At 40.1% G+C, this 144179-nt stretch overlaps 1 protein-coding gene and 1 long non-coding RNA gene across 5 annotated transcripts; one reads left to right on the top strand and one right to left on the bottom strand.

Moving 5' to 3' along the window:
• The first annotated feature begins 25125 nt into the window (after positions 1–25125).
• SAMSN1 (SAM domain, SH3 domain and nuclear localization signals 1) lies at positions 25126–123589 on the top strand. Of its 4 annotated transcripts, none has more exons than XM_027790349.2 (16): positions 25126–25274; positions 39935–40072; positions 47814–47854; positions 50260–50297; positions 51774–51860; positions 58032–58099; positions 62750–62818; positions 67816–67939; positions 69110–69483; positions 104661–104732; positions 105307–105462; positions 107481–107601; positions 109686–109837; positions 112116–112322; positions 113327–113477; positions 122344–123589. In XM_027790349.2, the coding sequence occupies exons 1-16, from the start codon at positions 25251–25253 to the stop codon at positions 122547–122549; spliced, it is 2028 nt and encodes a 675-aa protein (XP_027646150.2). In that variant the 5' UTR covers positions 25126–25250; the 3' UTR covers positions 122550–123589. The 4 variants fall into 4 exon arrangements, with proteins under 4 accessions (XP_027646150.2, XP_055657728.1, XP_005229844.1 ...); XM_055801753.1 differs by having other exon boundaries at positions 25130–25274; positions 105304–105462; XM_005229787.3 differs by lacking the exons at positions 25126–25274; positions 39935–40072; positions 47814–47854; ... (4 more) ...; positions 67816–67939; positions 69110–69483 and adding an exon at positions 86851–87027.
• An 8211-nt stretch (positions 123590–131800) lies between these two features.
• On the bottom strand, positions 131801–142395 carry LOC129784333 (uncharacterized). Its single transcript, XR_008746921.1, has 3 exons — positions 141650–142395; positions 138339–138464; positions 131801–131896 (listed from the first exon to the last, which is right to left on the bottom strand). It is a non-coding gene; the product is annotated as an uncharacterized LOC129784333 (long non-coding RNA).
• Positions 142396–144179: the final 1784 nt, after the last annotated feature.

The following is a 144179-nucleotide window of genomic DNA, read 5'->3' as shown; positions in this document are numbered from 1 at the left end:
CAAGCTGTTTATGTGTGGCAATGGAACAACCAACTCCTTCGTTACACTAACATTTTTGTGCTGTCCCATAAAGCTAAAAACACTTGTGTATGTCTCAGAAGGTATTTAAGCCTTGCATATATGTGCAGCATCCTCTCCGTCCTTGCTTTGAAAGGCTTCTTGGAATGCACTCCACATGCCATCTAGTTTGTCATTACATCATTAAGAAAAAGTGTTTTTTTCTGTCTGCCCCAGTAAAACCACTACCAAAACAGGGCTCTGTCACCATATTTCTTGTGCAGCTTCTCACCTGAGCTTTACTGACTCCTAATTGGCTTTGGATACACCCTGTTTCGGCCATCTCCTGTTCTTTTCAGTGGCTGGTGTCTCTAGCAGCTTGTCAACAGGAGCTGTTTATTTCCCAGCTGTCAACTACTTTTCATTTCTTAACAAGGTAGTCTCACAGACTACATTAACATAGCATCAAAGTTCAAATGTGATCATCTCTTCATCAAACTTCCAATTTGAAAAACTCTGAACCAGTATGTTTGTATTCATAGGATCATAGAATCATTTAGGTTGGAAAAGACCTTTAAGACCATTGAGTCCAACTGTCAACCTAACACTGCCAAGCCCACCACTAACCCATGTGCCTAAGTGCCACATTTACATGTCTTTTAAATACCTCCAGGGACAGTGATTGTACCACCTCCCTGGGCAGCCTGTTCCGATGCTTGACAACCCTTTCCATGAAAATTTTTTTCTTAATATCCAATCTAAACCTCCTCTGAGCAGAACTTCAAGCTCTTTCTTCCTGTCCTTTTGCTTGTTATCTGGGAGAAGAGACCGATCCCCACCTGCCTACAGCCTCCTTTCAGGTAGTGGTAGGGAGCAATAAAGTCTCCACTGAGCATTCTCCTCTCCAGACTAAGCAACCCCAGTTCCCACAGCTGCTCATAAGACTTGTGCTCCAGACCATTCTCCAGCTTCGTTGCCCTTCTCTGGACACGCTCCAGCACCTCAATGTCTTTCTGGTAGTGAGGGACCCAAACACAATGTTCAAGGTGCAGCCTCACCAGTACTGACTACAGGGGGACAATCCCTTCCCCAGTCCTGCTGGCCACACTGTTTTGGATACCAGCCAGGCTGCTGTTGGCCTCCTTGGCCCCCTGGGCACACTGCTGGCTCATGCCCAGCCGGCTGTCAACCAGCACCCCCAGGCCCTTTCCCACCAGGCAGCTTCCCAGCCACTCTGCCCCAGCCTGTAGCGCTGCGTGGGGTGGTTGTGACCCCAGTGCAGGACCCGGCACTGAGCCTTGTTGAACCTCATACAACTGGCCTCAGCCCATCAGTGCAGCCTGTCCAGATCCCTCTGCAGAGCCTCCTGCCCTCCGGCAGATCAACACTCCCCAACAACTTGGTGTCATTTGCAAAGTTACTGAGAGTGCACTTCATCCCCTCATCCAGATCATCAATTAAACAGGACTGGCCCCAGTACTAAGCCCTGGGGAACACCACTTGTGACCAGGTGCCAGCTGGATGTAATTCCATTCACCACAACTCTTTGGGCCTCATCATCAAGACAGTTTTTTTATTTGTGGAGTTAATCTTCTTTGTCTCCTTATTGCCATCTGCTTGTATTTTCAGTGTAGGATTTTGCTCTCTAAGGTACAGTAGAATATAATTTTAGGAATGAGTGTAGTGTTTGCATGGTTATGTCCAGCTTTGTTCTTTATGACTATTATTGTGTATTGATTATCAAAACATAATGGTAGATACAGTTTTGGTAAATTAAAAATTTCTTTGTAGTCTCAGATCTCAGTGTGAGTGGAAGACAATGGGGATATCACCCATGTAACAAGGGAAAGTCAAGGAGAAATTCTGTCTTGGAAGCTTTCCACTGTCAGATCTCTCAAGATATATTTTCCTTGCAATTTGCTAGTCAGGCAGTCAAATTTTCCCTTCCCAAAGTTTTTCTGAAGCTCACAGGAGAATCACAGGGAAACTGGAAGGATTTGACGTTAACCTCACCTAGGGGGCTTAAGTAGCCGTCCTGGTCTTTCTTATCCATCTGGTTTTGCTTTCAGGAGGTATACAAGCAGAAGACATCTTCTCTTGTAAGAAAGGACTTAAAAATTTGCACCTGTACATGTGCATTCCTCTGGTGGCCTGCAGTTTGCACATACTCTGTTCCTTCAGTACAGGGAAGCTGTAGCTTTCAGCATGCTTCACTGCCAGCCAGATGCCTCCAACAAAGGCATTGCCTTACCCATCCAACCTTCAAACATAGAGGCTGTGAGTTAAATGGCAAAAGGATAGTCACAGTCACATAAGTAGGTATTAAAAATACCCCTTGAATTTCTACAAAGCGTTTTCTGTAGATAAGGCTGTGACTCAAAGAATATAGTATTCCCTGATATGAAGTTTTTCAAATTTGTAACGCCACATAAACACAAAGTGGTGCCAATGTAAAGACTTGACAGAAGGAAGCGTGACATTTCCATGCACAGCATCTTGCTACCAAAACAGGGCTATCTAGGGATCATGCAGTTCTTCGTACACTGAAAATGCACTTCAGTCTCTAATAACCAAGACCTAACAATGGTCATCTCTAATGAACAGTCCTTTCAGGCAATATTTAATTGGGTGGTACAGTAATTTTGTGATCAAGATATAAATTCATTACAGACTAGATTGTGACTGACAAACTCATTTCACCTATGACCTAAACTGAATATGATCTCAGCTCTTCTCAGGTAGGAAGCTGGTGTATAAAATAGTTTTCAGCGCATTGTCAGGGGATTTAGTGTGCACGTTTTTAGTGGTTTAATCTGGGATTTAAACCTGAAATCAGTTACTTGAAGAGCTGGCCAAAACCAAGATATACAGAAAAAGTGTACATTTTTTTCAAAATGGGATCACTTCACACGATTTTAGTGTTACTAAAATAGTGCTTTTGATAGGGAAAGACAAAATGCTTAATTTTTACTTTAGCATTGCAAGATATGGATGTAGTATTTATCAGAAATATGTATATCTGCTATGTTCTTGACTATACATTAAAATTGCAAAAAATAAAATAAATGTTACAGTGCTCACAACACATATGTTTTTGTATATTTCACTAGTTATGGCAAATTTGGCACAGTTTTAAAAGATACTTTTCATAAAATGAAACACAGACAGCCCTAATGGCAGATGTTGGTCAACACCTTTTTTAAAACAGAACCGTAATAAATAACCACAGGTGGAGAGTCCAGCTGGAAGGGCAGAGAATGGCTTTCTCAGACATTTTAATATGTTGAAATTAAGCAAAGCAAAAATTACGTTTATGCTGTGCAATTAAAACTTTTAAGAATCTTTAAAAATCTCTCTTTCTAAATAGAAATGAAGGACTTACTAGCTTCATGCCTCAGTGAACAAAGACCTTTCAAGAACATTTCACTGCTGTTCTGTAAGTTTATTGTCTTAATAGATATTCCCATTGATCATTGTTTGCTTTACATTTTTTCACTATATATTTAAAATTGTCATATATTTGAATACTTACCATTATATAGTCAGTGGAACTATTCATTTAATAGGTCAAATAATCATTATATTTCACTAGGACGCTGGGTTTTAATTCATTTAACATTTTAATCTTCCATCAGTTTTTCCTTTAAGAGGATTTCAGTGCATATACAGGATTTGTATAAATCTGTGCAGTAAATTTATTCTTTTAACAGTTTTATTCTTTCATCAGAAATTCATTTAAATGGATTCTACTATATATCACATTCACTGCCAGTGTGGCTTTAGGTCAGGCTGTAATTGATGCAAAAGCAATGAGGTATTAAAAGAGAAAGGAAATATCTGAAATTGGAAAGGGTTCAAAAAGCGTGCTATTGTAAGGCCATGACATTCTTCAGATATGATGGGGGTGGGGGATGGACTGCTAATAAACGATTTTGATCCGAAACCTGGTATAGTTGCTAATTTCAGGTTTTACTGAAGTCAGAATCTGTATTAGGAGGATGGTTGCCTTTAAAGCTTGAAGGGGCATGTTAATTCAAGAATCACCTATCAGGGTATAAATATGGTTCCCTCTGTTGCAATAAATAAGTCTAGAAGTATCAAAATAGAAAAATGTAAGGAAAATGCTTTCTTCTGTTTCAGCTTGTTCACGTGATGAATTTGATATATTCAGCTTTCTTGTTTTGATAATGTAGGTTGTTATGGAATACACAAAACAGTAACTGTAATGCATGCTTTTTTCTAAGTTTTGAAGTACATTGATAATTACAAAGAATAACAGAAAAGAATGACGCTAAAACTAGTAAGGGATTTTATGTATGTTTGCATGAACAGGGAGAAAGGAATTATGGGAAAAAGGAGAATGATGGCGATAGTATTCTAGGTATTCTAAGATAGTAAATTATTCTAAGCTTTCTTACGTATAGAAAGATAGGAAAAAAGTAATTTCTAAATCTCTACATGTCATGTCCTACATTTAATATATGCAGCAGAAAGATATACTTTTTCATATTATTAATTAATAAAATACTTAAAATATTAAGCAAAATTAATTCCACTGTTAATTTTTGATGGATAGCTAAGGTGTTTCACTGCAGAGCTAGAGATGTGAGTTCATCCCTTGTTCCAGACTCAGCCCCACAGCTGTCTATTGCTAACCTTGCTGACCATAGCTTCTTGGTCATGTGCACGGGGAAGTCAAAGTCAGTCAGAAATGCAGCTGACTGTGACACACCTTCAGTGCTATTAGCTGCAGAAGCAGCAAAGAACATTGCAAAAAAGCTGAGGAAAATTAAGAAAATCCGAGGAAATATACTGGGGGCTAGAGTCTGTAGGTGTCTAAGAAAGTCTACGTATTTTTATGCAATTAGATGGTGTCATTAATTTTGATTGAAAGATTTCCAATAAAACAAATTTATGATTGCATCTCTATTTTTTTAAAGGAAAAACATACATGTGGTCCTTTGCTTTATTTTAAATGTGTGGCTCATATAGTAGATCCTTGTCAATTCAAAAATTGTTCTGCTAGAATTGCCGATGGTTTGAAGGAAGTTTGGAATATAAGTAGCGTTTCAGCACTGATGAGGAATGGTTGATTAGATCGATGAAGAAAGATATAATGAATGGTCTGTTGAACATGTACTGTGCTTCTTATTTTAATTCAGCGAATAATTAGCTATAAAAATCAATGATTTACATGTAAAACAGAAATGCAGTCTTACTCAGAAATTGCAATAGTTATTCATAATTTTCTTTGTTATTCACAGTGACATTTCAGATGGTATCATGTAGAGTAAGAGAGAGAAAGCAAGGTCCTGGGGTAAGGCTCATCCCAAGCCTAAGCTTAGGGGAGAGGTAAAGAGAGAGACAAATTCCAGTGCTGGAGCAGGGTTGTGAAGGGGATGCCAAGGAAAGTGTGAGCTACAGAATGCTTCCTCTACTGAACAATTTTTCACCTGGACTTTGGCTGGGGATCCTTGAGTAAGGCTCATCCCACCTCCTGTGTTGAAGCCACAGTTAGGTGAGAGAGAAACCCAAGAGCTCCCATTGGAGCAGGGTGGGAAAGGGGGTCCCAGAGGAAGTGGTGGGTTACAGAAGACTTCTTCCCTGACTGCACTTTCATATGGATGGTGCCTGGGAGTCCTGATATAAGGCTGAACCCCCTGTGATGGTGAGCGTTAGGGTTAGGAGAGAGCCAAAATCTACAGCTACTTTTGGAGTGGAGCAGCAAAAGACTACCAAAGAAACAGCAGGCTACAAAAAGATGAATCCCCTGATGACTTTTTCATCTAGGCTGTGCCTGGGGGTCCTTGCCTGAGGCTCAGCCAAGACATGGGGTTAGGGATATTTAGGGTGACAGGAGGGAGAGAGCTCCTGTAGGAATGAGACTGAAAAGGGTCTGCCAAGGAAAGTGGTAGGCTACAGAAAGATTTCTCCCCTGAACATTTTATCATTAGGGCTATTCCTGGGGGCCAAGGGGTAAGATTTAGACACTCTTAGAGTTGGAGATAGTTTTAGAGTTAGGAGAGATACAAAAACTAGATTTCCTTTTAGGCTTTTCCTCCAAAGGAGCTTCCAAGGGAAGTGGTCGGTTATGAAAATATTATTACCCTGACAACTTTGTCATCCGAGCCATGCTGGGGAATCCTGGTGGAAGGCCAAATTCTCTGTGATTCTTAGAATTAGGGTTAGGCTTATGAGAGATATAGTGCAGAGCTCTTGTTGGTCTTGGCTGGAAAGGGATTGCCAAGGGAAGATGTGGGTTCCAAAAATATTACTTGCCTGACAGCTTTTTCATCTGGACCATGGCTGAGGGTCCTGGGGGGAGGCTGAGCTCTCTGTGACAGTTATTGTCAGGGTAATTGTCAGGGTCAGAGAGACAAAGTCGGGAGCTCCAGATGGCATTGGGTTGGAAACAGTCTGCCAATAGAAGTGGTGGGCTAGAAAAATATTACTTTGTTTAACTTTTTTTTACATTTGGTCCTTTCCCAGGGGCCGTAAGGCAAGCCTGAACTTTCTGAAATGGTTTGCATTTGGTGCTGGGGGAGAGGCAAAGGCTAGTGGGGTTGCCAAGTAACTGCCAAGGGATGTCGTGGGCTATAAAAACCTTATTCCTCTGACTTTTTTGTTCTGCCCACGACCAGATTTGCCATGTCAGTGCTGAGCAAAGGCCAGCCCTTAGGGTTGGAAATAGCATTAGCATTAGAATAGAGGCAAAGTTTAGGATTCTTGTTGGAGCTGAACTGCAAAGGGGCTGCCAAAGTGGGTGGTGGGCTAGAAGAGTATCAATCTCCTGGCTTTTTTATCTAGCCATGCACAGGGGCTCCTTAACTAAGTTTCAGCAAAGACCAAGCAACAAGGTTGAGTTCAGGGTTGGGCTTAGAGACAAAACCTAGAGCACTCGTTGGTGTGGATAGGCAAAAGCTATATCAGGGAATGAGGTAGGCTGCAAAAATACTTCTACCCTGACTACTTTTTAGTCTGTACCACATTTGGGGTTTTGGCCTAATGCTGAGCTAAGGCCAAGCTACACCGTAGAGTTTATGTTTAGTTTTAGAGAGAGGCAGAATCTTGTTCTTGTGTTGCAAAGTGGCTGGAGAGGAGCTACCAGGGGCAGTGGCAGGCAAGTACCGTGATGCTAGCCAGCTTTTGGGTTAGGGTTGGGAGAGTAACAAAGCACTGAGTTGTCATTGGAGTGTGACTTCAAAGAGAATGCTAAGGGTAGGATTAGACTGCTAAATATTTCTCTCTTGACACCATTTTCATTTGGGCCGTGGGTGGTATCTTGCATTAAGGTTCAGCTCATTCTTCATTTTGGAGTTAGGGTTAGAGTTAGGAGACAGACAAATCCTATACTCCTCATTGGAGTATGGCTGCAGAGCAGCTGCTAAGGAAAGGGCTAGGTTGCCAAAATACTCCTTTTCTGGGCCACTTCTGTTTATCCTTAGCTGAAGCTTAGTCCATATCCACTACGAGGATTAACATTGTAAGCAGGCAAAAAGGTGGGAGAGAGACAGATCTTGGGGCTCTGGATGGAGTGAGGCTGCATGGGGGCTGCCAAGGGAAGGTGTAGACTTCAAAAAGATTTCTTCTGTAATAAATTTTTAGTCTCAGCCATGGCTTGGGGTCCCATGCTATGGTTCAGAGGACAATACGTTTTAGGTTTATGGTTGAAAGTGCAATGAAGATCAGGTTTAGTGTTAGGAGAGAGGCAATGCCTAGATCCTCTGCTGTAGTGGGGCTGCAAAAGGGCTGGCAAGAGGAGCAGTATCTCGCAGACCAATTTCTCATCTGACAGCTTTTTTGTCTGGGTGATGGCTTTTGAGTGTGGGCCAAGTCTCAGCCCATCCTGGTGATTAGGGTTACAGCTAGAAGAGAGGCAGTTTGCACTTTCTTCACTCCACCTGATAATCGTTTTTTCATTTTCCTTTCTAAGAGACCTCTATATTTATAGGATATCCTTCTACCACATCTGAAGTTACACCCTTAGACTGGCGTGATGGCTCTGTATGTCAGGGAGTTAGTTCCTTCAACTTGCTGCAGTCAATTTACTTTTGACAACCAAGAAATTTGATTTTTATAATGAGGCATAAATCACAGGAAAGGGTTGTCTATAATGGACTTCAGCAGAGTTAGGAGTAAGAGTGCGGTAGCTCATATCAACCGGATTTTATGAGAGAGAGCTGCACAGTAAAGGACATACTCTTCATGAAGAAGGAGAATTTACAGAAATTTGGGACAGCTAGGTAATAGTGACACAGCTTGGAGGTTTTGGAGGTTGAAAAGCTGTTGTTGTCTTGTTATGGTCCATTCTTGTGCTGGTGTGGTGCTTGGTTTGATATATAAGAATACCAGTGAGCCAGGAAGCTGGCTGAAAGCAGAAAGACGGGGTGAAGTGCAGCACGCCTGAAACAGCTGCAGTACGTCTCACTGCTCAGTACACTGAGCTGCATGTTTGTTAAATTGAATTATACCTTTAAATTAATTCAATTGAATGTGAGACGAATGAATTATAAATCATTCTTGGTGAGGCTATAAATATGACTTGATAGAACCTACCACCACAAATAGGAAAAGCCTACAAAAATGTATTTGCATGTTTACATATCTCTCCCCTGTGGTGGATTAGCAAGCAGAAAGAAGTCTAAAACCACAGGGGGAAGGTTTAAATAGGATGATGCAGACATTAGTGAATGATTAACAGTAATTTCACAAAGGTGGAGGGTAAGCTGCTCATTTTGCAGGATCTCACAAATGTGTTTTGAATGATTAACTAAATTTGCTCAGCAAAAGTTTAATTAAGGCTGCTACCGATTAACCACAATTATTTAACTCAGTGTATAGACTAGCTGTACACACTATGTCGAAAGCACAGCATTAAGGAACATGAAAGTGTTCAAGGGTTCTTGGACCTGCCTGGGCTAGCTACCCTTTTGACACTTCATGTCCAAAGAACAGAGTCACTCAGAGAACACTACACAGTTCTCCTGAAAGCCCTCTGGTAGCCTCTAAGAGCCTTCTTAATCGAGTGCATATACATACACAGCGTACATACGCAGCCAGCTCTGTGGGCCAATGCATGAGTGAATAGGGTCAAATCCCTGTCCCCTTTGGTGAAATGATGGATGCTGCTTTCAACACTCTTGACATTTCTACAAAGCTGCAAAAAACAGACTGGGTCTTGCGTCTGCAAGTGAACTCAAGGCAGGGAATGAACTGAGCTCTCTTGCACCCTCCTTTGCCCCTGTTTCCTCTAACATCCCTCCCCTTCCTTTCCTTCTTTATGAGCCCAAATGTAATCTGCCCTTAGCTGGTTACACTAATGTTTTCAAATGCTTCTTACTGTCTTTTATAGGTAATACTGCTTTGGCACAGTTGGACACACTCAAGAGAACAAGTGACATCTGTGTCATCTAACTGCCTTTTTTTTTCTTGTCAGAGGGAGAAAAAAAAAAGACTAGTGCCCTTAGTAATAACTTATGATTAGAACTGATTAGGAAATATGTATTTCCTGGAAAGCATTTTGAGAGGAAGCACAAATTCTTCTTTAAAAAAAGAACAAAGAAATCTTTCCATAGGTTTATCAAGACCTTCTTACCTGTCGTTTTACTCTGTTGTCAAACATTCTCCTAGCTTTTTGTGTCATACATTCTGGTTTCACAGTGAGACTCTGGTTGTCTGCATCCCAAGCTCCAGTGAAGAGGTGCTGATTGTCAGATAATGGTAGACCAGGAAAGGCACTCCGATGACTTTTGAATGCAGCTTTTCCTCCTAAACAGTTCCATGAATGTTATTAGAAATCAGTAGGAGATACAGTACATTTGCATGGTAGATGTACCAACAGATAAGTTAAACACTGTTTATTGTTAATGTTTTTCACTATTAAGAAGACCCCTACATCCCAGTCAGGATTTTTGTGGCTTCACAAAGCTTGACAAAGATGTCTTACAGAAACAGATCCTCCTGTGACTGAAATTCTTGCTGCTTTTATGTCTAAATCACGAAGTTTACTTGTGTTTTGTGTTCCATCCATTGGCTTGGTGCTCCACAATATACTTTGAATTTACTTTGAATATTTAAGATTTTGGATATACTTAGTATTTTATTTACACCCCTCCTATATTACGATGTTTGTAGAGTCATGGCGTTATTCAGGCAATAACTTTGCATGTCTCAGAAGTCCCAGCGTTGCTTCATTAGCAGTTTATATGAATGCTCAGTTCCAAAATATTTGTTACCTTGTTTACAAAGATTTCCAACCTCACACACAAATTAATTAAAAGGCTAACTAATTTTACTGTTCCATTAAGAAAACCATGTGCCTTGCTCTATATTTGTATCCAAGGCCTAAACTTAATTTCTACTGTACCAAGTACAGTATTTCTATTCCTTTATTAACAAGTTATAAAAACTAGCTAATTATTAACTAGCCCTTTCAAAAGCCTGCTTGCTTTCTGTTTGTATACTTCTAAGTTATTATTGCATACAGTAGTACCATAAGCAACACAGTCAAGTAGTATCATAGCCACAGAAATGAAAAAAATAAGTATTCAGGACTGGAAACCATGTGTTACCTTTGGATCAGGTTATTAAAAGTGTTCATATCAATATGCCTACATGCTTATTTTGTCCTAACAGCACTTTGAATATTCATAAGTAACTAGCTCATCTATTTCCATCTGTGTCTTAAGTAAAGGACTAATGGCGTCAGGACAGTTTGCTTTGGCATTTATGAAACATGCTATGAAGTACCTGTAACTGATTGTCAGGGTAGCTGGAAGATCATATTTTTAGATTGCTTCATTTTCTGTTATCAGGAAATCCGTCAGCCCTAGCTGGAAGGCTTTAGCAAGCCCCCCTGATTCAGGGAGGCCTCCACAATGTGTCGTGCCCTTGAGAAGCATCTGTTGTTTAATTTTATGGAATGATATTCAGGTTAAACTGCAGAAGAGTAGACAGGTCCTCCTCCTCCACCTCCTTTCTTTGTTTCCCCTCCTGTTCTTCAGAGACCCTGGGGTGCACGGGGGGCCAAGCGCTGTCTCTGGGATCGGGTCTGTGGGGCAGGCAGAGCCCCCCAGGCTGCCACCTGCCTGGGGGGGGGGGGGTGCAGGGGCAGGGGTGAGGAGCAAAGCAGGGGGGAAGCAGGCTGTTGCCAGCAGTTCCCCCTGTTTTCTGACCTTCTTGGGCACAAGGGCACACTCATTCTCTTGCCTTTGAGGCATCAGCTTTCAAGTGAGCTTCCCTCCCCTCCCAGAGGCAGGGTTTGAGCCCCCTCCCCGCTTCTCCTGCATGATCCCTTGGATTACTGTCAGTATTGATACCATCACACCAGGTACCCAAAGGGGCTAACTTAAGACCACACGAGTGCCTTATATTCAGGTATATCTATTTTTTCAAGAGCTCTCTGAAACTCCCATCTTTACAGTAGCATAGCTGTCCCACTTCCCTATTCTTTCAACAATATCCAACTATAATTCAGTCACAATGGCAAGTTTTCTATCGTTACCAAGCATCCTTCAGCTCCATGTGTCACTTCTTCCACTGGTGAGCACAAATCCAGGTTTGCTGGCTGACGGGCTCTTTGCTCACCACCCACCCCACCTCTCACCAGAGGAACAGATGGATGTGGGTAGGGCGGTGAAGATGGGAGCCTGTTCCTTAGCAATCCCAGCAGCCGGTGTGTGGCAATGAAGACCTAGAGAAAATAAAATGAACAGGAGGAGTTTCTTACTGGCATGCAGTGCACGAAACAGTTCTGTTTCAATGTCAGCAGGCTATCCCCTGCAAAGCTGGGTGAGCCACAGAAAAATCCATGGACCCTTTTTCTCCACCCTGAATTCAGGACATTCAACTCAGTTTTGAGAATTCCATAGTCTCAGAAGCAATTGCCAAGTCTCAGAGAAAGTGCTGGGCTGCTGCAATCTGGCTGTGAGGTGACAGACATTTGTTTAACTGGGTTTAGGTCATTAGGTGGGATATATTCTTCAGGTTAGTCCCAGGACATAAGACAGGTAGTAAGATGTTGTTTTGAAATTCAAAGTAACAAAAGGTTACAGAGGAACTCTTTCTCTGGCAGTGTTTCGATGATTTGTGGCAGTCCGTCTTAGATACTGCACTGTGGCTCCAGATTCTTCAAAGGATCTGCTGCTTCCTTTGTGTATAATCTCAGTTTTGTGAAGGTTTAACATTAACCAGCTGTTCCACAACCACACTGTAACCTGAGCAAGACACTGGACTGACTGGATTTCTGTGCTGTTACTGAATGTAGGTTTTAATGTGGATGCAGAAAAATGCAAGATAGAGAAGTTTATTAAATCAATCTCTCTCTCTCTGTATTCACTTCTACTCTTGGAGCAGCTGCTTATGCTCAGCCTCTGAACTGAGTCAGTCAATTTACTCCAACAGACACTAGATCAATCCCTTCATCCATAATGATTAGACAGCAGCAAAATGCACATCTGATAAAATGTGGAGAAATCCAACACAAAACTTAAGCTTCCCTCACAGAGAAAGAAATGAGCCTTAACCGTGACTGAACAGGTTAATGGCAAAACTGTACCAAGTAAATTCATTCTGCAATATGAAAGCAGAATCAAAGACATTAGGCATAGGCAAAAGCATATTAAGGTGCAATAAAAAGAGTGCCTCAAGCCATATTTGTCAGCAATTATTTCTGCATAAAGACTGCCTTATAATTAACAAAAGATTACAATTGAGTTAAATCTTAACACTTTGCATTGCAGATTTTTTGTAAACGAAGTGATTTGTTTGGCTTAACTCTGTATTCCAGGCAACCTTTATGAAAGGTCTGCTTCACTGAAAGCTGCCATCCATCTCTCAAATTCAACAGTTTTATCTGACTTCGCTTCCTTAAATATTTTACGTTTTTTTACAAAGGTTAAAAAATACAGTGTAGAGTAAAATTATCTCAACTTTGAAAATATGAAATTGCATCTGAAGCAGTGCTTCAGTATGTAGTAATTTACTTATGGTAGCTCTAAAGCACAGATGGGAGAGTATAGAAAGAGGATTAAACTGCTTTCCATATCCTAAACTTTATCAGGGATAACACAGAAAACTGTGTCATTCATTACTGCCTGGGGAGTTCTTAAGTGTTAACAATTTATCTAGCTGATACATTAGAAAAGCTAAGAAGTATTTTTTTCATTAGCAATAACAGACTGCAACTAAAATGAAAGTCAAAGTTGCATTGCAAGAGTTTTATTCACATGCCAAACAGGAAATTAATTGCTTCACCTGGAAATATTGATCATAATACATCTAAGCCAAAATCTAAGTGTATGTACCCAAGAAACGCACTGTTGAAAAAATTATTTTCCTGATTCTTTACTTCTAAAAAGGTTATTTTTGTTGCATTACAAATAAAGAATAATGAGATACTATTTGTGATACTTCATGTCATACAAGGTTTGTGTTTATATACCACGCTTCACATCACAAAAATGAAATGTTTTAGGATTAAGTTCAGAACCTATTAAAATCAAAAGAAAAACCCTCATTAACATTTAGCAGACTTTGGATCAGGCCTATCCAAAGATTCAGCTGATAATACCAATACAAGAAAGAGATTACAACCAAAGTCTCGTTATCCCTTGTAATTATATCCCCCTCATGTTTGTTTTCACTTGTATGCTTTGGTATTTTTTCTAGACACTTCTGTTTCAGCTGTGCACTTAGATTTAGCAGAGCTTTATGGCTGCATTAGTTTTTCAGTGATTTCTGAGTTTCTACAAATCCAAAGTTATAATGCTCAAGTGGCAAGTTTACTGTGATTTTCTGTAAAACAGATGACATCACAGAGTTTTTGTTTAGTTTGTAAATAAACCCATTAAAATAAAATATACTTGCAGGTTTTCTAGACTGGATTTTAAACCAGTATTCATATATATACACATTTACTTCTCTGCCTCAAGAGTATGTATTTCATCCTGAAAGCAGTGAGTTGATTAAAATTTTTTCCATCAGATTTCTCTGTCAAATTCAGCAGGACTTCTGTGTGAAAGCCTGAACCTGTCATAGACAGCTGCACTGAATCTCTGTTATGTGGTATTTTGCTCTCAGTTTCCACTGCAAATGTTTGCTACAGACCTGTTTTGTATCTCCTAGCTTTTATTCTATCCATCTTTGCTTCCACTGGCTTTTTGTAGCTTGGACTCTAGCTTGTCTTCCACTACTAGGATTATTATGAAATCAACAGGTAGCATCCAAGTGTAGGATAGCTTTGGAAATGAGAAAACATCTCTCCAGTACTTAAGACCACATAAGCAGATATACTGCTCAGTATACTAAGATGTTTGGACAAGAACAGATGAGTATCCCATCTCCAACAGTGACTGAAATTGTTATTAGTCATATTCAGAAAATTGATTCCAGTCCTTACATTGTGTTTTTTCTTTTTTACTAATCCCTTAATAATACATCATGCCTCTCTTGCTGTATGTGAGAAAAATAATGTGTCTTCTTTAACTGACTGTAAACTTATACCAGCAAAGCTATGTCTGTGGCTAACACCACTCACAGTAGCATTACGAGTTTCCGGTTCTGGGATAGGACATATGCATATATGTTTATATTCTCCTATTCAATTTTCATATAGTATCATCATTTTATCTTAAATGAGATTCCCCGCATCCACTCAATCTGACCATGCTTCTACAGCAAGGCACTGTTGACAAAATGGTCTGACTTCACTGTGGTTAATGCTACACCCAGCAGCAAGCTGCCAATAATCAGCTCATTGCATTTGGTTTTCCCACTGCCTTTATGAAATGGCTCCTTCCTCATCCTGACAGTTTATCTCCTGTAAGTTCCCAGAGACTGGAGGAAGGAGGTAAGCAGTGAGTAAGCAGGGAGCTGACAGAGTAAGAAGATGCATGCCATCCTTCATCCCTTCATCCCTCCAGAGGTCATGCATTAGAGATAACAGAGAAAATTAGAGACCAACAGTTTATGACACATACTGCACAGTTTACAGACTAACTGGAGAATTAAACTTTTCCCAGATTCATTCTGAGGACAAACAAGTATCTTCACTGTGTGCTCAGGACACAAATCTACAACTTTGGCATGTGGTTCAGGTTTCTGCAGACTTCTTGCCTAAGCACCTATAGCCAGTCCTCCAAAACATTTGATTTTATTTGCTGCAACAGTTTTCATTTCTGCTCCAGTTAACTAAATTAATATTTAATGTTTATTGGAGCTGGGACTGGGGAATCCAATTGTATCCCCTGTCAAGTGACTGCTCTAGCACCCAGGCCTGAGTGCCATGTGCAAACATATGCGTATCTCCCCACCTCATCCCTCCCGCCCTTAGTTCGAGTGACATATAATTACTCTATATAGAAAAGAACAACTAATTCAAGGTTCTGGAGAAGGAGAAAGTCTCTCACCTGGTGGTTGGAGAAATCACACAGAAGAGGAGAACAGAAACCAGAAGAAAAAATTGAACCCTAATCCCCATGGTGAGAAAGGATGCTACAGTCGTTGGGCTGCGATCCTTGGGCTGTCAGGTAAGAAGCAGGAGGGGCAAGTCCTGTCCACTTCTTTACCCTTATTCTCTGTACAGCTTCTTTGGGTAAGTTTTCTCTGAGGAATGCAATCAGATTAATCTCAGAGGTAACATAGGAACATGAATGCATAAACTACAGATCCTGATTTTTCCTAAATGTAGGGTAGCTATCTAGCTGCTCAGTATTGTCAAGAGTTCTACAGTATCTGGATTTCTTCACAGACAGACTTTACATTTCTAAGTATCGTTAAGCACCTTAAGAGTGAGGAAACAACTTGAACTACAGACTTGAAAATCAGTGTTTTGGATTCAGACGTCCCGTCATAAGTGACTGCTAGGTGACAGGTATATGATTATAATTTTTAGTGACTGAAAATAAGCTCAACTGTATGATAACACGGGAATAGTACCACACTCACTGCCATAGGGATGTTCAAAGGCTAACTGTACTAAAAATTGTTAAGTTTTAGATCTGATAATAATGGTACCACGTGAGTGCCTGCAGTGAAGGTGGGACTGTATGGCCTGTGGAGCCATCTTTGAAGTCCCACTTGTACACTATGCTGGATAAAATCGCTTCTAGCAGTTTGTAGCACTAAGCCAATATGTGTGTGATTCACTAAGCTATTCCTGATGGGCATTTGGAGCTTATTCGTGGACATCACTATCTGCATACAGCAGTGTTTTCTTTTGTGTGTTATTAGGGTAACAGGTTGTTGAACCACATCTGGATTCAATAGAATTAGAGTAAATCTTGGCTGTTCCATGGTTATCCAGGATAAAAGAGTCATCTATTCCATTGAATCCTACTTTGAAGAATTTGAGTGAAATAAGAGCAAGGGGAGTCACAGGGGGATGGGTCACTCTTTGATGTACAAGTCTTTGAACTGTAACTGTATCTGTATTGTCTGCACCCTTCTTGTGAATCTCTGGGTGCCAGTCTTCAAGAACTGTCCTGATTCTTCCTTTTCCTCATAAGTTAGAAGAAGTTAGGCTATACAGGTAGAAGTTTCTATGCAGCTACAGAAATATTGCTGTGCAGTTTTCCCTCTGTCTCCTCTTTCAATCTCTCTGTAATCCATTAGGATGATATTAATTCTCCCGATGAAAGACACTGTTCTACCTAAAGCAGAACGATACTGAAATTTCCTCAACAATGATAGTTGGGGGGGGGTCTATTTTTTTTTTAAATGTTTGTTCCAGTTTTAAATGTATGTTCCAGTTTTCAAGTTATTCATCATAGGCTTTTAGTGAGTTGCCTGAAGTAATCATGTTCTGCTAAATAGAGGCAGGGAGGGCGGGGGGCAAGTAAGATGACCTACTCAACCTTTAGTAAAGTTTCAGGAACTGCCAACTCCAAGCATCTTGTTTAACTAGGATGGATTTAAATGAGTGATAATATCCAGTTACTAGCTCTGAGACAATTTGGCAGTCTGATGTACCATGAGGACTCAGCTACAGCAAGCAAGGCTGTTCTCCACAGAAATGAATATGTGCTGGTAGGCTGCCAAGGTTATTCTAGGGCTGCAGATGGCATCTACAGTTCCCACTGTATAAGCCTGGGTTTAATGTGACTGGTGCAGACAGTGTTTAGCTGATGCAGTTTTTTACTGGAATGTGATAATCAAATTTAAATTTTGTTTTCCCTAAATATTTTAGAACACACTGATATACCATGTGTTGTTCCTGCAACATGTCCTGACAGCAGTGTACAGACTTCTTCCCCTTAACATCAAACTCTTCTGCATATTTGATTACCTTAATGAAAGCCAGTCATAGTGGGTACAGACAGGGCATATTTTGCAGGTACGTAAAGGCATGAGTTGCAATAGGGCATGAGGACTTTTTAAAGAGTCCCTAATAGGCAAATACAGTTTGTCTTTTGTCTCTCACATGGCATGGTATGTTTGTAGAAGCGAAGGAAAGCACTGTAACACATGGAGAGGCAGTAAGACAGTATAGCAGGGTCACAGATAGTCAAAAATGAGGACACTCCAAGCTGGAGGCTCTGCCATCACATGCACAGGGATGTAAACAGCTCAAATTTCCATTGCATCACTTGATGTATCCTTGCCTCTAAAAAATAGCAGTGTCGCAAAAATTAGCTATGTGGGCGTAACTGGTTCATGACACTGGATGAGCTGGCATAACTCAGATGAAAAATATGAAGATTTGCTAACACCTACCAACTAAGAGTCTATTCCGAGTAACTTCCAAAGAATATTAAGGGGCTGTCCAAACAGTGTGGAGCTGTTCAGCTATGTAAAACAGTAAAGTGGGAAGAAGTGCTCTGCATAGCAGCATGTAGTACTTGCTGGAACTCGAACTGTTTTGTGTGGTTGATTCCAGCTCATGGCTACATTTGCAGCCCTGAAGTGTCTAGATCATTGTCTTTTAAGCAAATTTTATACTTCCTGGATGCATTGGTACTCACATTTCAGAACTGGTCTAGAATATTAAGTTTTATCACTGTATTTCACAGTACAGATCGAAACCTGAGTTGCAGAGTGTTAGAGAAAAGCTTTAGCTGACACAACAGCAGCTGTATAGCTTTTAATGTATAACCGATATGGAATGCTGATCTTCTCTGGTTGTATAAAAGAATTCATTTTTTATCAGGAAGATGGTTTAAAAAAGCTACTGAGTCTAACATAAAATTAGTGTGGTCAAAATGTGGCGCTTGTACAGCAGAGTTTATTTGGAATGATTAGTGAAAGAACAGGCCATGGGCAGCAGGTACATATCTAAATCAGCTAAGGATCCATGAGATGTATGAAGACTGAATGAGGAATTTCCGATTCCCTAATTTTGATTTTCTAAAAGGTGAGACTCGGACAAACTTGGTAAGAAAATTAAAACATAAGCCAGGACTTCTCCAATGAAACTGTTAGGCTTTAGTTTTTCAATTCTAGATGTTACTGTGGCTTTGCTGTCTTGTGAGTTACTCCTGATTTGTAAGAGATTGAGGGCAGAGACAAGGACCCAACAGTCTCAGCATAGACTCCTGAAGGACAGAAGAATATTTTTAATCTTGTGTTGTGTCTCCAGATATAGGCAGAAGTCTGAACTGGCTGGCTGGGAACCAGCTCCAGTGCAGAAAGCTGCAAGTAAGATGGTGGTATGGATAAACCAGCGCTTTCTGCTCAGAGGCTACTCAGCCAGCTGCGTGGGGCTGTGTGAGCCAGCTGGCTCTTTCTGTGTCACTTGGAGCTCGGTGCCGGCAGCAGCCATCTGTGGGTACTCCCAGAGGTAAAGGGGATGTGGGAACAGGACTGGGGTGCCTATGGCCACAGGTAGTGGGTGCAAGTTAGGTGAGAAAGATTGTCCTCAGGCTGTATCCAACTTAGCATACAAATTGGTAGAACTCTGAATTTGCCAGAAGTGCTGAGATCGATAGATGGATTCCTTTTGGCTTCATTTAGCTTTGGATCAGGCTTTCAAGGATGAAATAGATGACTGAAGTCCTTAACCTGAATTCTCATAGGCAAAAGTGGAGAGGCAATCTTTCTCACAGAGTGAATTGGAAAACTGCTGGCTTTTTGAAGTTCTTTTCTTAAATGATCACACACGAGGCCTGGATTGCTACAGACTTAGAGGGCAGCGTCAATTGTTTGGAGCTGTTTCAAGCAGGGTGTGCTTAATAAGACTGCCATCTTGATATTAAAAAAGAAGCCATCAAAGTAAAAGGGAAGTGGGGTGATGGGAAGCTAAATGTTTGCAAAACAGGCTGGTTCTTTGAATTTCCCAATCCATTACATAACAAAAACGCATGAACTGTGTGATTAAGAATATTAAGTAGTAAGTACAGAAATCAATTCTGTTTCATGAGGCTTCAAATCCCCTTGAGGCTTTAAAATGTTTTTTAAAGTCTAAGGAGGTCGGGGGTGACATCTTTTCTATAAATGCATAGAATTAGTAAGCACAGGGGATTTATTTAACCAGGAAACTTACATTATTGAGATTAGACATCTCGTTTTCAAGGTGCTCCTGGAAGATAATGACTCCTATACCCATAATTCACTGTAGACATCAGTTTTGTCTGATAATACATAAATTGGCCTGACGATAGATGTTAGCAGTTTTCACTCTAAATTGCAGTATAGTGCTAGGTAGTGGCAAAGAATGTGTGGGCCAGATTCACCGAGTTTCAGTAAAATTATAGAGCAGAGGATTTGGTCCTTCCATTTAGGAAGGAAAACAAACATTTCCTCTCTAGAACAGAGATGCAGTTTTTCCTTTGATTAAAATGTAACTGCTCTGAAAAAAAAAAAAGTACATCTTCTGGGACAAGGAAAAAAACAATGCGATTATTTATCCTAGAAGGAATGTTAGCTTTGGGGTATGGGTGAATGTTACAATGAATTGTATGGGAAACCTCATGTGCTTTTATGATGTTGTGATTAAAAGTGATCAGTTAGCAAGAGAAGGTGCATGAAATTCTGATTGTGCTGAATTTGATGGGAATTTTGCAAGTGACTTTAATAGGCACCGACCTTCCCTGGGATTCTGGAAACTGCGAAATCATTTTACTTGCCTGTTTGGTTCTGAGTTATGGAATATTTGCTCTTGTCTTTATTTGCTTGATTTTCTGGGCTGAAGTGAATGTCGTGGCTATTTATGCTGAAGTGAGCTTAAAATAATCTTTAACCAAGCTAAATTCTGTTGCAAATCCTTGTTGCAAAAGTGTAAAAGCTGCTGTGTTGAACTGATCATTGCATCTGTAAAATTGTCTTTTCAAAGGAGGAATGGAATACTGCAATTTGGCAGAGGTGAGTGGGTTGCAAAGCTTCTTCCTTACCAATTTTTAATTAGCTGCTGAATGTAAAAGGTGGAAATGAAGAGGCTGTCTCTAAATTGAAGGAGATTCTAAAAGAAAAAAAAAAATCAATAGCATTTTAAGAATCAGATTTTTAGTTGGCTCTTCATGGGTCCTTTCCAAACTATTAAGTAGATGCAGTTTAGAGCCAGTGTTTGGAACGTTTGATTCAGGAATATCAAATGTTAGTAGCTCTGTCTCAGAGACACTATTGTATTTGTGGTCTGAAATGGAGCTTTCTACCATTTGAAGTATTTTCAGGGGATGTTCATGACAGAAAAGGTTAAACTTGCTTTGTAATAGCAGTTTCCTAGAATGAAATAGTAGCTTATCATAGAGCACTCTGTCGTGGGCTGTGGGTCAACAAGGAAAGCATTCTGCACAGATCTGCCTTACCAGCTGCCTACTGTAAGTGAACAGGAGATGAAATAAGGTAGGGTCTTTATCCAGTGTGCCTCCTACATTGCTGCCTTCACATGAGAGAGAATATGTGGTGTATTGAGTAGGCATTTGCAGAAAGTAGACACGCAGACCCTTTCCAAAGAAATGGGAGACCTCTGATGTAATTTCTAAATCTCTCAATTTCCACCAGGATAGCCTGTGAAGCCTAGTAGCAACACACTATGTTTACTTTGAGCCATGATGAAGCAATAGTTCAGCCTTTTATGTGGCGTGAATAGAGAATAAAGTGAACAGTGAATAGAGAAATGTGACCACTTAACATATGATTAGTTATATATTTAACGCATGCTATATCAGGCAGTAGCATTGTTGCTCTTAGTTTTAAATCTATATGAAGATGGTCAGATGACAAATAGATGATGATGAGAGGAGAAGTAGATGTACATTTACTTTAAGGATAGATTTCCTGTGGGAGGAAGAAAACGAGAAGAAAATAGGGGTAAATATTAGTTCCAGATGTACTGAAATGTGTCCAAGTTAATAGTTACTAATATGTTCTTTTTCCTTTGTCCAGCAAACCAAAGATATCTGCAAACTGCACAGCTCTCCTAGTGAGTTTTCCCAGTGACAGATGAAGTTTCACCAGTAGAATGGCTATCATAGGACTGGGAGCCTGGAGCCAAGGCTGAATTGTGAGTACCCAAATCATGGCTCGACCTTAACTGCTTGTATGCCAGGCTAGATTATGGGTAGCCACTTACTGTAAATACACAGATGAAATCCAGTCTCCTAAAAAGGCCAAGGATGGCTAGAGATCTTAGCTACAAAGTCTATTCACTGTGCAGGAATAGATAGCCCCTATATATGAAAGCCCTGATTTGTGGGCATTTTGGGGTTTTTAATGTGTTTGAACTACTTGCAAGGATGTACAGCCCAAGGATGTAAAAACTATGTAGCAGTAAAGAAAGAGAATCAAACGATAACAGTAGTGCAAGATCTCAGCTGGGAAGTGAAGATTCAAGGGTTTTCTGTTTAGTAAAACTGATTTCTGCACCCTCATTATAGTGCAGGTTTGCTGTTCTGCTGTGCTCCTGTTGCTGCAAATTGCTCTATTTATACCAGATAAAATGTATATAGATGGTATAACACTGATGTTACATTCAGACTTAGATACTGGGTTTTTTTTTTCAAAGCTCAAATTATGTACTCAGGCAGCTGTGGTATCTAGTAGCATTAAGAACTCTTGCTGAGAATTTTATTTATATTATTCACCCTCATCAACCAAAAAGAAACTGTTGCATCTTATTTTAATTAAAATAGTATTTAATAATTTAATTTTAATTATTAATATTCTCTAATATTTAATTATTACAGTAGATGTTTCCTCACAGTTTGTAATTTACCCATTAGTCTGGAACCTCATAGGTAATGTCATCATAGGCCTATCAACAAACTTGACCTTTATAGACGGCTGTATCAGTGAATTAGTAGAGGTCTAAAATGCTACCTTTTCATAAGAGGAGTCTTAACACTGTAAGTACTAAAAAAGATGCAATAATAACTTTGCAGTCTTTAATCTTAGTGGCTTGTATCCAAAATATCTGCAGCAGTGCTTTGGGATCCCACTTGAAGCCTTCACTGAAGGGTATTTCTTGTAAAGCTACTAGCCCAGAAGAATGGAAATCGGAGCAGGTTAAATTTCTATGTTTCTAGAGCAGGATATTTAAACTGAATATCTTAAACCTGACTTGAATAACTTTCAGCCAGTACTGTCACCATAATGCCTTCGGTATAGATATAAGCAGAGAGCTGATACAGCTGGAAACAAAAGGATGAATGCAGCAGGATATGAAATGAGAGCAATTGAATGCTGAGGGTCTGCCTCTGGGAGAATGAAGGAAGTCAAACAAGCCATCTGGGGCATGCACTCAGCAGGCACATCCACAGAGTCTAAACCGGTATGACTCCCAGTTTCAATCTCCAGCTCTGTATTTGAGAAAAGCCTGCCTCTTGGTTTTCACATTTTACTTCAATGGAATAGTGCCTAGCTCGAGAGATTCCAAGCCTGATGTGATGAATTGCACCTGTCCAACTGGTGAAACAAGAACAACTGAAACAAGAGTTGGCCCAATGCCCTAGAAAGTTTCCAGATGAGCATTTATTTCTGCTCACAAGAGATTGTCTTGTACAACTCTGCATTTTTGCCTTCCTGTATAGTTACTTGCCATATATGTGTATGTCTGTAACTGTAGATACAGGCTGCTTTTTATATTTTCATTTGTTTTTCTTCTTAAATTATTCTCTTTTCTGCATGTCTACAAATACAAGCACAACGAAAACTGAATAGCTTAGTATAAGATCTGTACTTTCTTAGCTATTCTTACCTCAAGGACCTGTGGTATAAAATTAAGAAATTTCCTCCTAAAATTTCAGAGTAAATATGCATAGCAAAAGCCCCTCAAAAGCTACAATCCAAAATCAAGAAATTAAATCAATCTAAGTGAAAACATGTCCCCTGTGTTACTTAGGCATTGGTTCCTTATTGTATGTTGTCATTTTGCTAGCTCTTCAGTCTTTCTGGAGTTTTGCAGGTAGCTATTACTTTAAATAGGCATTAAAAAAAAAAAAAAAAAAAAAAGAGAGAGAGAAAGAAAGAAGGAAAAAAAGGTAATTCTCCATAGCTAGGACTAGGTGCTTTTGTTCATTACCCTCATAGTACTTTGCACATGAGGTTTGTGCTGTTATTTCATTTTTTCCAGCTGGAGAACCTGAGGCACAGGAAGGATAAGAACTTCCTCCCTCATGAGGAAACTAGCAAAAAAGCACAAGGCAAATGCATGCCCATCTGTGGCAAGCTAGGCCTCTCAAATGTCTATTTTTGTATAATCACTTTAGGAAAGTGTCACTAGGTGGCAATTGACAAAATCTGTTAGTGTCCCTCAAGTTTGTAGGAGTTAATGAGAAGTCTGTGGTTAACTGGCTTCTAAAAACCAATATTTTTCATGATTCTCTTCATAGCCAACCCTGTTTTTCTAATATGTGAAACCAACCTGAAATTATTAGTGAAAAGGAAGCCTGGGAAAAGCCTTAAAAAAACTTTCATATACTTCACAGTAAATAGGAAAAGTGCAAACTAAAAACCTTTTCCTTTTAAAATCTTGGAACTTATCTGTCCTCTGGTGTTTGTTGGTGTGCCTTTGTGTGAGCCTTGTTTGGGTTTTGTTCAGTGCAGAAACTAACAGGCTAAAATGTATTTATTCTGCCAAAATATGGACATTTCAAATTCACTGTGGTACAGGATCAAACTGCAAAATTACTAGAATAAACTGAAATAGTCAGAAGTATGAGCAATGAAGGAGATGTTTGACATTTATAGGTATGAAGCTCTGGGCCCAAAGAAAGGAAAAAAAGATCTTAATCACAAAACGATGCCACCTCTCCATTTGTGGTGTATTTCAGCTTATGTCTTTGGTACCAGCTGCTGCTTATTCATATAAAAAAATAGTATTCACTTAAGGGCTCTGGGAAATTAATTGTGGGTTGGGAGGAAATATTATTCCAAAACCAGCCTAATTTCAGGTATTTCATAATCTGAAACATTTTGAGGCTCGCAGTGCTTTTGGCATTGTTTCTTCTTCAGACTGTTCTGCACTATGAGTGATGGAATTTTGCTGATTTATACCAGTTAGTGACATTGGTTACTGTTTGGTTATCCCTCATCTGCCTGTCCATATACACTGTAATACCTCTCATTACGACCCATGGATCAGCTTTGAATGCTCTCAATTTTTTAATTTCCAAATTTGCCATGTTTTCTAATAGCAAAATTGGTTTAGTCCTAATCTGTAACATCAAACAGTCAACATGTCAGACACCAGTCTGGTAATTGTTCTTTAGTGTACAGGTCCAGGGTGTGAGGTTTTCATTTGGGTTTGGGTTTTTTCTTTTAGTAATTTGATTGTGGCCCACAGTTGTTGGGTTTTTTTTCCAAGGTCCCTAAGCAAGATGATTCCTTTCAAAATGTAGTCAACAATAATTACTGAATTTTCTAAATTACTTCATCTGTATAGAAAATCAGCATTTTCCAAGAATTTCTGTGTGTCTTTTGATAACCTGAGTAAACTGAGAATATTTGCCTTGGAGTTAGCTATATGTTCCTGTGGCTTTAGGTAGAAAAAAAATTAATTATTTCTATTAGTTAATAAACGAAATAGAAAAAACAGCCTGTAAGAGAGCATTTCCTGAGTCCATCATAATCATTCAGACCATGTTTTTGTTTTGTTTGTAAACATTGCTCTTTAATTCAGAAAACAGTTTGTACTGTCCTGGGGAAGCCTGTCTCATTTGATAATGGGCTTTGAATCCAATGGATTATTGCAGGGATTTTATCTTGCGGTAATCTCCAGGGAGAAATGTACAAACAGCTGGGAGAGCAAGGAGGAGCTGCATTGTGCGGCAGGAGTTTGTGGAGCAGAATTTTGGGGTGCTGGAGGGGATCACAATACCAACATGAATCTATTCTGTTTTTCTCTGGTAAGTGTACACACACATGTTTTTATTTAGTGGGTTGCTGAGTTGATAAACTGAACTGGTGGGTGTGTTTGGATGAAAAAAAATCAAGGTGTTATATCTCAAACTGTGCAAGGTTGTGTAGCAACAGTGAGTCTTTCTAGCATAGACAAAAGAGTTTATGTATGAGAAATTGTACATGGCAAAATATGATTCAGTGAAAATAAGATTAAGCAAAAAGCATATACTGTGTACTATCTGTGACTATTACAAAAACATGCAGATTTAAACATGAGGCATTTGACCCGAGCACAGTAAAATGACTCATGTATATGTTATAATTACTAAATATATGTATGCTATAAATTGCTTTAAGCTCATTTTTTTGAGATAATAGTATCTGTTTTCCTTAAGTAGTGTAAGAGAACTGCTAAAACTTTGAAGCATTAGTTTTCTCTTAGCCAAGAATGAATATATAGTCATCAGGGCTAGCCCACTCGTATGGCAATATTTACTCACAGGCAGAGGAACTGATTTAAGACCCTCTTCAGTGTTTTTTTCACTTTCGCTCCTTCCCCCTCACTCACTTCCCTTGCCCCAAGGCAACTGGTCAGAATGAACAGGTAAATCAGGATAGGAAATCCACTGAAACTCTTTCTGTTTTCAAAGCTTAACCATCTGCCAATGCCAATGCTCAGTATTAGTAACGGTAATTAGATGAGTGTATTTGCTGTATTTACACAGCACAGTAGATCTGTCAGCCCGTTTTTCATCTTTTGTCCAGATGTTTAGTATATCTTCCCCATATGTTTAGAAAGAACAATAAAAACCATTATTCAAACTGCACTGACACAAATTCAAATAAGGGAGCTGCTTTGTGTAAACTGTTGTTCCTGATTGCTAATGCTATCTTAGTGCAGAGTACTGGTGTTCTTGAGATCACAAGGATTAAAAGCTGCTTTGGAGTACTTAGAGTAAAATGCAGCGGTATTTTAGGATTCTGTGACAAGGGTCACTCACAAAAAAAAAACCCCCAAAAAATCCCTGAGAATTCAACAACACTTTTGATCGTAGTTTCATGTCAATACATGTGTATTTCTTCTAAGTTAACTATAACTTTCTGGTACAATCGGTAACAGCTTGAAAATACTGATTTCTGAAATTCTTTGGGAAAGAACAGGTCTACCAGTATTTCATTGTTCCATCGGGGCAGCTTCTTGCTTTCCATGTATGTAGTTTGCTTTTCAAAAAGGTGTTGAGCCTTGTATCAGTTGAGAAATCAGCATTTGAACAAAACATGAGGTAGATTGTGTGGGTGGCAGTCGGTCAAGTTACAGTTTCTCTGTTAAGCCAGGTATGCAGCAGCTGGAGTTTCTGTGAGAGAGATAATGGCTGCAGTAATAATGGATGGTGGAGACAAGTGAAAGCTAGTGCCATGATAGTTTCTGTAATGAAATAATTAGTTCTGTTTAAAGATTGTTGCTAAGAAGATAACCTATGTTCTTTACAAGCTTTCCGTGGGAGCCATTCTGTTGGCTTTGGTAATCTTTTGAGCACCTAGCAAAACACCTCACAAGTTATCAAGATCTAAAGATAATTCATAGGTCACTAAAGCATTTCATAAAATGCAGAGCCCTGTGCAGCCCTCTCTATGGATGTGACACAGTGCAGTTGCTTTCTGTAATCAGATTGTCTAGCTTGGAAATGAGCTAGTGATCCAAGTATGTACCCTAGGTACTTTCACTCTGTTGTCCTGTGACTGTGAAAAGGCTAGCAACAAAATGGTTGAAGTATCAATATAAGGATATTTTTCTCTTCAAGAGAGTCAATTCAGAAGTAATGCACAGCAATAAAATAATTAGGGTTTAAAGACAACTTTTAAAGACACTAGAGGAGCCAGTTCCTTTGTAGATGTGAATAGTCACTGATGAAATCGCTGCTGATTTACATCAACTGCACTTCTAGAGTAACTGCTAAACCTGAAACCAACGAAGAGTTTAGACTATTGGCAGACAGAATAAAAAGAGCTGCCCCAAAAAATAGTATTCTCATGGAAGTATGTTCCTCACGTAGACTGACTGACAAGATTTCAGGCTGTAATGAGTGTATGTTTGTGTGTACATGTGTGTGTACATATATTTTCAAATTATGTTATTTTATAGTTCAGACAACAGTTTTCAACCCTATGGAGTATTGCAGTTGAAGTAAACTACAACTTGAGGGAATTACAAGGATATTCTCTTTAAAAACAGAGTAGAACCAGACTTCTGGCTGATCCAAAGCGGTGGCACACTGTGGTCGTTAAAGGAACATCAGTTTCTGCTGTCAGATTTGACTCTGTGGGTTTGCTTCCATACGTGTCCATAAAAGGCATATTTTTGGCATGACAGACACAATATTATGGGCCAGTCTAGCAAGTGGTGACATGGAGGCTGAAGATATGAGTCGCAAGATGGTTGTAAGGGCTTTGGAGTCTGGACTAGACTCTGCTTTTCCCAGGGAGGCAGACAGAGATTCCTGCAACCTGTTGCCGCCTGAGAGCCCTTTGATCTCCTCGTGTGAGTGCTCCAGCATGGGGTGTTTCCTCAGCAGCACTTTGTGTCCTGAGTTGACATCAGAATGGTTTGGCTTCTCAACTGAGATTAATTTTGCATCAGACGCATTTTTTTGCCTTGGTCTCAAGGGATTTGCAGGCAAATTAGATTTGCCTTCAAACCCTTGTGTCCCTTTTCCATTTACAAAATGATCAAAAGGATAAATGTCCCTTCTTTTGCAGACAAATTACATTAAAATTTCAACCTTAGACTCTGAATTTGCTGTGTCTTTTCCATCTTATGGTGCTTAGCATGTCAGACAATTAAATAAAAACAATACTGTTTGTATTATGGACAATATATGGAGAGGTACCCAGATCAAGCACAGCTTCTGTATGCATTGGAAGAAATTATGTTGCCAAACCATCTGTTTTGATACGCTGCCTAATAAATAGCAACATCCCACAAATCTGAGAAATAGATATTATTGAGCATGAAGTTCTTTAGTTAAGGTAGAATATTTTCCTTAGATTATTTTCCTGAATCAACTCTCCAGTATTGAGGGTTAGCAACAATTCACCTGGAACACTACCAGTTGATCCTGTCCTGAGTTATTCTCTTGTCTGGCAGGGTATACTTTTGCTTGTCTTGTAGCATTTACTCCTGGAAGCAGAAGTGTCTCCTTAGATGGGGCCATCTTTGACCATGGTTGTACACTCAGCCCAAATAACAGACTTTTCACACATTTCTCTACAGAGACTCCCATTAAAAACGCACACACATCCAGGAACATGTCCAGGCATTGAGCCTCCTTGGCACACAAGCACCTGAGTCTGTTCTAGCAAACCCTCCAAACCAAGGCAACTGCATGCAACCTGCCTGTCAAGTACAGTTTTGATGGTGTTTTAACAACTGTGCCAAGGAGCTGTTTGGATGTCTGTTAGTTGACTTCAGACAAGTGTGGGCCAGGGACTGTTCTGGCAGGGGGCACTAGTGCAGATGATCACATTACAGTGCTCTGGTTCATTCTTCTTTATTTACTAAGATTGATGCAACCACATATATTTCTGTTGCAAAGAAAAACTGAATTTCAGTAAAGTTTCTGTAAGAAGGATGTGAGGGGCACGAAAGACTTCACACAAGGAAATACTTAAAGACTAGGTCCTACCTTCTTTGGCAGTGAGCAGTGGCATTAGTAATGGAACTAATGAAGACAAGGAACAATTTCAGACACTTAAGTGCCAGCATCTTGTTTATCAGAGACCTGTGTAAGAAGGGCAGTAGGGAAAGGACACAGCACTCCTAATCATGGGGTCACTCAGATTAGTTATTCAAATTGACCACTGATCTTAGGGTTTAAGCCAAATAAGATCCCTTGCATTTGCCTATTTTTCTTCCATATGGTAGCTTGCTAAACACCACTTTTGCTAGTAAAACTTAAAGTACCAAGTGAAAGTCTAATCGCCTTAGTGACTTTCAGTCATTGAACTAGTTATATATTTTATTTTTAGAGCTCATTTAAAGATGTGCTGACAGTACAATGTAAAATGTATTACATCTAATGTTATAAACTGAAACAGCCTCTGGCACTAAAAACTAATGTTTCTATCATGCAAGATGCAGAGAAAATAAGTATTAATAAAAGCAGTGTAGTAGATAAATTATTAATTAGATGAAGCTTCCAAATGTTAAAGAAACCATAGAGTAAATAGAAAGATGCTAATGCTGCTATGGCTATTGGGAAGTGATGTTACTTAGAAATAGATCTGACCTAAAACCACGTGTTTTAACAAAGAATGATTACCTGAATGTGGAAAGACCATCATCTAAAGTGTAGTGTGAGTAGAAAAGATCTAAGAGGTTGAGCTTTGTAGTACTTCCCATGTAATAATCTTCATATACTCCTTGTTTATTTTAGCTGGATTGCTATCATCCCATCATACACCAGAGTTCACATTTAAATGCTGAGCTGGAGAATGACCTGACTGCATTACTAAATGCTCCCCTCTCAGCCTTATGATCGATATAGTCTCTCATGCCATGATAATAATATGCAAAGAAAAGAGCTACAATTAGTTCCTTCTAGATCTGAACTAGGATCTTTTCTCTTCTGGTGCAAAGGGCTTCAAAAGGCTTTCTCATCCCATGTAGGAGAAAGGAAATGTACTAACTACTCCAGGATTTAGTTTTCTTCTGCTGTCTCTTATATTGCTCTGTGATGTTTAGTGTGCTCAGGACTACTAAAGAGTTGATGTGTGAAATGGAAAACTACTGAAATTGCCTTTTTTGGTATAAAAAGAAACCTAACAAAACAACAACAACAACAACAACAACAAAAAAGAAGCAAGAATAATTCATTTTCATTTAAATACTTTGGGTTGCCCTGAAGGAGTTATTTCCTTCAATATTTCCCTCCTTCAAGCGATATATATGCCTACAAAGTATAAAACCAGTCATCAAATAAAACTATTTCATAAAGTGAAGGTGTGCTTTTTCTTTGTTGGGTGCTCTGTTTCTCACTTTTTTGTGCTTTCTTGAGCACACTTCCTTTCTTGCACTCCCTTACTCACTTTTGACCGTCCTCTTCTGCACCTCTCATGTGCACTCACTCTTTCTTATGCCTGCTCTTACTTGAGCCTGCTCTCTCATGCACTCTTTCCTGTTCCCTCACCCTTTCCCACACCTTTGCCTTTTCTGGAGCCCACCTTTCTTGTGCCCTTGTGCTTGCTCTTTGTATTGCCCAGGCTCTCATTCCCATGTTCCCTTTTGGTGGCACTCTCTCTGGCATGTTTTCTTACATGCTGTTTCTTATGACCCTTCTCAGTCTTTCTCTTGCACTCTATCACTCACTCTTCCTCTCCCTTTCTCACACACAATTTGCCTTTCTCATGCTTTAGCTCTTTCTCGCATACTTTGTTGCACATGCTTGCTCTCATGCGCTCATGCCTTTGTGCACCCATGCCCTTTCTCCTGCCCACTGTCTCTTGCACCTTCACACCCGCTCTTTCTCACATGTGCTTTATCTATCTCCCTTGCATGCCTGCCCTTTCTCTTTCACCGTCTATGCATTCTTTAACATGAATTTGCTTTTTCTCCTCCCCTTCTTGCACCTTTCTGATGCCTGTGTTTTCTCACACCTCTTTCCTGTTACTTTGCATACTTTCTTGTGACTGTTCTCACTCTATCACACCATCACTTTATTACACGTTTTCTTTTTCTCCTCCCATGCTTTTCCTTCCTGCGCACTCCTATTCACATGCTGTCTTTCCCCTTCTCTTCCTCTTTTTCTCTCCCGCTTCCCCCCTACCTTCCCTCTGCCCTCCTTCTTTGCCTTCTTCCATCTGTCTTTCAACCATCCTTTCTCTCATGCACATGCTCACTCCTTCTCACATGCTGGTGCACCTGTTCCATGACTTGTGCCCTTGCTGTCTTCACAACTTCATGCCCTTTCTTGTGACCCTGTGCTCTTTCTGACATACCTCTGGTTGGATTCTTGCATGAGCTTTTCTTGGTGCTCTCTCACTTCTCTTGTACCAACTCTGTATTTTCCCCACACCCTGTCTCTCTCCCCTCTTCCGGAATGCTTTCTTAAAAGTTCTGTCTCCTCCCTTTGCTCTTTCTCTATCTAGTTCTTCCTTGCTGTTGCTCTCACTGTCTCTCATTCTCACATGCACTCTCATGTGCTTACTCTTTCTCAGTTACTCTTTCTTGCACCCTTACTCCCTTTCTTATGCCCTTTCTCATGTCCCCACCCCATTTCTTACAACCTTGTTCCCTTTTTTGTGACTTACTCATGCCCTTGCACGCAATTTTTCATGTCACCTCTCTCTTCATGCAATCTCTTTTCCAGCACTCTCTCTTTAATCGTATGAGCTCTCATCTTTTCTTGAACAGGTGCTTTCTCACCCTTTAGATATCTCTCTCTCTGCACACACCCCACACACACCCCCACTCTCACATCCTTGAGCACACTCTTTTTCTTACATCTTCACAATTTTTCTTGCAGCCTCACACCCTTTCTCATAACACTGCCTTTTCATGCAACCTCATATCCTTTCTCACAACCTCGCACCCTAACAACCTGACATCCTTTCTTGCAACCTAACATTCAGTCTTTCTCACAACTTCATGCTTGCTTTCTCAGGTACACATTATTTCTTGCATTGTTCCTTTTTTTTCACCTCTCATGCATGCTTTCACTCTCTCTTCCTTGGTCACCCCCTCCTTCCTTTTCTTACTTGCTAACACCCTCACTCTCTTCCTCCTGTGTACCCTTTCCTCTATACACTCATGCTTTCTTGTGCACTCCCTTTCTCAAGTGCTCTCACTTTCTCATTCTCTTGCTTTCTCATGTGCTTACTCTCTTTTCTGCACTTGCATTTTCTCACATATTCATAAATATTGCACACTTTTCCCCGTTTTCTTTTGTATCCACCCTTTTCCCTACTTTCATGCTCAGTCTATTCTCTCTCTCTCTCCATTTCTTCCTCCTGTTTTATCCCTTTTCCCTCTTTCTCTGTGTTACTCCTCTCTCTCCTTCTCCCTTTTCCTGTCATGTGCATTCTTTCTTGTTCATGCTCGCTTTTTGTCATGCATGCTTATTCTCATGCCCTCATGCCCTTTCTCTTGATTGTGCACTATTTTGGAGAATCAAAGAATAATTTAGGTTGGAAAAGACCCTCAAAATTATTGAATACAACTGTAAACCTAACACTGCCAAGTCCGCCATTAAACCATGTCTCTAGATGCCACGTCTACGTATCTTCCAAACACCTCCAGGGTTGGTGATTCCACCACCTCCCTGGGCAGCCTGTTCCAATGCTTGATAGCCCTTTTGGTGAAGATTTTTTCCCCTAATATCCAATCTAAACCTCTGCTGGTAACTTGAGGCAGTTTCCTGTCATCCTGTTGCTAGTGTTCTGGGAGAAGAGACCGACCCCCACCTGCCTACAGCCTCCTTTCAGGTAGTTGTAGAGAGCAAAAAGGTCCCCAGGAGCCTCCTCCTCTCCAGACAAAACAACCTCAGTTCCCTCAGCTCCTCCTCGTAAGACTTGATCTCTAGACCCTTCATGAGCTTTGTTACTCTCTGGACATGCTCCAGCACCTCAATGTCTTTCTTGTAGTGAGGGGCCTAAAACGGAACCCAGCATTCAAGGTGCAGCCTCTCAGTGATGAGTACAGGGGTCGTTGCTGTTTAACCCCAGCTGGCAGCTAAACACCACCCAGCCACCCTCTCACTTCCCCACCCCAGTGGGATGAGGGAGAGAATCACAAGAGTAAAAGTGTGAAAACTTGTGGGTTGAGCTAAAGGCAGATTAATAAGTAAAGGAAAAGCCACACACACAAGCATGGCAAAACAAGGTATTCATTCTCCACTTCCCATGGGCAGGCAGGTGTTCAGCCATCTCCAGGAAAGCAGGGCTCCGTCACACACAGCAGTTACAAGCAACTCTGAACGCGCCCCTCTGCCCTCCTCCTCACAGCTTTATATGCTGAGCATGACATCATGCGGTGTGGAATATCCATTGGGTCAGCTGGGGTCAGCTGTCCCAGCTGTGTCCCGTCCCAAGTCCTTGTGCACCTCAAGCCTACTTGTTGGTGGGGTGGGGTGAAGAGCCTCTGTGTAAGCACTACTCAGGAATAACAAAAACTTTTCTGTATTATCGACACTGTTTTCACCACAAATCCAAAGCATAGCCCATACTAGCTATGAAGGAAATTAACTCTACCCCAGCCAAAACCAGCACAGGGGCTGTGTGTCCTCCTGGCCACTACTAGTGCTGATACAAGCCGTTGTGCCATTTCTCACCAAACTGAGGTTTGCTCTTTCTTACTCACACCTCACACTAGCTTTCTCACATGCACTTTCTCTCTTGTGCCACCTCTTTCCCTGTTTCTTGCTCCCCCACCCCCCACCCCTTCTTGCATGGTCTCTCACTCTATCCCTTTCTCCCTCTCTCCCTCTTTATCTTTCTTCTGGGTGCATCCTTGCTTTTTCTTGCAAGTGATCATATTCTTTTTTGTGGCCACGCTCTTTCTCACATCCATGCTCTTCCTCACACCTTATCTTGCACCTTCATGCCCTTCCTTGCAACCCCACTCTCTTTCTCGTGCCCTTGCACTCACTCTTTTTATGTGCATGTTCTCTCTCCTTTTCGCAGTCTCCCGGCTTCTTGCACACACTCCCTCTTTCTTGAGTGCTCTCTTTCTCCATCTCACTCCTTCTTTCTCTTCCCCCCCTTTCTCTTTAATTTGCTATATCCTTGTCTCCTCCTCTCTATACTCCTCTTTTTTCGTCTCTTTCTGTTCCATGAGTTGTCCCTCTCTCTAACTCGCTATCGCTTTCTCACATGCACACATGCACTTTCTCATGTGCACTGGCTCTTTATCACACATCATGCTTTTCCTTGCTTGCTTGCTGTCTTATTCCGGGCTCTTTCTTGCACCAAGGCACCCCTTTTCATTCTCTTATACCCTTTCTCATGGCCATGCCCCCATTCCTGTAATGTTACTCTCTTTCTCATGAACTTGCACCCTTTCTTGCAAAATTGCTCTTGCTTTCTTTTGCGTTTGTGCTTGTTTTCTTTCTCACACCACTTATTTCCTAAACACTGTGTCTTGCTAGTGCACTCTGTCTCCCTCACAATCCCTGCCTCTCACATTCATACGCCCTCATTTTCTGCCGTGCTCCCCTCCTCTTTCTGTCTCTTACACCTTCTCTCCCTCTTCACCCTCTTCTCACTTCATCCTTCTCTTTCTTTCCCTCTCTTCATATTATTTTCTCCCTTGTTGTTTCCCGCTTTGTCTCCCCATCTCTAGCACTAGCACGCTTTAATGTAGTCATTCTTTAAGTCCATTTCTTGAGCCCCCCTTTTATTTTTTTTTATTTTTTTTTTCTTCCCCGTTCTAGCAAGCTTGCTCTTCCTTGCATGCTTGCTCTCCCTTATTTCTTGCGTGCTGGCTCTTTCTCCTGTGCTATCACACCCATCCTTTCTCATGCCGACTCTTTCTCATGCAAGCTCTAGCTCTCTCTTTCTTTAGAGCTTTCATTCTTGGAGTGTCTCTCTCTCTTTCATGCACTTGCTCAGTCTCTCAGCTGATAATGCTGCTTCCTGTGCTTGCTCCCTTTCTCTCAATCTGTTCTTTTTTTTCACATCCTTACTCCTTTTCTGACAAGCCCCATTCTCATGACCTTATCCCCTTTCTTGTGACCTCACACCCTTTCTCTCAACCTTATCCTTGTTCTTATGCTCTCACACTCATTTTCTCATGCATGCCTTCTCTCCTGCTATACTCTCTCTCTTGTTTTCTGGTGGAGCCTTTCAATCTCTTTTTGAGCTTTATCTCCCCACCCTGTTCTCCCTCTCCCTCTTTCTTCCTCTTCCCTTTTGTTCTTCCTCATTCTTGACTCTCTTTCAGATGCTATCTCTTTCTTGACATCTTTCTCACACACTCAAACTCTTTCTTGCACACTTGTTCTTTCTCACATGTTAAGTCTTTTTCCTGTGCCCTCGTAGCCACATCTTACTGTGCCTGCTCTTTCTTACACATGGTCTTGCTCTTTCACACACTTGCTCTTCTCCTCATCATCTCACTTTCTTTGTTGCACCCCATGCCCTTTCTCATGCCCTTGTTCCTTTTCTTGAGACTTCATGGTCATTCATTCTCGTGCCCTCATACTTACTTTCTTGCACTTTTTCTCCCTCTTTCTCGAGAGCTCTTTATCACAAGCATTCACTTTCTACCTTGCATACATGTTTCTCACATGCATGCTCTTTCTCACAAGTTATCTTGTTCTTTCTCATGCTCACTCCCTTTCTCATACCCAATCTGTCTTGTGGCCTTGCACTCTCTTGCACCTTCCCCCCCATTCTCATGACCCCATCCCTTTTCTCACAACATCACTGTTTCTCGTTCCCACATGCTCACTTTCTTACACACACTTTCTTTTTCTTGTGTAATCTCTTTCACGTACCATCTCTTTCTCACATATACTCTCTGCACCTCTCATGTCATCTCTCTCCCCCTTTCTAAACGGTCTCATGATCTCTCCCACTCTTCCCCTTGCTCTCATTCTTACCCTCCCTCTCTTGTTCTTCCATTCTCGGATTCCCCTGTTTTTCTCTCATGGGCACTCTCTCACTCACATTTACTTTGCTGGGCCTGCTCTTTTTCTCTGACCATCACATCTTTTCTTCTAGCAGTTTTTCCTTTCTGACACAATCATGCCTTTCTTGTGACCTCACACCCTTTCTTGCACCCTCGCACACCATTTTTCTCATGCCCTCATGCTTGCTTCCTTGTGTCTGCTTTTTCTTTTGCATGCCATCTTTTCCCAGCACACTTTCTCTCACATTCTCTCTCTTCCTCCCTTTTTCTTGACTCTTGTCATTCTCTCACATATGCACTTTCTTGCACCCTTGCCTACACATGCTTGCACTATTTTGCACACTTCCTTTCTCAACCACTTTCCCTTTCTCATGCCCTTGCCTTTCTCACACTGTTGTTCCCTGTATGCTTGTTTTCTTGTACTGTCATGCTTTCTGGCCCTCAAGCCTACCCTTCCTTGCTCACACCCTTTCCTGTGCCCTCACGCTTGCTCCTTCTCACATGAGTAGTCTGTTTTGTGAGTGTTCCCTCTCATGTGTGCTTGCTCTCGTTTTCAGTGGTATCTGCTTTTTCATTCTCTCTCATGTACTTTCTCATATGCTCACTTTTTCTTGCATGCAGGCATACTTTCTCATGCACTCTCCTTTTCTTATGCTCCTGATTTTTCTCACACTCTCACATTCTTGTGCCCTCACACCCTTTCTCACAACCTTGTGCTTGATCCTTTTCACACCCTCATCCTTGCTTTTTCACTCCATCTTTCTGCCCCCTTCTCCTGCACCCCCCTCGCCTGTGCTGTCTCCCTCTTTATTTGTTGCACATTCCCTTTCTGGAGTGCTCTCCTTTCTCGTGGCCTTGCTTCTTTTGTGCCCCCTCTCTTTCTTGCACCCTCATTCTTCCTTGCACATGCTTACCTTTTCTCATGCCACCACACTCTCACATGCTTATGTGCTTTATCCCACCCTTGTGCTCTATCTCACCCTCATGCCTTCCTCTCTTGTGCCCACCCCTTCCCATGCCCTCACACTCACGGTTTCTCACATGGGGGTATCTTTCTCATGCACTCTTTCTCTCCCCTCTTCTTTAGCACTCTTTCTCACATGTTCTTTCTCTCTCTCTCGGTCTTGCCTTCCCTCTTTCTCTCTCACCCTTTCTTGTTTTATTTAGCTTTTGCTCTTTCTTGCTTTCTTGCTCCTTGTCTCTCACCCTCTCTCTTTCCCTCTCTTTCTGTCCTGCTCACACTCTTTTATAATTCATGCTGACATTCCCTTGCATATTTGCTCTTTCTGGGTATCGGTACACTCTTTCTCATGTCCACTCCTTTTCTCATGCCCTAGTTCTCTTTCTCATGCCTGGTCTCTTTGTTGCACCTTCACTTTCTCTTTCACAACTTTGCACTCCTGGCAACCTTGTGGCCTTTCCTGCAACCATGCACTTGGTCTTTCCCATGCCCTCATGCTTACTTTCTTCTTCATGCCTTCTCTTTCTCACACCTTCCCACACATTCTCCTTCTTATGCCTTATTTCCCTCTTCCTAGTGCGGTCTTTCTCACATACTCCTGCACACATGTACTCATTCTTTCTCATGCCTTTGACCTCTTGCTCACTTTCTTGTCTGTGCTCACACTCTTTCTGTGCATTCTCTTTCTTGAGTGCCCTCCCTTTCTCACACCCTCACTCTTTCTGTGCCCTTGCTCTTTTTGGTGCCCTCACTCTTTCTCATTCCCTGGTTCTTCCTCACATGCACTTGCTATTTCCCATGCACTTCTTCCCCATCTCACACACTCACATGCTTCCTTATGCACTCACACCCTTTCCTATGCCCTTATGCTCACTCTTCCTCAGGCAAGCTTTCTCTTTCTTACTTAGTATCTTTTTCATGCTCTCTTTCTTGCCCTTTCTCACTCTCACTTGCTTTCACGCAGTCTCTCTCTCTTCCTTCCTATCTTGTCTTTCTTTCTCTTCTTCACCCACTCTTCTGTGCGCTTATTCTTCCTTGTGCACTCAGGTTTTCTTGTGTTCTTTCTCGTGTGCCCTCATGCCTTCTCATGTGCTCCACTTCCTTCATGCATTCTCTTTCCCATGCCCTCATTACTATTCACATGCTTCCTATTCCTCATGTCCTCCCTCTCTTTCACATGCACTTGCTCTTTTTCTGCATACTTGCTTTTCTTACACACCTGTCCTTTCTCACTCCCTTGAACTCCACCTTTTTCACATGAACTTTCTTTCTTGTATGACCTTTCTCACCCTCTCCCTCTTTACCTTCCCGAGCACCCATTCTCACATGCTCACCCATATGCTTTCTTGTTGCTTCTCTCCTCTTCTCTCTCCTTATCTCTTTTCCCTCTCTTACTCTTGCTCTTCCCTCCCCCCTTATCTCCTTTTACATATTTTTATTGATCTCTTTCTGTTTTCTTTTTCTCTTTTCTTACTCTCCCCCTTCTCCCTCCTTTCATTCTTCCTCACCCTCTCTTTTCCCTCTTTCTCTTTCTCATGCCCTCTCTTTAACATGAGCTCTCTTTTATGCTTCCATCTCTTAATTAAATACTCTCTTCACCAAAGTCCTCTACTATTCCCAATCTGGGGAGAAATATATGGTTACATTTTACATTGTGGAATCACAGAAGTATGTAATAAGGTTTTATACTCATCATTTTTGTCTAGAAATGCTCAATCAACAACTTCAGACTGGGAGCCTGAACCATCATTGCTACATGGCAACATAGTTACAGTAAGAAAAAATACCGTTCTTATGAATAGACAGGCGCAGTTGTCTGTTAGGAGCACAAGCCATGTGTAGTGTGCTTCATAAGCCATGCACCACTTTCCCAGGAAGCATTAACTCATTAGTTCCTAGAATAAACACCAGTATATAACATGAGCATTTTCAGGAGGTTCGGTTTGTAATATTTCTCCCACAATATTTATCTTGGCTTATGAAGAGTCTAGTAGACTGAAGCAAATAAAGGTCCATACGTAAACACTGTGGCTGAAAAAATTAGTCATGGCTTTGAGCTGCTGTTTCAATAATATTGCCTGTAAATCTTTACGTATTAACAATATAACTTCAAATATACATCTGTGTTTATGTTCTCTACTAGAGGAACAAATGCTTTTAAATAATAATATACCATGTTAATTTCAATGGTGTTGCTATGCTGTATGTCACACTGCTATAAATTTGATTTATTCCTTAATTAATGCAGTTAAAATCAGTAATCAAAATTCATTGGGAAAATGTTCGGTGCAGATCAAAGTGGCAACAGCTAAACTCTAGGATCATTAGATAGAGCATGTTTAGTTTTGCCATCTGCTTTCATTTAACTCCTGAATTATGGAATGGTGGTATGTATATGTAATCCTGGCTCTTGGAACAGTGGGATAAATGTGAAAATCTTAGTTTCTGTTAAAATGTTTATATTCTTGGTGGTTGGAGAAAAAGAACCCTCTTACATGTGCATTATAACATGAGTTAAAAAATTTGAATACAAATGGAATTTATTTTTAATTCTAGCCATTCTCATAATTTTGAGAGCCTAAATCATGGCTCAAATTCTGGGAGCTGGCAGAATTGTTTCTGTTTATTTCCAGAGAATAGGGTTACTTTTCTGCATCAAATTAACATTTTTCTCATAAAGAAGTACTAACTATAAAACATTTTTATAGTTTATATAGAAATTTTAATTGTTTATAGTTTTCATAGTTTTTACGGGAATTTTCACATAGTGTTCAGGTGGAGATATACATGTGATTTTACTCCTTCTGAGAAGATAACGTTCATTTTTCCTGTACCCTCAGCTTTACCTCTGCCAAGCTATGGAATCAAAGCCACGATACTGTGAACTCTAGCATTTGAGTACTTACTATAATCCGTTTCTATATGCTTTTTAAAGAAAGAAGTCAATAAATTATTTCAAAAGACAGGGGAGCAAAATCACTCTCTATTTCGTAAATCACAACTACTTGCTTTTTTAATTGCTATTATTTTAATGTGTTTACAAGTGTTCATCTTTCAAAAGCTGTTTAAATATGTTTTAGGAGGGCTCAATGGACAGCTTGTATGAGCCTGTCCCAGAACATCAAGAACCCAAGGATACAACTCCTATTGACAGCCGGGCTAGCACTCCAGTGAGCGTGCATGTAAACTGTGGACCACCTGATAGGTCTATGTCTTTGGTAAGTAAAAGTTAATTGCAAAGTTGCATCATATTTTGAAGGCACATGTGTGTTCAGCTGGTTTAACTGCCAGTTTGAACTGTTTAGGCTTTTTAAAGCCACTGTTCAAATCTCATCTCTGTAGCAAATGACCTGATTTCTGTCCAGTCCTAACAGGCACCCTTGAAAAACAGGTCATGAGTTCCTATACAGCTAGTAGCAAAGTGAGGTTAGTGCAGCCCCACTGTACAAGGGAATTTCTCTTTGCAAGTCATAGCATATGAAAATGTTAGGAACAGATATTAGTTGAGTTTGTCTCTACAGGATATACTGTTGGTGTCTCTGGTTGTTCCTTTCATTAATAATAATTAAAAAAAAAAGCATTTCTAGTATGAGTTTTATGAATTTTGTAACTCATGGCTTCTGGAATAACCTTTACATTTTACAAGACCTCATTAGGCAAACATGAAGGAGATTGTCTTCTGGGGTTTTTTTCTTCCTAAATAATATTTCCCTACTTAATCCTTTATTATTGGTATGTTATTGGTATAATATATCATTGAGGCTTTGACAATACTTTAACATAGTATATTAAATTTCATAATCTTTTTCATTTCATAATCTCTGTTCTCTACTTTACTATGCTCCTTCATTTATAATTACTATCTCTATCTATAGCAACATATGATGCAGCCTGGTGAAGGATTAAAAAGAAAACAGGAGGTTCATTATTCAAAGAAGAAAGACTGTCCTCCCTTCAGAAATTGTGCCAAGCTTTACCCGTGTGCGCTCCAGGTTAGGTGCTGTGTGCCTATGAGACTGCTGGACCTATGGTGTTGCAGTATCACAAAGCAGGTTTGCACACAGGACTTGTGTGAGGAAAGTGCAAGAGCTGGTGGGATAGGAGAATGGCTGGGGAATTGTGGCATGCACTTGTTGAATTCCTAAAGGAATGGAAATAGCCTGTTTTTCTCAGGCCCTTCTGCTGCAACCAACTCTGTGCATGCCCCTCTCTTCCAGATAATCACCTCGGTGCTTTATATAGTGGTCCTGGTTTTGAGAGCATAACAGGGCAGAGATCTCAAGATGATTCGTCATAGCATCAGCACAGATCTATAAGCCTGGGCTCTGAAATATGCCTACATTAACATTTTACTGCAGTAGGTAGGAGATGCTCTCCTGTGTGACAGGTTTCTCCCCGTTATCAGGTTGTGACCTTGTTACTGTAAGAATGAGCCACCTCTACACTGTTCCAACTAAGTGTGTTTAATCATGGCTGTGAAATATCACTTGTAACCTGATCCTAGCAAGCCTGTAGTATTTCAGTTGTGTGAAGCTCTAGCTATTTGGCTAGGGCTGTGTTACACAACTCTATTGAAACATGCCGTTCTACTAACAAAGGTGGACATTACAGTTCAGCTCCTACAACTATTCAATCTTTTTCCCCTTTGCTGTGACTACAAACCAACTCTGTAGTTAATGAGAACGACACTAATATTTCCCTGTCCAATGGGTGTTCATCTAATAGGAACAGTATTTAGAAGTAAAATTAAAATTGAAATCAGATTTGGTTTTTGGTTTGTACCCAGTGTGTGACATGTGATGTCCTAATATACTTTGAAATAGTTAACTACTAGAAATTATCCTTTATCTTATCAAGATATGGTAAAGACATATGCTATGGTTTTCATGATGTGTAAGACTAAGAATTAAAACTGCAGTGATATTTTAGGTCAGGCTTTTTGTTTCTTGCTTGTTCTTGTTTTGTTCGGTTTTCTCATTTGACAGCATTACTTTAGGCTCTTCGTTTTATTAGTATAGAGTTAGGTTTCATAATTTTTTTTGCTAAATAAAAGTAATCAACCAATCCAATACAGAACTTCATTTTCATTGAGCCAACATAGAGAAGCAGATCTGCTACTACTGTTGGACCGGAAAATCCTCTGTGTTAATCTAAACAAATTGTAGCAAAATAGTTTTCACATTGCTCAGTGCTGTTTTCATGGTATGGCAATGCATAGTCCGTGAAGACACATATACAGCAGTGAATAGAATAATCCAGCACTTTGGTTTCTGCTACCTCTTATCATACATTTCTGTTTTCCTGAAGGGGATATTTTAGCGATGGCGCATTTATTCATCACTAAGTTTAAATTTCACCATCAATAAAAGCAATGTTAAATGGGTAAGCAAACTGTTAGCTCACTAGCTATTAACAAGAAGCTTCCTAAGACTGGTGGTGGGTTTTATTTTGTTCTGTTTTGAGAGAATATTCAGCTGAGCATTTAACTAAAAATAACGGCTGGATGCTGTGTCACTGTGCTGGCTGTAGAATCAACATGATTATTTATAAAATACGCTCTAGAAATGGAAAACAAGATTAGTGATGACATGTCGGCAGTAAGACCTATGGAAAAATATCGCTAAGGCCAAAGGACTATGTGTAATCTTATCTGCTATTTCTAGCATGTGAGTTATTAGACCTACACCTTGGATGAAGCTGTTAAGCTTATTAACTGAGCCCATTTGTACTTCTCTCCCATTTTTAATTCCGTCACTTGGTTCCAGGCTGCAGGGCGGCCCCCACAGCATGATAAATTCAGAACATTATTGGCTCCCTCAGGCCCTGATTTAGCCATCTGTCATTATTCAGTAATGCACATACTTAAGTGCACCGCTAAGTAGGTATGGGCTCCAGTGTATGTTTAAGTGGTTGGCTGAACCATGGCCATGCAGATTCCACAGAGCTGCTAAATCCCCTGAGGGTGGAGCAGCCTGGTACTGCACATTTCCTCCTTAGAAGGCTTTGCCGCCTTCCTTTTTTTCTATACATCTTCAGAAATCAATAGGGCAGGTGTTCGAGGTCTGCTCCCCTCAGCTTAAAAAGGGGAGGCTAGGGCTAGAGGAGGTTAATCCTTCTACTGCAGCAAGGTAGTTATTTTCTTGCAGTTGTCTTGTTTGTTGTGACTTGTCCGAATCATAGCTAGGCTGTGACGTTCTGCTGGAGACGTGGGATATACACGGTACGGTGGTCACTGAAGCTGTGCATGACATAATTCAGTGAACATACAATTTGGGCACCTTTTTGAACCATGATTATTTTTAGCCCTGGCCAAGTATCTGCCCAAATGGCACAGCCTGGAGGAAGAATAATCTTTCTCTCACGTACACTGTTCTTCTCCCTCACATAACTTAGAAGACCTGTTTAGTATATGAAATGTTTTGCCTGGAATGTTCCCACCCCAGCTTCCTGTGGTAGTGTCTTGTGCCCGTTATACACACATGCCTTTTGATTTTAATCCTCTCAGGGAACTGGCCTGTTAACTTTTTGGTTACTTTTCCAGTTGATCAGCTTCAGTAACAGTAATATTCTCATACAGAAAGACAAACATAGATTTATGGAGTTGTTCCTGAACCTTATGCATAGCAAAACTGAATTGGACTTTCCTCAGAAACAGTTGGTAGCCAACAGCATGTAATGAATCATATGTGTACTCTTTGCCTATAGCTATGCTATTAACTGGGAAACTGAATTTCTACCTCTTGAAGCTTGGTGTTGCATTCTTCTACCTCATGAGCTGTCTTAAGCTGCTCAAGAAGAGTCTTCAGTATTAAAACTATTTTCATATATTTCCTGTCAGATTGCAATCACCAAACGTCATGAGATCCACATATTTTTCAACTGCTGACTGCGATGTGATTGACTAGCCTGTGTATCAGAGAAGTGCCAAGTAATTTATCAGTTGTTCTAAGTTATTACCAGGAAAATCACAATCAGTCATGATACCTGATTTCATCTGCAGCGTTGTAACTGACATTCGGTTCCAGTGAGGGAAAGAAGAGGGTAAAGTTATCTGAAATGATCATTTGCCTGTTTGCAAGTCTTAACAGACACAGGAGCTCTAGTAAACTAGCTTGTAAACACCAGAGGGACTCATACAATTCTTTAGTTCAGAGTTATTTGATAAAAGCTGGGAGGAAAGGACTTTATTACTAATTTCATAATGCTGACTTTCCATGTGTGCAGTTTGTTTCTAGGAAACAGATTGTTCATATTTGGGATAGGGAAGGAAAGAATTGTTCCCATAAATAAAATAATTATGTACTTCAGAGAACGTGGAGAGCAGAGTCTAGGTGAACCTTAATTTACACTCTAAGATAAAACATGTTTTTAAAACTGCTTAATTTCCAGTTTCAGATTGGAGTTACGTATGATTTTAAGTGTAGTCCAACAGTGAAAAGATTATTAAAAAAAGAAGTACAAACAAGAGTCATTTATTCCTGTACCATGATTTGGCCAGCTGACTCAGACATAGCAAGAAGAGATGTGTTGGATAAAAGGTGACATTTTTAAATGGCCATTTAAACCCACTGTCATATTTCACTGTGGCACTGCATCCCATGATATCCAGTGATCACATGAATATCACCCCAATGTATAACGTGATGCCATAAATGCATCTTTTGTTGGATTTTAAGAAACTAATGCTGAAGCACTGGTTTCAAATCATAGAGCAGAAGATTAAACCTACAGTTCTGTGTTTCATGTTCCACTAGGTGTTTGGCATGTGAAGGCATAAATTAATAGTCTTCCCAGGTATACGGCCACAGTGAGGTTTAGAGAAAGCCCTGGGTCTTATACAGACTCTAACTTACAATATCCTTTGGTCTCTGACCTCCATGCATAATGCTTCCTTTAACAAGACTCTTTGAAATCAAATATTTGATATTTTTTAATGAGATGTTGACACTACCCCTTCAAAAAAATCCTTTAAATCACTTCTTCAGCATTTTCCAACTTCTCTGTGTGCCTGTGCACCTCGTGTAGTTATTTCTTTAGAGCTTTTGCAAAGATTTTTTCCAAGACTAAAATGCTGATTTCTTTTCAGCAAGAAATTTACATTACATTGCTTGCAATATTGCAAAGTAGATGATAAATTCTGTATACTCTTTTGATCTTCCCACAGCATCTGTGAACAATTCTACACATGCAAAAAAAAAAATCTGTAGAAGCTGTATACAATTATAAGCATTCACAAATGTTCAGGTACTTAACAGGACCTCCTACACTCAGCTAAAATAACCTCAGTGCAGTAAAACAGCCTTTTCTTAATGCAGTCTCCTGAAGAAGCTTGAAAGTCTATGATGGGTTTTACTGAGGAGGGGAAAAATATAAAATGCTCAATTATGCGCTTACATCGGTTTATGTAGTACATGTTTTGGATTTTCATCATGCAACGTGGATGACATTTTTAAATTACTGTGGTCAGAGCCATGCAAATGTGACAGTATTACACAAAGGAAATAAATTAAACATAAGAATATGAGAAATAGGTCCATACACTGAAGTTTTCATATTTATATAATAATGAATGGTTGGGGGTTTTTTAATGTCTCTTGTCGCACAGCAGATTGAAGTGGCATTCATCATGGACATTTTTATCCCAGTTTCTGCTTTCCAGGCTGGAAGAAATAGAAATGAAAGTGATACAGTGCTTTGATATTCTGTCTCAGGAGATATCAAAATAGTATAGGGATCAGAGAGCTCTTCTGTCCTAGCATGACATCCTCAGGTCTTCTTAAAGTTAAAATTAACTTCAAGTCCCTGGGTAACTGTGACAGCAAAGGTGCAGTGAGCTGTTTTGGCATTGCTTGCAGAATGAGGCGCACTTTTATTCACTCTCAACAACCACATAACTCTTCTCTTCCTTCCTGCATCTTGTCAGAGTGCATACCACCTGGACACTGGGGACCTTGCGATCTTGCCTCCAGACCAGTGCTTGATTCCAATTTGGTGCCCCTCACAGCTTTTGCAGGCCAACCTGCACAACTTTCAAGCTTACTTGCAGAGTTTCCTGCTCTCTTCCACCTTCCTCTGCATGAAATGGGGTTACAGTCTGTCCTTCTGTGTCCCTCAGAAAGCCACATCCCATTGTAACATATGGGGTCCATCTGAGGGTACTAAGGGGGCTGATGGAGGAGCTCACCAAGCCACTCTTCATCATTTGTCAACACTACTGACTAACCAGAGAGGTCCCAGCAGACCAGAGGTTAGCCAATGTGGCACCCATCTAAAAGAAGGGTGGGAAGGAGGATCTGGGAAACTACAGGCCTGTCAGCCTGACCTTGTTACCAGGAAAGGTTATGGAGCAGATCATCCTCAGTACCATCACATGGCACATGGGATCAGGCCCAGCCAGCACGGGTTTATGAAAGGCAGGTCCTGCTTGATGAACCTGATTTGCTTCTACGATAAGACGACCCACCCAGTGGATGAGGGAAAGGCTGTGGATGTTGTCTACCTTGACCTTAGAAAAGCCTTTGTCACTGTCCCACAGCATTCTCATGGAGAAACTGTCTGGACATGGCCTGGATGGGTGTACTCTGTGCTGGGTATAAAGCTGGCTGGATGGCTGAGTGTGAAGAGCAGTGGTGAATGGAGTTACATCCAGCTGGCACCCAGTCACAAATGATGTTCCTCAGAGCTCAGTACTGGGGTCAGTCCTGTTCATTCTGTTTAATATCTTTATTGATCATCTGGATGAGGGGATGAAGTGCACTCTCAGTAACTCTGCAGATGACACCAAGTTGTTGGGGAGTGTTGATCTGCCGGAGGGCAGGAGGCTCTGCAGAGGGGTCTGGACAGGCTGGACCAATGGGCTGAGGCCAGTTGTATGAGGTTCAACAAGGCTCAGTGCCGGGTCCCGCACTGGGGTCACAGCAACCCCACGCAGGGCTACAGGCTGGGGGCAGAGTGGCTGGGAAGCTGCCTGGTGGGAAAGGGCCTGGGGGTGCTGGTTGACAGCCGGCTGGGCATGAGCCAGCAGTATGCTTAGGTGGCCAAGAAGGCCAAGAGCGTCCTGGCTTGCCTGAAACCGTGTGGCCAGTAGGACTAGAAAAGTCATCGTCCCTCTGTACTCAGCACTGGTGAGGCTGCACCTCACTTTTGGGTCCCTCACTAGAAGAGGGACATTGAGGTGCTGGAGCGTGTCCAGGGGCAACGAAGCTGGTTGTCTGGAGCACAAGTCTTATGAGGAGCGGCTGAGGGAACTGGGGTGGTTTAGTCTGGAGAGGAGGATGCTCAGTGGAGACCTTATTGCTCCCTACCACTACCTGAAAGGAGGCTGTAGGCAGGTGGGGGTCGGTCTCTTATCCCAGATAACAAGTGATGGAACAAGTGGAAACAGCCTCAAGTTATGCCAGGAGAAGTTTAGTTTGGATATTAGGAAACATTTCTTCACTGAATTGGAACAGGCTGCCCAGGGAGGTGGTGGAATCACCGTCCCTGGAGGTATTTAAAAACCACGTAGATGTGCTCAGGGACATGGTTTACTGATGGGCTTGGCAGGCCTGGGCTGACAGTTGGACTTTATGATCTCAAAGGTCTTTTCCAATCTAAATGATTCTATGATACTATTTTATACTCATAAAATATAAAAGAATCATACTATGAAAGAAATATGATATTCATTCTTGGGGTAAGAATTTTGTTCTCTGTCTTTTCAGGGGTATTATGGCTGTCAGCTTCTTGGGAGCCATGGATATTGAAGCCTCCTAAAATCAAAACACATAACTGCATATGCTCTCTGTTGCACTGTCCTCCACAGCTTCAGCTGTTGGAAAAAGAAAGACTGGACATGTTAGTAGATATTGAAAACACACCAAAAGTACATCATTCAGTGTCTTTCCAGTGAGGAAAATATTTTGTATGGATTAAACATTTTGGATTTTCATAGACTTCTTTTCTCTATCTTTTTAAAAGGAATTTCCTGACTTTGAGAGCACAGTGACCAAAAAAAGAAAGTAAGTTGAGACCAGTTCGAGGTCTACACAGTGTCACTATGTTTGTGTGTTCCTTTCATCCTTGTTGTTTTATTAGTGTTTGCCTATGTTGCTTTAATTCTCACAGAGTACATGTATTAATGTTGCAGTTGGAAAGCAAGTATCAAGCTTTTAATGCAGTACTAAAGCTCTTTTGCCATGACTTCTTCATACACATAAAGCTTTCTTCCAAAATATGAGAACCAGGACAGCGAAAATCAAATGCAGTTAATCTCAGCTTGGTTTAACCATATGTCTGTTTTTCTGAAAGATTGAAGTGGTAACCTATTTTATAGCATGTTTGCACCATTGACCTGATAATCTCCTGAAGATTTTTTGTTTGTGTTTTTAATCCAAATAAAAATGTAGTTTGACAAATTATTCAGATAAAGCAGGTCAGACTATATTTTATCAAGCATGTTTGTGACAGCAGCATGCTTTGCATCCGTTCATTAAGACACAATGCTATGGTTTGGGCTAATGATTAATATATGTTACTATGCAGAGGAATTTATTTTGAAAATTCTTTTTTGGCTTCAGGTTGAAGGCTATTACATTACTGAAGTGGTCCCCTTCAAACGAAATACAAAATCCTGCCTAGTGGAATGATAGAGGCAGAACTTATCTGTCTGCTGTGACTTTTTTTTTAGTTGGGGTTCCACTACATTCAGAACATCAATTGTAATCTATGTCTATTGCTGAGAAATATCAAATTATATAAAGATTTCAAAGAAAATCAAGAGCTCCTTTGTCTTAAGTAACAGTTTCAACCCATTTCTGGTCATCTGATAAAAACACTAGTAACTTACCAACTGCAAACACAGAGATATATGCACTCAGATCTGTGAGACCTCATTATCTGTGGCCGATGAGGGCCCTGTAAAAATGCTCCCAAAATTGCATTAATTAAAACCCGGTATTCACGGTTTTCTCATCATTCCTTAACACTTTTAAGGAAGCCAAATTGCTGTGTAGGCCCCACCCAAGGTTCATCCTATCAAACTCTACCAAACATCATGCAATCACCTAGCTGCCTATGAGTGTCCTGCTTAAATCAGAATTCAGTCTGCCCCAAGAATAGAAATAGTAGTCTATAGTGTCAAATCTTACAATGCAAATAAAACTATTCTATTCTAAAACTAATCCTATTCTAAATGAATTATCAGAATTTAGAAGGGTTGTCTAGATAGTTTGACTAATCAATAGAAAAAATGAATAAGCTGGATGAAAATAATTTTACCGAACATGAAAAGATTTTGTAATGAAAATTACTTCATTGTGAGTATCCAGCCATTACTGTCCTGGCATGATACCTCCACTGATAATGCAGAAATTTTCACATTAGCCTTTTCTGTAGATATGGAGAAAGTGAATGAGGAATTATCATTCTCTTTTTCTTACAGCGGGGCAACAAGAAAGTATCAACTGAAACAGAGTAGCAGAAGTAAAATAAACAGAAGTATGCCTTGCTTAGACAGTAAGAATTAAATTGTGGAACTCTGGAAGCAAAAAGAATAAACCAAGTGGTTTCAAAAGGAACTAGTACTTACGGACCAGATCCTTAAAAACCAATAGTTCTATTGCACCGTCTTGCTCAGGAAACCCTTCAGCATCTACGTGCCTGAAGCTGGGAGATGGATCTCAATTTTTGTGCTCTTTCCTTTCTGCTGATCATTGTCACAGATTACAGAGTCTCTGGTCTCGTCTAGTACAATCTTCTGGCTTCATCCTCTAGCTCATAAGTTATTGTCCATTGGGTTTTTTATAGACAAAATGAAATTAATTCACAGGGTAAATCTTTGTTGATTCAAAGATTTCTTTCTCTTCTGTTAAGCTAATATATTCTTTAAGCCATCATCTATAAACTATCACCACAGACGGAAGTATGAGTTAGGACTATTCCTTGATGTAAATGTGCAAAAAGCTCAAGGTTTACTTGGGCAATCAAATGCCATCCAAGTTTGTGGAGGTGGTACGTTCATATGTAGCTCTTTGGTTTGACCCATTATTATGTCACCAAACCTCAGAAAATAATTTCTAGAAGTTGCAGGATACTTCAGATCATGTCTAAAGAAAAGTATCTCTTATATTCTTCCTGATGGGTTCCCTGATTCAGTCATGAATTCTTCATTCCAAAAAACTTGAATAACATATTTTTACAGAATGAAAACTCAGAAGCTTTCAGAGCTTTGCGTGGCATGTGGGAGTAGATGATTGGGTGAATGAGAAAAGTCAAGTAACACCAATTAATGCCAGTGGGAATTGCACAGCTAAATCCCTGTGGCCTGCTTTGAAGAATTAGTTTGAAAATATCCATATTTGATTAAATGTGCTTTCGTTTTTCATTCTGCCTTTCAGCTAATGGTAAATTCTTTTAATTCTTTTAGATCCATCCAGAAGTCCATGTCTGAAAATGAAGCATTTGGTTAGTAACTGCTTAAATCATTTACTGTATACTTGCTAATCTCACAGAGTAAACTTTAATTAAAGGGTCTGATTTGCTTTACAGCTATTGGAGCAAATGTAAAGGAAAGGAAAAAATACAGTTAAGCTATCAATATTTTCTACCTCCCCCTGCCCATGCTTTCCACAGAAACATTTGTAGGTAGACACTGAAAACAAACTAGCTAAACATAGAAAACAAATTGAGATTTCAAGAACCTATTGTGGGACAGTATGAGAAATACCCAGCATGCCCAGTGTTTCATTTAACCATTTCAATGAAAAACTGAAATATCTCTGATCGAAGCAAATTCAGGTCCCTGCTTTTTTCCATATTAAACTACTTTAATTCAGATTTCACAGACAAGTTCACTGAAGAAGAAATTCAGGGTTTTTGTTTCAGCCTGTCCTGGCACTGCATATTATTATCCACACTTGTGATTCAATGGGTCCTATTTTGTAAATCCCATGTAGGAAATAATCACCAGTTTCTTAAAAAGTAAAAATTCCTAATTTTTTTCAGTGAGAGTTTCCTATTAGCATTTTATTATTTATTCTTTTGAGTCTGGGTTTAGTTGCTGTATCTAGTCCTTACTGAGTAAAAAGTTTTTTATATCTGCCTGTAATGATGCTGTTATATTTCATAACAGTGTGTCTCAGATAGATGCAAGTTCCCCTACATTAAGACTTCATTCTGTAGCCCTGCACTGGGAAGACTTTCATGCAGAGCAGCATCAGTTGGGCTGCAGCATCCAGGCTGCAATGAATTCCCAGCACTTGACAGAGTCAACAAGTGCTTTCATAAAGAAAATTTTCTGACAGTCAGAGTGAAACCCAACATTAAAAATACCCAACAAAACAAAATAATAATAATAAAAAAACCCGAAAACCAGAAAGCACAAAAACCTTGTCGCTATCAACGTGCTGTGAAGCATGATCACTTTGAAGTTCACCGAGGGAAGAGAATGGCCATCTTGTTCTCAACGCCAACCTGGTTTCTGCCATTCAAGCTGAGACAGTAGTAGCCTTGGAGTGTGTGTGACACACATGTGCGCATCTTTGATGCTATTTCTTGCAAATGCACTGGCTCATTAACTGTAAAATTAAATTATATTTATACAATTCCTGGAAGCAAAATAGAGGCACAGATGTTCTGTGAGCTCCTAGGTCTTAAAACCAGGGTTAAGATAACAATCATTTTCATTATGTTTTAACAGTGTTAAATGAGGTATCAGACAGCAGCAAAAGATGGTAAAACTTGAGGCCTGCTCCCAATAGATACCATCCTTCCATCGAATTTCCTATATTGCAAAAATATTAATTCATTTCCAAGTTCGAGCAGATGCTACACCGTTCTGCAAGCTTGTTTGATTTGCCTTTGATGCTATTTTTGTAGACCTTCCTGTTATTTCACGTTTGCTGTGAATTCAGGTGACTGCTCTCTGTGCTTTTACTTTAGACAGGAAAAATGTGAATGGCACACTTTGGCAGGGTTCCAGGAAGTCGGAGAATGATTCGTACATCAGAAGGCACTGTCAGCTTGAAGGTAATTGCTAAACATATTTCAGCTGATTTTGCATTTTCCACAAAGTATTTAAAAGGGCACCTAGGAAAATTTCTCATTTTTCACCAGTAATCTAGCTAAATAGTTTGTCAAGTCCTTTTGAGATTTACCTTGTCCTCAAGGGGGAAAAAAAAAGTAGTTAGAATAAAGCTTACCTTAAAACTGGGAAGCTAAGAACACACTTTGTGACCAATTCACTCCGTAGTGCAGGAGCCAAGGAGGACTTCCACTACAGCAGAGTGCTGTAGTTGTGTTGTATAGGGCTTGCCAACTATAACATGAGCCTACAGGAGGAATCCATGTTCCCTGTATACTTTATACTGCTCCAGGTATCTAACAGGGAAACGGTATAAATTTCCCCAGACAAATCCTTGTGACAGCTGGAAAACAGAGCTGGCAAAATTTTGTAGGCAAATGTTTTTTTCCAATTCTCTTCCTAAACCTGTTTTAACCAACTTATTGAAACAACCTTACTGCTAATATATGGAAAGTTGCTAGTGACACTGTTAACCAGTATAAATTCACTAAAAGAACTGTGGGAAATAACAAGTGAGCAGTCACCTTGTCTATTTAAACACAAACTGGACTCTTAAGAAAAACAAAAAGCCTTGATAATCTGCTTAATGTTGCTTCCAGGAATGGAATTTGTATTTGTACTTTTTAAAGTCAAGGTAAATTCATTATAGTTGCACAATCAGACTAAACCAGACCAGGTTCAACAGAATCAGAAACCAAGATAAGTGAAATTAAAGTGGATGCATGTTTTGTTCTCTACTTAAGCCAACAAAGTGGGAAGGTGGCCATTGCCTTAACTTTTAGTATCTCCTGTACAAATGGTTTAGATATCATCCAAATAGCTCCTGTACAAATGGTCTTGGTATCATCCACTGTCAGGAGATTCCACTGTTACCTGGATATGCCAAAGAAAGCAGAGGACAGGGCACCAGCTTTCCCTCTGGATTTCATTCACTTCACACTTGAAGATAAAATGGTGAATGCTTGGAAAGTAGATCTGACATTGCAGTACCTATCGTATTTGCCCATGTGTGGGCAAATTGGGTTTCTTGGAACCAGAACCAGAAAAAAGAGGTGACGGGAAAATTTAAAGGAACTCTGCTTCTGTGACTAGCAGATGAGGGGAAAAGGGACCTTCAGCTAGTCTCATTGGCTTGCAAGGGAAAAGGTTGTAATGACAGGTGAAAGGAATATTAGGCATTTCTCTCCTGACAAGTCTTACTTTTAACCAAACCCATTTTGTAATAATTCCTCAAACTAGTGCAGAGGTTGACAGTTTGGAGGTGGAAAAAGGCTGAGTGAGAAAGCAGAACTTTTTGACTTCCCTCCAGAGTCTTTTCTACTCAAGACTTTTTTTACCCTTTTAAATATCCAAAGCATGCAAAAGAAGCAGTGCACAGTTTAAAAGCTGACAAGTGTTGCAATTGAAGAGCAGGGGCCCAGAGGGAACAGGAAGCAAAGCTGGCAGCTAAATAAAAATCTCCTTTTCCCCTACTGCAGTAAAATTATTTGAAGGGAAGCCCCCTTCACACAGTGGCGAAAACCATTGCAAGGAGATTTACAGTGTATCACTGTTGATCAAGATAATTTGTCACTATTGATCAAACCTTTCTCTTAACAGAGATAATCCTTCAAGGTCTGCAGTCTATTGCATAATATGAATTTCTGTTAGCTGTAACAAGCCATGCATGGTGGGCAGCGTAGACTGCTTGCTTCAGAGCTGTATTCACAGACCTAACCCAAATCTCACTGAAATCAATGAAAAAACATCCACTGACACTGGTAGCCTTTGAATTAGGTCCTTAATGCTGATGTGTGTATTACCTCTACAAAAATCAATTTTCCAGACTGATAAGGCAGTAAAAACATGTATATCCCACAGACACAACAGTGGTAATACCCGTCTTTGCTCACAAGCCCAAACCCAAATTACAAGTACCAGATCTGTCAGCCTAAAAGCATAATTGTAGAAAAAGTTGAGGGTGCAAGTCACAGTCATTGGGCTTCCATGAAAGGGTATTACAGAGACAAACAGAAAAGAGCCGACACCTCTCAGAGTCAGTGGATGTAATTCTCCACTGCTCCCAATTCACTTTGCAGTGAAGTGACTGGTACCTGTTGCCAAACTAGGAAGAAAAGAACACTGCAGCTTACATATAACTTTTGCATGTGTTGGTGTTTTTGTGAGGTTTTTTTTACCCAAATACTCTATTCCATATTTCAATGGATTGAAGAGGTGATTTATGCAAGATTTAAGAGTACTGTGGATAACTGTTATTACAGCTAGCAAAAGAGATCATGGCTGGGGGGGGGGGGGGGCACCACTAAGGTTTGCTTTGATAACTTGCCATTGTTCATGTGGTTTTGAATGAAATGTCATTAAAAGCAGTGTCACTGTATGTAGTCTTTCAGGCTGAGGTCATTATAAATTGCTTCGCGGTTCTTTGTGATTTAGCTGCAAACAGCTACCAAGTAATACTATTTTGGACTAGGCTGTAAGAGGACTTGTGGGCACAGGACTGAATGCTGCAAGGTTTAACCTTGAGTAAGCTTACAGAGCACAGGGCTACAGTGTGTGGAGATGCCTGCAGGAGGTGAAAGCTAATCAGCCTGCAGACCAGAAACAACCCAGTTATGTTAATCTGGTGTTGCATAAGCACTGCTTGACATGAGTTACACTGCTTCTAGAAGTCCAGCTAGCTCTATATTTAAATAAACAACTGGATTGTCAGACACCTGGCCTTCAGTCACTTCAAGGAGATTTGTAGCTCCTTGAGACAACTTAAACTCTGGTCAGTCACGTTAGATTTGCAATGTAATATACTTTTTAGGAAAGCTTTTGGTTTTATTGTCAACATCAAGTCTGTAGGAGAAAGGCATTGCCCTATTACCACAGAAGCTCTTACAGAAGCCTCTAAAGGCAAACTGGTGTGATAATATTTTCTGTGACTCATTTTTCCTCTTCCTGTTGACGCACATGGCAAATAAAGGAAATTGTTTTGATGGGGTTTTCTATGCAGCTGACCTTGGTTTCAACATGGAACTAGGATGTGAAAAGACAGTTGTTCTTTTTTGTCCAATGCCCAGACTGTAATTTGTAAGTTTTAACACAGTCTTACAACATCCAAGTTGCAAAACTATGAGTAAGATTACTTGTTATTGTTACAGTTTTTATTTGCAGAGGATTTTCTTTTAGGAAAAAACAATAATGCTAAAAATGTCTCTTGATTCAGGATTTGCCTTAAAAATAACCTATGAAAATATGTGTGCTAACTTGCCTGTACAGTGGCCCTTTAATTGTTCACTCGCATGAGCTTAGGGGGTTTTTTGTCTGGCTTTATACCCATTGTAGTCTCATTCAATTCCAACATAAGCATAGGTGTTTTGAGGACTAGGATCTTACCTATCCCTTTGAATATAAATATCCATGATCATATTCAAGCAAATTTTTTCATGTGATCACTGAGGGATCTCAGTCACTCAGAATTATTCACAGAATTAATCTTTCCTTTTCTGTTGATTGTAAAGAAAACAATGGAATCAGTCTTACCTGCCTACAGTTAGCCTTGGTGAATCTGTATGTTAAGTTGTCCTTTTGCAAACGGGAGAACTACTGGTGTTGTAAGATATTCCTCAGCATCAGTAAAGATGCCAAGTTATGATTTATGAGAAAAAAAACCCAACACATTTCTACTGGTTTCTAGTAACTTTGGAAAAATAGGATAGCACATTGTGCTATGATTAGCAGACAATTTTGCTTCTGTTTTTCCCTGCTAAATGACTGAATGCCTCTGTGTTGATGGTATCTAATCACTAGGGCCTTTCCACAGCAGTATAATGGTGGAGGCTTTGCCTTAAGATTGGGAGTAAGAGTAGATCTTTCAAAGTAGATGAATTAATTACATTAATGGCAATTAATGACTGTCCTTCACGGTCAGTTAATGGCACTCCCTTGAATATGATTTAACCTGTTAGTTTGGAAAAGTATTTTAAACTATTTCTCGATCCAAGGATTCGAATATAAAATCAAAACTTCTAACAAAAATAATAATCGGCTATATCAAATTGGAAAGGCTCCCCTGAGACCATTTCAAAAAATTGGTATTTTAAAGGGTTATACTTTACCACGTTTGATCTACTTGGCAGACCAAGTGGACATAAAAGTTGCATATTTAGAAACCCTTGACTCGGTACTTAGAACTGCCATCAAGGAACGGTTACATCTACCAGCAAGTACCTGTGATGCAATTTTATATTCTAGCACAAGGGGTGGCGGTTTAGGTATTGCCAGACTTGTAGGATTAGTTCCTAGTGTACAGGCTGGAAGGATGGATAGGGTAGCATAATCTTTGGATAAAACAATAAGAGAAGCTGCTAGGCAGGAGGATATCAAAAAATCAATTTGGGAGATTGTGGATTGCAGCAGGAGGAGATAAAGATAAAATACTTGGGATCTAAAATTGGTGATATTTGCTGAGGGGGAGGAATCAGTCTGGGAATGGGAAGTACCTGCTCAAAAAAACACCTTTCTGAGGCCTTGTAACTGGTGAAAAGAAGAATTTATAAATTTAACTAAACTGGTATCTCAGGGCTGTGGTATTTTGAATTTTGAGAAAGACAAAATAAGTAATAACTGGATTGAACATTATAGGGGCACTCCTCACAGAAAACTTGTTTGGACAATACCATTGAGAACTAACATATCCAGCTAGAGAGTTTCTGGCAAGGGGCAGGTATGAAACCTATATTAAATCTTGTAGACATTGCCAGGTGGAAGGTGAATCCTGTGCTCACATTATCAGTTACTGCCCCATAATACAAGATAATAGAATTAAAAGACATAATCAAATATGCAAAATTCTGGCTGATGAGTCTAAGAAAAAAGGTTGGTTTCTTTTCCAGGAACCATTATTAAAAGATAAACAAAATGAGTTGTTTAAGCCAGTGGAAAGTCAGGCCCTCGTAGTCAATGTCACAATCAGACATGAGAGCAAATTAACATCTTTAACAGATTCTGCTAATGAAAAAGTAAAAAAATATCAACGCTTAAAAGATCAAATTCAAGAATTAAAAGACATCGTCACCATCAAATTTATAGGATTCCCTTTAGGTTGTAGAGGAAAATGGCATCAAAGTAATTAGGGGTTACTGGATGGACTTGGACTCTATCTCCTGACAAGAGAACGTCGCTCAACGTTTAACAGAGCATTATTCTCATCAGTTGACATTGTACATATGTTTGCAAGTTATTCACATGCTATTGTTAGATCTAGTGAGTTGTAACGGTTTGTGTTTGTATGTTATTCATGTGCTATTGTTAAATCTATCAAATTACCACAGTTGTTTATGGATTACAAATGAAGTACCCATTCTCTGCTAGATGGGATTCGAGGTAGTAACTAGGGACATCAAATGAGACTCAAAATCATGACATGTCACTTATCCTGAAAAAGACAAAACTGCCAATTTTGACTTAGGTGGACAGGCCACCTTTACTTAACCTGGAAAAGAACACGTATATCTCTATATATGTGTGTTCATTAAATAGACTTAGTAAAATTAAAAGTCTTTTCAAAGAGTTGTTTGACCTGTTGTTGCTCGTTGCTGTAATGAAGGTACATACCCTTCCCATGCAAATCACTAATTTCTTGGAAGAAATGGAAGGACATTCATCCTTTGAAAGAAGTTTCTAATCTAACCTGAGATAAACACATCTCAGTTACAAAGAAATTTTTGCCCATTATTTAAATGAATATTCTACACCCTGCTGCTTTAAATTAGCAGGGCAAGAGGAAGTGCTTTGTGGGGCTCTGGGTTAGTAAACTGAGGACTAAGTACAGATGAAGAAGTACGCATGAATGAGTTTTCTTTACAGGAACCAGTTTGCCAATTTATTCTGTAGTCTTACTTCAAAGCAGTTTGAGAGAAAATGCCTGCTTAAATGATGTAAAATTAACTTTAGAGAGTCAAAATGTCAGCTCAAAATATCAGGTGTAATTCAAATTAAATTCCTCAGAAGAAGGATTTGAAACAGGATTGAAAAAAAATGAATTAAAAAAAAATTGAAACAGGACATTTTAAATCATGTTTTGTTTTCTTTTCTTTTCTTTCTTTTTTTTTTTTTAACATAATTCACAGAAGATAATACTATTAGTGATGGGGTACATTTGCTGCAAGGAAAGAAGATAGAAGAAACAACATGCCAGGTGAAAAAAGTACTTTTTTTCAGAATCTAAAATTTCATTCATATAAAATGTCTATTTCTTGCTCCCATTCAGTATTTGCCTAACTTAAACTTCATACTCAGTATGCCTATGTATTTTAGAAGCTGAGTTTAAAAGAAACTCTGGTGACTACCTAAGTTGTGCACCATTTTCATTATGCAGACCATATGGATTTTAAAACTTAGGATTTTTTTTTTTTCCCTGAGTGAATACATTTCTGTTAAATTGATGTGTTGGAATTGTGTCTAGCAAGATCTGTACTAGAGTGTTTAGATCAGTCTTGCGTGATCCATATTGGCATATGTATCCTAATGCTTTCTGAATTTTTATAAACATATGCCATATCTCCTCCTCATAACACTACATTAGTTATCTCACTAGCTTGAGGAATTGAGGAATTCTGACCCTTGGGTTTGCATAATAATAACAATAATTACATAAAAGTAGGTAACAGCCCATCAGCTGGTGAGCAGCAGAGCAGTGAGGAGAAAGGCTTGTAGCTCTGGAATTAGAATGACTGGCATTTGCTTTTCATTTCACTTCTAGTCCTATGTCTCCCCTGATATTATGTTACTTAAAGGGCCAGGTCATGATGCAACTCAGCTTAGCGCTGCTGATCTCACATGATGTAACAGTTTACCCATTCGGGAATCCGACTAAAAGTGTGTAATACACACCTATATGTTTGTATGGCTATGTGTCTGTCTAAATGCGGAATTAATACAACATTATTTGAAAGCTGAAAATCTGGTAAATTCTCCTTGAAAGAATATTACATTCAAGGTGAACATTAAACTTTATTAAAGGCTCCAAGCTAAGTTTCCTCTGCTGCTTCCATACAAAGTCAGGAAACCTTTTTGGATGCTTAGGTTAAAAGCAAGAAAAAAGCGTACATGCATCACCCTGAAGGCACCTGAGAGAAGATGGAGAACTGTGAAGATCCAGACTTTATGCAGTGCTCATCTCTAGTGTAGGCCAGAGACATGATCTGGCTTAAAAAGAAAAGTCAAATGATCTGCTTTACCAGGGGACAGATGACTGTACTGGAAACTGGTGACTTCAGTGTGTTCCAGATTTCTCCTGCTTTCCCTCAGGGTTTTATCTGTCTGTGTATTGTTAGTTTGTTCCCATGATTACCTCCTCCTCTCACTGCTGCCAAAAAGTAGGTGAGGAGGAAAGCAAGGAGAAAAGAACTCTTCTCTTCTGCATGTCTCGTTCTCTTTCTCTGTTCTCTTCCTCTCACCTTCTAAGTATTAAGAAGACAGATTATTCTTTGATTTCCCACAGCAGTTCTTCTCCTCCTTGGTGTGAGGGATGCCTGACTCTGCCCCTATCCTGCCATGGCAGCCACTGGGCTGATTCCTGGTTAAGATCCTGGAGGCCATTCCCTAGACATGATAGAATGGGGGGGGGGGGGGGGGGGGGGGAAGGAAGAAGAAATAGTAAGTTAAAAGGCCCATGTCTGCTTTAAGTCTGTTTCCTTAAAGTCCCTTAAGGCATCTCTCCATGAACTATTTGCCCCATTTTAAAAGCAAAGTTCTATTTTTGACTTCTCTAATTTTTTGAAGACTTTTTTGGGGCACATGACTAACAAGCTGTAGAGACTTGCATACCTCCAAGCTTTGGTACCAATTTGAGACCTGTTGAACTTGCTTTTCAAAAATTTAATATTTTAGAATGTTATTTTGAGTTCTAGTGATTGTTACCTCTGGTCTTCATTATCATTAAGATAACATTTATATAATGCTCTTTAAAGCTTCCAAAACAGTCTGATGATGTCTGTTTTCGTTTGCTGCACTGCATTACGCACACAAATAAGGAAATGCTGAGGGAACAGCATTATGTGGGAGGCTCTCACACTTCTGCAAAATCAGCACAAATGAGCACCTGTAGTGCCTGTAGGCTGATGCACACAGCATGGGGACTGAACAGGAGGAATTAAAAGGTCTGTATGCAGCTGTAAGGCTGCATTTTCAGCATGACAGAAATGTGGTGGAATAGCTCATGCAACTGGAGTGTAAGCTGCCATGGACATCACTCCTATCTTCAAGAGGGCCAGAAAGAAGATCCAATGAAATAGAAGCCAGTCAGTTTTACTTCAATCCATAGGAATGTGATGGAGCAAACCCTCCTGGAAACTATTCCCAAACATGTGAAGAACAAGAAGATAATTGGGGGTATCAGCAAGGATTTATGAAATGGAAATCATGCCTGACCAGCCTGAGGGTCTTCTACAATGAAATAACTATCTTGATGGAAAGGGGAAAACCAGTGAATGTTGTTTATCTTGACATTACAAACCTTTCAGCGCTGTCCCCCAAAACATCCTAATGGGCAAACTAAAGAAATAGGGACTAGACAAGTAGACAGTGAACTGAATTTGAAATAGGTTGAGCTGCTGGGCTCAAAGGAATGTGATTAATGGCTCAAAGTCCCACTGGAAACCAGTGATTTACCCCAGGGGTCAGTCCTGGGTCCAGTACCATTTATCATCTTCATTAATCACATGGATGATGGGATAGAGAACACCTTCAGCAAATTCACATTCAGTACAATGGTGGAAGGAGTGGCTGATGCACCAGAGAGTTCTCCTTGCCCATCAGAAGGCCTTCAACAGACTGCAGAAATGGACACAGAGGAACCTCATGAAGTTCAATAAAGGGAAAGGCAAAATCCTGAGCCTAGGGAGGCATAACCCCTTCTGCCAGTACAGTCTGGGGGCCAACTGGCTGGAAAGCAGCTTTGCAGAAAAGGTCCTGGGGGTCCTGGTGGATACCAAGTTGACCACACCCTTGGAGCAAAGAAGGCCAACAGCCTCTCAGGCTGCATTAGGCAGAGTGCTGTCAGCAGGCTGAGGGAGGTGATCTTTCCCCTCTGCTCAGCAGTGGTGAGATGACCCACCACATATGGGTGCTGGGTCCAGTTATTGCCTCTCCAGTACAACAGAAACAGGGAAAATACTGGTAAGTCCAATGAAGGGCCACAAAGATCATTAAGGGACTGCAGCATCTGTCATACGAGGAGAGGCTAAGAAAGCTGACACTGTTCAGCCTGGAGCAAAGAAGGCTCAGGAAGATCTGATGTATGTGTACAAACACCTGATGGGGGATGTAAAGAAGACTGTACTCAGTGGTGCCCAGTGACAGGATGAGAGGCAATAGGCACAAACTGAAATACAGGAAATTTCATTTAACATAAAGAAAACACTTTACTGATCTGAGGGGAGATCAAACACTGGAGGAGGCTTCCAAAAGAGGCTGTGTAAAGGCTGTCTTTGGTGATACGCAAAACCTGTCAGGACGTGAACCTATGCAACTTGCTCTGGTGACCGGCTCTGAGCCGGGAGCTAACTAATTATCCCCAGAGGTGTATTACTGCCTCAGCTGGTCTGTGGAGTCTGTGATTCTGAGACATGGAAGGGCCATTTTACAAGCAAGAGTAAATAGCATAGATGAACATTTTAGGTTACTTTTCCTCTCAGTCAAGAAAAAAAATAAGAAAGAAAAATAGAAAGAAAAATAAAGATGGAAAAAAAAAAAGCAGCAAATAAGTTTCCCTGAGTACTTCACAAAAACTTTAATCCATTTCCATTTCCTAAATAGATGCTCATTTTTTTCCATTCATTCTGTAAGTTCCAGAAAGCTGGGGTTTCGAATGGAAGTATGGGTTTAGGGACACAGCATGAGCAACACTGTAATAATTGCACCTTACCATAAAAAGTAGCTTTACTTTCTGCATTTACTTTTCATATCTTTTTTCTTGTTTGTTCATGTCTAGCAGGGCTCCCTTGATGGCTCAAAGCCTTTGTAGCATACTGGGAAGGACGTAAAATATGAAGTAATACAGTCTTTGGGCTAATACATTTTCAAAAATGTTTCATGCCTCATTTCTCACGTAAATTCTTAGGTTGCATTCAGCCTTCAAAGTGTCATTCATATTCATGAAGAAAAAAGGCTAGTGTTCATTATTTTCACTGATAAGCTATAAGCACTGTCAGGCTTGCCCACTAGGGACTGCATCAGTGCCCCAAGGATAGTATATTCTCATGGTGTTCCTATCACGAGGACATTGTGACCAAGAAATGGATTATAGGCAGATGATGAAAGTGTATATAGTCCTGTCTTTGCATAGTTCTGAGGAGTCTCCCATTTTCTCTGTATTGTTAATCCAATTCAAACTCATACCCTTGGGGCTCAACATCCCAGACGAGATGAGGCAAACTGAACAAGACCCTTTTTAGAAAATGCATCAGTGACATTTGCTCCTCAGCTAGGGGGTTGTTGCTGAGCAAGAAGTCTTCTGTGGCTTTCCTGCTCATTGAGAAAAGAAAGCCAAGATCTAGGATGAGACCCAAGTATCCCATGATATAATGGATGGCTCTGCCACTGTACCACACACACTGTGATGTCTCCAAGATGTTACTGAGCCCCAGATAACTAAAGAAATTAAGACAGTTCAATTTCAAACTGATTTCAATGGGTGTCAGCCCATTGCTTTTATATGCCCTTAATACTGTGTTGAAAGACTGCCGAGCTCTCAATCTGTTTTCAACGACATGATATTCATTATGTTTACTCATCTTATTTATGTTGGATTTTTAAAAAAAATTATTTTGCTTTTCTTACCATCTAGGTGATAAACTACGAGCAGTGGATTCCACCGCGAGTTCACAACCCAAGTGTGGCTGGTAACAGTGAAACGGTGAGTTGATATGAAAATTGTTCATTTGTTTTTCAGCAGCAGCAACTAGCTGTTTGAGTAGGATTTCCTTTACTGTATGCTGTTTCCCCAAAAGCTGAAAAATCTTACCCATATCCATATTATTAATCATGATCTTTCATAGAGTACCTTATTAATCTCTGCTATTAATCATGATATTTCTTAATCTTTTATAGAATATTTTATTATTGCTCTGTGGTTTGCAGGAGAAAATCTGCCTATAATCCTAGCCTGCTTAGATTGATTCTGCAGTCATTTTGAGTAGCTGGAGTACCAGACTAAAATAATGGGACTATTTAAAGGTCAGATATGTGTGGGTAGGAGCACATGAAAGATGTTTGGTCAGCACTTGTCTTTATATTGGTTGACCATGGCTTAACTGACATTTGTTAACATAAAATTTATCCACGTTCAGTGCATTTTAGAGATCTAACTCTGTATAAATACAGCGGAAAGTTCTCTATCATCATGTAATATTTTAATATCCTCTATGTCCAACAAGGGTATTACTGAACCTTTTCAAAAATTGCTATGGTACAGCAATGGTAGCACCATTGACACAATAAACACGCAGTAATTTTTTTCTTCTGACTGTTACACTGTACTCTGAATTTAAGTGCATAGGCAATCACGATTAAAACATTGCAGTTCTTCAGGAAAGAAACCAGTTGAGGAAAAATCACAGAGATTAGACTCTGCCATGACTAAGTTCTTTATGCTAAGAAGTGACACGCTGTGCAAGTACTTTTACTGAAATTAATGCAGTTACACCCAGGAAAGAGAGTGCTCAAGAGGACTGAGATTGCTGGAATCTGACCAACAGTGTTTTACACTTGGCTTCCAAATTGCTGTATTTCTGCCATCAGGTTAATCCTCATGACATCTCAGTGAGCAAAGATTTCTAAGGTATTAAGAATATCTTAGGATAAACTAGAAACAGTTTATCAGACACAATTTAGGTCTTTTTTGCTGTTACACATTTTTATAAGTGCATTTTTAAAATGTACTTTTTTTTTGTCCATAAGTATACATGCACACTTCATGCAAATTATGTGCAACTAAAGGACAGGCTGTGATAAGGTTTTTTACACAATTCATTTTTATTTGTGGTGTGACATGATTTTTCATAACTAAAACCTGTTAAGCAGGGAAATAAAGAATATTCTTGTCCATGAGGGAATACTTTCCTTATAGATAGCTTTGCTTTGCTTATAGATTGGGCAAAACACAAGTATAGTTAATAACATTCAAGTGAGCAAATGCTCTGCCTCTAGAACACGGAAGGTGGTGGTGGTGGTGGGGGGAGCAGAATTTAGAAGTCTTCAAATGGGTTTTAAATGAACTTTTTATGAGTGGAAACTTACTGCTCTGTGCACTGGTCTTCAATATTCCCCCATAATTGCTTTTGGAAACCCCTTTCCATTCCACAGAGAAGGAAGGTACTGGAAAGCAGCATACTCCAAATTAGTGTATGTTACTGATCCAGCCAGTACCACTGCACATTCCATCACTGTGTTTCCTTCTCTCGTATCCTGGAAGGGCAACTAGAAATACCAGATTCTAGATAACACAAACATCAAGAAGAAAATTGTCTGAAACCAACACATAACATTTGGTGGGTTTTTCTCGCTTTTATGCAGGTTTTCCCTAAGCGGTAGCTGAGGGTTGCCAGGACAATACACAAAACCTGTGAGACCAGCATGGTCAGTTCACCGGGTAGTCTGTCTGTTTTTTACATCAAAGAATGTTTTACCTCTATTTGGATAGGCAGCTAAACTTCTGGATTTGAGTGCTTAGGTAAACCAAAATAAAATACTGCAAATTTAAAAGCTGTCCCATCACTAACTGATACTGTACGAGCTTTTTTTCTCCATAAAAGGGGGTCACTGTATTTATTATTTAATCAGTTATGACATGTCACTAACAATAGACTCTACCAAATGAGTATTTTTAAGGTAAAGAGGATTAGAGTTTGCCATTAATAAAATTATCTGAATAGATTATCTTTCATTTATCTTGATGTCTCCATGATGGAAATCCCAGATCATAACTCAAAGTCATCATGTTGCTTTTGTATCGTTACTTATAAGTGAATAAATGATTATTACTACAAGAGATCTATTAGAGCAATATTAGCACTTTAAAACTGGTGTGATTTATTTTGCAAAGACATCTCACAACGAGAGACTGAAAAATTACACCTCAGTTTCTCTCTTTAGCTAAGGTAAAACTGGAGTCCTACTATCTTGAATTTGGAAGAGGGGAAAGGGGGCTTGAAATACAAATCAGAACATGACTGATCGAAGGGTGCTTGGATTTGGCGCACAGTGGATGATGAATACTCAAATGCAAGCTGTGAAAGGGCCTTAAGCTGACTACAGCTTTAAGATGGGTCTGCTGAGACCTTATCCTACAGTGAAGATCCTCAAGAAGACCTAAAGGGATTTAAACTCCAAGCTGCTAGGTTTTATTTAGTCTACAAAATAAAATAACTAATTCTTCAAATGGCAGAAATTGAAAGCACCCAGGTTTTGTCTATATTAGGAACTAGCAAAGAGTAATACGTGAGTATCAGCACAGCAGAACATTTGGTCCTGATGAGCTGATGTCCACACCGTGCATTATGGGAGGTCTATCTGTGTTGGAATCCTCTCTGTTAGACATCCAACAGTAGCTGGAGTTCATCAGTTGAACTTCTAGAAAGCATCTTCCATCTTAATTTCATCTGCAATATATTCAATTTGTGCCACTTTGAGACCAAAACGCAGCTTACAGGGCTAGTGGTGAAACTCACTCCAAATATATGCCCCTGATGGAAACTAAAATACCAAAGTAGCCATAACTTACAAAAGACACTGGAGACATGAAAAGGTGTTTATATTCAACTCTCTGGCTTCCTGCTATATTCCTGTGTTTGAGTCCCAGTTCCCAGTACAGTCTGCATCCTTCAAGAAACCTAACATGCTGCTGAGAAGGAGGGAGTCTAAACCCAAGTGTTATCCAACATGGGCAAGTCTGCATTAGTCACCGTGTTTAGCAAGAGGAGGACTCCTAAGAACTTAGCCTTGAGGAAAGAAGCCAGCATAGCTTCACCAGCATGAGTGGAATCATGGCATGAAGAAAGCCATTAAAGGTGTATCTAGAGATAGACTAATAACTAATAATTTTACATAGCTAAGAATATTTCATCAGAACAGTGCCTGAAAGAATAAAATAGTTTCAGATTTTTTTTGTGTGTAATTTTCCACATGTGGGTACATGTTTATTTCACTAGGTCATGCTTGGTTCAAGCCAATTTCTAATATTCTGTTAGACCATTGGTCTTACATGAGAAGGATATACCTGATTCTGTAGGCTGTTAAATCGCCATGACAATTTATAGCTGGACCAAGATGAACTGGTAGTGCAAATAACTTGGTACAAACCCTTTCAAGGTTTGAAACCAAACATCTGAATATACAGGGGAACATCTCACCTATTCTCACTTAGCTTTCACTAACTCTTTGCTTCAATTTATGATGTCAACACAATTGTCTACTGACACAAAACTAACTAAACACATAAAAATGTCTTTTGCCTGGGCATAGAAGTCTTGGACTTCTATTTCTGCTTACAGAGCCTCATGTCTTCATAGAAAAATACCTGAACTTTTGGTACCTGAAGCACAGCTACCTTTATAAGCAGTTATCTGTCAAGTGAACACTGGTCTTTTTTAAAATCTGAAATTAATATATACCCTTCCCCTTATCATTGCTACTAGGGCTGGATGTAGCCTGTAATATGTGAATGCTGGGGTTTCAGGTGGGCTTCATGCTAAGATTTTGCAAAAAGCCTTTAACCCAAATGAAAGCTAAGGAGTTCAGAATCTCTTGAGACTCCTCCTGAAGCAGCCTGCCCACTATACATTAGACTGTGCTGGCAAACTCCATGATGACTTTGTCTCAAAGGATTATGCATGTGAGGAAGTAGAAAGGATCTGTGATGTGTGACCTAATTGTTGGGGAGAGTGCAATAAAGGTCTCTGCATTTCTGCCTTCTGATAACATCAGCACTAGCACTTAATCACTTGTAATATCACCAAAGATGCATTGCCACAATAGGCCGAATTCTTTATCGGTGTAAATAGGTGAACATCCATAGAAGCCAGGCAGTATTGTTCCAGAAAGTAGCCATTGGCGGATTATGGTTCTACTAGTTTCTAATATATTTACTTTTTCTGGTTTCTAATGAAAAGCAGATATCCCATGTGAAACACTGCACGTGACTATGGGAGAGAGGTTATTTGCTGTCAGAGTATGAAATTTCTCTCTAAAGCTCACGTAGAAATTCAGTCTGATTGGAGGAGAACTCAAGAGTTTCTGAACTGATTTGCAAGGCTGGTTCACATAAGTGAAAGTGTCTGAGATGGCTGCATGTTCATAAAGTTCCTGCTCCAGGAGCCTGCAGTAGCCAAACCTTGAGTTTCTCCAGTAGGATGTTGTTGGAACGTACAATAACGGAATTGGATTGTCATTTACATTGTTGTCATTTGATCTAGGAAAGGAAATAAGGTCTTGAATAAAGGAATACATCAGTATTTCAGAACACACCTCCATACATATTTAAATGCAGTAGCTCACCACATCTGGGAATTCCATGCATACCTGAAATGCTTCTGGATAATGTAGTGGTTGCATATATTAAAATGTTTTCTGGAACTAATCTGGAATTAGGTAATAAATAATACTGGGGCATTAAAGAAAAGTCATATGTAAACAGCAATATGAACACTGATCTAAGCTAGATGCCTCTTGTGACTTGCCTTTTCCCTTTTTTGTATCTATTGGTCCCAAGCAAGGAATGCCTTGCTTTTAAAAGCATTTTGTAGGTGATAATTCTCTGAATCTGAGACTTTGTCATTATCAAAAGAATCACCCTGTTGCCCTTACCTTTTATTTGTACGGTTTGAATGCTTCTAACATCTTTAGGTTTTTTGCCAGGGTACAGAACCAGATGATAAAACAGAGTCCATGGGAACATTAAAACGATTGCAGAAATTGGTCCGAACAAAAAAACCAAGTACACAAAGCCTGGAGGATGTCAAACATGTTTTGCTCCCCCTCAGTAAGTAAAGCATCATATCAGCATTCTTTCCAACATTTGGTAAATGACCCTGTATTGAACATAACTGTAAACAATCCTGTCCTGGTCTGTCATTCACCACCCATGATTTTCAAACCCCACTGAGACATTACTGTGATACCACTTTAGTCCTGACTTCCTCATAGTGTGAAAAATTGTTTCCTGTCGCAGTAGCTTGAGTTTTGTAACAGTATATCTTGCAAGTGGGGATTTTATCTAAACAGAATTGTATAACAGTGGGGTCTCCATGCAGAGCACCGTTTGTTTTTAGAGTAGTTCTTAGGTTTGTATCAAGTTTCAGACAAGAAAGGCAAAACTCAGAAACGCAATGATAACTTTCAGTGTTAATCCGCGAGCCAGTAGTAACTGGGAGCACAGGAAGATCTGTGATACGACAAGCAAGTCGTCCTCTCGTCATACCGAATTGCCTAGGGCTGTAAGACACAGAAATTCCGAACTAATGCTGAGCTCAGGTTATTTTCTGGAGTGCCCTATAGATCATTGATCTGACTGTGCCACAGTTCTTCAGCTGAACTTGTTTTGCCAACAGTAATTTAACAGTGCATGAATTTGTTGTACCATGTGTTTGTGTATATGATTATTTTCAAACGAAAACTAGCAAAATGAGTGTAAACTATCTGAAGGACTACTGCTCAAGCCAAATCATTGCTTGGCTGAAACACATGAGGAAATTTGTATTTCAACAACTACTTTGTAACTACAGCATACACACTGGAAAGGGGTGGAAGCGGAATTATCCAGAAAAGCTTTCCAAACTTTTCAAGTATTTAAGCTAAACTCATGGTCTCTGCAACTATGCAGCAATATGACATTTAATTAGTAAATTCTCATGTTCAGTGCAGAACCAGTAGCATTTTCCAGGCCAAAAGCCTGGAAAGACTGGAAAGGGAACAAGACACATTTACCAAATGGACAATAAATCTTGCTTTTGACTCAGATGTCTGACCCAGTACAAAATCCTTTTCATCTCCCCAATTATCATTATTATTTGTTTTTTATGGAGTCCTTGGCTTTTTCAATATATATAATGCAACAGTCAGAACTAAAAAAAAAAAAAAAAAAAAAAAAAAAAAGTGCTATTTTCTCTATGAATCGCAACATATTATAACAGAAGTATTTGCATTTTTAAAGATACACTAGAAGATGGTTATCTCTCTGAAGAGGATGAAGAAGCACTAACGTCTTGCATGAAGCTGACAAAACCTCAGGAAAAGAAGACCTGGAAAGACAACGTAAGGAGAAAAGAAGCTGAGACTAGGGCAGATTTTATTTCTGCATCTCTGGGCCACTCATATACTTCCAGGCTTAATAACTTAGGAACTATTTCAATCCATTCGGAAACCGAATTTCACTTGTGGAGTGACTGGAAGCCATTTCCTGACAGCCAGCTCTGTCCTTGTGACTTCTTGATTTCAAAAATAGAAGAATGGGAAAACTGTACTTGCTCTTCTCATCAGCCACATCTTACATATTCCCTAACTGATATGGCTCTGCAGTACTCCTGGGTAAGTGGAAGTGGTTTCGTTTGTGCTGATATGCATAAAAAGTGGAAACTTTTTGCTCTGATTCAGCATTAAAGAGATGCTGTCATCTTCCATGTGGTTATGAAATGTAATAAACCAAATTTAGATTTCAGGTAAATGGATATGAATGTATTGTTCAGGCTAACACCAGGGGTTCATACAGCCCTAGGTAGCTCATTTTTAACCATGCAGACATCAGCAGCATTGAGGTGGAAGGCTTGAGGCTATTCTGTTTCTCATCAGACACACTGGTTTTTTCATCTGTATTCATTAAATACTCATCCTTCCAGGCTCAGAAAATTTTCTGGAGGTCTGGCGTAAATCAGTAAGCGACAATGAAGCCGGTGGGCTTGGATCAGGCCCCTAGAGGTCACTGCAATACTAGTAAAGGACACTAGAGTTATTTAGACAAATGTCAGAGGTTGAAGGGGGATTGGTGATTCTGCTTTCTTGGATCAGCTCAGCTGGTGGAGCCTATGTTTGCAATTACCTTTGTGGCAGCAAGAAGATCTTAGGGCCAGATACAAAGAAGAGTTTAGTCTGAAATTATCTTTCTGGATAGCTATCTGGAGTATCTTTTCTATGTTAATTGCAGGCTTTTTTTAAAGGTGATATTTAAAACTAGAAAAACAAAGGCAAGAAAAAACTGTAGTTGGTGAGGTATACAAAATATGGACACTGCAGTGAGGCTTTTCTCCCTCTCCTCACTGGGCACAGCAGGTCTTCTGGCACTCCACATAGTGGTAAGGACATGGAGGATGGGTGGCTGACTGAAATAATACGTCAGGGAAGAAGTAAAGAGTAGCCTCTTTCCCTTTATGCCCATTCCCTCGACAGCGCTCCAGGGACAGAGACTGTTCTCACTGTGCAATAAGGCCAACCCCCAGGAAAGTTCATTTAAACGACAGGAGGCAAGATACCTGCTGACCTGCTAGCTGAGTGTTCAGATGGAGACCTGTGCAACCACAACCTCAGATCAGAGAGTCTCCTGCTGAAAACAGCATTTTCTTTAATGTGTGCTCGTATATCATTAGGAAAGGTACACATGCATAGATGTGTGGGTCAATATAGCAACTACATTTCTCAATACATGGATGTAGTAATTCAGTTTCTTTTCAATGACACAGTAGCTGATGTAGCAACAGGCAGCACCTGAAACATGGGATTTATCTAGCTGAACGTAGCCCAGAAGATTGTCCTGGGATTTGACATAGAAATAGAAAGGCTAAAGCTTTGATTGATGGAAGTGTAATTAGGAGAGAAAGAAAGCAAACTACCCCTAAAAAAGACTGAGGAAGGTGCAGCAGTAAAACTGTGGACAGTCTCAGCACTGCAAACTGCCAGGGAGAGCCCCTGGAGACAGACCTTTAGGGCAGAGCATTGGCAGAAACAGGCTGGGAGCCATGAACAAAGCCTGCGTTTTGTTGGGTGAGTCCTCCTGTCTGCCACTAAATAGGAGCCCAGAAACCAAACTGTGTCAGGGATGCTGGGCTCCATCATGTGCCTGCTCCTAATGAAAGCAATTTTCAGCATCCCAAGCTAAGGCTGAAGACCCAAGGCAAAATAGTAATAATAGACATGTCGGTCAGATTTATGAGAGCATAAGTGTCAATTCAAATAATTTTATTTCATTTTGTCACAAACAGGTTGTTAACATTCTCTACCCTGGTGAGATTTGTCCTACCCATGTAACTATTAAGTGCCAGCAAGAGGTTTAGTGGTTTGGGTTTTTTTCTGCATTATAGTCTATTTTGCCATCTGTTTTTCTGACAGGCTCCCTGAATTTAATGTATCTCTGTGGGCTTAGTGTCTTTAGATTTACATTACAGGCAATGGAAAGTTATCTCATTCTTTGCATTTGCATTCTACCAACTGGCTCAATTGAAGATTACAAAGACTGGATTTTCAGTTTTGCTTTTTAAGAATCAAACAAGCCAACACTGGTGGCTTTGCTAGGAGGGGTTCAGACATTGGGGACAATGCAGATGTTCCTTCTGGTGTTGATTTACTTAGAGTAAAACCAATATATTCCATAATAATTTTTCTGATTCTATGAGTAAAATATTTCATTTTCATGGTTGGTCTTGGCTTGGCTACTACTCTGTTGTCTTTCCTGCAGCATCACGTGAAGGTGCGCTACTGAAATGTAGTCGGTATGTCCTGAATTGAGGCAAACAAGCAAAACTGGTTAGATGCAAGACTAAGGTTCAAGACATTGCTATTCCATCAGCAAACTGTGGCTGGTCTGTTCTGGGGGACAGATAAATATCTAGGTTGGACACATATTATCCAGACTCATCTCAGCAACATACACAAGGCTGATTGAGCCTAGTTTTAATTAAAGCTGGAAGTGCAGATAACAAATTAAGTCGTGCTCCCCCGTAATCATGAGGAAAAAGACCTGGATCTCTTAATGATAGATTGCTGTTTAGAGATATAAAATATGAGTGATCCTAATTCCTTTCCTCCAGTTTCTTCCTATGACTCCTTTCTTCCTCTTCCTTTCTTCCTTTACATAGCCTCCTTTATAGTGTTTCATATTGCCACCGATTGTTTCACCTAAAACAATAAAAAGGCTGGCAGAGATCATCCAAGCTGGTCACCTAACCAAAAATTGTGAGAACAGACTGCAAAAGTCACATCCATCTTCAGCTGCAACAGGCTCACCAAACTCCTCCAGCGACTCCTCCTTCAGCCTCCCCCAGTTAAGCTGACAATAAACACCTGTGTTAGCTGACCGCCTCCGGCACAGGGACATCGGAGACAACTATCTCACCCATCCTGCACACCTTCATGTATTATGAAAACATTTCAGAAGTCTGCATTTCTGTCCTCTGATTAAATACAGAACTGAGTGTGCTGTGTTACCATTTTATAGCCACAGTGCCACTGTTAGCAACTTTGTGCAAAGTTAACTTAGACATAGGTCATTTTTTTTCTGCATTATTCAGCTGTTTACAGTATAATTAGTGGCTGGTCAAAATTTTGCTAGGGGCAACACAGCATTTTTTTTTTTGGTGTGTCAGAATTGCCGTGTGAATTTATTGTTACTGATATTCTTCCTAAAGATATTTAATTTGTAAATAGTTCTTCCTTAGAAAGTGGAAGAATATATTTAAAAAAATACTGAATACTTCAGCAAAAAAGAAAAAAACCCCTATGCCTCAATAAAGAAACTACCATGCTGTACATTTTCTTATTACCACAAAGTATATTCAGGAGGGAAATGAGCGATCCAGGCTGGTGTTTGTAATGTGATATATCAGCTGAAAATCAGGCAGAGGACGGAAGACTGTCCAGACACCACTTTAACGCTCACATGGCCTTAGTGTGAAAGGTTATTGGGTTTTACACTTCTTATTCCTCAAGCTTAGCCCTGCAGAAAACAGTTCAGCTGTCTGTCAGATTTTTTTTTTCCTCCTTTTTTATATTTTTTAAATTGTGGTTACTAGAAGCTGCCCTTCTGTTACTTGTACGCTAAGATCTTCCTAGCAAAGTAGTTCACTTAGAAGTTTCATGTCTATATGACTTTTATACAAGCCCTTTCAGCCTTCTGTTGCTTTTTCTCAATCTGTGCAATTACATAAGACTTTTGCAACCTTGTGTAAGGCATGGAAAACCCAGAGTCAGAAGCTTGGAAAGTACAGGAGCTTGATGGGCTGGACTGGCCCTGAAACATGCACAGTGTGGAGCACACGGTGGGGTCACAGCTGAGGGGTCCGCTTCATAAAAGTGTTCCCAGACTGTCTTGGACAGCCGGAGACAGAGAGAGAAAAGCTAATGAGTCCCTTTCTCCTCTCCCTCAATACTTTAACATGCTGCTTCACTGGCTGACCCACCTGCTCTCCCAATAACTGTGCAAGGTGGAAGCTGTGCTTGCAGGGTGACACAGGCATCCTTTACAGGAAAGGGAGAGCAGGCAACGTCTCCTGTTGGAGATAAATCAGACAAGAGCTGCTGGAAGGGGGTTTCTCTTCTTGCTGTATCTTAGAAGCATGGTTGCATTTCACAGAAGAAGGTTTTAGTCATTGATACCATAAGAATATTTATCTGTTTCAACCTGTGTTTGGTATTCAGTGAGAATGAAAAGATGATGGTCATTTCCCAAGACTAGAGAAGACCTGGGAATTTGGTGATTAGGAAGAAAAAAATCTAAGGGGGCTGCAGAGCAAGATACTTTCACGTCCCATTTTCAGGTTATGAGGAGAGTAGAAATCTTCCAAAGACTGCTTTCTTTCCAATATGAATGTATTGCATTGTGATGGAATGAGCAGTAAGTTTAAGAAAACTGCAAGTGACTTGATGCCGATGTCTGTGTTCATTCTCTCCATATTCCTCTGAGGAATGTGTTCTGGTCTAATCACAGTTATTTTAGCCCTGCTATTATGGCCGTGGTTCTCTGCCTTTTGAGTGACTTTGTGGCTTTCTGCTTTCCTCCTGCTCTGGCTTGTTTTCTTGCCAGACAAGCCATTTCTCAGCATCTCCCTTTGACCCTTAGTAGACACGTCTAGTTTGACACTCATTTGTTTGTTCAAGAAACACTTATTTCCAGCTCTGTTTTTGGACATTTTCTTGTCCAAGCTTTTCCTGACATGTTCTACTTAATAGTTTCTGGTTCCTGGCTGCTCCATCCCAGCCTTGCTTGCTCGCCACAATTGCTCTTACCCCGCACTCTGCACTGCCTCTGCTGCTCCTAATCATCTTGGTTCTCAAAGAGGTGCTGTATATTGCCTTGAGGTTTACACAGGATTTTGGATTTGTTGTGATGCCGGTGACGGATCATTGTTCTCTTGGTTAGTGAAGTAGGGGGGAAGAGTGTGGACAGCTGGTAATGAACAAGCAGGACAGAGAATGCTCTTCCTTAGCAAAACCCACTTCAAAGCTGAAAGCTGCATTTACCATTTGCACAGCTAAGAGAATGGCTGCAGGAAGATTTCTACTTCACTTCAGCCAGCAGTTTCTCCTGTGCTCTAGAATGCTGTCGGCTTTAATGGACTTTCTGGCTGCTCAGTTTTCTTAAGCAATTTGTCTGTTTTCTGCATTTTTTCCTTTCTTCAGCTAATGCCTTTCTGTTGAGAGACACCTGAACATGCCTTAGAAGAGCTTTCTCAATTACATTTTGAATCCCTATTTGGCACAAATGTAGCACTAAAAAGAGTGCCTGGAAATCCCCAAATTGCTTTTCTGAGACACTGGTTTTCAAGTGCTCTGGTCACTCTAGCTGCTTCAGTGCCAGTAACAAGTGGTTGGTTGAAAATCTGTAGCTCTTACTTATTCCTATTTCAGTGAGAAGATAGGAAGACAGGTCTTCACCAAGTGTAAATCTATTTTCTGCTCATGTTAGGAAGTCCTGTACTTAAGCTGACGCCCAAAATCTTTGCTTGGGGAAGAGATGAAGAGCAGTTGAAAGGGTGGCAGTAAGCAAAGCAGTCAGAACCATCGTGATGGGTGTTCAGCTGTGAAAACACTCTTTGTTTTCTAAGATATGAAACTGTCCCCAGCTGCTTCTTTTTCATCTCGTCATATCTTCAGTGACAAGCCCCTGACAGCCTTCCTTTTGCATTTTATAACATTCTAGCTAATTTCATCTGTTACCCTGCTCTCCCCATCAGTCGCCCAGCTCAGCCCTTCAGCCTGTGTGCTCAGCATCTCTCTCGCAGAAATGCCCCCGTGCTCCTCAGACTGCGGAGTCTTCAAAGATACATGAACTGATAGACAAAAAGGAACAGTGCTACAGCTAAATCTAGCACACGGTTAAATTCAAAGGCACTCCCTATTTTCCCATTCAAATTCTGTCTCAGAAACATGTGAAAGCTTATTTTGAATTTTAAACCTTGTAAGGAGGTGGAGATTGAAATGTGTTTGTGCATGTCTGTCGTAGTCAAATGCTGGTGAAATTGGAACAGCTTAGATTTTAAAACTGGAGAAAAGTCAAGATCTGTGATTGACTTTCAGTGTTTACTTTTCCTGGAAATACCAAGCAAAACACGAACTCAGCCAAAAAGACAGAAATGCTAGTGAACTGAAGAGAACTCATTTTCCTGATGCTTCAGTGTCTGTAGAGTCTTACTTTGTCTCCTGTCACAGGGAGCTTTATTTAAGAAACTATTACATCAGGAAGTTGGTAAATATTGTATGGCTTCTTCAGTAAAATACAAAATGTGAGAGAAAATCACTTTTTAAAGCATGAGGCTTCATCTCTCAAGCCTTGTGCTTGGAAGAGAGGAGCCTGGGAGGGCATCCAGCCTCGCTATACCTGCACCATTGCACCGTGCTGATAGCAAGTATCTGACAGCAAGTATCTGCCGCTGCCATTCTGCACCCTACAGGGATTTTTGCTACTTCCTGCATAGTAATGTGAAAAGTTTAGTGTCATCTGTGGTGACTTTGACCATGCAGTCTCAAAGCAGGTTTTAAAAAACATGAAAAATCTGGTGATGCTGCTTTTCACTATGGTAACTCTTGTCCTATTTTATATTTTTAATACCTTACTAGAATTTTCATAGCTATACAGGGAATTATGTCACACTTTCCATTAATCTTAGAGGCATGTATACCTAACTCTATTAAAAAGCTTAACAATTCCAAACTTTTCCCTCCAAACATTGCTGGACTGTTCTGTAAAGTTGGATTGCTAGTACTTGCTAGTATATATAAGGCAGAATGATAATTAAGTGAATTTATTTGCAGTAAAAGATATTTTAAAATACCACAACATTTTTAATATGGTTACAAATAACTGCAGAAGAACATTTCAATTCACCTCAGCAGATTTCATGGGTTTCTTCTGACATAGCTGCTAGGTACTGCAGAGCTACAGCTAGAGAGAGAAATGGAAGGTTAATTTGGATTACTGTCATGAATGTAGTATGAAAGGTAATATAATTGTTGGAAGTGTAGGGAAAATTGTGCCTTTCATATATTTATTCTTTGTAAATGGCATATGAATTCTTAATAGCAAAAAGGAATCCTACCTGCTTCATGAAACATGATGAAGAGTCAAAATATAATTAAACGAAGTGCAGTTGTTGATAACAAACTGATGAAAGGATGACTTCCTATTAACATCCTTTGGAATTGCCAAAATGATGCACTTTTGCATACTGAAAGAAATAGATTGTATTGTCTGTCTGCTGCTTTATATACCTATGCTGTGGTAATATTATCCTTCTGAGGATCTGTTGTGAGTCCAATATCTTATAATAGACATTTTTCTTCTTGTTATTTTATATTAAAAAAAAATAAAAGCTATAATTTCTTCCCATACACCACAGAAAGCAAAAAATATATGTTATTCTTCTTGAGCAGTGCTCCTGCCAAGTGAATCCGCTAATATAAGGTGTGTTTTCATCCTGTGTTGTGCTAATGCATTAGCTTCTGATGCTAGCAGGAATGTTTTGACCAGTGAAGCCATCAGATGCCCTGGCATCTGCCTATCCAAGACTGCAAATTTTTAAATACAATGTATCTCCTTACACAAAGTGATGCAGTTTTACTTCTGCATAGATTCACTTTTGAAACCTAAACTTTGGCCTGATCTTATGCTTGTTGAGTTGGTGAAAAGCTTCCCATTTGTAGTCACAATGTTTAATTTTCAGTGGGCTTAGCTCAGTATACCTTCTGTGCGTGCTCATCTTCATCCCGGGGAACAAGCAAGCTTAGAAGCTTAGCTTCAGATTTTTCCAGTGTCCCTGATGAAGTTGAAATTAAAGTGCTACCCACATGACTAATTTGGTAAGGATTTTGAGGCTAAGGCTCTGGTAAGGAAGCCACAACCTAAGATGACTGAACAATCTTCACTGACCTTAAGTTACAAGAATACGTAGGTGGTAGATATCAGTGCATACAACAGTGCCTGATATTCCTTGTCTTCTTCCCCAGCTAATTCAAATAACTTTTCTTTTGGGGTACGCTAATTTTCTGGATGTTCTGGGCTAGATTAGGAGCTGATTATGTTTACTTGCTTGTTTTGTGAGTGTAGGTTGAGCAAGTTATTCTCCTTGGTAAGTTTTTTTTGTGTGCTTTGAAGTGTTCCTGTAAAGCCTATTTGTGAAATATGCCTTTCATAAATCCGAAGTCATTGGTTCTGTTTTCATCACCCTCACACAGAAATGTAGGAAAAGTCTCATGGTATCAGTGCTCAGCAATGGCATAAATGGAAGAGTGAGGATTTTCAGTGCCAGAAAGGCATTAAAATTTCCAGGGCTGCAGCATTATTATAATGAACGTGTTTCAAAGTCCAGTAAAAGAAATATTTCTGTTGTGGCATTCTCTTAAAGCAGGGTATGTCTTGCATAATTTCAAACTTTTTTTTTTTAGAAACTGAAAATTTAATTTGAATATTGCATTTTCACCCAGCTTTGAAAAAATAGTTGTGGGTAAGATGAACAAGAATAAGGCTTGAAAATAAGATTGGTAGTGAAACAATGGAGACACAGTGGACACACCTCTATTTCTACTATTTAAATACCTTCAGGTATAGGAACAGATCATTAGAAGACAAAGACCAGGGCTTTTCAGAAAGAACTGGGCGATGACTTGTATCTGAGTATTCTCTTTTATTTCGAAAGGAATTCACCCATGGTAATGAAATTTCTGGACTGAATTTCTGTAGGCATTTAATTGACTGAAAGAAGTTCACCTTCCCTAATGCATGAGCAAAGCAAATTGGAAACTTGAACATAACATAACATAACTCTTGCTGGACGTGCTTATACTCCAATCCATTTGAAGAAATTTGGCTGAATATTTTTTGTGAAAGGACCAAATTGATTAGGTTAAATTACATGAAACTTCTTGTTCACTTCTACTTACAACTTACGTTTGGTAGCATACCACAAGAAATGACGACAAACAGTGTGTGGGAAGTAGGAAAATCAAGAGTTCAGATAGTTTAAGATCATGAGATTAAAAAAAAAAAAATCAGATATTTTGAGGGTTTCTGTATTTAGCTCTGGATCGTGTAGGTGTTCTAATACCTAGATTTCCTTCCTCACAGATCATTCTTGCTTCCACAGAACTCCCCTAAAAATTAACCAGCATGGCAATACGGCAATATGTGCGCCCTCAGTTACGGCAGGGACTCGTGCATTCGCTGCCACGCTAGCTCACAAGACAGATCTTACTCTCAGATAAATACAGATGACAGCTTATGTCCTACAGCAAGATATGTACAGGTGGAAAAGGGCAGAATCAATTAATTCTGGTGGCCATTTTAAGATAGGCAAGATATTATTCAGATTATTTCAGATTAGTCAGAAAGCCTTGAAGTCAAACTCCCAAAACTTCACTTGCAGCTACATTCACTCGAATTTGTTGCATACCTAACCACAGGGTCAAAACCTGAGGATTATGTGCAGTCAGTGATCAACTACAAAGTAAATAAATTTTAATACAATTTCTTACCATTTTACTGAACTTTAATGACAAAATAAATCCTTATTCCAGTTCTTGGTAGAAGCATAGCTTCCTTAACTCTGTGAATCATGATCCAGTGATTAAGGACGTGGATAATGCAGATTCAATTCCCTGCACTTCCACAGACCTCTTGCGTGATATTATACAAATCACTTAACTTGTCTGCCTCAGGCTTCCTTTGCAAAATGGTGACAGTATGTTATGTTACACATTAGATGGGTGTTGCACAAGCAAGAATACATTTGTGCACCAAAGGGCAGAAGTTCAAACACTTTATTTGCACTTATTATTTTACCTCCATTCAGATTCATCCTTTGCACTGAATAAGACAGCCATTCAATAGCAGAAATGTGGTAAATATTAAAGCTGCATCATTATAACTGAACCATAAATATACATGCACGCATGGGGTGAGATTCAGACATCACAGCATTAATTCTGCCTTTCCTTGGCTTTAAAACTTTATTTTCTTAATCTAATGAGTTTGTATCTGTATGGTACATGACTGTGCTACTTTTTAGGGGTTTAGGTATTATTATTTAGTTTTATAGGTGTATTTGAATGAAAGGATGTTTCAAAGGTTTTTGTGAGCTTTCACCTCCCAAACTAGAAGAGCGTAAGATTAACAGTTTTCTTCACCAGTTTGTACAAACAGGCCTGTACCTAGCTGTCGGAGTTTTGCTGCTCCTGGAGTAAGACTGCCCTCCAGTTGGCTGTCTAAGGCTCAGTGGAACTTTTAGCAGATCATGGAGCTTTGGGAGGGAAGTTTTCTTTCCTTTTCATCAACCTCTGCTTTCTGTGGCAGCAGTAAGGTGAAGGAGACAGAAAAGACATGAAATAAAGAAGAATAAAGGACCAAATAGGTGAGAGTAGGAGGTAAAAAAAAATTCTCTAGAGAAGTGGTATGCAAGGCATGAGTCAAAAGCTCATGTACTTTGTGGGGAAGTGAGAGGGGAAAGAGTTTGATAAGACAATGAAAAAAAGATGAAGATTGGTGGAGGGAATCTGGAAGAAAAGTGGGGTGTTTGTGAAGAGGCAAAGGATCTATCTCTCTTTCCACAGAGCACAGTTTCGGAGACAGCCTCCCCTTTCCATTCCCTTCTCTCTCCAAAGACAAGTTACTGACATGTAAGTAATTACCTTTTACCTACTGAGTACCATGACTGTCCCTGTGAGCACTTTTAGCCCACAGCCTGAGATAAAGCATGTTATCTTAAACCCTTAATGAAAGAAATTTATGTGACTGTGCTTCACTTCATCTTGTTGATGGGCTAAGAGCAAGTTCCCTCCCCATTAGTGAGGCTCAGCTGACCTGGGGCAACTTAATGGTGACCAGCCAGCCACAGTCCAAAGCATCCCATGAAGCCCTGAGTGAGGCAAGCAGGGCACTAGCCATGACCGGCACAGAGTGCAGCAGTCACCTGGCCAGTCCTCCTCCGTGAGGGACTCAGTGCTGAAATCCAGCAGGAAAAGTGCCTCCTCTTCTTTATGGGAGATCTCAGCATGGCTGCAGCTTGCCCACCCTCCATCAGCCCTGCCCTGGACCAAGCAGTTGATGGATCGAGGTAACCAGCTACACCTGCCAGACAGGACATACAGAGCAGGAACCAGAGCTCCGTGCAGTGCGGTTCGGGCTGGAAGTGAGCATGAGAGCAAATCAACTGCTTGCCTCATTTTCAGTACGAGTGATTTGGCAGGTCTGCTGATGGAGCTAGCCTGACCCACATCCTGCTTGGTTTGAGGGTATGGCCATTAATGTTAGCACCTGAACCAAGTTTTGCAACAGATAAGCCCAGAGGTCTGGTGCAGAGTGTTCTAAGCAAATAAAATGTAAGACTCAAACTGATCACCTTATTCTTGATGAAGAAGCATTTTTGTGTTTTAAAACACAATTACAAATAAAGCCATCTTGTCCCTCTCTGTCCCTTCCAAATTATGTTTACCACCAACTTGAAACCATGTTCAAGGAGAAAGGGAGAACAGCATTTTCCTCTAGAAGTAAAATGAAACTGAAGCACCACAAGTGAATATGCAGTGTATCACACTTTATTCCTTTTCATGTTAGCATCTGCACAGTAGTTCTAAAGCTGTGACGGCACAGCAGCTTGACATTCTGCCATCAGTGAAGAAATTCAGCAGGACATGTTTACTTGTAAAAGATGGTTCAAACTACAAAGAGTTTCCTGACAGCAGGTTGTGCATTAGAGTTAATCAAAATTTACTTCTGTTGATATTGATTCTAATCAGAGATAGGCTTGCAGACATCATGTACAGAGCTTGGATAAACCTCCTGCTGCACTGCCAGTGCTGGTGTGTTGTTGGTCTTCTAAATGCCAAATGAAACATGTCACGTTTTGTGTATGAGATTAAAACAGAGAGCCTATATTTATTTTTGTATCAGTTCCCTTTATCGACAATCTCATATTTGAGCTTTCTGAATAGATGTGGAAGGCAGCTGTCACTTTTTATCTGTAAATGCATTTCTGGGAGTCTGAGCTTCAGCTGGATAACTATAAAACAACAGTCAAATAAACCTGTAAATTATGTGGGATAAAATGCCCTTGTAGCTGATTAGTAATCACAGTGTTCACTAACAGAATCCATTGAGATCTTTTGGCATGAACGCTGCCATGTAGCTTTAAGCATCATTTTAACATTCACTCTGAGAAGCAGCATGCTTTTCACTTACATGCCTGAACCCACAGCAGCAGCATCCTGCCCAGTTGCTTTCTGTTATCATCACAGACAGTAAAGTGTGTTCTGCTTACAATAAATTGTACAGGAAAACCACCAGTGATGCATATATTTCTGCTGGAAATTATTACATGGATGCTGAATAAGGCTGTGGCTGTGTTTTATAAGACACCAACCTTGCTGACTCTGAGTTTTCCCAACAGGAATACCTAGAAGATATAGATACAACTTTGGCTTTTACTCTTGAAGGTAATAAGAAAGGGATTTGTTCAATAGGTGAAAGCCAATCTCCTTGAGAATCCTTCTGTCACAATAGTATAGATTTTTATTAGTGTTACTACTAACCTGACATAGTGTAGGTATGACTGATCTGTTCATCTACTGCTAATGCATGAGAATGTGTTGGGATCAAAGTTTGAGATAAGTTCTTAGTACTTCGTTTTCGCTTTAGGCCAGGTGGTGTTGGGAGCATGCCAAGGACACAGTCTGAGGGCCTGGCAATGAGACACTTTTTCTTACTCATAGAGTAGCAACTACTTTTTTTCTTACCAGACACATCTTTAAATTTGGTAGGAGCTCTCATAGTGATGCTCTATAGCCTGCCCCTGCCGTATTTCTTTGTGTCTCCGTTGACCTTAGTGGCAAAGGATTAGCATAAGAGAAGGAAAAATGTCAAAAATCTTTTTTCAGGAAGAGAAGGAAGCCAAATAGTGTGAGAGAGGCTGAATTCACAATTCCAGGGACTTGTCTTGATGCTGCTTTGCACCCTGACAGTTGCTTAAACGAGTTTAGACTTTGCTCTGTTGTTGCTCCCACATGCTGCTTCAGTGGATGTATGACAATAAATATCCCCCCAATGTAAATTATTTAACAAAGATCAAGTTTTTGAAGAAAACTTCAGATGTTAATTATTAGCTTTGCGGAATAGCCAGTTTCTGCAGGCTTCATAAGAATTATGCTTTTCATGGGATAGGAGTCTTCTTGATATAGTGTCAACACACTGCCAGGTCAAGGGTGTCAAAATATTCTTTAATCCCGTATTTTCTCTCGAAGACTGTGAGTTTCTGTAGCTTCTTCATTTTTATTCCTGATGAAAATCACATAGGAGCCTATTCAATAGGGAGTTACATACTTTGTTGCATGAAGCCCCTAATCGTTTTGGACCAATTTTCATTACCATTCTGAATGCTGGCAGTGATGAGTTTGCAGTGAGTGTGGGAGTTTCAGAGATGGGACCTTAAGCATCCAGCTCCATTCCCCAACATCCCAATGGAAAATCAGCCTCAGTCTTCAGAGTTAAGATTAAAAGTGACAGTTTTGTTTAAACAGTTATAAAGACAGCCCAGCCTGCAATATCTGCCTTCTTTCATGAGTTGTTGGCAGGGGAGGGAGGGCTTAACCCCATTTTTCTACACTTGTTCCTTTTAGTATCTGCAGAGTCTTTGCCGTGGTAGTTTATGGAGGTAGTTACTCTGCTGAGGAGTAGCAGTGACTGTAACTGTGGCTGGCCCTTGCTCAGATTAGGCCAGGAGAGGGAAGTATCTAGCTATGTTCTGGCCCATAATTAATACATAGGAGGAAATTGTGTTCTGCTCATGAACGTTCCTTGAGGAAATAAAGATTAAATTTATTAAGTAAATTATTCACTGCAAATTATTCACTCAGATCCACTTGCTATTCTGAGATTTCTGCAATATCTAAGGGAGCTACATCATACAGGGAGAATCATGGACATAAAAGCACAGGCTGAAGGCATGATTCCTTTCTTGTACAAAATACAAGTCTTATTTTAATTAAAATAAACAGAATAACACACTCTAGAGTTGCTTAGCATTAGGGAAAGCAATGTACAGCCCCAAGGTATCTCTGAGTCTCCAGTTAAACTTGGACAAAGTTTGTCTGACAGACAATAAAAAATGAGTTGCTAATACGAAAAAAAATCTCTTTTCATTTGCTTTTTGACAGGTGGCCAGTATACTAAACCCTTCAATCTACTTTGCACCCTACTTTTTAGTTTTGTCTCAATAACCAAGCATTGAAAGGATAAGTTTACACTTGCTGTTTAGGCTGGAAGTGATCTCTCCTTTAAGAGCAAGGGAAATAGATGGAGCCACTGAGAGGTTATGGAGCTGTTGTGGCACTTGACATCATGTGGGAGGAAGGCACATAAAGCACTGGAATGTCCAGGACCATTCATCACGGTCCATTCATTAAAACTGGATAATGATAATAATAAGCTATAAGGTATGTTGCCTTTTATAAATACAATGGCAGTGGGAATCATTCTCATGGGGTCATCTTAATTATTTTTAAGTGGATAGCCTTTTTCCCCATTGGACTTCCCACACAGAAGAGTGACATTGCCTGGGTATTTCAGGATGGAGGAGTCAATCCAAGCCCCATAAAATTAACCTGAAAAACTTCTATTAATTTCACTGGGGCTTGGATCAGGTTCAAAGACCAGAGAGGAAATGGAATATGTTACCTGCAGTTATGTCCAACGGAAAACTATGTAAGAGAATTTTTCTTTTAATTTTGCATAGATATCCATTCCCCTTTGAAAAATTAGCTTCAAATACAGAGGATATAAGCACCCAGCTTATTATTAATCTTTAATTCAAAAGAGGTCCTTTAGAAATGCATCGGTTAACTAAATTAAATGAACTTAATGTTATAGATGTTTGATTTTCTTTGCTTTTTTACTTTTTAAAGCTAGTGTGGGTCAGCCTTCCAAGGGCAAGAACATAATCAGGTCAGCTTTCAAGCTGCTATAATTTTTCTGATATGTGGATGAAGAAAGGAAATAGATATGGGTGGGTACTATATCTCTTGAAATGGCCTCTTTCCTCCTGTTTAACAATAAATATTCTACAGAAAGGAAGCTCATATATTACTCGTCAGATGAGTTCCCATTTTATTAATCATGAAGATTTGAACAGTGGCCTGAGACAGGAAATCACAGTCTAATGATCAGCAGAGTCTGATTTAATCCTCACGCTTGGATCAGATTAAAAAGAAAAAGTATACTACCACATACATCTATGTACATAAATAATCAGGTTTAATTACTATTAAACATGCATACAGCTTTTATAACAACATATGGCCCTACTGAATTACTATGGCTAATTAAGTATCCATGGTCAAACCTTGTTATGGTTAGAAACGTCAATGGACACTTCAGGTGGTGTTATCAGATCTAGAAAAGAAAAATACCTCTCAGAGTTCATCATTGTTATCAATTAATTATTGATTACTAATTATAACAATTATTATGGCTCTGATTGATATGTTATTATTAATAAAATTAATAATGAATTCAACTCTATTCTACATGAGTGTAGTGCTGATTAAAATGTGAAGTGAAACATCTTGGTTAATGGGTTGAGGTTCAACACATAGTCCACTGCAATCCAATAACCTGGAGAACAGTCTTGCATTATACTGAGCAGTATTTCAGCACCTTAACCCCAGTTCCTCCTCCCCTTTTTACCAATTTGGTTCTTAGAGAGTCTGTAAAGGAAAAACTTATTATACCGTTAGCATATAATAATTATTCTCTCATCAGTCAGTCTAAGCCCATTCAGGTGCCCATCCATGGGCATCCAAGGCAGCCTCTAAAACTTTTCTTAAATATTTAAATAGAAGAAGCAAACTGAAATGGTAATTCATATGATGAGCAGTGTCTTATCCCTCCCTGAAGTATTCGTATGACAGAGGAAGAAAAGAGCAATTCAGCCAAAAGACTACTTGCCTATCTAGCATTGTCTCCTCACGCATGCTTTAAAATTCACAAGTGTTTACTGGCAAAGGTAATTCTAAGAAATGAGACCTGTGCATTTGTTACTGGCTTTCAACCATCAATTCTTTTGGGTTTTGGTTTGGATGGTTCCTTGATTTAGCATTCCTTTAAATTTGAGTTCAACCAGATCCAGTATTAAAAATTACATAAAGCAAGAAACTCCGACTGTGCATTGGGTATTTGGATTCACGACAGCTGAATTTTTAGTTGGTGCAAGAGACCTTCACAGTGACTTGCTTTTTTAAAAGAGCTTTTATCTATGACAAAATTATAAGTAAAAGTTTCTTAGAATACATTTTCTCAACAAAAAAATAATTTTGAAATAATATCAAAATTTTGGGGAAAAAAAATTCATACCAAAGTTTTTTCTTGATACTTAATCTTGAAACTTTTTCTTGCAACTTATTTAGAAATACATGTATTTTTTTATTTGTAGTAATGTTAAATTAAAATTTAATTGATGCTCTGTGGATGGACCAAAAGTTCGAGGTTTGAAATTGAGAATTTGCCTCCATCTTTAAGCAAAAAATTGGGAATTTTTCATGGTTTCAGGTTTTGTGGCCTATGTTTCACCACAAGTGAGTCTTACTTAGGATACTTAGGAATTTTGTTTGTTTGACTTTAGAAAATAATATCAAGCAAAATTAAGAAAAAAATCAAAAAAATAATAAAAAAATTAATACATCCACTTTACCCTCTGGACTGGTTTTCAAGAGGGTATAAAGGACCTTTGCCATTCTCCTCTGTCTTTTTGTTGTAAGCCACCTGTTAGACTTGCCTTTTCTCCTTGTGGCTTTGTCACCAAATCAAAGACAACAGAGGACTGAAAAGTGCTGTTTCAGGGCATCCAAATTCTGTGATGAATGGCAAAAATTCATTCCATCATGCAAAAGAAAAAGGTGGCTTTAGAAAACGTCCCTTCTCTACCAAACAGTGACCTTTAATCTCATTGCTTTTATTGCATTCCTGTAGAGCTAGGAGAGAAAGGGAGGTGTTAGGGACCAGCCAGACCATGTACCACAGGTGCACAGTGGTTTGTTTTTTTGCTGGTGGTTGTTTTTTTGTTTTGTTTTTTTTTTTTCTGGACAAATAATCACCCTTGGTCCTCTGAACAGCAGCACACCTTCTTCATATTCGAGTCCCAGCACATGTTGAAATGAAGGGTGCGCTTAGTGCCACAAGGCTGAGTGAGGAAAAATGAGAAAGGAAAAGAGGACAATTTTCTTGAGGTTGTCCAAAGTCTTACTGAGGCCTGACAGTGACACAGAAGGAGGTCAGTTTTAAAGCATTTCTCACTCTGAACTTTATCCTCATTTTCAACAAATCTTCTTAGTGACTCTCTCTTTCTTTCCCGTCACTTCCTCACCCCCTTCTTCACTCCCTCCCTAAAGACTTCAGCTTGCTCACCCATGCCGCAAAGCAGCCGTGTGAGGTCACATCCTGACAGAATAAGGAACTGTGTAACCGATGTATGCATGTGTAGTATGCTTCGTTGTGCTTAGTTTGGTTACAAGGTAGTAGCAGTTACAGTTCATCTGGCTAAGCGTGAATTAAAAATGTTGAAGAGAAAACCATCTAATGTGTCTGATAAGGAGAAAAGTCAAAAGCCAAAGGTAAGAATGTTTAATTTTTATTGCCAATGAATAATAAGAGGAATTCTTAGCAAATTTTAAAAGGAAGACTTCCTTTTAAATCCTAGCTTCAGGGTTTCTTGATGTGTTAGCAAGTGCCTTGGTGCTATAATCTCAGTATATACTCACTTTATAACAGTAATGATCCAATCCAATGAATCATGATTGTGAAGCTGCTATAGCTGTGCTAAAGAGTCCTGGTACTGGGGTTTGTCTATAGTTACATGTTCTGCATCAGCATCTCGCAAAAATCCCCTTTCTCTTTTTTATCTATGATAAACTGATGATGTTCAACAAAAGTTTGAGAATCAGTGAAGAATTAGAAAAGCTTTTAGATTTGTTCCTTATTTAATATATTTGCTTTTGCACCACCATAACCAAAAGAAGAGCGGGACTTGGCAATCAGTGTTTGTCATCTTCACTTTTCTGGGAATGATCATCCTTTCAGCCTGAAAGAAATACTCTGAATAAATTGATAATGTGCTACACTGGACACCTTCCACAAACTGGAATTGCAAGAAAGAAAGTGAGAGTTTTGTAAGATGCATAAGAATGTGTCCTGTGCTAGAAATTTCTTTTCAGTCCCTGGACTGGGTGCAAAATTACCTTTGCAAGTGTATTGGAAGCCTGAAGAGAAATGGCTACTGCTAGACCCCAGTGCCTCAGTATCCATTTCTGCCTCAGTTTATCAGTGCTGACAATTTAACCAAGAGATTAGAGGAGCCTTGTAGTGTATCTCTGCTTTCAGTAACTCAGTGTCTCCAAGTTTACAGACCCATCTTCTCATTGCTTGGGAATACACTTCACTTAGTGACTTCTGTGTCCTAAAAGATTATTGCAGGCACTGTTCCAGCAGGAATGTCTTCTGGTTTTATACAGCACTGGCTTTTGTGTATTGCACTTGCAATTTTAGACTATGACTCATTAACAATTAAAATTAATGTTTTTCCATGGATTTGAAACAATTGTGAACCCATTTTCCCATAGATTTTAATGTTTTTAAAGCATTTCACTGGCTACTATGGTATGCATTTTCTTCTGTTCAATCATCATACTGTTTTTAATGCCAGGGAAGAAGTATAATTAATAGCTAATTACACTATAGGTTAAGCAAGAAATGTCCACGAGAGACTCTGTGGACGGGCTTTGTTTTCCCATCTGTTAAGTGTTTTCAAAAGCCAGTTTTGATCACTCTCTTCTTCCAGAATAAGACATTCCCTAACAACAGTCTGATTTTCATTTTTTGGTTTGGTTTTTTGGTTTTTTTTTTCTATACAGTTAGTTACTCATTCATGAATGCACTCCGTGCTGTTAAAATGCTGGCATTGTGGCTTTTCAAATATATTTGTGTATATCATGGCCATGGATTTGATTCACTGTATGTGTAAAGTAGTGATAAAAAGAGTCTAACCACTTGACTGAGTGTCAAACCTGCTGACTTTGCTGTGCTGACTTTGCCTTAAGGTAAATGTTTACAAAAATGGAAATGTCTTGGTGAAGTGGCTCGTCATGTCTTCTGCCTCTGTATCGTGCTTTGAAACACCACCTACTCCAGTCCCACTTTTGCACAGAATTGTGAAAACTTTCCACAATGAGCATGTTTTTGCTGAGTACACTGTTCATAAAAAAGGCATGGGAGGCCACAGCCTCATGCTGCATGGAATAGAAAACTTTGCTTGTTGTAGCATGTTTTGAAATATGCCCCACGGAAGCAACGCAAATACTTAAGTTGCTTAATACTGCATTGGGTAATAGGGGCGCAGGTCCTTACCTCCCGACAGAAGTTATGGGATTTCACAAGAGACTTCCCTAGATCACTTCCTGGCTGCCGCTGCTCTGCACAGGCAGCGTTTGGTACCTCCTCATACACGCAGGGCAGGATGCTGTTGTCACTGTGCGGTTCCTGGGATACCTCACCTTGCCTTTAGGCAGCTTAGACCCAGTGTCTCCCAGCATCCGCACAGGGCTGACGCAAGACCTGTGGGAGAGCTGTGAGGTCTGGAGTGTTAAGTGAAAATCAGGTTTGCTACCTTAGGCCCTCAAAAAGGACACCAAAAAGATCATTTTAGGTAAATGAATCTTAACCACGGTGACCGGTTATCTTTATCACAATTGTATGAATTTCTGTGCATTAATTCAAGTGTTTCACCAACATTTGCTTTTTAATCCTTTTGGGTTTATCACTTTCTAACATGAAGAATATCAGCATCCAGTTATGTCTTTTGATAAAGATGAAGGAATACCATGCAAACCTGGTAAAACACTTCTTGAGGCAATTCGCTCTCCCTGCCCTCTAGCAGTGGTGGGCAAGTCAATGACCGATGCAGGATCAACACAGATTATCAGTATCTAACTGGCAATTCTCTACCTGCAATGCATTTACTTTATTACTGTGGTGCATAAGGGACTTCTGCAGATGTGTTAGGTGCTACATAAACAAAAAGCAGCATCTTGCAACTCTCAGTGTCTGCTGTGAAAGGGTTGATATTATGCCATGAAATAGTAATATTTCAGTTTTGTTCCATTAGACAGCAGGATTTCTAGAGTGCTGCAGTCATGCTAGTAACTTTGAATATTTGGCAGTTTTTGCTTATGCATGGATTTGTATATAACTACTGAATGCATTGTATGTACACTATATAAATAAGCATTCATTGTTAGGAAAAAACAATCTACATCGTGTCATCCCAGAGAAAATTGGAAGAGAAATGTGAGAGAAATGTTTTTGCAAGAGATACTGGAAGTATTCTGATCTTTTGCCAATGTTTATCATTGTAACTGCACGTACTGCTGTGGAACTGTTGGTACATTTATATATTGTACATCAGCTGAAGACCCAGGTAGCTGAACTAAAAAGGAAAAGTCCAAAGGCTTAAAAATACCCTGCTTGATATTGAAGAAACTCAACCAATTGATGGGCCAAGCTCTCTATTATCAAGCCTATCTAATCTAACCTATCTGTCTGTCCAGGACCTTAAACAACTTTCTATCACAACAGAGCCTCTGCACCTCCCATCAGGACCACCACCAAGAGGCAGCTCTCAGCGCTTCCTTTCCGTCCCCACCTGCCCCCCTTTCTTTTCCATCAGACGTGACATGGCTTGGTTTATATGGTGTAGCTCTTCGGAGCTGCAGTACTATTTGTGAGCAGGTGAGGTCAAACAAACTAGGTCTTACACCTCGCCCTGAGGTTCATGGTCATGCTGGTGGCTGCAGTCAGCCTTAGCGCCACCAGCTCACTGCAGGGAGAACCTGTCTCCTGCATTGCTGGAGTTTTAGTTATGGAGCAGGAAAGTACTATAGTAAGTGGAGGGAATGCTTTTACTAGATGTGTTTCAGCTATGAGTTTCTGCTGTCTGTCACACCACCCCTTAAAGGGCTGGGGAGGAGGAAAGAAGTTGACTTAGAGGATGAAAGAAGGACCCCTAAAATGATCTGGATTTTAGCCTCTTTGGCCCTTATAATGTTACTGACGTCAGTGTATCTGGGGAGTGGCATGAAGCAGATTTAGAAAGATGGTAAGAGAAAAGATTCTGAGAAATTATATAGGAACTAGTCTTCTGTTCTGTAGACACTTCAGGCAGCACCATATCCTGGCACCATACAGATAAAACACTGTTAAAGCATTTAGCAGCCACTCTGCATTCCACTTTGCACTGATGTACACATTTGAACAGGTGCAAACGACAATGGAAGGTGCAAATAATCTGTAAAACATCCCCTTGTCCACTTCACAGGTTGCAAGGTGCTGGCCACAGCCTATTCTCTTCTCTCTCTCTCAAATTCCTACAGACACAGCAAACTTGAGAACTGCTTGATGATTCTTGGCTTTACTTCAAGCTGAAGCAAAGACGACTTTGTGCCATTTTCACTGGCTTGACTGAAGGAAGTCTTGTGTCATTATTCTACATGACAGTTGATCTATGTTTATGCTAAAGGTTTGAGACATTTTTGTTTCCTTATTCTGCTTCCAAATGTACTTGGTGCTTGAAACTCAGCTTACTGCTGGTGTGTAAGACAATTCAGGGTCAATGCCTGTGCATTTTGTTTAGGCAAAAATATGTCCAAGCTTCTAATTAAATCAATATTCACTTGCTTAGGTGATAAACTATTTGTTTTCAGAGTTATGGGAAAATAGTGGCAAATCCAATAGGAGGAAATATTTTAATGTGCAATTTTGTCCCCTAGTACTATTTCATACCAATAATTTTCCTTTTTATAAGCTTTAAATGAAACCCTGCTTCCAATTGCACATTTTTGCCATAGAGTTCAGGCCAGGATTTCCTCTTTTTATATATTCTTCACAGAAGGCCTGATCCTGATTCTGAAAACACTTAAATGAATAAATTAGCTGTGATCCCATTGATTTCAATGGGATTTGTCATCTGGGTAAAGTTTATCGCTTGCCTAAGTGTTTGGAGCCTGTAGCGCAGACAGATGCTATAAGCAAATTTTTTGGTGATGCTTTTTTCTTAGACAGTGGCTTGTGATTCTCCAATGGGGAAAACTTATCAAAGAAAAGTAAATAGAAAATAAATACAGCAAAACTAAACACCAAAAATATTTCAAGACATAATTAGATCTTCTGTAGGACAAGGTCTGCAATGAAGATATTGCTCAGTGTTAATAAATATTAACTAGGATTTATCCTTGAGTAGGGAAAGCTGAGGGTTTTAGTTTTATTTTAAAGGTAAAGACTGGTAGACTTCTGAAAATGGCAAGTTTTATATTCTTTTCTTTCTCCCTGAAATTTTGAGTGTGAATAAATGAGCCACTGCTAATGTCACAGATGCTAATTTTCACAACCAAACCTTGTTTCCATTTGCATTTCATTCTAACAATGATGAGAGGTGATGAGTTGATGATAAGCTGTTTTCACTGTACTGCCCGCTGTGCAAATTTATGCTTATAGGCAAAGATGACACATAGTTCTGTCATTAAAGGTCTTTACTGCATTGTCTCTTGAAGAAAGAACATTTGTCAAAATCCATTTTCACTCTGTAAAATAAGCAGGAATGGATAACATCTGAGAAGTAGTTTTAAGAACCTTGTTTATAGTGGAAATACCTGTGGGCCTTTATCAGGGAGGATTCAGAGAAAGAAAAAATGATACTTGTAATAACCATGTATGTGTAGATGGGGAAAAAAGGGATTGCAGGTGACACTTCAGAAGGTGTGCCCTCTCTCCCTCAGGCTTCATAAAAAACTAGAACAAGGTTAGAGTTAACCTTGGGTTATTTTTCTTGTGAGTGGAAGGCTCTGTAATCATATTATTGCTCGTCTTACCACTGCTAGTATTTTATTTTTTTTCATTTATATTATCATCTTGCTTCTTGATCATCAGCCATTTTTTTTTATTTTCAACAGCAGTTCCATAAAGTTGTTTGTGTCTTAACATCTATGTTAGCATACCTCTTCTAGAGGTCTTGAAATTTGAGGAATTTTATTCCTCAATTACTCACCGGAAAGTAAAGGTCCAGAGTCTTTGCAGCAAAAGAACAGCTGTCCCTCTCCTGCCCCTTTCCAGGAGGCTGGTTAGGGTGTCCAGACTCCACATTTTGATGCTCAGATCAACACACCGGCTCAATGAAGGCTCACACAACTCTTGACTAGCTTTTGTGCCAAAGGAAAAAATGACATCTGTGGCCTGGTTCAGTCCTGGCCTCTTTTGTGTGTTCCCTTGATGACAGCACTTTTCAAATTTTCACCGACTTTGCTCAAAATTAATGCAATTTCTCATTTGTTCCCTGTCTTGGTTTTCCTTCACTAGCCAGGCTTAAGTCCTTAATAACAGAATATTTTAAAACAAGTGAGAGGAAGTCTCCTGAAGGGAATATTTTTACATTAATATTCATTTTGCTTAGAGTGACAAATGCAGTTCAGTTCCTTGTTTTCCTAAGCAAGCAAGAGCACTTCCAGAAGCATGCCTGAGCCACCTTACCCAGCCATTTTTAAAAACCAGACTATCAACCCCATCATTTATAACTGTACTGTCTGCTAAACACTGTAGCACAGCTGCCAAGGTGACATAAGTCAGCATTAGTTGCCTTTTAATTCTTTAACTGGCTTTATAGAGCACTTGACTTACTTCAATATTGTGCTTCTAGGAAACCCAAAATACGCCAAATAAAACATTGTCCGGGATATCTGTCATTGCTGGAAAAAAGCTGTAAGTATGTACAGGCAGGGCAGGCAGAGGATGTGGCCCACAGGTTTCTGTAGGTTTCAACACTCTTCTAGTAATCTGTGTCAGATAATAAACCCAGACTGAGGTAATTGTAAAGCCATCACTAGGCAGCTTGTGTAAGCAGTTTGAGGGTGGCTGCAAACATTTCAACCAGAAGAATCAATTCCTTGATGTGTGGGCAGAAACCCTTAGCAATTCCCACTCCAGAGAAGGAAAGTAAGTCTTCTGGGCCTTGGTACTCACCATATCTCTCAAATTTTGTGTTCTGAAACGTGGCAACAGAGACAGCAGAATTACTTCAGTTGTTAAAAAGTTACACCCTTTTCCACAAATTAGCAATGTCAGTGTTTTTTCTAGACATTTAGCTGCTTGGCACCAGGCTACAGAATATATATGCTCTGAATATTTAGCAAGTCATAAGTCCTTTAAGCCATCCTAATGGAAAATTTTGTTTCATGCATCAGATGAAGGTGTGTGTCACATATGTTGATATTCACAGCAAGATGAATAACCACATATTTTTTTCACAGGTGAAATTTTTCCTGTATACCTGCTCGCTCTTACCTTTCTAGCCTTTACTATCTTATTCCACTTGCAGTACACCCAAGAATATGTTCTTAGTTTTTTTCTCCTTCCAAAACCTGAGGCTGCAACTCCAGCCTAGGGAAAAGTTTGGAGATTTTTAACTGCTTCAGGGAAGCTGCTTCTTTGACATATTATATGCTGTACTGTCACTTTTTCCCCCCATACCTCTTTGGTTTATTCCATGGATACATAGAAAGCTGGATAATGACTTCACCTGTACACAGTCTTCAGGCTGCTTAACTGCTAGTCGTAACATTTACTGGCATCTTTCTGGTAAGCTGAATGTCAATAGCAAAGGGTGTGTTCTTTCTAACCTTCACCCAGCACTGAGGCTGACAAGCTTTCTCTGGGAAGATCTAGTGATCTACTGTTTTGCACCATTATGTGTTCTGGTTTAAGTTTTCATCCCTTTCCTACCCTTTTATCTCTTCATCTCTTTCATCATCTTCACAAGAACAACCAAGTAACCTCACTGCATTTGATGTCCATGGGATGCTGAATGGTTACTTCCTTGAGAACTGTAGGAAGTTGTAAGTTCCTCTCCTTGGTCATGCTGACCTCATTCAGAAGGTATGGCAGGGTTGCTGTTCTTCCAGGTATGTTGAAAGGCAAGTGAGGTATGAGGCTACTGAAATTGTACTTGGCTTAAAGTTTTACTGCAGTGTTTCTCATGGCTTCTTCAGGGAGAAGAGAAGCACTAGAGGAGTGTCGTTCAACCAGAAAACACGGAAAAGCCGTGGTGACCACAGTGCAGACCTCTACCATTGTGTTTGAGGTAGAGACGGAGCTTTGTCACTGGCAGCCTGCAGCTCCAAGACAAAGAAATTGGCTTTCCTTAGCAACAGTATAGCCAAAAGGAGATGTGTGAAGATGAGGTGACAAAGTGGCTGAGACAGCTGGATGAGCTCTTGCAGCTCACCTCTCTGCTGCGTTCACCTGTGCAAAGTGGATGCTGAGCTTTAGCTCTGGTGGATTGCTTTCACTCACCACAGCTGTGCTGGATTTCTCATACTTCTGTCTGCCTGCCTCCTGTTTTAAGATCAGATGTTAAGTTCAAAAACCGTTTTGCAGAGCTGGAAAGGGGACATGGTTCATGAGCAGCTCAGAGCCTGTGTAGAGGGTGCATGAAATGACTGATGATGGTAGAGCGGGCATTCAGGTCTAGTCACAAGTACACAAAGCTCTTCTGATATTTTCTGTTGGGGAGTTTCCATGATTTTCTTCGTGTCACTATAATGGGACTTACATTTGCTTGATTAACGTCTCTTGGTAATTGTGGTAAAATGTTAGAAAACTGTGTGTTTGGGATTTTAGTTAGTATCTGAAGAAAAGGGAAAAGGCAACACATTCCTATCTGTTTGTGAAAGCCTAAAACCTCATGACTAGTACAATCCCCTTCGCTGTGATAGGCCAGATTTGAATAGGATTTGGAGTATGGCCTTGAATTTGGGGTACAAAGAACACCTCAAAGCCCTCACTGCTCTCTCTGCCTTGGTAGCATTATCTCATTGGTGAGTGTCTCTCAACTACACATGGTTTTCATAGAGGTTGTGGGAGCTGGGGAGTGATGAAAAGGTCAGTCTCAGTTTTGTCATGTGTCAGAGTAAAAACACACTTCAGGGATCTGGTACATTTGTTTTTCGTGAGATGAAACTGTAGTTTTCCACTGAGCTGTGATCGCAATAACCCCATACCACAAAGATAACCAGATGGAGAGAGGGGAATTGATATGCCCATGCTAGACTAGGACCATTTGCTGTGCCCGGTACCCACAAAGAGCTGTTGATTGTATTCTTTCCTTTCTGGTATGTGTCCTGAACACAAACAGGATGCTATCTTGTCTTCAGATAACTAGATTTTTTTCCCAGGATTACAGTTATAGAACTTAGGCTACAAAGAAAACCCAGAATGTAACACATCATAACTTCTGCACTACGAAGTATTCTTATGCAGGGCTAAATCACAGGGGCACCCTGAGCTGGAAACCTTCTTTCAGCTTCCATACTGGTCCAAACCCAAAAGCTTACTGAATTTATTTTATGAGTTCAAATTTCCAAGGAACATGTTTTAGATTCCCAGGCATGCGTTGTGCAAGCATGTCCAGGTTTTGGAGCCTGCAAGGCTGCAGTGAAGTGCCACGTGTGCTTTCTTCCCCTGGGCGATAAGGGTAACTTTGGCCTGTGGATGGCAATAAGCCAACATTGGAACTCATCCTTCTGGAAAGGGAAGAGACATGAAGAGGAGAAAATGGTGACACCGGTCATAATTTTAAAGGGGTCAAAAGTTAACTCATTAAATGCGTATAGCATTTTATTTTATTTTTATTTTGTTTTCTGAGATAAAAATAATGTAAATAAATGGACATATAGATTTGATGAAACACTAAAATTCACAGTGACTGATGATAGATACTGCACTGAATTTTGCTTCTCTACTGTACTGTATCTCCATTAAAGCAATTTCAGCTAATCTCACTATGGATTCATTAATCAAGTGTAGTCAGGATGTCTGAAGGGAGATAATGAGGGGGAAAAAACTGGCCTATTGTTTGGATCTTATTCTTCAGCTAGTTACTTTGCTTATCATGTTCTGTGATATTTGTATCCCGATAAATAAGTCCCAGTCACAATTAGTTGTCATAACAGATAACTAACACATCTTTATTTACTTGCAAGTTCAAAATTGTTCCATAAATAGACCAATTAACTTTGTATTCTCTACATCGCATGCATGTACAGTTTGCAGCCTGCAGTGTCAGTTAACAGTGATATGGAAACAAGGTGGACCAGTAGCTTTTTACATTTCCTTCCGTTTAGCCAAATGTGCAAGGAGCCATGGAGACAAAGTCCCTAATCCTATATCTTTTTCTTTAAGCACTAACATCCTAAATGCATAGTACAGTATCAGCAGTCTCTTAGCGCCTTCAAAAATTTCTCCTCTAAAAAGCCTAAGAAAAGATTTGTTCATTTTTTACTCATTTTTTACTCATTTAGGATTACACACTGTATATCTGCACCACATAAAGCTGTCACTATATTACATTAAAAAAAAAAAAAAAGAAAAAAAAAGTTGAGGTTCCAAGAGCCCGGTGGGGTTGGAGACTGCTGAAGATGGGAATGTTTATAAGCTCTGTGATATTAACTGCAGCACTCAACCTCAGGTGACATAAAGCATGCAAAAAAGAACTTTCTGTCAGTTTTATTATTTCTAAAAAGGTTCCCCTTGAAAGAGAAGAGTGACCTTGCTCTGCTGAGCTGACATATGCCACTGAATTAATGGCTAAGCTTTGCTGTAGGGAAGCTTGCAGAAACATTACAACTCCAATGGCTGAGTTTGCTGTGAACATTAATCAGGGGAACCAACATGATGTATCAAACATTCATTTAAAAGTAATAAAAACTCACTCTCTTTCTCCCCCCTCCCCCAAGTTTCTTAGAATTAGCTTATTGTTGGTCATTACCTGTTGTCAAGGATAAGGCTGCAGGATGGCAGTAAAACTTGTGTAAGGGTTTTCTAAAGTTTGCTTACTCTTCAGAAAAACCAAATGAGCTTTTGGGACGGTCAGATTTAACCGTGACTTAGAGGTTATTTTTTCATCTTGTTTCCTCTGGAAGGTCATTCGAAGGAACACCTTCCACTGAAAATGTGCCTCTCCCTAGCACAGAATGCAGAAGCCGCCTTTCATTCTGGGTGACTCCCCGGGAGCAGGACCAGCTCCCACGTCACGCATGGGCAAAGCGTAAGACAGGCAAGGAGGCTCTCGCTGCCATCGAAACAACCGCTGTAAAAGATCTCGCACGGTTGTGGTACAACGGTTGCGTTGCAGAGGCTCTGACCGGAACACTGTCACGCCAGGCAGGAGTGTTCTCTGCCTCTCCCCTGCTGCCCCGCTCCAGGGTGGGCAGGAGACTGCTGCAGTCAGCAGCTGCGGCTGCTTCCCAGGCTTGCTGGAAGGAGCAGGAAAGCCCTTGGGCACGCTGTGTCTCCCTGCGTGAGTCCGCGTGCAGGCTACATATAGCACAAGGAGGCGATGGGGGAGTACGCTGGCTGCCCCACGCCACGTGTGCTGCACAGGCACAGGGCTCCCTTTAAACCTGAGCCCTTGGGGCTACACGCTTCTCAGCTCATCTTTGGGCGTATATATTTTTGTCTTCACTTAAAGCCTGCAAACACACATGTGAGTAATTTCTCTGGCACAAGAAATCCAGCTGAACCCTGCAAGGTCAGGACCTAGATAGCACACAGCATTAATAAAATTGTGCTGTACAAGTAAGCAGGGAAAGGACTTTAATTGAAGCAAGGTGATTCGTTTTTAAAATATGAGAACTCATCTCTGAATTCACCTGGTGTGGAGAGGGGGAAGTTTCAGGAGAGGAAAGATGCTGGTATTTAAGGGATTAAAGATCAAAGCCTGTGATGCTTACGTAGTGTTTAACCAGCTTGCACTCAGAGAATGCTCCCCTTCGCTGCTGTCACAGTTCTTTGGGGGGTGTGTGCATTTCCAGGCCTGTCCCTCGGTGTTTCTGCCCATGTGTAAATGAAGGGTAAAAAAGGATAGCAGGGAGGTAGAAGTGCACATCATGCCAAGTCCTTAACTGTCATTTTCATAGCTGCTCTGAGTTTGTCACACATCCTTAACCTTCTTTTAAAGTCATTTTCTTTTCATGGTTTTGTGTGCCACTGAAAGTCACTTTTAATTAAATGTCATATAAATAATAAAGTCTTAATTACATAATTATTGCAAATACCTGTGTGCACACTCCCAGAATTCGATAGACTGCCAGAAGAGCACTTGGAGTGACTTTTCTCACCGGGAACTGAGAGTGCTCTGCAGCAACTGGGCAGGAACATTGGTTCTCAAAATTCAGGGTCAGTCTGCATTTAAAGAAAGAGGAGTCAGGTCCCTCCCCCCCTGCCCATTTTGCAACACTCGGCTGCAAAAAAACTTTCTTTGTGTTAAGATCGACGTTTCTTAAATTGCTTCCTCATTTAGTTCCTCACAAATGTGTGAAAAAAGCCCCAGCAAAATCAACACAGCATATTTTTTGCCAGAAGAAACTGCCTTTTTGCTCAGGCTTCCTATGCGGCTTGCCTCTTCCTGAGACACTTACAGACCTGCACACCAGCTGGCCTCGCTTAACTGCCCCCCTGCCTTCAGCTGCGCTGGGGCCTGCCCTGCACCAGGTGCCCTTGGAAAGCACTCGAGAGCCAAGTTTCCAGTGGAAACTGGGATACGGGCTGGGTTACTGGAAATGACGTGCTTCATGTCAGCGTTGGTTCAGGCTTGAGAGGCCAGGGCTGGTACCAGAGAGGTACTGATAACAGAGCCGCTCAGCATTTACTTTGGAGGGTGAAGTTTGTTGACCTGGAGGAGTGTTAACTGTGATTAACTCATTATTTTATACAGCTTATCTTTTCCAGCCATTTTCTGTCGTTAAAATTAGGGTGTTTGCTCTGAGGCTCATGGTGGCAGTTTTGTCCAAAGACCACTTTGCTCCCCTCTCTCCCCACCTCCACACAGTTACTGAGTACCAGACCACGGTAACAACCACCCTTTTTATAGAGTCATTTTTAAGCCAGTTAAAAATGCCATTTCAGTAGATTGCCCTATTTGAGTTAGCAAGAACAAGCTGTATCTTTTTTATGGCTTTTGACTGGTGAAGTACAAGGTTTAGGCCATGTTTCGTGTGGGCTATAAAGTTATATTAATAGCTTGGTTAGTGGTCAGAAGTTCTATATGTGTAACTAATGTGTAAATAGGAAAAAATCCCTGAGGTAGAGAGGTCATGATGTCCTGTCTTTTTTGCTTCTCTATTACTCTTTGGAAAGACAGTGAATCTTGTATGCAAATTCTTGTTCTTTATACAGAGGTCAGGAGTTTGTTTTTGTTGCTGGTTTTTCACAGAACATCCCAAAAGCTAAGAATTGGTATCTTGCCTTCTGGGAAAGTAGGAGGCAACTTCTTTGATTATCTATGTAAGAAGATAAGCCAGCAGAGTGGAAACATTCATCCCTACTTTAGCAACTCAACTTCATTCTCAGACTAGTCTCCCCCTTCTGAAAGGACTAGTAGCATCAGAGAACAGAAGAAATGAATCAAATCCTGAGCTCCACTTATCTCCATCAATCAAAGCAGCAAGCACAGACTGTCCTCTTGGGAGATGCTGTGGCTTCTTCCAAGGAGAAAGGGAAGAATACAAGTGCCTGGCAGGCAAGGAAATTGGGCAACATGCTGAGCTCCCTTTTTGTTACTCCCAGTGGCCACATCTGCCCCTATACTGCTTACATGGTCTGGGTAGTCTAAGGATGAATGGAAGCTAAATATGAAAATGCACGGAGGAATTTGAAGAGATTTCCTTGTGCAAGACGGTCAGTACAAAGGCATTGCATCATGCTGGACTTAAAAGCTATTTTGAATAGGACTTGAAGCAAAACATAATGGGCCAGAATTTCTCACAGCAGGGAACCAGATCTCTGAGCACTGTGAATTGTCCAAAGGAAAATATGAGCTGAATATCACCCACAATGATTATTAGTAGGATAGCTGCTGCCAGTTTTGGCTCAAAGGTTGCCTTTAGACACAGAGAAGCTCTGACTAGTTTATCATAAGAACTAACTGACTTCTCCTATGACATGCCCTACAAGGGAAGGATATACATAACAGAAGGACATGAATTGCAGAACCTCTTGTTGTTTTTCTATTTGCATGCCATACCATTTTCTGGGGAAAATGATAGGATATTTACAGACAAACCAGATCACCAACTGCAGACTGTCCAAATAAAAATAAACAGCAATTACATAGCACTTTCCCTTTTGAAATGATAATTTGAAGTTCATGGATTTCAGGGAATTGAAGATATACGAAAAGATTGAAGAAGGATTTAAAATACTGAAAAATATCTTCAATATTTTCTATTATGCTAATTAGGTATACCCAAGGGGAAGGGATGAAAGTTAATGCATTGATTTGTAGAAATTATCTGATCAGTCCTTGTGTAGGAAAATAAAAGAGTTTCTCTCCTGCCCATGCCTCCATTAGATTTTACTGTGCAAATTCATATTTCCTTAACGTATCCACTGGTAGCTCTTGCATGAATCCAGCTAGAAAGATCACTTAACTTTATAGGATGCTGAATCCTGGTATCAAAAGTCAATAGCGTATTTTCTCCTAGTAGCTTTGCATTTCTTTTAAAAGCTTCCCTTCACCTGGAAATAAGGCCTGTCCGTATCTTCACAAAGTAGGTGTTCCCTGACACTAATGCAGTGACTGACACTATTGAAAGTAATAGTCCTCTTCCCTTTGCAGCCCAGAGCTCCTAAATCTGCTTTTCGTTATCAGTATAATGGGGTTGAATACATTTTTAAAAGGTGGTAGCTATTGATTACTTAATGGAAGAAGTTAGTACAGAGAATTGCTGAAGCAGCCCTATTTAGTGCTCTCCAGTGCAACAAGACCATTATCTAGAATAGTGGAAATCATCCTGTAACCCTTATTAATATTTAATAGGGATGAAGCAACATTGAAGTATACTACAAAATAGCCCAAGGCTTCTGCACATGTAGGATATAAGGTTGTTTCAAGGGTCAAAAAAGAATAACTGATTTCCCTGTGCTCAAGCTGTTTATAGGTAAGACGAACAATAAACAACATTTTTCCTCTTGCTCCTTTTAAAGTATTTGCAGCACATCTGCACTTTAATATACAGTTATTCCTACTAAACATCTTGAAGTGATTGAAAGCAACAGAAAGGTCAGTGTATGTATAGAGATCGCTGTGCGAGACTATTTTATACTTTCCCAACATTGCTGTGAATCCCAGCCTCCCTCTTTCTATCTCTACCCCTCCACGCTGCAGGGCACATTTGGCTGGGTTGACAAGCCAGTGAAAGGTGTTAATCCTGTCTAATAGAACCATAATCCTTGGGGCTGTGTTTTTATATCATACTACTGAGCTAACCCCTCATCACAGGCTACTGTTCATCTACTTAATAGCAAAGTTCTTTATGGGAATTTTAGATAAAATTAAAGTGTACAATCCAAATTGTCCTCTTCAATTTCACAAGGTAAAAGCAAACAACCAACAATGTTTAGCCAATGGAGATGTTCTGAGAGGTGACAATCAATTAAGAAGAGAGCTGTGTGATTTCCCCCTCCCCCCCCTCCAGTGAATAGTAAATGTCATTTTACTTGTCCAAAAATATTCACAAATCTGGGTCAGCTTCTTCAAATAACCTTTGGCTGGAAATATTTTTCAGGTTGGATGTGCCCAGAAATGTGGAAAAAAATTATGTGGTGTTGTTGTTGTTGTTGTTGTTGTTGTTGTTATTATTATTATTATTATTAATAATAATAATTATTATTATTTTAAGCTGCAGTGCTTAGAACACGGACCTAAAATGTGGGTACACTTTCCTCTTCCATCTGGCTGTGCTCAGGCATCTCCCACTGCTACATCCACATTACTTTTTTGGGGGAGTTGTGGAACTGGTTAATAAAAAAGTGTGGGAAAACAGGGAAATGAAACAGCAAGGAGCTTTTCAGTTGTGTTCCAAGTGATGCTGATTTTCTGCTTCTCAAATGGAAACTTTAAAACAAAGTATTTTCACATGGTTTCCCGTAGCTTTTCTTTGTCATATTTTCCCCCCTCTGCAAACTAATTTTAGTTTAAAGGTGGCTGCATGTAAGAGATAAAGGAGCTAATATGGATAGTAACCCTGTGATTTGTGAGCAGGGACAGAATAAGATGGGGTTCTTCCTGGATGGAAACCCACAGGGGAGGTACGTGTGTGCTCGGCATAGCTGGTATCATTTTGATAAACTCCTTCCTTAAGATCATGGCTGCAGAGCCTGAATGCCCCCTTGCCACCCCGTGTGGCGTCAGGAGCCTGACACTGTTGCTGATGAGTCCCACAGAGGTGGCTGTGGACAGAGCAGGTATGGGGCTGTACCAGCACTCAGAAATTTGCAAGCGGCTGAAGTCATTGCTTAGGTCTCGGTTCAAACAGGTGTTTGGTTTTCCGGCTTTCTGGAGGACGGCACTCGTGCAGCATCACCAACCCTGGCGCCTGGGTAGGAGACGGGAGGGCAGGCACGGCAAAGGTGCTGCTCCCCGCAGCGCTCGCTGTTTGGGCAGTTCGGCTCCTCTCACCACCACTGAGGGGTTTCACCATCACTGAGCAGGTTGATGCCAGCATTAGCACATCTGCAATGCAAAGGCAGGCAATGGGACCGGCTATTAAACCAGTCTTTTTCTCCTCCTCTTTTGTTGCCCAAAGGATGGTTTACCTCAGTTGCCTCTGAGGCTACCTCATGAAAATTCTTGCCTGGTAGAGAAGGTTGGAAAGCTGTAACAGTAGGCAGAACCGGGAGCTCACAGGCCCTTTTGAGGCTTGTGGCGTTCCCAGATGGAGAGAGAAAGGAGGTAGCTGGAGATGTCAAGGGAAGGGGACACGATACATGCTTTAGAAACCGGGGGGAGATCAAAAGAGGGCTTGTGTGGCTGGGGGTGAGGGAAGAAAGCAATGGAGCAAGGATCCAGTTTGGCTGAAATCACATGGGCAAGGTAAATGGATTAATAAATGCAGGAAAACCTGTAGCCAGGTAGTCTGAAATCACTTCTTAAATTGTTCAGGATGTATTTATTTTGTGATTTGTTATTTCGTTCAGTGTTTTTTTTCCTCCACAGGAGATTTTGAATACTCAGAAATATACTGAGATGATATTGCACAGTACATAATAGTTAAACCCTGCTCAAGAACCCTGATACTGCATTAAAAGGCTTCCATTTAGTATGGAAGAGTGAAGAACTTTTTTAAAAAAGGAGTAATTCTGGATTTAGATTTGAGTACTGGCGAAGATATAAAAACAAGCTCTTACACTGTAGAGTGGATAAATATCCAAATTCTGGCCATTATTAGAGCTACACTTAAAGGGACTTCTGACTTTGCCATCAATGCCAGTTCCCCGCGGTTTGCCACCATAGGCAGCGCGGTGTCAGCCAGCTCTTCCTGTGCGTGTCTGCCAGGGATTTCTGTGCGACCTCTCTTGCAAAAATCTGCTGTGCCACTTCCCTCCTTGCCATGCCACTTACCCACATGCAGAAAGGGTGAAAAGTAGAAGGAAGTAAAAGCAATCCATTCATGGTCTCTTAGCGTACCGCTCAGGTGATGCAGCCTTTCTAATGTTAAGCAAAGCTGTGGCACAGGGAAAAACTGTACCTGTTTATGTTTAAAAATCATATTTTTGAATTGGAGGACTGGGAAGACAAACATGAGTCCTGCCTGATTATTCTGTTACTTACACCCTCCACAATGTATGCATTTTGGACAAGATGTATTCATAATCCTTGTCACTTCTTGCTGATTCTTGTTGGCAAAGGACTGTAAACAGTCTCCCCACTGCAAAATTAAACTGTATAAATTGCCACAGTTTACACCACCAAAACTGACTCTATATCTTGTATGACATTTATGGAAACATCTTTTTTTCTAAGCTCATAGACAGCAATCTTACTTAGAAGTAACTCATAGAAATCTGTGTATAAGTAATGTGAAACTGATGTAGAAGAACTCATAATTATATCCATTATCTAATTAGTATTTGAAGCAGTATTGTTTCTCTTACTCACTTTTTCTGCTTCTGGCTTTACAGTTACAATTCTTTTCCCTATAGTTACCTCTTAGTTTGTTTCTAGCTGGTTATAGCAGTTGATGGTCCGCTGATCTGGGTTAACGCAAACAAGTGACTTGACAGTTGTATTTAAGTCTTAATAACAGAACAAAACCCCACCGGTGGGTCAAGGTTTGTCTTCTCATTTTTTTTTCTAATTTTTTTTTTCCAGCGCACAAGCAGCTTTGGAAGCTTTGACCGTTTCAGGCACCACTCAATATCAAAGACAGATGATTCAGCTGAGGTCTGTATAACACAAAGTTTTACTTTTTGCAGTTCACTTTCCCACAACAATTATTCAAAAACATTGGGAAACCATTGTGGAAATGTACACTGGGGAGAACTTTGCTTGTGCACCTGGGTCTGTCTGGGTGATTAAGTCCTTGCCAAAATGAACAAGAGAATCAGACCTAAACTTTGGTACTTTGATGTGAAGATTAGAAACAGTTTCCCAGAAAGACAGAAGTGCTCTTCAGGTTGGTGTATGCCCAAAGTAACCGGCACACGTACGCAACCTGCAGATCTGTCACTTTTGTTTTCATGATCCATGAAAAATCCCCTCAATTCTTATTTGGGTTAAGAACAAGGACAATCGGAAATAACATTTTCTAGCATAAAATACATTTTTTCTGTCATTCACGCATACAGTGGTGTGCTGCAAACGGGTTTAGGTACACGATTCCCCAGGAAAACGGCTATGACTGACTTTGTCATCCTAACAGCGTTGGTGTCCTTAATATTTCCCTGTAATTCCTATTCCACTACAACAAATTTCATTTTCATGGTGAGTTGTTGCTTACTGTTTTGTTTCAAAGCAGATATCTGAGCTGGAGACTATAAGTGACATTGGAGAAGCAGTGCAGGCTAAAGCAGCAAATAATGGAGGAAGTTTGGGTAAGAAGATGAGAGCCATTTCCCTTACCATGAAGAAAAAGATGGGTAAAAAGTACATCAAGGCACTCTCTGAGGAGATGGTAAATACAGCTTAAGAATCTCATGTTAGATGATAATACATGTGAAACAAAAATGTTATGGGCATTTTTCTGTTCATGTTTCAATTGTCATGTTAACACAATCCATAAAACGTGGTAACACATACTGAATTAAAACAGCTTTTGGTAGGCACCCTTTCTTTCATGTGCATGCTAATGTACACACACATGCACATACAAAATTACAGCATCATCCAGTAAGGGCCCAAGATAGACACAGGAGTTTCGTATCATTTAATTTTGCTTTTTCCTGAAGAAGCATTTGGATAAGCATCACAAAAATATGTCCTGATGTGGACACAAGGGAGTATCAGATGAACCCCACTGGCAGTCTGATTCTCAGCCTGTACAAAATGCTTCGTTAGAAGAATTTATCTTCTATTCGATTCCGACTGTTTCTGAAGTCCATTTTGTAGAGGTCACCCAGCATCCTTAGAGCATGACAATTCAAATGCCTTATCTGTTTTTACCTTATCAAATCTTAATGAACATATCTTTATTAAACATAAAAAAGTATGTTTCACACAATGCAAACCCTGTTTTCTCAATATACTGTGACAGTGAGTTCCAAATTTTAAAACATAAGGAAAAAGGACTTCTTATAGTTAATCATCCTAAAAAATCTAGCTAGTCTGCCTCCTATCTCACACATATCAATATCAAATAAGTAGGGAAAATAAATAAGAAACTTCACAAGTAGAAAGCAGTGTTTCACAGGATACCTTTAGACAGTTTCTGGAGGTCAAAGACAAGGAATCCTATCTCATTAGTTTAGTGTGTGGGGTTTTTTTGCTAAAGTTCAAGAGGTTGCAAGCCATGATTTTTACATTATAAGAAAGAAAAATCAGAATTTCAAAATCTAGCTTCTGCAAATTTACAGAAATTATTCACATGACAAATTCATTGAATTATCTGACTGGACACACATGTAGCATGGTTTAATTCCTGCAGGAGATGATGACAGTCAATACTGGCCTGCTGATTAAGCTATGGGCTACGCTGCTGACTGGTGTAACAAGCACTGTCTTTGTTGAAAACCAACATAGTCAATGCTATGCCTTATACATACTTGTATGGATCTCTACGTCATCCATGCGCTGCCATTGTTGCTTGACTTCATCAGCCAACTGATGAATAATTCATATTTCCCCAAATATGATGTAACTTCCTATGTGGTGCAGGATGTTTTATTTGCATCAGAATATCACAGACGTTGACAATGTGGTGAAATCTGCTGAAGAAATTCCTTCCTTTGAAAGCTCATCATTATTTCATTTAGTTGTTACATTGTCCCTAACTTACCTGTGATTGAAATATGGATCTTATTGTTTGGAATAGGCTGCGATTCCTGAGGTGTGATTTAATGTTATAAACTCAAGGGGCCAATTTCATACACCATTAGATTTTGTGAGGGAAACATGCATCCATTAATTCTGAAATGCACTGGGTTTCGAGGCCAATGTGTAGGTCAGGCAATGTGATGAGCATGGTGCTAGAGCACACCAATGCGGTTCATGTGGGCAACCTGCCTCCTGAATGCCCTGGCTGGGGTGCCAGCCTGCCACCGAGCGCCCATGGTCTTCAGAAGTTCAACACAAAGCACAGCTACATCAACTAGCACTTCGCCATGTGCTTTCGGAATTAAACTTTATATTTCCTCCTCTGAGACAATCAGACCTATCTGGCTGCCTGCGAATTCCCCATTACAAACCTTTGTCACTGCTGTGGTATGTTGTGGTCTTCTGGGATGGGGGATCAGTTCAGCTGCTTGAGCAGGAGTCAATGAAGTGAGTGGGGCAGACAGGAGGCAGGGGTTTTCTCCAAGATCACAAGGTGCTGGGCATCCTTAGTACCAGGATACTAAAATGCTTTCTTTCATAGGGTGGTTCATAATAAAGTGTAAGGATGAGTTAATCTCCAATGATGTTTTAAAAGAAAAAAACCAAATGTTTATCTAAAACACATTTCTTGCTGGTTAACATCTGTTTTTTGTGTTGAAGAATGAAGAAGGAAAAGATGATAATGATCCTGGTGGTGGAACACACACTGAGAAGGTCTCCCTAAAAGCCAGTGACTCTATGGAAAGTCTCTATAGTCTGAACAGTGGCCAAAGCTCATCTAGTAAGTACAGGACATCCACACTTCTTATTCAGTCGCTGGATCAATACTGCTACTGTTTAAGTCTGAGGTATCAGAGCTGGTGATCAAAAATGTGATGGTAGAGAGCTCTTCAGTCTGGCAGGCAAAAGTGTAATTTGACTAAATGGATGGAAGCTAGGGTAGATATACCTCTCCAGAAATAAACTGAGTATTTTTAAGAGTGGAATTATTAAATGAAATGAAAAGAAAAGAAAAGAAAAGAAAAGAAAAGAAAAGAAAAGAAAAGAAAAGAAAAGAAAAGAAAAGAAAAGAAAAGAAAAGAAAAGAAAAGAAAAGAAAAGAAAAGAAAAGAAAAGAAAAGAAAAGAAAAGAAAAGAAAAGAAAAGAAAAGAAAAGAAAAGAAAAGAAAAGAGAAGAGAAGAAAAGAAAAGAGAAAGGAAGGGAAGGGAAGGGAAGGGAAGGGAAGGGAAGGGAAGGGAAGGGAAGGGAAGGGAAGGGAAGGGAAGGGAAGGGAAGGGAAGGGAAGGGAAAAGGAAAGGAAAGGGAAAAGGAAAGGAAAGGAAAAAGGAAAGGAAAGGAAAGGAAAAGAAAGGAAAGGAAAAAGGAAAGAAAAGGAAAGAAAAGGAAAGAAAAGGAAAGAAAAGAAAAGAAAATAAAAGAAAAAAGAAAAGAAAATAAAAGAAAAAAGAAAAGAAAAGAAAAGAAAAGAAAAGAAGAAAAGAAAAGAAAAGAAAAGAAAAGAAAAGAAAAGAAAAGAAAAGAAAAGAAAAGAAAAGAAAAGAAAAGAAAAGAAAAGAAAAGAAAAGAAAAGAAAAGAAAAGAAAAGAAAAGAAAAGAAAAGAAAAGAAAAGAAAAGAAAAGAAAAGAAAAGAAAAGAAAAGAAAAGAAAAGAAAAGAAAAGAAAAGAAAAAAAAATATTATAGGGGATGTTGCTGGTATATATGCCATATATGTCATAAAAGTTTCTTGGGGTTATCAGTGCCGTGGTGCTGGCACCCATAGGGTTGCAATCCCTGTGTGCAGCCACACAAGCATCCTTTCTGGGGGTAGTGGCTGTGACTTCATCCTTCGCCCTGCAGATGCGAGGCAGACCAAGTCAGAGGTCTCTCTGAGATGACAGGTGATGGAGGCCTGACCTGGTGGCTTCAGGTCATGGTGCAGTGAGGCACAGTCTCCTTCTCCCCAAACCCACTGAAAACCCTCCCCCAACAGGGTAGTCTCAGTCAGAGGGCAGATGAATCTTTGATGAGAAGCAGAGTTCGCCTCCACCTCTCTGTCCATTGCTCTGCTGTGGATATTTGCTGGGCAGCAGGCCACAGCTGCCTATGGTGACATTGCCCTGCCATCACTGCAGGCACCACATGAGCCCTAAGTGGGGACTTGAGATGCAGTCCAGACCATTTGCACTTAGTAGTTAATCTGGTCCTGAGACGGAACTGTGCACTTAAGCAATCACCTCAAACAAAACCATTTTTATGATCATTTTCTATGACGTGATTTGTGAAAATTGTGTATGGGAGTTTACTTCCAACACACTGCTGCTGTTATCTAAAAACATATTTGGATGGGATATTGCAGAGCTTGCTCAAATTTGCTTGAATTACTCTGCTGATATTTTATTGCTCAACTTGGATAAAATGACAAGCAGAAATGTTGATAAGATTAAGACTTCTCTCCGCAATGCAGGTTCCTTTGATGTTTCAGCTAGCTCTGTAATGAAATAAAATAACTTCTACAGTACTTGTTTTCATTTCTTTGAATAAACAGGAGAAGTTCAGCAGAATTAATTCCCTAAATTGTTAGAGTACATTTTATTAATCTGCAGAGGTAATATTTCAAAAAGTCTGCAGGTAAAATGTGTATTCTTTTAGTATCATCACCAGAAACAGATTATTGTAGTGATGATTTTAATGAAAGATGTCTTATCTATTTTCTTCGGTCCCTTGCAATATGCTTTTTATTGAATTTATTTTTCCTGGAATGTGTCAAAACCACACAGAGTACACTCTTTCACCAATTCTGTGCTTCCGAACACTTTCCTCTTGGCTGCTGTGCAGAATTGTATGTCTTGGTACAGGAGGTCTCTCAACTTGTCTCTCTTTAAGGTGGGGTGACCAGTTGCTCAGATGGAACGAGCAACAGGGACAGCCTCCGGTTTGATGATGAAGTCCCTTACAGTGGGCCCTTCTGCGGTCGAGCCAAAGTTCACACTGACTTCACACCAAGTCCTTATGACACCGACTCTCTGAAAATCAAGGTAAGACAACCACCAGGTTTTCTTCTTTTCCAGTAAGAATGCCAGGGGACACATTTTTTACGTGTGAAGAAAATGTTTACCAATGCATTTCTAACTGTTAGCGCATGTATAATGCTCTAAAAGCAAGATCAATCTGGTTTTTGCAATGCTTTTATAAGGACTTAGTTCAGACAATGCTGCAAAGCCAACTGCCATGAAAGACTTTTTAAGGCATAGACTCCAGGTAGGTACCTCATCATGGTGTCCACCTGGATACCACAGCTTTCCTTAGAGTAAAAACCATGTTGCTTCCTGCATACTAGGTCTGGAGTAAGACAAACTTGAGTCTCATGGGATGTGAAGTTGCCTCCCCAGCTTTTCCAGTCACAAGTAGCATATATCAAAAGTTCAGTGGCACCCGTTGTCTTTAATGAAAACATTTTGCCTTTCCATTAAGCTTTTCTTTAAGCATACCTTTGAACTATGAATTTTCTCTGGCCCTGACAACACGGCAGGGGTGTGAGCGAGAAAAAGGAGCTCTAGATGTGGACCTGGTTGAACATTATTAGAAAAGCCCAGCCGTTTTCTGCTCCTTCCATGCAGATGCATTCCATATCATCATCCTTCAGACTACTCATGGCTGTAACCTGGACTTCATTCTTTTCCCTCTTTATAAACGCATCCATATCCAGATTATATTCACACTTCAGCATCTTTTCTTCTTCTTCACAGCCTCTTTTTGTCAAAATCCTCATCTGTATTTCACGGCAGTCTCCTTCTCCATTGCCCTGCCAGTCCTTGCAGCCTTCACCACTCACACGTTGCAGCCCTCCACTTCCACCCCCACCTAGTGGATTTCTTTCAAAACAGTTTAACTGGTCTCAAAACAGCAAATGTCTGCTGGCTCACACAGGTTCCTTTTTTAGTCACTGGGGCTGTGTATCTTAGAATTGTAAACAACTACTCTAGCATTGAAATCCCCTAAATTTGTTTCACAAAGTTTCAGTACCCTGAATCTGAATTCACAGTGCATCTGCAGTTTAGCTTAGAGCCACTGCCTAATCCTCATCTGCATCCACGTCTGAAGTTCCTAAACCTCCATGAGTGTGTAGAATAATATGTGTGCTTATAGAGCTTTAAACAAATGTTTGCTTAGTTTCCATTTCAAACGTGCTCATAGCTCTGAGCTCCATATTCTAACAAAACCAGGTCACTGAAACACAGTCGATTTCATACTTGGGTTTGTACCAAGACCAGGGGGCTGCTTTTTTTGCAGTTTCTTGACCAGACCAGAAAAGAGTCAAAACTCTTGGAATTGTTAACAAATATTTTAATAAACTGAGTAGATTTTTAACTTTGTAACAGAATGCCAAATGAAGTCTGTACATGGGGACTTGTTGGATAACTCTTTAAAGACTTTCAACATTTTTATAAATTCTGTGGTACCTGCGCTGAAGAGAGGACTCAATTCTGAGGTCACAGGAGCAAGTTGTGTAGGGGCTATGACTTACAAGGGAACCTTCTTACTACGAGAATTACTCCCAGTGACTGTTTTGCTAAGCTGAGACCTCGGTTCACAACATGCCTGTGAACACCTTTACCAAAAAGCCCTTTTGAAGTAGCTGTGTTGTCACTTTTTTTTGCCTCACATTTATGAGTGGATGCACAAGTGTGGAGGGGCTGAAGCCTCTAGATCTGTCTGCTAAGGCACCTTCCACTATTTTCTCTGGTGTTAATATAGTAATAGAAAAATTTGTCAGTACTTTGGGAAAGACAGACAGGAAGATATTAAGACAGTTAAATGTTCTTTATTGCCTTTGAGAAATGTAGCTGGTTTTTTTTTACTGTAAATTGAGTAAAAGTCCACCTTTCACATAGCTCAGCTATCAATTTCTGAAGACCCTTGGGATGCTGGATAATAACATTATCATGTAAATGGTTTGGCACATACTTGAAAGATAACCTCACAGTGTTCCCTTGCTTTTTGCCAAAGCTACGTCCACTGTCCATGGCAAAAGCTGATTGCTGATGCAACCCTATACCTTTTCAGGGACCAGCTGGAGCACAAACACCTCTCCTTCCCACGAATTCAGAGATAAGGACTAATTCCTTTTTCTGTAGTTACTTTGCTGAGATTTTATAAAAGCAAAGGAGCTAAAGCTGGGTAGTTGTAAAAAGTTACTTTGCACTGACCAGTTGAGATTCTGTGCTGCCTGTGCTGGTTTTTGTACACAGAGGAAAAGCCACATATAACAAACCAGATGTGTAAGCAGTGGTGTGTTTTTTTTTATTGTTCTAGAAAGGAGACATCATAGATATCATCTGCAAAACCCCCATGGGCATATGGACAGGCATGCTGAACAACAAAGTAGGAAACTTCAAGTTCATTTACGTGGATATTATCTTGGAAGAGGAAGCTGCACCCAAAAAGATAAAGCCACCCAGAGGAAGCAAAAGGACCGAGCCTAAAACATTGCAAGAGCTCCTGGACTGTGTCCACCTGCAGGTCAGCCAACACATTTCCCCGCTGTATTTGAAACGTTTCACTTCTGTGCACTTGGGTTTGGATGTCATTTCCAGGCAGATGTAGAAAGGCAGGTTTCAGTGGTTTTGGTGTCAGCAAAGCTAAGCAGCTTCGTGTCTGTCTTTTATCTGATGAGGCTGCCTTATAGAACTGCATTTTGCATCGTTTGGGTAGGCTAAGAGGCACAGTAGTGACTTGTCAAGTCACCATAACCTGACTGCAGTTGTGTGCCTAAGCACAGGAGGTGGGTGAGTGCAGCCAGCGCAGGGAGAGGACCGCAGTCTGACTCCAGTGCCAACATTTAGAATTTGGGTTTCTAATTTCTTGTGATCTTTAGGGAGCAATAGTCCTTTTGCACTATGCTCATATTGCACCTCTCTCCCTCACTGCAACTCTAGCTCTCAACTGAGTGTCAAAGCATAATTAGGTCATGATTTACAGATAACATTTTTAATAACAGTTATTGCTTTGGTGCTGATGCAAACACTCCTTTCCCTGGAGGGTGTGCAGTTTCATACCGCATTGACACACTGGTCAAGGGGGACCACACAGCACAGCTGAGGCCTCCCTCAGATTCTCACCTTGCTTATGTCGAAGGGCTCCTTCTGTGCAAAGGCAGAGCACACCCTTCCTCAGAGACCCTCCTGGACCCAGCATGGGATGCATTCGTAGGGTGACCCACAAAAGTCCAGACAACTGGCAGATCAAATAATTTCTGGCAAGCCTCTGTCCTGGGTCCAGTTTGCTGCCTGACTCTTTTAGACAGCTCAGGCATAGATGCTGGGATGGCCAGGAGAACCCCCAGGGATCTCTGCCTCTGTCCTGGCTTGCTCTCCAGCTCTGGTTTTAGGCCAAAGGTGGGTCAATCAGACTGAAGAACAGAGCCCATTTCAACCTGACAAAAAAGTAAAAGAGAAATTGTTCCTATTCCTGTACTAAACACAGTGCTTGTTTACATGAGAGGCTTTGCTTGTTTCTTTCTGTAGGAATATGCATCAACCCTCTTGCTAAATGGCTATGAAACTCTAGAGGACTTAAAGGATCTACAGGAGAGCCACCTGATTGAATTAAATATTTCAAATCCAGAAGACAGGGCAAGATTGTTATCAGCAATTGAAAATCTACAGGACTATGACAGTAAGTGTTTAAGCTTTGTTAAGAGTCATGTGCAAGTTTTAACTGAAGAAACACTTCTAAAGAAATAGTGATTCTCACACTGACCTGTTAAACCAGTTTTCTTTTAGATATGAAACATGGAATAAGATGATTGTCTTATTTGTTCAGATAGCAAACCATACATCTCTTCTAGATATGTATATGATTACTATACTAGCAACACGTGAATTATTTAATATTTCTTATGTATAGGTCCTACACTAGAGATTAGTAGTAACTATTGCTTAAGAACGACCCTACTTATGGTTGGGGACCCAACCCTCCAGACGGGATAAGTGACTTCCCAAAAGTCACAAGGTCTGTGCAAGAGCAGAAAATTAAACCTCTCAAACTCTGTGCTAGTATCTTAACCAAAACATAACTTACTTCAAATAGCTACAGTAAAGAATTTTCTTTAAAGTTTTTTTAAACAGCATTCTGGAGAATAAGACAGCTTTTCCCTCCCTCACTTCATCTCACACTTAAATCCTTATCCAAATCAGTTTCTTTTGTAGCAATGTTTTTTTAAAAAAAATTAAATATATACTAATAGCTGGTTTGCATCCTTTTCTCAAAATGACTCTGACTCAAGTTTCCGGTGAGCTTCTGAAAGCTGATCATACAGTGTATGTAAATGTATGTGTATTGATCACCCTTGTTTTCTTCACTTGCTCCTTTCACTGGGAGTGGAAAAGCTAGGATACAGAACAGCAAATACTGTTCTCATGATATTTTAATGATATTTCCAGCCTGACTTCTAATTTTAAATAATTTATGCCAAATTCCTAGAAACTACAGTTAAGCATCTACTTAATTAGACACTAAGCCAAAGCAGGAGACATTTTCGTCTTCATTGAAATTTGTGCATACTCACCCCTGTGCTGAGCAGTCATTTAATCAAATGTGCACTTGCAACTGAGAAGCATCTGAAAGAAAGAAAAGGACACCCAGAAAAGCAATGTCTTTCTGGGATATTTTAATATCAGTTCCTGTCAGATGCCCACTTTTTATCTCTTCAGTAGGTAGGCAGCTTTCCAATTCTCACTGCAGCACATGTACATATGTATGCACATACCTCCATGCACATATATACCCTGTGTGCTGCAGTACATAAATCTCTCTGGATTTCTACGCATGTCTTTGGCTACCTCATCCATGCAGCTTTTCCTGCGTGTGTTCTCTAACCTCCCGCTTTGTGTGTTTGCTGACCTTGTTTTTACTGTGTGTTTGGGCTGTCTGGGGACCCCATTTGTACATGCAGTCTTTCCTGTTCTCAGTCAGCTTTCAGGGAAAGAGTAAGGTTCTTGCAAACACGTTAGAGAGGCACTAAAAGGGTTTCTTTGCCCACCAGGTTCAGTAGTTCTTTCTGGTCTATAGCTTTGTGAGAGAGATGACAGGCTAGAAAAGGGCTCTTGAAGGGCCGTCTATGTAGAAGTAGTGATTGAAAGGGTGAATCCAGGAAAAAAATGGCTACATTTTCCAAGAATTGTATTGCAGGGATCTAGCTGGAAATCATCTGAAAATACATTTGTTTCCCTAGTTTTCCCTTAAACTGACTGTATGCACATTTTTATATACTTCTTGGTAACTTGCAGCCTTGCTGCACTTTCTGCACCTTTTATTGTGTATGCTTTTCTTTGTCAGTATATTACACCAGAAAAGTTAATGAAAAAATCTAGATTGTAATTTTGCAGTTTTGCAGCAGTTTGAAAAATGAAACCAAAACAATGTTTTTTAACAGACCACAAGAGTGTGAGGATATGGCTTACTATTTATATTCTTTGTGCGACAAAAACCATAGCAAGCGGCCTTAGACACCTAACCTTTTTAGAAGATGAGACCAAGTTTTCCTTTTTCTGAAGGTGTCAAATTCTACACACACGTGTGCAAGGACCAAACATAACAAGGTCCTTACACGTACCATAACTGAAAATTAAGGAAATTACCTTAATTATTCAAATAGGGTTCTTCCTAATTGGCAGCATGGAATTAAGTCAATTCTCCAGGCAAAACAGTGTCCCTGATGTTATCTGTATGATAGTTGAGTATTTAAATTCTTGTAATGGTTCTGGAAATAATAACATTAAATCTTATAAAGTAGCCCTTGCTTTAAACTCAGTGATGACACTGTAGTCTTAGATGAAAAGAAAAAATGAATATTTGCTTCACATCTACTTTAGATAGGTATAGCCAATCTTTCCAGTATTCATATTCAATAAAACAATATACCCAGAATTTATGAATACTCACAGGGACCGGAACCAAGACATCTTTATATAATTGTGCCAGCTATAAGCATGCATTTAAAGTGTAGCTGAGTTTCATAAGACTCACGTATATTTTAAGGTAAGCCATGCATAAATACTTTCCTGGTTTAGAGTCTTGAATTGGGACTGAATCAAATCCTTGTCTTGTCTTGGTTGCCAAAGGTTCGTAGCATTTGTCACATGACTGGTAGGGACAGAGCAGAATTTAGCAAATCTGCTTTAAAAAGAAAGATATGAAGACTAAAATTGATAGAAGCTATCTGTTAAGTTGTTATAATGAAAGACAGGGAGTCAAGATGATCTTGGGGATAAGCTCAGCTTGGGCTTGACTTTGTCCGAATCATTTGACCTCTTTGTCCTTCTGTCAATCCAATTGGAAAATTGGGTTGAAAGAGGTGGGTGCTACTGTGAAAGTAAATCCTGCATCTGAACTGAACTTTCCTAGGTCAATATTTTTTTCTTTCCTAAATGGGCATGACTCAGTCCAGCATAAATGATTTTTTAATTAAAATTTATTTTCTGCATTGCTTAGAAGTGAGCAGCATAATTACCCACAGCTACAAGGTAATCTGTTTACCGACCAAGAGTGTTCTAGATATAACTTCAGCACTTCTCCAGATAAAAGTTCACTCTTTTTATAAGCTTTGTGAAAAAACGTACTAAGGCTATAGACCATATTTATTGTTCTAAGCCCATCTTTCTCACAAAGCTTGGAAGACTTCCATGTCTTTGCATTACATTCGTGCTTCTGTGAAGCATGTGTTTGATTAATGGATGGGGTCTCAGGTACGGTCCAGAGCTGAAATGCAAGGGTTTCCGAGTTTTTGTGACTCTGCTATTATTCAGAACAGCCAAGCGTGCGCAAACGTAGCCTCATTTTATTAGATTATACTATAAATGTAGTAAAAAGAGATTTAATACTTCTTTAATGTGATATCTGATATTGTGAAATGTCCAGATGTTTTTACAGGGCTTTTAATGTCTTTTCCTTTCCTTGGCTTTTTCTTGACATTTATTGCATGTTATACTAAGTGATTTCTTCATGCCGCATACTTGTGACTATATAATTCATGTTGCAGAATAAGCAGTTACTGAGTTTTCTAACTAAAAGACCTGCAGCAATAGTTTTCGCATTATACGCTTCTTAAAGCTGTCCAAAATGTAGCATTTCTGGCAGTGAGAATCTTTTCATCTTACGTTTGATTTAGACCTGAATGGATTTGAAAGGAAAAACTTAACCCATCTTATACCAAGAATTAAAAACTAAGTTTTATTTAGCAAATGCTACCACATAGTTGGTTTTAGGCAGATTTTGCTTCCTGGTCCTCCACTACCTTCTTTCTACCTTTCCTGGGAGTCCAGGCCCAAATTCACCATCTTCAAATACTTCATGTTGCACAGCTATCCTAGAACTGCAAGGTCTTGTAAGCTCCTCACAACATCCCCCCCCCTCTTCCCAGATCTCTTTTAAAATTTTTTATAAGTTGATTAGACCTATATATTTTGGACAAAATGATTGGTTTCCATGAATTCATGGCTGGAGAGGAAAAAAAAAAGGTCCTTTTCATAAAGTATTTCTTAATAGCTTTCCATTCTTCTCCCAGATGGCTTCTAGACAGGAGATGGATGTCTGTGCTTTTGCAGGATGCTATTTTTAAAGCGAAGCAGTTGCTGGATGGTTAATGAATAAAGTAATAAAAGAAGTTTGGAACTTTTTTCTTGACTGTTTCCTAGGACACGCGGTTTTGTGTGTATAGCCTTAATTCTCTTCTCACTTAGATGATGTAAGTCAAGAGGTTCACTCCTGAAGTCCAGCAGGTTATATTAGTCTGAAGCTATTCTGAGTTAAAGAAGAATTAGACTCATTGGATATGTGCATACAGTTCATTTTATAGAAAAAACAAGGTGCATATGTGCAATTTGGGGAATAATTTTGTATGCTTATTTCCCCAAATCCACTTCCTTAGCTCACTTTTCATATTTAAGTGCCAGAAATCCCACTGCCAGTACCAGATATGGTTTGTTCCTTATTTGTTGTACTTGGACAGCAAGATAGTAGATAGCTGAGGACACGACTTTCAGTTCTCAGTTGCATTCCTTATGTGAGGACCCAGCATCATTTTACACTGGGCAGTCCCTTCAAGAACGTGGGATTTTACAATGAAATGTCAAGGTCAAATAGTGTTCCAAGACAATCTCCCCCTCTGTACTGTGGTACAACTCATTGACCTGGACATAGTATTTCCAGATTTCCCAAGGAAGTTCATCCTTGCATGAGTATTAGTATTTTTCACCCTTTTTCAGGCAGATGTTTGCTTCCAGATTTTAGAGAAAACAGAAGCTTTTTATTCCTGTTTTCACCATAGACTCTCACATCAGTTCAGTGTCCCTCCCAGAAAAGCTATGTCACTGACTTCAGTGAGCACAATTTTTTAAGCTGCTTGTCTGTAAATACCCACAAAAGGTTTACTCCTTTGAGACCCCAAAGTATTGCATGGGTGTACAGAACCGCTTCAGGTTTCTCTGCTTCCTTTTCAAGAAGCATCACCATTTAATGCTTCAAAACCATCCTTTCTGAGTTTGATGCTTTGTGAGTTTTCATTTCATGTTTAAATTTAGGCGGTCTAACTAGTACAGGCACTACAGGCTGGTAGAAGGCCTTGATATGTACCTAGGAGGTCTAACCTCAGCCAGAAAGACGCACTTTGTTCTGTTCAGTTATTGTGTGGTGCTGCTCAGTACGTCACCACTGCACCTTCCAGGAAGGCATGCAAGTGGCTCAGGCCAAAGCATCACGCTCCTAGCCTGGTTTTCTTTCTGGGAAAAACTCATGAAGGCAAACTCTCAGAGGGCACACCCATGAAGTATGGCTGGCTGCTGGGTGACTTCTTTTTTCTTCCAAGACAAAATCCAAGCCTCCTGCCAGTCATCTGGTTTAAACCAACATAACAACATAGGAGTGATGTGTGACCTCTGTACAGTCTTGAGCTGAATTGCCTTAAATCTGAGCTTAAAGTGCTTTCTTAATCAGGACTTTAAACTCATTAAAAAAGGGGGAAAAGCTGGTGAAGGTAAAAAAAAAGATCTATCCCTGCATGTGTCATGCACATCTATGCCATTGAATAACAAATATTCATTTCAAAGATCTAAACAGTGAGGAAAATAAGTATGCATCACACAGCTATTACCAAGGCTAAAGGCCTCACTTTTTTTTCAGCAGTCTGAGTATAATCCTACCGTCTAAAGCAGTATTAGAATATTTGTGTCAAAATGATGCGTATCGTGGACTCTTCTGGCCATATCAGACAACAGTGACTGAAAGCTATTTATCTTATATGGAACTGCTTTACTGTAGCAAAATGATAAGATCGTTATTTCTGATGACTCTACAACATCTAACAGCAGTTTAATTTTATCAATTCCTGTTTCCTGTGAATTGTATCTTTCTTCTGATGTCCGAAAGATTAAGACAGCAAACTTACCTTTACTAATTTGGAACTTGAACATGTATATGTTAGAGGAAGGAAATAAGTAAAATTGAATGTAAGAGCCAAAAGCTAAAAAAAAAAAAAAAAAAAAAGAAAAAAAAAAAAGAAAAAAAAAAAGAAAAAAAAAAAAAGCGTAGTTTCTTTTCTCATGAAGCAACAGATATAGTTGCATCATATATATATTTATAACGCTCAGTATCCTGCTCAAGTGGTTTAGCAGTTGCTGCATAATATTTAAGGCTACTTTAAAGAGAAAAAAAAAACTGTCAGAATTTGGTTTCAGTCTTTTAATCTTACATATGAGCAGGGTGTTCTTAAACTTTTTCTGCTCAAAACAAAACCCAGAAAATATAATATTTTTACTGCCTCAAATACCTGAAGATTTTTGGTTTTCATGTAAAAAATTCTTCCAGTGTTATGGGAAGAGACAGAGGTTTTAAATTTCGGTATGTTTTTGAAATAGAAATTTCTTATTCTGCTAGCTGACCTAATGAGATTTTTTTAAAAAAAATCTCAGTTCCAGACTTGTCTGTCTCTTTTTTCCTGAAACAAACAAGGGAAAGAAATCACTACAAAAGAATTCAGGATCTGTTTTTCACATATGAACTACTCAGTTTATCATAACTAGTTACAGGGCACTAGTATACTGACTGAAACAGCATTTTCTTGTTAATCCACTAGTTACTTGGTCTTCTTTCCATTGTAAAACAAAATGGATGGAGGTTCCTCTTTGACCTTGAAAATGTAAACAGGATTAACACTTTTTAGGTCACTGCTTTCCAGGGCAGCAGATGATGCTAGAGCAGCTGTAAAAGTACCAGCAAGCAGCATTAGGCTGATGAGGGGATTACAGGGCAGGGGAGCCCTGTCCGCAGCTGCGCAGGGGGACTTCACCCGGTCACCGGCTGAGCCCTGCCAGCCTCCAGTGACCAAGGCCTGGGACGGGTGCGAGATGCTCATGACACAGTTTAGACAAGGCTTTACTGGGGCATCTGCTGTTATTTGTGCTGGGCTACTTCTGTTGCTACTAACAGCAGCAGGAATACCTTCACTGGTGTAATGCCTTTTGTAATTCCTTCCTGATTTAAATCAGAAATCAATTGGACCTTACATGATCAAATATTTTCCCTGCAAAGAGAGATAACATTTGACATGACAAACTGTGTTCTGTAAAGCGAGGAGATCAAACAGTTACAGATATCAATTAAATCTGATGAAAGGTGTACTCTTTCACCCAAGTGCAATTAACCATTAATTTCTTTGGGAACAAGGTGAGACTTCTATTCTTTGGAAAGTATTTAAAGTCATTTTTTTTAAAAAAAAAATACATCAGGTTATGTGTATAACCTCAGGTTTAATGCAAGAATGACTAAGCTGAGACTTTGGATTCTTTTCCCGAAAAATCAAATTAGTTTATTCACTTAATTAGGCAATTGAAAGTTAGAAAAATATTAAAGATAATTAATCAGTCCAAACAAATCTGCAAGACTTCCATCAAGATCTAAAAATGTTTCTCAGTACGTCAAAATGCTTTGTGAAATAAGTTGGTTGAAATATCATGCAATGAAGAAAGGTACTGACTCTCCTGCTGTTCTATTTCAGTATTTTCAGAGTGAAACATTTCAACTTTTAATTTCTAATTTATTCTTTGTGATACAACACAAGGTCTAAAAAAATATATGGATCCAAATGTAAAATCTTTCCCATCTTACCAAATCTTATAATTTCCAACAACTGAAACAAATGTCAAAGTGAATTTTTCTTCTAGAAATTTTATAATTCTGGGAGCTAAAATCTAGCTTTAGATTTTGACAAAGGATAAAATCCTTCATGTATTAGGACTTCCATTCTGCCTGGACTTGAATTGAGACAGCTTAAATCTGACTAAAGATCTAAAGCTAAGTATTTAAACATGGAGTAACAAGTCCAGTGAAAAAAGGGAACTTACTTTGCAAAAGCCAAAAGGTACAATTTCTCTGAAGGGCTAAAATCTGGGGTAAAATTATTTGTTTCCTGTGAGAATTGCTCCTTGTACTTTTTTTTGGAACGCAAGCCACAGTCTGAAGTAAAAATACAGTTACAGGAATGACATAACAAAAAATGTAAGAAAGGGAAAGGCTTTATAGCTTGTTTTCTCAATAAATTTACTGTGAGCAAACCATGTATTCCACAGTCAGAAAATACAAACATGAACTTTAGCCACAAGGTATATTAGATGTATGATATACAGGTATAGCCTGTCTGCAAGGCATCAGCTTGTTGAGCTTTTTTTGAGAGGTCTGCTGATACTCTCATGGAGTTGCAAATTTTTGAGTTTGAACAGATTAGTCATACAGCAGCTAAACAAGGACAATCATTCGCAAGATAATTTGCTTCTAATTTGGAACAGTATTCAAAAATCATACGCAGGAGTTAGGCATCTTAGCTTTCTCTGAGGTCTTTCTGTTTTGGAAAATAACCTTTTGGATATCAAGCTAAGCTTAGGAAGTTTCCATCAGCCACTGAAAAGCCCAGTCTGTTAAAAAACCCAATTACCACATCTTTTTGCTGAGTGCTTGTGAAGACCAGCGCATTCTATCTCACTACAGAGTGCACAGAGTAGGTAAACCGGTGGGGGTTACGTTCAAAAGACACATCATCTACAATGCAGTGTGTTATAAACAAGGCACAGTAGGCTACACGATTAATTGCATGAGCAGGCTCTGAAATACATGAATGTGGGAGGGGAAGAGCTGCCATCTCCACTGTGGGCATGGTGACCACTCATGGTAACTGTTGCACCCGTGGACAGCCTGAAGCACCTCTGTCTAAAGAACGATGCCAGAGGCTCCAGCATTCATCTCTGAGCAGCACACTGCAGGATCAAAGCCAACCTCAACATCAACTTAGATGTTGTTATACTCGTGTAATTGTAGTTTTAGTTCTTTGATACTGATGTTTCTGTTTCTGATAGACAAAAGATATTGATCTAGTCGTGTGTATATTACCAGCTCTGTTTCTACAGTTCTTCAAGAACAGTCACGCTTCTATCTCAAACTCTTTCCCAGGATATTTATTTTGACATGTTTTCCCTTCTTTTTCTATTCTTTCTAGTTGAACAGCAGCAGAAAATTGAGGGTGGTCAGGAGACACGAAGCCTAAGCCCTCACCATGGCTTTGACAAATCACAGTTAAATGACTGCCCAAGAGATTCTGGCTGTTACATCTCATCAGAAAATTCAGATAACGGTAAAGAAGAAGTAGACCCAGAAACCCTGTCTGACATGGTGCAGTCAATAACAATCACTGAGTCAAACTGACTCAGCCCTGCTGCTTTTCTGCAGATTTTCAGAAAAGACAATCAGTATTGCTGGTATGATAGCACAGAAGCAGAACACAAAATATTCTCAACACTGAAAATCTACTTCTGTCTGATGTCTGACGCTTTAGACTGTTTAATATGTGGACACTTGATAGCTAAATGTTAGCTGATAATAAGAATATCTCATGCTTTTCTTTTCAATGAATCCACAGACATTTCAGTGAAAAGGTTTATACTTACATATTTATAAATATTTGTACAGCAAATGCATTTTCTATAATAACAGAGAATTGGTTTAAGTAGTGGTACACAATCTGGATGTGTTAATTTCTGGAACCATCCAAAATGTAAATATTGTATAAATTTATTTTAAAATGATGCAGATTAACTACACTGTCTCTATTTTCAGATGTGTTTTACTAATATTTGTACAGAATGTGTTTTCTTTGATATATCAACATAATAAAAAGGTGGATACATTCACATCCTACTTTAAAAAGTATCAAGCTAATTCTCATTAATATTAAAGCTGTTTCACACTGTTCTTCTCCAAGACAAGCTCTAAAGTAGACTATCATCTTGTACACTTTATCCTGAAGGTACGAAAAAACTGCAGTGTAAATATGAATCGAGCTCTCTGCGTTCATTATCTTTTAAAGAACATAGCCAAGTGAATGGCTTATGCACTGGCAATTTCTTTATTGTTATTTTCACTTGTGTTCTCATTCTTCTCAAGCATTATACAGAGAATGCAAGCTTGGAGCAAAAAAAAATCAATATCTATGCTATGTTTTTATGATAATTTTTTGTGAAGCTCTTGCCTTTTGTGAGTGGTGTGAAGTTTGTTAATAAAGTACTTGTTTGTATACAAAATTTGGAAGCTAATATGGTTATAGTGCACTATTGTCTTTCATATGAGATTTTATTGTATTTCCCAGTACATTTTGCACTGGAATACACATTTTAACTGCCTGTCTTCTTTTAGAGTACTTCTTTCAATAATAAACAGAATCATGTGTTTGAGCCCTTTAAAAACTACTTGATTTTTAATGCGGTCATTACATTTCAAAACCTGCTGTCTTCCAAGACTAGCACAGTAAATGGCAACTTCCACTGAGCATTTTTATCAGTGCTTTATTTATATTTTACCTTTATTATTATTATGCATAATAATCTGTATCAAATCAATAGTGAAACTTTTTGCTCACTAATTAGTCACACAATTTTCATAATTCCAGGCATTTTGCATTTATGTTAAAGTTTCCACATTTTGATGACAGCTTAGAAAAAAATCACCTTCAGAAGAGATGAAACATGGAAAATTCCATGCCAAAAATAGTATTCCTGAAGAAGCTATAAACAAGTGCAAAGCTTTTCTCCTTTTTTCTTTTTTTTTCCCAATTGAAATACTTTCTGTAGTTTTCATGACCCCTCAAATGGCTACTGCTGTCTGACTTTTAATACACAAACCTGTTTTGAAGGCTATAGTATAAAAATGTCCATTTTAGAAAATGGCATGAACTAGATTTCAAAGATTTGGAGTAAATAAACTCTCTTTAGAAAAATAAATAGGAATGGGAGATGCTAAGATTTGTTTCTGGTTGTAACTTACTTTTTATGCTGGCAACAATCATCATCCTTGAGCATCAATGACCCCATACTGCCAGGCATAGTGGGGATGCAGAATCCCTTGATGGGATGAAGTACATGAGAGATGGTTTTTTAGATATAGTAGCGTGCCATGACATGCAGTACTGACTTTACTTAATATTACTTTAATAACTCCTAAAATAATGTATTTGGATTGGCTTCAATCACCTCTTCATTCTAGAGAATGACTAAAGTCAGCCTGAATTTCTCAAAACGGGGCTTATCTTTTGGCTTTCGCAGCAAGAGACGCTTAGTCTTCAAGTTGCTTCTATCTAGACACCTGTAAAATTGCTGAAGCTGTAAAAATATGTTGAGGTGAGTTTAACATGATTATAACTGCCGAGAAACAGCTAAGTTAGCTGGGTCGAGGACTAACAACCGCAGAGACCAGAGACGTACCGTGACACAAATACTCTGAGCAATGTTTATTTGCATAAGTCTGCAAATGAAAACAGGCCTCCCTAACCAGTTACAGTGGGACAGGCAAGGCTTTCAACAGCGCAAAATGCCCAACGGCTGCTATGATTTTACAGGAATCAGACCCTGCGTATCTTGGGCTAATGGTAAGAGCATAAAGGTGTGAGGTTAACTAGATGGGAACTATGGGCATGAGCTGTGGTTTAACCATTCCTGACCCTTAAGCAGTAAGGCTCTGTCCAAAGGGTTTCTTATTTAGAAAAACGTGTTGACTGAAAGCTTGTTCAAGGCATTTGTAACTTCCTGTGAAGGCAGAGCAGATTAGATCTCAAGCTGAGAAACTTCCGTTCCCTCGAGCTATTCTGAGAAAAAAATGAGGAAATTTTGTACCACAAAGGAAAAAAAATGCTTATTTCCTAAAAGAAGCACACGCAGGCTTCTTTTGTCTCTCAGTGGTCTCGTTAATCCCACTGATCAAGGATTAGACTGTAATAGCACGAACAGTTCTCCGACTGGCTTTGGTGCTGGGCTAACTGAATAAAAGATAATTCTAGGAGCTGTTGGAGAAAGTCTGGTGGAGATCTCAGCTACTTTTGAGGAATTTTTAAACTGTCCCAGAGACAGAGAAGAGAAGCAAACAGCGGAGGTTTTGTTTCTCTGCCACTTTCTCAGTGGTGTCAGATCCCTTTTCATTTTTATTAACCTTCCGTTATGATTAAGGTGGACTATAAGTTTTGTAAGTCTCTTACTTGGACATAACCAAAAGTCCACTGTTCCCTGGAGTTACAAAGCATACAAAAAGCTGCAAAACCAATCAGTAGAGGTGAAGCCAGCGAGGCTAGCCCTTCTAGCCTTCAGCCAGTGGGGATTTCCCTGCCGCAGAGGGCTGTGGTGCAGGTGCAGCAGACTTTCCCCCAGGGCTGCAGCGCAGGGCTGGCTGCTGGCACGTGTGTTGCTGCCTGCCTGCAGCAGAAAGCTTCTAACTCAGAAAGACTCAGAGGACTGTCGTGGTTTAACCCCGGCTGGTAATAAAAGTACCGTGCAGCTGCTTGCTCACTTCCCCCTCACCCAGAGGGACGGGGAGGAGAGCTGCAAAGGAACGTAAAACTCGAGGGTTGAGATAAGAACGATTTAATAATTGAAACAGAATAAAAAGGAAAGAACAACAATAACAATTATGACAAATCAGTTATAATGAAAAGGGGAAGGGAAAGAAGAACATCCAGAGGGAAAGGAAGAAAGGAACACGCGGTGCACAATGCAGCTGCTCACCGCCCACCGACCGATGCCCAGCCAGTCCCCGGGCAATGACCTGCCCGCCCTGGCCAACCCCCCCGGCTGACATACCAGGCATGATGGCCCATGGTACGGAATGCCTCTTTGGCCAGTTCGGGTCAGCTGCCCTGGCAGCGTCCCCTCCCAATTCCTTGTGCCCCTCCAGCCTTTTCGCTAGCAAGGCCTGAGGAACTGAAAGGTCTCACATCAAAGCCCAAACACAGCACTGCACTAGCTCGTAAGAACGTAATTAAGTCCATCCCAGTTTGAAACCAGGACAGTGACCCACAGAAATAATCAGGTGGTGGCGGGCGCCTTCATCACCAGGGAAGAGCCATCCCTGATCAAAATTAACACCGCTTTAGCAGTGTTGCCTCATGCTCAGCTGCCTTTGACTGCCGTTCACAGCTGGCATGGCGTTAAAGGAGGGCTGCTCTACTGTCAAAGAGGGTAGCAGAGTGCCAGACTGCAGCCCTGCAATCCATGTGGACTAGCCTGCAGATCCTGGCAGTCATCATCCTGCTCTCCAGGATTTGTAACAAAACTTCTGAAAGTCAGTGGGCATAAATTCATCAGTGTAGAGGCAAGCAACAAGGAGGGGTTTGCATTCATTTTGCTGAGGTGTGAATGAGCACATGAAGCATAAGGCAGAACGTGGGCATATCTGTGGAAATTCTAGAGAAGACTGATCTCTGAGGGACTCAACTAATTACTGGCTGCCAGCTGGACTCTGCAGCACTTGCACAACTCTCTGAGCCCAAAAGTCCAGCCAATTTTCCACCCACCTTACCACTCAGTTATCTGTCCCATACTTCACCAGTCCTACCACTGAGTGGCCAGTGTCTCCTGTGATGTGAGGAAGCCCCCAGCTGACTAGCTATGATATAAAAGGGACCTTTATACCATAGTGCTTGCTCCTGGGTAGTGGCAAGTAAAATAATTTCTGGCATTGTCAGGGGATCTGCATCACACCGGTGGAGCCATTGGAAAAGAAGGTTGGTGCAGACAGCACAAGACAATATTGAAAGAAAAAAAGGATACCTCAGGTGCTATGAACCAGACATGTTCATTTCTAGATGTCACTAGGTTCACAGGATGAGTACAACCTACCCCTTCCCTGGAAATTTGCTGTTCCATCAACTCAAGATCAGTATTCTTTCTGCCCACTGATACACACGTATGTACACAAATCAGTGGTGTCAACAGTTAAAGGAAGACATGTCATAGACTCTTTCAGTGCCCTGGGTCACATTGTTGTCTGTCCTAGGACAGCCTCGATGGCTGTTTTGCAACTGAGTCATATGTCATCATAGATCATAGCGTAGAATTGTAGAATCACATAGGTTGGAAAAGATCTTTAAGATGGCTCAGACTTCCTTCCTGCATGTCAGAGGGAAGTAGTTCCATCATGTCTAGTAACAGCATAGTTTCCTTGTTTTGACTGGGATAGAGTTAGTTTTCTTCCTAGAAGCTGGTACAGTGCTATGTTTTGGATTTAGCATGAGAATAATGCTGATAACACACTTGTGTTTTAGTGTTGCTATGTAGTGCTTACCCTAAGTCAAGGACTTCTCATTTTCCCATGCTCTGTCAGTGAGGAGGTACATGAGAAGCCAAGATAGAGCAGAGCCAGGACAGCTGACCTGAACTAGCCAAAGGGATATTCCATAGCACAGAATGTCATGCTCAGTATATAAACTGAGGGGAGTTGGCCGGGCGGCTGATTGCTGCTCAGGGACTGGCTGGGCATTGGTCAGCTGGTGGTAAGCAATTCTATTGTGCATCACTTGTTTTTCTTGGGTTTTGTTCCTCTCTTTGTTTTTGTTATCTCCCTTATTGTTGTCGTCATCATCATCATCATCATCATTACTATTGTTGCTGTTGTTATTATTATTATTTTACTCTATTTCCGTTATTAAGCTCCTCTTATCTCAACCCATGGGTTCTACCTTTTTCCGATTTTTTCCCCATCCCATTGGGGGTAGAGGCAGGGAGCAAGCAAGCAGCTGCATGGTACTTAGTTGCTGGCTGGGGTTAAAGGCTGGGGTTAAACCATGACAGATGGCAAACCCTCTGCCTCTTTTTCACAGCTCAAAGATGAGGTTTTGGATTACATTATCCACTGAAGAGGTTATTTGTATCATGCTCTGACTCAGTCTGCTGGCTGTGTACATGTACTACTGCTTTGTGCGATGATGCTCTTCGGTCAGTTCCAGGAATGTGTTACATAGGATGGTGTGAATGTCTTCTCTTGGTCTAGGATTTCCTGCATGAGGTGTTCACTTGCATCCCTGATCTTTGGTTCCTGGTAGGTGACAAGGTTTTTCCCTACAACTCAGGGGAGAATGTCAAAGAGGCTATAATATGGCAGTGTTTGTCTTTCTTACCTCATGAACACATTACCCTGAAGCTCCTTATCTGCCTCTGATGTCCTGAGGGCTGGCCTGTGGGCTGGCACTAACTAGCAACCTTGCTGCAGGCTGACAACCAGCCAGCAGCTCTGTCAAGCCCTATATTTTACCTGGCCATAAAATAAGGGCTTCTCTGTTCACCAGAAGACCAACAAAAGTTATGTCAAATCTTGTATTTTCTCCTGTCTAGGAAAAGACAAGAAATGCCACTAAAAGCACATGGCAAAATGGACTTGGGGTTAGTAACACATTCCGGGAAACACAGCTGTTAAATCTGCAGTTGCATCAGGTATGCATGATAAACAGCAGTCATTGCAACGAACCCGAATTTCTTGGGAAATATGGATTCTCTAGGAGGAAACAAGTGGAAGGAGGCCCGTGATAGGCTAAGGGGATCTGAGATGGTCATTTCATCTTCTGTGGCTAGGCAGAATTTGGTCTGACATGCCTAGCACTGTCTGCTAGGCATGAGATCTGTCTGCTGACAGCAAGAGCACAGAAAAGCTGCCTGTGCCGGGGGGTCATATATAAACAAGGGACAAGAGGGCTGGAGGGCAAGTGGTGTTTCTTAACAGTTCACATACCTGGGGTGCTTATTTTAAACCTGGCCAGCATCCCACAATAGATGTGTTCCCTGGGCAGAGCCCACAAGTCCTCACCTCCTAAGGCCCACTCCACATGCCAACCAACGACATTAATGTCCCCTTGCCCAGTGGTGCTCTGATGTGAGGCTGTGGCAAATTCTGGGCTTTCTCAAATTATCCACATTCAGAGATCTCAGATTTCAAAGTCTGATTCTCCATGGCTCCTCCATGCTCACAGTGAGCGAGGATTAGATGCACCCTCACTACTCTCCTATTACTTTCCCTGTGCAACCCAGGTCTTCCAGAATACTTGTCCCTCCTCCTCAGTCATGGTTTCTAGGGGTGTCCTCCACATATGGAAGGGCTCTCTTGTTGTGTGCTGTACATGGGGGTTTAGGGTGGAATATCAAAGGTATAGACATGTTGTGCAACTCAGCATTAGGACATGGAGACAGGTCAAGGGTGTGTGAGGGTTAGGATAGTTTTGACAGACTGTGGACAAACTGTTTGACATTGGCTACCATTCATGTCCATATGGTCAAGGGAGGACATGGGAGGACTTCAACTTGAATCATTCTCAAGTGGTTTTTTTTTCTGCTGAAGGAGCCAAACTGCGTGAATCACAGCTACCTTGAGAGCAAACTAGCATACAAGCTTTAAGAGCTACTTGGTGACTTGGGATGGAGTTTGAATACAGTAGTATACACTCTGCCGTCATGACAGCCAGCCTCTGCTGCTTCTGCTCTCTCAGTTTTGGAAGCACCTTCATCTGGACACCACTGACCTGCTTTGCTTGGATGCCCAGTACTCAGTGCACGTCTCAGTGGATCTGGTTAGCTCAGCCAGGGCCCCAGACTTCTGAAACTTTTCTGTGAAAAGAAAGAAGATACTTGTACGTTGTGCCTGCAATGCACGTTGTATCACAAATCCCTCTAAAATGTTCACCATCATATTTGAAAGCAGTCCCTTGCTGGCTATCAAAAAAACATCCTCCAGGGAAATCACTTCTTAAAATACTGTTGGCAATATCCTTACACTTTACAGAGTGCAAATGTAAAAGAAATGGAAAGAGAAAGCCACTCATGTGGGGAAAATATGCTTTAGATAAAACTGAATACAGCAAAACTTTCATGCTTTCAAAGAAATCTCTGTACATTACCTAACTACTGTGCCTTCTAAGTTTGTTCTCCTCTCTAACATAAGAGGTGAATGACTAGCACCATTCTTTACACCAACATATTAAAATAAAATGTAACTTGGTGGAAGGACAGTTATCTCTCTTTAAATACCTTTGTGGTAAAAATATACAGTAAATACTTACTTCACCTCCTTGCCTATCTGTCTAGCTACATGCCTATTTAAAGGCAGCGATGGAGTATCAGAGGGAGCTAAAAGATTATTGGCGTAACTAATAGTTCTGCTCCACTCAATTAATGCTATGAACATGCCTACAGGACATCTACCTGTCTTCTTAGTTCTGCTTTATTTTTAGAAAAAATGTATTAGCAATCTTTGCTCATTTTAGTTTTGTTAAGCAAAATGTGCTTTGTAACCTAGAAAAGGCTTCCATCTGGGACTTTGCAGGGGTTGCTTTTTCATTTTGTTTTCAGAGTGAAGGGAAAGCCATCATGAGTGGAAGTGGTTGTATGACCAGCGACTTTGTCAGCTTCACCAGAGGAAAAAAAATAATGGGAAAATTGACTGGTTTGGACTGGATTTGTGGATATATGTAAAAATTTAGTTAAGGGATCAAAAATATTGTATGTTGTGAAAAGTGTGATGCCTATGGCTATATAGGACAGGCCCTACAGTGAGGTCTCTGAAAGGAAAGTGGTGGAGTGTCTAGCAGAAAAGGACCCATGTGTGCCAAAAGTGGTATATACTGTGACTTATACTTCTTGCATATCAATGAATGTGTGTTTAGTATGACACTGGTTTGTCCTGTGAGACAGACCAACCACCTACAATTCTTGCATAAACTCAGTCTCTGCAGCACCATAATTTCATATTTTACTCTGGAGAAAGACCTAAACCTTGCACAACTGGCAGAGAATTTACACATTTGCCAAAAATAAACAAATTTGTGTGAGATGTGTTTCAACAATATAAGATCCTAGATAACAGGATTAGCTACATACTGTACAGTACTTCACAGTTTCAAAATTGAGTACAGGGGATCATTTAATTAAAACCTATTCAACTGAAAATCCTATTTATCTGAAACAAATGTTTGTCCTATCTATAATATCAACAAACTATTCACATGAGCAACTAGCAATAAACAACAGAAAGATGCACAATGAATGTCAATTAACACAATTTGCTTTCAAATAAACTTGCAGTTTATGTATACAGCTTTAGTACTGTCCTGTGTATCCATTATAAAGGTCAATTAACCTCAATTGCAGCTAGTCAGCTTGTTCTAAAACAAAATCAGTGTAAGATACTTTTTTTTTTTTTTTTTAATCAGCATCTCAGCAATTCAGTTGCCTGGTACTGAAGAGCTTTTAAATTGCTAAAAGTCTTTGCAAAAAGTTTTATGTTGGGAATTGTAAAAAAAAAAAAAAAAAAAAAAAAAGAAAAAGAAAAAAGAGAGTGAGATTGGCTGAAACTAGTGAGGTGTCACAGTGTAGCTGCATAAGGCTTTTAAAAATATTCATTATTCAGCATATAATCATGGATTCGGAACAACAAAGAGCTTTGGTATGTCTGTGCCTCAAAGGACGAAAATCTTCCTAAGTAAAGCTTTCGATGCATACACTAATCCAAGACTACACTAACAAATCTCTTGAAATGGAAATCCCTGCTGAAAATGGCCTGTGTGCTTTAAACACTACCAAAGATATTTTTTTCCCTCTCCCCTTTGGCTGCAGAATGTCAGCATTTATGGTAAAAGTCAATCAGGTGCTCACTTGTTCTGCTTAATCAGGAAGAAATGATACCACGTGAGCACTGGGAGCTCTCATCCGGAATTGCACAAGCATCACTAACTCAATGGACCATCAATGCTGTAGAAAGCAAAGACAAATGGTTAGAAGTCTGACATATTGGTCTGCGAAACATATGCACAACATTTTAAATGAGAATATTCATAATCACACTTTGGAAAATACAGGTGAATCACTGGACTTAGAGAAATGCTTGTTTTCTCAGATGTTAATAATGGCATTGCTAATTAAAAAGAAAAAACAAAACAAATCAAAATGAAAACCAATATGGGTTATCAATCACTTTGCAGGACACCATCCAGTGACCATTCCAGCCACTGACCATACCAGCTATTGAGTCAGGCTTATATCCAACCTGTCAACGTTTGGGAGGCTGTTTAACTCACTTCATAAAAAAGAACAGGAAAGGCAGTGGCTGACACCATGAATCACAATTCTGGCCCTATCAGATGCTTCTACAGTCTTTTTGAAGCTGATGATAGTTATAAAATGACTACAGTGCTGTATTCTCTCTTTAGAAAAGAAAACATACGAGACTGTGCAAAGACCTAGGGGGAAAAAAGATTGCTTTCTCAGAGTGTACAAACAAACCTGCATTCACAGAAGGTTAACAGGGGCTCTGTGCTTTCTGTGTCCTTCACAAACTTCGTCATTGCTGTAGGCAGACAGTGCTCAGTGCTACAGTGCAATTTCCTGGTACTACTGCTACTGAGGCTCATGGAATATATATATATATAAAAAAAAAAAGCTAAAACTTGACAACATAATTATACTGGACATGGAACTGTAGGAAAATGCTTGGCCTTCTGGGTAAAATTTGCCTGTGTCCCTAAGACCTATGAAACATTTGCCTACTATTGCAGTCTGAGAACTACAGTCTCGTAACTACATTGGGGTATCCTGACTCACTGCTGCATGCTTTTCCAACCTAAATGATTCTATTATTCTATGATACTACCTCAGTGCCTAGGTCTTCCTAAAGGTGACCTTTACTTACCACTTCATTGCTATAGCACATATCAAACTCCATTACACTGTTTATAAAGTATTACATAAGTAAAAAGAGCAACTAGTATTCGTTAAAAAAGTACAAGTCACATACATGGCTGATAGGTATGTGTTTTCAAAATTCAGTTCAGCTACAAACATGAACATGGTTCATGACTACAGAAGAAGTGAAACATTTTCTTTTAATTTGTTCGCATTGCTAAAAGAAGCCTCCTAAAAACACGTCAGTGTCTGAATCTCAGCATTATGGTTTCAGCATGAGACAGAGTGAAAACAGATGCTTGGCTTGGCTAGCTAATGATGAATGGTTGATCTGTACAGACCAGGCTAGAAATCTTCTGCTAATCCCTAAATTTCATGTAAAAAGAGAAAATGTGCAGTTATTGATCAAGGATATACTGATATGCTACAGTTCCTTCAACTGAAAAAAAAAAATTACAATGATTTCTCACTAGTTGAAAAACTTTGCAATGAAACAGTTCTGCAGCCCCATAAGAACTATTTGCTAGCAGAAAGCGTGCCTCATAAATCATGGGGTTTGGTCTGGTAACGTTATAAGAAATAGACCATCTGAGTCAGCCAGCCTGGAGTAAGGTAATACTTTCTAAAAGGCATCCTGAACATCATCAGGGTCTTGTGAAACAACATTTTGATTAGCTAAGTGAAAATGAATCACAAGTGTTGGCATACAGCTATGCTATCATTTTATTCAAAGAATGATCAATCGGTAGCAGAGTGATGAAACATTAAACAGAAAGATCAATTCAAGACATTATATTCTTACAAGACTCCTAGATCCTCTACTCAAGACTTGATAGTTTCCACAAGACTTATCAGACATGGATGATAATTACAAAGATATGGTAATTGAGGGCATTAAATCAAGTGTGCAAGCTAGATCTGCTGTCACAGCAAGAACTTCTTCATTGAGAACTGGCAGAGAAGGATTTTCTTCCCCCTCGACTGGCACAGCAGGATCCTCATCCAGCCACTGGCACAGTAACAGGTTCCACTTTAAATCTATTCTACCTACACCCTGTTGAAGTAATTCAGTTAATTGTGTGCATCAGTCTTTGGAGAAATCTTTCATACCGCTAGTTATGTCCTTGGATGAGTATGGTAGCAATCAAGCACTGCTGCCTGCTAGATCTGGAATCGCTGCTACAGAGCCAAGAGTCCACTTAAGCACCAAGGAACCAAGAAGCCCACAAGATCATCTAAGCTTTTAAACACTATAAATCACTCACGAAGGGATGTGCTGTAAGCATAAATGTTCACCACGATGTAAAGCACTATGCAGGGGCAAAAACTAGCCAGAGTATGACTTGACAATTTAAAGAATTTGATACTAATGTTAGTTTATTAAATTTCTTTTTTTAGCTTTAGCAAAAAAGAAAGAAGAAAGGTTGAGCAAAACCAAAAGAATTGCAATGAAGGCCAGACAAAACATTCACCCAGACACCTGAGACACAGTTCTTCTACAGACTGTGCCAATATTGACTTCCACATAAAGTTCTATTTTTTTATAGAAAAGATTAACCTTCCACAATTTACTTACTCATGAAATATAAGGTGAACAGAGACACTGATGCAGATGATCCAGTATATTAAAAAATGCATTGAGCCAGGAAACATTCAAAGTTCTGTAATAAATTATCTTTTAAGGTCTGGGATAGTAGACGTAGTGGCTGTGCCAAGCCCTGTTAACTGGAATAGCTGGATTTAGAAGGAATCTGCTTTTAGGGTTGGTCTCTAAAAGATACAGGGGTTTCCTGTCCCACTCATCCTTTAAAGATTATTTTTTTAAAAAGGTTATAGATAGCCTATAGATATATCACATTGTTAGGAGCTGAGTAACAAAGTAGATACAGGCAACTGGAAGTATAAGTTTCAAAGGAACAAGGTAAAACAACAACTGTTTGAACCCTTCCTATCCTATCCTGTAGAAGTTACCCCCATCATTTATAAGGGTGGGGGAGGAAGAGGCTAAGTTGGCACGATTATGTTTTGATATAAACAGAAAATTTTAGTCTGTGGTGTTCTTCTTCCCCTATTGCTCTGAGACAGCAATTGGAGAAGTAACCAAACAAAAGCAGGGAAGAACTGAGTTTATATGCTGCTGATCTGAATAATAAAACCTTTTCTGCTTCTCTCTCTGGCCCAGGATACTAGAGAGATGAGTTCACACACACACACATGCACCCTTCTTTATTTTTAACTACTATTCCACTGAGTCAGAGAATTTGTGGTCATGCTGGGAGTTTGACAGAGCAGGAGCCTCTGAAGAAATTCCCCCAAACTTCCCACTGACTGGGGAGCTGAAAGGTCTGTAGCTGTTAGGTCCTAACTTAAGGTTTGATTGCATCCAATACCCATGCGGGGTAGTGATACTGCTCTCTGTGCAGTAATGCAGGTCTCTCTGCAGACAATTCTATTCTGCTGTAATACAGCTATTCTTTCCCTTTTATGAAGAAAAAAGGGTTGTGGGGGAAGGTTTTGTACAGATCAGTTCCAGTTAAGCCCCAGACAATTACAATAGCACTTATTTATTGGAGGAGGCAAATCTTCAAAAAGATAAAATTGCTAAACTCCAGAATCACGGAGCTTAGAGATGGGATGAGTCCCCTATAGGACTGTCCCTTAGTATTTAGGTTTGCAACTTGCCAGCATCTGCTGAGATGAATGGAAAAAAATTGATACAGAGTGGGACGGTCTTTAAAATGAATTATATTTTTCCTTTAAATATGAGTAATGTGCTAGCTGGTGAGAAGTGAAAGGGATGAACACAGGTGAAAAAAAAAATCTTTCCTTGGGTACAAGATCTGATATAGAGATACTTGCTAAGTAGGCTGTGGTAAAAACCCTCTAATGCTTTGGAGGGACCATTGTGGCCTAGCTTACCTGCTGTGATTGAGGCAGTACACGGTTAGTGTTGGGACAGCAAGAGAAAATCCTGGGAAAAAGATTTCCTCTGGCAGGTGTATTGACCCTGGCTAACAAGAAATGCCAAAGAGATGGCAGATTTGAGAACAGGTTTGCAGACCTTGCTCTAGTGTCTCTGCTTTCAGTCAGCTATGTGAATCCAGTGTCCCATACCTTTACAGAGCCAAGAGAGCAGACTATGCAGTCAGGTGGGTTTGGGTTTCACAGCTCTTTGCCCAATACGTGAAGCTTTTGTGATGGCCATGCAAGTCCATCAGTCAAGCATGGAGCTACCCAGACACCATGTCCTCACATGTTCAGGCACTCTTTACAAGCTGCAGTATTTTACTACCGTATGAAGTAATATGCCCAGCCAAAGCCGGCTTCTCCTACCCCTGCCAGAAGGTAAATTAGCAGTAGCAATTTTTGTAACTCCACTTTCTCTGTTGTTTTAAAGTCAGTTGGTAACTTACATGGCCACTTTCTTAGCAAGAAAAGTACTTGTGCTGTATTTGCCATACATGTTCTAAACTATCTGGCATTTAATCATTCTTTTTAATTTACCTGAGAAAGATAACTCCTCTGTGTCTAGTCTTTTCAGGAGGTGACTTACTTCCTGTGTAATTTTACTTCATGCAGTATGAAAAACAACTATGCTGTTCATCTCTTCCTGTCTTCTCATTTTTAGCTCTAAGGTATAGAGCTCGGTACTCTTGCACATTATGCCAGAGGTCTATTAAGCAGCATACTGGTGCACCGATCTGGAAAAACGTAGCAGTCAATGATGCTGGCTGCATTCAGCACAAGCCTCGTAAATTGTGGGCACATTCTCTGTCTGCATTGCTTAAGAGGTGCTGAGGTAAAAGAGAGAAGCTGTGCTACCTGCATGCATGATTGATTGCCAGCACCGAAATCTTCCCTCAGAGCGTGCTGCTGCTTTTTTGCCACCTTTGCTCCAAGGGTCATGTCAGCAGGGGAGGCAGAGATGAGGAAAAGAAAGAAGGGCACAGGGGATGCGCCCGGTTTATACCACTGTCCATCCATATTCATTGTGACTAAGGCCTTGGAGATGCTGCCGATGCTACATGTCAGAGCAGCTCCATGGCTGCCCCAGCCTGGCTGTGGGCTGGCAGCCAGGCCAGGAGTTAGGAAGCCATAACCAGTTTCCCGCTCCGCTTTAACAAACGTGGACTCAGCAAAGCTGAAGCTCTGGCCCAGTGCCTTTGCTGAAAATGGAGCCTGGGATGGAGTTGTATTTTTACTGCTTGCATTCTCCCTCAAAGTCTGAGACTGGAACATTTATGCAGAATTCATTTGCTGAGTTTTTAATTCTTCGCAGGCAAAACAGTGTGTCAGCAAGTATTGTCTTGCTCTCTGAAAGAAGCAATCATCTTCAGCAGCGCTTCCAGTCAGAGGGTCTCCAGGGCTGACTCCAAGCTTTGCAAAGTCACAGGGGATGTTTGAAAGAGAAGGGTCTGGATTCAGCTCCAAAGCCTGTCAGACATTTTAAGTACGTCACATGGCACCCCTTGGAAGGTGTCGCTGTCCCTGTATCATGGGTGTAAATTGTAAAGAGACGCAAGTTTTGCTAAAAGCTCCTACACAAGACAGAGGTGGCTGCTGTTATGGGTGACACCCTGCTGTGTTTCTCTACATTCTCCCTGGGTTCACACAGTTCTGAGGGTACCAGCACCTCAGCTCTCGCTGGTGCGAGCTGGCACAGGATTTGGAAATAACCTCTTAGCTGCTGTTTCGGAGCTTCAGAAACAGTGCCCACCCACCTCGGGCAGTGAGCTACCAGCTGCGGGGCCACGGGGCCCAAGCCATGGCTGTGCTGCCGGGCCACCCTGGCAAAGCCGCCTCACCCCGGCGCCTTCCGCTCCCAGCCCCCGAGCAAGCGTCAGGAATGGTGTGGGGCACAAAACCAGAATAAACCCCCTTGCCTTGATAACCATTTCTGAAGTAAGATAAATATATCCTCCACTCACTGGTTGTGACCAAAAAAATGATACTTATTTTTGCTCTTCCTCCTTGGACCCTGGTATTTCTGTCACCAGTGTGTTGGTGGCAGCCACCCCCCTCCCCCAGACCCATCCCTCGCCCCCTGTGCAAGGGTCCCTGAGCAGGAGGCAAATGCCTCACGCTAAACAAGCAAGATCATCACTGTGCTCTGCTTAGCATCGGCTAGGCCTCGCTCAGAGAGCGGCACGCATTTGGGGGCACCGTGTTTTAAAACAGACAGAGAAATTGGAGAGAGTTCAGATGAGAGCAACAAAAATGATTTAAGAGTTAGTAAATAAGACCTCTGAGAAAAGGTTACGAGAGCAGGGCCTGCTCGGTCTGGAGCAAAGAGGACTGAGGGGAAGCATTACTGTCTACAAATATGCAAAGGGCTGCTACAAAGGGGACGCAGGCCAATTAATCTCATTAGAGAACAAGGACAGAACAAGAAGTAATAGATTTAAGATGCAGCAAGGGGGAATTTAGATGTAATATTAGGCAAATGTTATAACTATTGGAAAAGTTAAGCAATGGAACAAGTTTACAGAGAAGTTTGCAGAATCGCCCCTACTGAGAAATCTGTGGCTGGGATGAGAGGTTCGTCTGTCAGGGCCGGGCTGAGACTAACAAAACTCAGGATCCTTCTCCAGTGCACAGGAATGTTTCTGAGCCCCTCACGGGCAGATGACAAGGGCTCCTAATAAAGAGAAACCTATCAGTTCAGAGGAAAATGAGAGGTTTGTGAATACGCACCTGCATGTGTATGTATACGAACGCTACACAAAAGAAATGTTATTGGTAGCCACAACCCTTACTGTTATCCCACGTTCTGTCCCAAAACACCACACCTCCACATCAGTCTTTCTCCAGCACTACAGAAACCATGACTGGGACATCAGTATAACTATATGCATTCTTGGGTCCCAGTTCTGCATTCTTTTTACCACAGGGCACAGGGTGATGAACTCGTCAGGAAGCTCATGGACTTTGATTCACAACCAAAAGAACACATAATGTGGAAGGTACCATGGTACTGCCATGGATGCTACTGCAACAGTTTCATCATTTTCACCCCTATGCCTAGTTCAGATACAACAGCAGAACTAAACCCAGGTCCTTCCTACTCAGTGATTACCTAAACTTCAAGCCAGAAACCATCAAAGGCACAAGCAGGGAACCACAGATGGTAATGGAAGCACTGAGTCACTCCTAATACTACCTGCAGTGTTTGAACACTGTAGAGCCTGATAAATGCCACTTTCTTGCTATGAAAATAGAGTGCAGAGAAAAGCAGTATCCAAAACTCAAACATGCCCTTATATTTAGGTTATCATTACCACTTCTGTGAAGTCCTAAATGCTTTGAAAATCAACATAAGCAACGATTGGCCCTAAGTTTAATAGCTATCAATACATTTGGTGAACATTTTCTAAAACAGGAATTTCTCCTTTTGTCATTAAAAGAACATACAACCCAAACCAAAAAGACTCACACACTCAGACCGCTCTGAATTTTCAAAAGCTGTTTTGATAATTTTGAAAATTTTGGACTAAATAATACAATTAATTGCAGCAGGCAGTTTATGTACCATTTAGCCTAGAGCAAGGTTTTATGCTGAAGTTCTAAATTCATTTGAAACAGAAAAAAAATGGGGTTGAGCAATTATAAACAAAGTGTTAGTCCAACTGTGAAACACTGAAAAGGGTGACAGTATAGTCAAGTGCAAGCACAAACTACTTATTTGCTAATATACTGTAGTCATCCTGAGACACTTCTCTCCTTGCTATAGGTCAGTGCTCAGCAGAGGTTATCATCACTGACCAAGCTCTTTCTAACATTTTTTGAGGCTATCGTAAAGGCAAGCAAGAAGCATGTGTTGATAAAGAACTGATTTGAAATGTCAGCCTTATGGGAGAAGGTACCAGCAGAGCTAGCTGGCTTTTTTTTTTTGTTTTGTTTTGTTTTGTTTTTTTACAAGAGGATTAAAACCCTCCTGGTCAGGAAGCAAACCCTGAGGAAAAAAAGCCGAAAGTCTGACAGGGCTGTGAACCTCATAGCCACAGCAATAATTTTGCAAATGACTAATAATAAGTAGTCGATAATCCAAAGGATGATCTCTGAAGTGAAGAGCACCAAATTACTTCTGGGAGAAAATCAATTATCTCCAATGCAGTTTTGTGGCTGCACAGCCTACAATATGCAAATGCACAGAAGTTACCATAGTCACAGAAACCTGAATATCAAACTTAAATGAAAAAAAAATCCAAGGAATTTCACAAGTGCCACTGAAAAAATATCCTCCACATGAATGGATGTATATCTGCTTTATTGACACAGCTACAATGTTGTTCTAATATTCTTCACCACAAAGGCTGACAGCCATCTAGAGATGTCAGCATCTATGAAAGAAATGCTGTGCTGTGGTGAAAGCAGAATGGGGTGACTGGGTCTGGGAGGCAGTACAGAAATCAAATTATCATCAAATACTGCGGGCAGATTTTTAACATCTTTTCTCTTGCTGGGTGGTGTCTTACTCTGTAACTGGGTCACTGAAATTAATGGAACTACTTGCAAGTAAAACAGTACTCAATGTGCCCTAGAGCACCAGAGTCTGACCCACAGTACATATTCAAATGTCACCTTGTATTTTAATGTATCTCAGACTTGAGGGTTTTTAAAAATTATTAATTTAGAAATAGATTCCTTATTGGGATCAAGCTCTTTTTTTTTTCACTAGAAGCACAAATGTCTTTAGAGAAGATGCCTGAACATTTGGCCACTTGTTACAAAAAATCCCATTTCCATGCGTGTGTAATCCGCGTTCCCTGGAGGTTTTGAGAGCAAGGAGCTTATTGTTGATGAAAAGGAAGAAGCACAGCCTAAGGGCTGCTTGGGAACTCCAGATGGACAGAGGCCTCCAAGAGGAGGGTGCGTTCCTCCAGCATCTGCTGGTAAGCCAGGAAAACGACTGTATGGGACAGACCTCATTTACATTGCAGTTAAGCATTGGGTTTGGGCACTTTGGTTAAAATGCATTTATCCTTTGGATTTAAGGATAATAAAATACTATTATCCCTGTTGGGGCATAATTGGCAAAAGGACTGTATCAATTGTGCTGGGAACGAAGAGTTTCCCTAATTACAAGTACCGCCTTTACGACCACACGAGGGAAACCTCTGAAAAGGCTGGGAAGGAAATGAGACAAAAGAAGTTTCTTCCAGAACAGCTTATTTAGGAGCAAGGATTTTTCTGAGACTCAGTGTATCACTGGTATTTTCTAAAAATGGGAACAGAATGGTGTCACTTCTGAGATGCTGAAAAGAGCTGAAAGTACTTGGACTCCAGCCATGGAGAAAGAGCAAGTTAACTGAGGGACATGGATAAGGACCTCCCAGCCTTATTACATGATCTGAGAAAAGGGACAGGCACTCGTCTCAGGTTTAAAAAAAACACAAACAACAACAACAAAAAAGCATTGAAGCATTGAGAGGTCTTTGTGCCCTACAGGTGAATTTCCCCAGTTCTGGACAATAAATTTTAGATGTAACAGAAAGGATGGAAAAAGTATTTGTGAATCGCCTTAGTACTTACAGCTGTAAGAGATGGACTAAGGTTAAGACTCCGCTTGGAAGAGGAAGGCTCACCTAATGCCCTTTCACTGTTTCTCAAGCTTATTCTGTGATCCCTTTTATACCTGCCGATAACGGGCTCTCCAGAGATACTCACTGCCAGTGAATATGTGGGGCTGAATAACACAGTTCAGAGACAACTTAATTTAGTGTCCCAAGTTGCTGGGATATTTAAGCTGGAGTTATTTAAACATATTTTTTTTAAAAAAAAAAAAGTAATTCCTACAAACTTGAATATAGACCTTATTATTACCTGTAGTACTTCACTGAAAGTATAGTGAGTTGTAGGAAGCTGCAAACTTGTCCAGTCCACTTGAGTATATGTACTCCCCAGGCATCATGCCGTGAAACCAAAGATTGCCTCCAAGGATGGCTTAGGTCAGCCCATGAAGCTCTGGGCTTTCAGACACCCTTCCTGCTGGGGTGGTATTGCTGAGTTAATTTTCAGACCTGACTTAAACTGACACTGCACCAGCACAAGCATGAGCACTAAACTCCCACTGAGGGAACTCTTCTTTTTTCACTAGGTATAAAGTACAGCTGAGTGGCCCCCAAAATACATATTTATGGCAAAAACAGTCAGTTGTGGCTGAGACAGCTGGGTGAGAACTGCCGTGCAAGTAATGCCTCAGCTGCACTCTTCACTCTTTTGGGGCAGCACTGAGTTACGCACACTGGCTTGCTATATAGTATATGTTGTGTTCTAACTTCAAGGATATGTATACAGAAATAAATACGAACAGCAAGATGAGAGACTACACACCATACTCCATGCCGCTGGGCATTCCTTTGTTTAGGCTCATTAGTAACAATAATTACCATACTAGAGAAATACATTGGTCTGCCTAACATAGCAAGCAAAAAGAGCTGTCTCAGAAGGAGGCACTATCAAATATTTACATATATTAATTCTCTGAAGGCACTTATGGCATACACAGGCCTTAGAAAAGTTTTGTCCTAACACCTATTTTGTGCAAGTTGGCCAAAACTCTGTGACTTGAAAATCATTATCCTTCCCATCAGCTTCTGTTCTTACTCTTATTGTCAACTCAACAGTCTAGTCTGAGGCAACCACGTTTAGCCTTTTATAAGACAGATCTCATCAAGAATTCAGTTCACTAAATCTTGAGAAGTTTTTTTTTAGTAGCAAAAGGAGTATGTATATATATTTAAAGATAACATGGGAGTTCGTTTCCTTAGTAACAGGATCTTTCAGCCATTGTGTTTAGTATTTACTCAGCATTGGAAATGTACACTGTATTGAGAAGAAACGTGGTATTTTTATTAGTCTACCCCTACATATATATGCTCAGCAGCAGCAAATGCATGCTGTGTAGTTTGACTTTCCATTTCTGAGTTATATGAAACCTCTGAGAAGAGAGCATACAGAAATGAAACCAGGGCACCTGGTGCAATGTATTTTTGTTACAAGTATTTTGAGAGAAAAAAAACTGTTGTGAGAATTCAAAGCACTGCACTACAGATATTCCTTGTTTCACAACTGTACCTCCAGCAGCAGAAGAGGGTAAAATAATTTCTATTCCATGATCTATATTCTGATGAAAAAAAATCTACAGAAAGTAGTTATGAAAGAGGATATTTCTACAGTGCCACTTTCCACAACTGTATTAATGTGCAGTACAAATTTAACAAGCACTGTTAGATGTTGGTTTATCTGACAATGGGGGTGGGGGTGGGGGTGGGCAAAAGGAGTGAGGGAGGAGTGAGGGAATGTACACTTAAAGGGCTATTTCAAAGCTTGCTTCAGTCTGGGAGAGAAGCAAGGCATCAGTTACAACTGCATCAATTAAAATGCAGGAGAAATTAAGTAGAATAGATCCATTTAATTTTGGGCCCAGCCAGGATGCCAAAAGGTTTATACCTCTTCTTCTTCAAACATGCCATGGGATTTTTCATCCTCCCAGCAAGACAACAGAGTTGCCTTCAGATGCTAAGCAAAACCCTACCACCTCCAGCTGCATGGTGCTTCCTGCAATCGAGCGGGGACGGGGCTGGGCTGACTGGGGACAGAGTGCCACCTGCCGCAGCACTGAGCCCTGTCCTTCCCTCTGGTGCTGCACAGAGCCTGCCATCAGGTTACTCCGAAATCACAGGCAAAACTCCCCTTGGCATTGAAGGATTTTCTTTCAAGCCCTAAGGACTGAATCAGCCCCTTGCCACTTGGCTGGCGAGAGACATGGGGATCGCAGCATGTCGCTGGTGGTGCAACAGCGTGTCACTTGGGACCTTAGCGACCCAAACACACAGGGCTGGTCCTGGAGAAGACAGTTGTACAAATTAGCCCAGCAGTCTGTTTCTTGTAATAGTCTGTGCGTTACCTCTCGCTCCTAGGGTAAACTGACTATTGCGCCAACAAGAAATCCACTCCTGGGCTGCTCTCTCATTATAATTTCAGATAGTGTAAAACACTTCTGCATTATATCAATTTAATATCTGACATGGCCTCTGTCACAGTATTATATCATACCCTTACAGGATGATGGACTCCAGTCTAATACAGCTTTTCCTTCTCTAACTGCTGCAATCCTCTATCCATTTTGCCATTCAGATGGAACACAGCCTGCTCAGAGAGAAAAGCAGAATGTTATAGTCACATAGAATAACTTAAATGTAATGGTAGATGGAACATTTATTCCATATTAAAAAAAAATAAAAGAGCTGGAAAATGGACTTGGAAAGGTACAACAGTGGTGAAAGCAGGTTGAACCAAACAGTTCGGCTCACTAATGCACTATCCAACAAATGCAGCCTTTTTCTTTCAT

This window comes from Falco peregrinus, chromosome 4, assembly GCF_023634155.1.
Source record: "Falco peregrinus isolate bFalPer1 chromosome 4, bFalPer1.pri, whole genome shotgun sequence".
Taxonomy (NCBI): domain Eukaryota; kingdom Metazoa; phylum Chordata; class Aves; order Falconiformes; family Falconidae; genus Falco; species Falco peregrinus.
This window is presented reverse-complemented; position numbering and strand designations above follow the sequence as displayed.

Bases quoted from the DNA above. Each gene is read 5' to 3' on its own strand.
- SAMSN1 (XM_055801753.1), top strand. From the start codon at position 25,251: ATGAATCTATTCTGTTTTTCTCTG. The intron at 25,275-39,934 runs GTAAGTGTACAC...AATATGTTTTAG, and splicing joins ATCTATTCTGTTTTTCTCTG to GAGGGCTCAATGGACAGCTT. The intron at 67,940-69,109 runs GTAAGTAAAGCA...GCATTTTTAAAG, and splicing joins ACATGTTTTGCTCCCCCTCA to ATACACTAGAAGATGGTTAT.